The sequence below is a fragment of the Magnolia sinica genome, chromosome 3 (assembly GCF_029962835.1).
Source record: "Magnolia sinica isolate HGM2019 chromosome 3, MsV1, whole genome shotgun sequence".
Taxonomy (NCBI): domain Eukaryota; kingdom Viridiplantae; phylum Streptophyta; class Magnoliopsida; order Magnoliales; family Magnoliaceae; genus Magnolia; species Magnolia sinica.
Genome location: NC_080575.1, coordinates 27346093 through 27467988, shown reverse-complemented (window position 1 = coordinate 27467988; position 121896 = coordinate 27346093). Strand labels below are relative to the sequence as shown.

The following is a 121896-nucleotide window of genomic DNA, read 5'->3' as shown; positions in this document are numbered from 1 at the left end:
GAGGAGCGACACATGCTGGTCTTCCTAACTCGCAACCCAGGCAAAAAGTGAACTCGAGAGTCGTCGCTTAACAATGAGTCCACATCAAATGGTCCGCGATTTCAACCGTCCATAATCTCGTTACTCCCACAGATAATCTATTATTCCAAAATCACGCTTCAGTAATAATCCTAACCTTTGATTTTCAGAATTTAATGTCAGCCATTCAAAAATTTTCTCTTCACTATTCTATATTAATCATCAAAATCATCCGTCAGAGTAAGTATAATGGATTTGATTTCATAGAATATGTATGATGGACGGTTCTGATCATTGAACCACCCAACATGTGGGCCCCAGTGGCCGCGACACACGGTGGATTCTAAGTCAAGACGGAGGCGAATAAAAAAGGCCAAAAAACCGAGCTTGAGACGAGAAGACTCGAAATTTCCTTACTTACTCTCTGGCCATTCCAACTTCCAAATGTGTAGAAGTCTAATTCAAACCTCCTACCAGTCGAGAATGTCCGCTATTTTCAACCCTTCGTTCTTTAAACCCCTCCATCATCCTCCTCCTACTCCTACTCTACCGCGTAGAACCACGCTCCATCCACCTCTTCTTCAGTTCGTATGACGTCAGCTCCTTCTTTCTTCTAATCTTCTTCCTCTTCGTCTTCTCGCATTTGGATGGTTGGGATGAGGCAGGAGATGGTCGAGGAGGTCCACGAGCCGATCGCTGCCCGGGCTGTGAAATCTTTGGGCCTAGGGTTCGATCTGACCTCCGATTTCAGGCTCAGATTCGCCAAGGGGTTTCCGGGCCGTGACAATCGGTTGGTGGATATCGATGAGGAGGATACCAGAGATGTGGTGATCCCTGGCGGTGAGACGATCTTCGGGGTCTCGAAAGATATCCGCTGCGATAAAGGGGATCGGATGCGGTTCAAGTCGGACGTGCTTGAATTCAATCAGGTCTTCTTCCTTTTTCTTTTTCTTTGAATTTTTGTGTTTGGCGGAATTCGATCCTTTGTATGATCGTCGGCCCGGGGAGGATATGCACTGTAGTCTTGTGTTTTTTGGTTTGTGTTGTGGGGTCCATGCAATTCCTTTGCTGCATTCCCTTGTCAACCATCTATTTGTTCGAATCAATTTAAAGTACGGGATTGTTCTGTCGAGAAAATTTCCCCGGCATGGTCCATCGGAGATGGTTCCAAATCGGCCAGCGATCTGAATCATTGAATCATGGGCCCCACTTGTCATAACTGGAAATCTGTGTATACTGTTGCATATCCTCAGCTGGAGGATCATGTAGTTCCTCTTCACCTGTTTGGCTGGTTTATCTCACTGGCGATGAATTTTTTTTATTTAATTGCGACTGTAATAAACTGTAGTTGATTATTCAAGAATGTTGACTGCCAGACAAGGATAATCATTGAGAGTCTATATTTTCAGATGTTAATTACATTTTAAGATATTCTGAATCGAATAGTAGATGATGTTTCGTTTGTGTTTGCGTTTGCTAGTGGATTGGGTTGTGAACATTCATGACAAATCTAGCACAGAAAAAGGCTAGACAAGAAATTCACACTTGAAATGCATCGTCATAATAAGAGTAGTGCAGCTTTTTTGTTCTTCAGACCCTCCACAGCTCTTTTTGAACATGGCAACAGACCCAATGGCCTCTGATCATATGACTCATATTGCATTACTGAGATAAGAGTATGCATGTCAGGTATGGGAAGGATTGAGTAAGACATCCTCCAAATTTCGGAATATGAGGACACATTTTTCACCAGGATCTCCACCCAACCATGTTTGCAATTGTCACCTTTTATTCCAAGCATTTCTCATCCCCCTTTGCCTTAATTTGATCCTATCCTGGACCCTTATGAGCAGCCTACGATATCTTTTATGGTTCATTCCGATGAAATGATAGTATAATTGATGGGATTTTATACACACACACACACACACACACACCTTGGTACTTTTATGTGCTTAGTGTATCTGTGTGATAATTTCAGTTTTGGGGTTTACACGTAATTGTTTGTGTAATTGAAATTGAAAAGGATTGATTATTGAAAAGAGAAGATTCAATATTGATTAGTTGTGTATCAATTTGATTTTTATTCCCTTAAGGAAACAAAATTGGAGATCCAAATCCAAGAGCCATTCATGAATTCACAATCTCCAATATTAAATGTTTAATTGCCTTGTTTAGTAAATCTAAGAGTCAAGAGGATGGGTCAAATATATCAAGTAAACAAATACAAGAACCAAATATGAATCTACATCCATGTCCATATCATTGCTTGTACTTGGACCTATAGTTGGGTGTCTATGGGATTTGTGATGTACCTCTGTATTACTTTATGAAAGATCTATTGAAGGTTCTATGCATTGTTATCTTTACATGTATCACACCCTTGTGCTATGGAAACATGTGTCAATATCGTTGATGATATCATAGATACCAAGAAATGTGTCATTGCCCGAGGGAAACATTAGGAAATTGGTGGAATTTTTTAGCAAAACTTTAGAAGATGTTAAAAGACACATGATTACACACTTAATGACTCAAAATATTACAAAAAACAATTATACATAACAGTTTTCCATTGTATAGGAGCCAAACCATGCACTGTTAGAAAGAGCAGCGCAATTATATCCAAAATGGAGCTTTCCTATGCCAACATGTGTAAAACTCAGCTAATGCACACGCCACCACATATGCTAGTATGGCGGATAAGTGAAATTTCCAAGCCATCCATCAGGTGGACCTCATTGTGTCAATGTTACTACCCAAGGATAAAGCTGGTCCACTTAGTTGGTGTGCCATGCTGTACATTTGTTCAGCCACTTGTAGCCTCACCTGACTAATAGACCAACCTGATTCTTGGGATAGAAAATCTACATGGTTTTACCCTTCTAATGGATGGTTTGGATATGCACCTGTCTGCCATATTGGCTCATCTGGTGGCATGTGCATTAGCTGGGTTTTACACTTGTGGGCTTAGCAAAGCTCTCAAAGACAAGTTCATATCATTTAGATATTATACCATGCAATTAGTAAACGACAAAACTACATCCATAAACTAAAGAAAAAAGAAGAAGAAACCTTTGCCTCATTCCTACATGGAATTACTACAAAATTTCACATCTTTTTCTCACCTTTGAGTTTTGAGCCAATTTAGCTCTCGAGTTGCGGTTTCTCCCCCAAATTCATGTATTGAATGTCAAACAACTCAATTGGAGGTTTTCCTCTCATTTTATTTTTCCAAAAAATTGAAGTTTTTGGTTTTTTCCAGTGTTTTCTAGATTTTTATTTTTATTTTTGGAGGAATATCACTGATTCACTAGTGTTGGGAAGTTAAGGAACAACATGTTCTTAGGATGAGTATGGCTAAAATGAGGATGTTTGAGATGGATGAGTGGAAAGACGAGGAAGGATAGACTTAGAAATGAATGCATTCGAGGGAACTTAGAAGTAGCACCAATGGGTAATAAGATGAGGGAAAGTAGACGTAGTTTGGTCATGTGCAATGAAGACCAAGAACTATGCCGGCTAGGAGTGAGTTGGTACAAGTCGACGGCTCTAAAAGGGCGAGAGGACAGCCCAGTGGATGTGGGTGGAGGTGGTAAGAAAAGACTTGATCACTTATGGTTTAACCAAGGTATTCAATAACGGTAAAAGCTATCTAGTTCTGATTCATATCTCATTGAACCTCAAGTAGGCATAGGTGAGTAGTTGATTTTAGCCCAATCATCGGAGTCGTCAGAATGGGAGCAAATGTAGCTGAGTCCAATTACTCCTCTCTCTGTGTGTATATATAGCGAGACGTAACAGCCGGTTGTTCAACCGTTATATCATGGGCTGCTTAATGATTTTATTAACTTGAGAGGCTTACGCTGACTTTAAAATTCCTAGATTTAATTTTCTAAATATCTAATATTAATGATTCAATATAAATAAGATTATATGAGCATGAATCTAATGATGAGACAATTATATATTTACATTTACATAACAATTTCACCGTCGACAACCATAGTATAGCTGATTTAGAATCATATCAATGCCCCTAAACTAGCCTAAAATTCATGCAATCTGTGGAACTCATCCTACTGATGTATATTCTTAACCATTTGGCATCTTTTTCCTCAAGAAATTTTGGGGAAATTTTAAAAATTAAATTCGGATGAATAGTGTCAGGCTGATTTAGGACCACTCGAATGCCCCTAAAATGGCTTGAAATTCATGTAATTTTTGGAACTCATTCTACTAATGCATATCTGTGACCATTTGATACCATTTCCCTAAAGAGATTTATGGAAAAAGTTAAAATTAAATTTGGATGAATTGTGTTGGGCTGATTTGGGATCACTCCCCCTAAAATGTTTGAAAATTGATGCAATCCATAAGTATTTGACATCATCCCCCTTGAGAAATTTGAGGAAAAATTAAAAAAATAAATTCGATACTTAATTCAAAAAATGACTAGAAATAACCAAAAATATCAAAAAATAAAAAAGAGAAAAAACACCGATTTATTGCATGCGTGCTTAGATCTAAACTCCATAGATGTATTTGAACAATCTACGCTCTAAGTAATTTATAGATTTTTTTTTTTTGAAAATAGCTGGAAATTATATAAAAACCAGCAAAAATACAATAAAAAGAAGAAGAAAATTATACAAACATGGACAAAGCAAACACAAATCTAGCAAAGATTTAGTCAAATAGTAATATAATGTTTAATTGATAAATTTACAAGAAAAAAAATATTTTTTACCTATATATAATTTTTTTCTCCAAATTTGGCCCTGGATCTTTGATTCTTCAAAAATGGCTTAAATATTGTGTTTTAACATACAAGGATTGCATAAATCTAGTAAAAAATGGGTTAAAAATATTCATAAGAATCAAAGATATAAAAAAGTGGGGAGACATTGCAAAAATTTGCAAATCAGCCCCCCCAAAAGGGGGCTTCTTATATATGTGTAACAGCCTAGGGTCATTATGTTCTGATTTTTTTGGAGTGTAATGACCCAAACAATTACCATTATGTAACCATTTTTAAATAGCTTTTGTCTAATGGAGGTTATGTCCCTTGATAGAGTGGTGGAACAAGATTTATGTAGCTGAACCCAATTAATTGGTATAGGGCTTTGATGATGATGATGAGGAAAATCGCTGGCATCGTCGATATTGCATGTAGCGATGTATTTATAACAAGGGAGTCCAATTGATATCTCCTGATATTTTGAACATTTGGAAATATCAAACAAAAATATCAATACACAGTGCAATATATTTTAGTATATGTTATTACCCCCATATTTCATATCACTGAGGTGCATGCTGATAATATTGGTTGATATTATTGATTGTATCGCCGATGCATAGAACACTGGAACTATCCTGTTAGGGCCTATTTGGATTTACGTATAGTATTGTTCTGCATTGTATTTTTATACGGAAAAGGTATACGGCATAGGAGAATACGTATTCTTCCATTTTCCAGAAGAAAAGCAGATTGTTTGGATTAGAGTAGATTTGGATGAGTATACAAAGGCGATGGATTAGTCGATGTTTGGATAAAACGTATAATAGCGCGATGCATAAAGTCCAAAACGATTTCATAATATTTTTCACGTGTACATAACTGCCACTAGTGCCCCAGTTGAACCAGTCCGTGAAGATGAGAAGGAAATGGTAATGAAGGTGTAAATCTGGATATGAACCACCGAACTATTCGGAACTGAAAGTATATTTTCCAGTGCAGTGCGATGAAGGCGTTGCACTGCTCGATGGATTGCTCCTTGACATTACTGACGTCTCTAATAAGTACACTGGCTCGGCGATGTATTCAAAGGCGGCGTAGACGCCGGATTTGAATTCGGAATCAAATGCTTTGAAAGTATTATTTTATTCATTAATACAATGCAAAACGATTACCTCGTTCCAATAGAAAGAAATTACTAGTCGTTTAACCTACCAAATAATTGATTAATAAAACATCGAAACTTCTGTATAATCACCTCAATAAATAGCTTTTCTTTTATGAACATCACTTGCTCTATTAAGATATTAGAACCCAAACAAAAGAACAAAAGGAATAAGAATGCTTGTACTTATTTTTGTTATATGGGTCATGGTACCTATAATGGAAAAATGAACTTGAATTTAGAGAAAGAGAGGAAGTCCTCACTGGTAGTTTCTTCAAGAACAAGAGAATGAAGGCAAGCTCAAGGGTTAAGATTGAGAGTTCTTCGGCTTGGCAAAAGAAATTTACATAACCAAAAAAAAAAAGAAAAAGATATAGGAAGTTGCAACAAAATCTTTGTGCAGAAAAAAAAAAGTTTGGACACCTCACTTATGTCCAACACGTGGCACTTTTCAGTGACATCACTAGGACACTTTGTTTGTACAAAATTTGAAGTGTTGTGTCGTGTCCTGGAGTGTCCTCAAGTGTCGGCACAACAAAATCTTAGAAAGTAGATGTGTCCAGGTGACACTAATTCTAAGTCTGGTGTGACTTCATTATTTGCCTGAGCCTTATTCTGATAAGTCACAAAATTGTGTGAGAGAGCTGGGATTTGTCACCATGTAAGATTTATCATGGATTTGGAAGGGTCAACCTTGGACCATGGTTCTGCAGGAGCTGACAGAAGAACATTCTGTCATTGCAGGTAGCTTCAGCTACAAATGACTGACCCTGTGGCTGTCTGTTCTGTCACTCTGTTTTCTGCTATGAAGTGACATCTAGAGTTCCTGTATTAGTGTGTTGCAAAGATGTGGGAGTTCATGCTGCCTGTGGAAAAATATTACGGCTTATGTTTAATGAATGACAGGTTACTACGCTATATTCATGAGTTCATCTGAACTTCCTCGAGGTGACTATGACTGATAATTTCTATGAAGAATGTGAATGGATTCCTGAATGTTGGATATGATTGTTATTTCCGAGTTATAATAGTTCCTTCATCTTGTTTAGATACATATGTAAATAGCCTTTTCTTTTCCTCCTGATTTACGCTCGATTTTGTAACATATTTGATATCGTGCTGTTCTTCCATCAACAGATGTCAGAATTACTTAATCAGAAGTCTTCTATACAAGGAAAAGTTCCTTCAGGTTACTTCAATGCTATATTTGATTTAACTGGGTCCTGGTACGAAGATGCCATAGAAACTAAATATCTCGCCTTTGACGGATACTTCATCTCCCTGTACAATTTGCACCTGACGGCATCTCCACTAGTTCTTCGAGAGAAAGTAAAAAAGGCTGTTCCATCTAATTGGGAACCTGCATTGCTGTCTAGGTAATTATGCACCTTTTTGGCACCTCACATGAATGTAGTGAAGGTTTTTTGTCTGCTGTGCATGTAATTATAGACGTACATCGCTGAAATTCAATATTTAATGCATATGAATTTTGAATTTTATCGAACGAAGTTGAAGCTGAGACTTTAAGTGTAAATGAAGATTATGAGAATCAAGGTTCTAACTATCTGCGTTGGTGCATGCATCTGCCTGTCAAATAGCCTATACATATTAGTTTGTATCGGCCATAACAGTGCTGCATTGGCTGTATAGGTGTATTTTTTTTCTGAGTCAATAAAATCTGAAGGAATATCAGTTAAGTCAGGAAAGTGGAATTTATTTTCATATTTTTTGAGTTTTTGGTATACTTTTATGTATGCGTCTCACCGCATCGTAGTATGATTCCTTTATCTTACATTCTTACTATTAAATGTTGAATCCTGAGTTTGGCTTTTTCACTGGTCCTATTGAATTTAAGTTTAGCGTGTTGAGTTTATTTAGTAGTTTATGAGTCAAGAGATGTAAAGTCATTGTGTATTTACATGTGCGGTGGGACACAACATACATGCTATAAGTTTTCAATTATACTACCATATAAAAGCAAACACAAATTATTTTTCCAGGACTTCTAAATACCCAAAATGTCCATAGTATTTAAATCAGATTTCTCTATGAGCCCTTGTAGAATAAGGTTATTGTATGGCATCCTACTTGTCTAACAGGGTTGGCTGCCGATCTAACCATCATGTGGACTAGCATGTGCATGTGGAGGTTGTTGGATGGTTGTCTGTTGTTTTCTATCGTTAGGCCACCATGCTGTTTATATGCCATCCAATAAATGCATTATGTGTCACTCACCATGGTCATGGGGTGCCCCAAGGATCAGGCCTATTGAAAACAATGGACAATCATCACAAAACATCCAAATTCAAGTGGTGGCCCACATGATGGTTGGATTTGCCTGATTTTTGGGGCATCCAACTTTCAGGGTGGGGCAACCATGATGGACGAGTTTGATGATATAAACACACCTATGCGGGCCCTACATGCAATGCATGTAGAATTAACTTATTTTGCTAGACTTGTAGGGGAACTGGCCTCGGTACAAAAAGAGCCGCGGTGGGGTAACTCATGCTAGGTACTTAATGGGGTTAATTTTGCAAAACTAGAGCCACATGGTGTTATTTTCATGAGATCCAGCCCGCCAATCAGACACCTTGCCTCTTTTTAACCATTGAACCCAAAAATCATGATCATCCAAAATTCAGGTAGGCACACAGGAAACATCGTAGGACTCACCGTGGTGTTTGAATGCCATCCAATTCATTCATCTGGTCTGCCTCATCGGTGAAAGAATTGCACAAAAGTCACAGCATTCTAAAACTTAGGTGGGCCATAACACGTGAATTTAGAGGTTTTATGTTACATTTTTTTTAGGGCCTGTTTGAATTTTCAATTCAGTTGTAAATATCCAGTAAATGGGTAATAATTATTTCATCTCGTGTTTACAACACTATTCCCGGTGCTTGATTTGATCGGTTGCTCTTTAGACACAAAAACCGAGAAGGCCACAAAATATTTGTGGGTCCCACCGTGATGCATGTTGATTATCCACACCGTTCATCCATTATGCCAGCTGAATTTATGGCATAAGCCAAAAAACAAGGCATATCCAAAACTTAAGTGGACCACGTCATGGGAAAAAAGAAATCGAACACTTACTGTTAAAAACCTCTTGGGGCCACTATTTCTTTTTTTGTGGGCCACTTGAGTGTTGGATTTGCCTCATTTTTCGGATCATGCCTCAAAATATTTTGGTAAAACGGATGGACGGAATGGATATATAATACACATCACATTAGGGTCCACAAATTTAAATTAACTCTTTTGAACCGGTTTCCGAGTTAGAAATTTGTTTGAAAATCAAACGGGTGAAATGGTAATAATTACCCATTTACAGGGGTAATTACACAAGCTCTCAAAAATCAAACAGGCCCTTAGGGTGGCTACCTGAGTGTTGAAGCTACATGATTTTTAGGATCAAGGCCCAAAAAGGACTGGTGTATGTGATGGACGGTGTGGATTTCATGCATGTCAGGTTGTTTCTCCCATGTTTATATATTTCTAAAAGCACACGCGCGTGCACACACCCATATCTCCCACGTCTAACGCATTTGCATTTTACTATTAACAAAGAAAAGAGGGGAAAATGTCTCGCAAGTACTGACCATTGTGGATTAGCCATTTCAATTGAGTCGTTATGAAGTTTGGGTATGATCGATATCATTTCAGTATGAATACCACCTGATTGTATCAGTCGATACACTACATATCATCTGACATTTTGGATCATGAAGGTAATTAGAGGTTTGCTATTTCCACCTGCACCTCTACATGTGGCCAAACCCGCTGACCTGGCATTTATGGTGGAGTTCTGTGCTGTTCATCAGGTGATAGGTGGTCACATCACGAAGATGACCTGGGTAAGAAATTAGGCCACTGGAGTCTTTAGATGCGTCATATGCGTACATTGATTGTAGACTGCTGGCAAGTTATTTCAAATTGTTCATTGTTTCTGAGAATGTGGTTGACCTGACTTTCTTAGCCAGATCATCTACATGGCAGGGCCCATCTCATGCACTGCAGTGTCCCAAACACATGCCAGGTCAGCACATGTGGCCTCATCACGTAGATTAACACTAGCAATAAACTGATTACAGAGGATTATATCTGGACCAGGGGAGTGCTACTCATATTTTTCCTATTCTCTTTCTTTATCTGTGTATCACTTGTGGCTCTGATTGGATATCAGCTTGAACTGAATGTTTTTCATGGTTCTGACATCTATGTACATTTTGGTGATTCATTTGATAATTATGTTTGTGTTACTGTCCAAGCCATGTTGGCTAGATTTAGAAAGGTTTGTCAATGCTGGACTACTTGTCTCTTAGTTTAAAAACCACAAACCTTGGTTTGTGACTTCAAAGTTTGGCGACTTAGTTTGACTCAAGGATGTGGTTGAGTCTTGAATATCAATGCCATAATAAACTAATGTTCTGAGATATATAATAGTAAAATAGCAGAAGAGTGTGGAAGGTAGGAAATCATTTCTTTTAGAAAACATTGGCTTATTTTTCTACAAGGAACCTTTTTCTTGATGTGCGTGTGCACACACAAGTATAAAATATATTTTTCATAAAAAAAAGAAAGGCAAGAGTCAGTCAAGTCGTGGCTACTCGACTGAGTCAAGCTCCAGTAAAGTTTTTTGGCCACTTGAGTATTTGTTAGTGACAAGTCTTGTTGAGTTTTTGAACAAGTTTATTTGGACCCTTGGAAGCATAGTTGATCTTTAATTAATTTAGTACATACTCTGACTAGATTCATTTAACAGGTTTATCCAGACCTATGGTACACATATAATTGTTGGCATGGCAGTTGGAGGTCAGGATTTAGTTTGCGTTAGACAGGCACCTTCTTCATCCATTCCTCATGCTGAACTCAAAGGACATTTGGAGGATCTTGGAGATTATTTGTTTTTAGATGGGAGGAGCCTTTCCCCCCCTCTACATCAGAAAACTAGAGAAGGCAAACACAAGGTACTTGGCTGTCACTTAGAATGTTGTCTGCTTCTTTTGCATGTTTTGAAGCTGTTTCTAGTGGTTCTCTGATATAGGTTCCAGAAGTCTTCCGGAAGATCTTGAATTCAAACAACATGCAATTACCAAGCTTTTCGGAAACATCAAACAAAGATGTAAGTCAAGATGTACCGGTCTTTATGCTCTGATTGATGTTTTTGAGGTCAACTTCAAATGGGAGCTCATCTGATTTGTTTACGCACAGGGACTTACTATCATTTGCTCCAAAAGGGGAGGGGACGCATCTTTGTCCAGTCACAACAGATGGCTTTCGACAGTACCTGCAAACCCAGATGCTATCCTCTTTAAGTTTGTCCCCATTACTTCTCTTCTTACTGGGATCCCAGGCAGCGGCTATCTTAGCCATGCCATCAACCTATATCTTCGCTGTAAGTGCGTCAGTGCTCAAGAGTTCCATTATGTTGCTTTTACTTCTAATTTTAACTTTTTGTTGAGCCAACTTGGGTGGATTGTAGACGTTACTCATGTTTGTCAACTTTAGTGAAATGCTCACCTGTGCACCAGTTCTCACGAGAACTCGTGAGAACTTTTTGAGAACTCATCTCACGTGATGTGAGCCCAAAATTTGAATGGTTCATGTGATGCAGCGCCCCATGAAACCCATAGGGCCCAACTTTCACCCTGATCCAAAACTCTAGTGGGCCATGGCAATCAGAAACAAGTTCCTCCCTTGATTTGCCTCTCTTTTTGTTATGGCCCACCAGTGTTTTGGAGCTGGGTGAAAGTTGGGCCCCAGGGGTTTCATGAGGCGCTGCATCACATGGACCATTCATATTTTAGGCTCACATCACGTGTGATGAGCTCTCAAAAGGTTCTCACGAGTTCTTGTGAGAATTGGTGTGCATGTGAGCATGATTCTCTCTCTCTCTCTCTCTCTCTCTCTCTCTCTCTCTCTCTCTATATATATATATATATATATATATATATATTGGTTCTTCCTCAATATTTCATGCCTCCATCACATTCTTTATTTTCACAGTTCCTCAACATTAATCAACGCCTTCTTCCTGATTATTATTTCTTGAGTCATATGTTTTACATGAGCAGTAACAGATAACATCAGTATGGATAAAGTTCATCACTCACCAGTCACATTAGATGTTTTCTAATAAACCATTTTCTCATCAGACAAACCTGCTCCAGAGGAATTACAATACTTCTTGGAATTCCAAGTCCCTCGGCAATGGGCGCCTGTGTTTAATGAGCTGCCCCTCGGCCCACAAAGAAGAAGTATCTCCAGCCCTGCATTGCAGTTCAGTTTCCTCGGTACCAAGCTTCATGTCAGCAGTAATCAGGTAGATTCATTCTCTTGTTATGTACGTATGTCCTTGTGCGTTTACAATATGATAAACATACTCCCTTTTGGTTTCTATGAAAGTTTCTTTTTGCCTTGTGGGCGCGAACCAGAAGTTGAAATGCTATCCATTTCACATATCTTGTGACAAGATCCCATGTCTGATTTATCACTTAACCAGTCAGAATCCTTTGACACCTATCCAAGGTTGTATCAGAGAAGGAAAAAGTAGGTTAAACAACTCATAACAGAGATGAAAATTTGACAAACGTCTTCAAAAGGCAGCACCAACACATAGCAAAAATTTTGAGAAAAGAAAGCAAAGAAAGAAAATCATTCTAAGCAAGGTCATAAAGAGTCTTTAATAACACCCAAGCAAAACCCTAGAATCCTACTAAATGTTGGCACTTCGTATAGTCTAATCTCAGCTATTTATTACCATATATAACAACTCTAATTATATCCTAAATAAAAAGTATTGTCGAGGGTAATTGAGTGCCTTGGTGTAGCATGTCTTCATTGTTTTTGTGAAAATAGATAGTGGGATCTGAGGCATCCAGGCCATTTGATCAGCTAAACAGGGTTACCAATGGAACCCATTGCCAGTTGATTGGTGATAGGCCATTCAAGGGTTTATATTGAAGATAGACCAAATTAGAGGTCCCAATGATCTAGACCAGATCAAGTGTCCTGATGGAAGGTCTTCACCAACTAAATGGTCCGATTGGGTTTTGAGGCCCATAGATCCAATCACATGGCTCAGATTATCAATGGGTTGAATTTGGGGCCAGCAAGTCCAGCCATACATGCATTCCTGGAAGGGTTGTTCTGTAGTTTGTGGGGAAGTAGTGGGTTTTATCCTTGATGCTATAAAATGCAAAACCTTCAATGTTGGCTGTGTTATGTGATTGATACTTCTCACCACATACTTTTATTTGGTTGGTTTGCCGGATGGACCATAGATCAAAAGCTGCATTCCTTCATTAAAAGAAACCTTCCGAGAAGCATAAAGGCAAGAAATGTTTGGGATGGTCAGCTATTTTACTGTTGCGCCCCAAAAAGCGATACCATAATTTGTGTTTCTTTCGATACACATGTCAGACACTTGAAATTTTGAAAACATGGCAGCCAATATGCTAATTTATCTGTAATCCTGCACAACGATCCATTATGACTATAAATTGAGTGCATGTATTCTAATTTAATAGATGACACTGCATACCTGAAAAGCTGGGACAGGGCTATGATCCTTATTATTATTACTATGATGTGATGATGATGATGATGATGTTTGTTTTGGTGGTGAATGTTTTCTAATCCTTAGCACGGATGTAAGTTTGCTAATCCTTAGCATGAATGTAAGTTTGCTAATCCTAGCACATGGTCGTGAATTTCAGGCTTCTCATTAGAATGAGTCCTAATTTGGATATGACCTGGACCAATCATCAGATCAATCAGATGATCCTAACTGCTGCATTTGAGCATCAAATGTGTACTATTGGTGGAGCTTTTAAACCAATCATCCTTTCTTCAAATCCAAAAATCAAGATGTCTAATGGCCCAATGTATTTGTCCTGGTTGCATCCACATTGGCGCCCACCTGATGATTGTCTTGGAACTCATGCATGTGTGCTAGTCATGCATGCCCTGGCACATAGGTTGGCATCAGTGTTTCAAATAGCACTCGTCACAGTTTACTAAATAGGGTAAATCACCTGTAGCGTAAGCTACAGCTATGTAGTGTACGCTTCTTTTATTATTTATTATTATTATTATTTTACATTTTCTTTGTATCTAATGTTGAGGAATGCGACACTTGTATTTTACTTGATACTTTTAACTTGTGGGATTTTTATTTATTTTATTTTATTTTTAAATTTCTTTTCATACTTATGGTTTCAATTAGACATTATTAATTATAGTGGTTTGCTTATAAAGTTGTTTATGTGATAATTATTTGATTTGGTTTATATATGTGGATTGGCTCTTGATAAATGATAATTAATAACTTGTTTGAACATGCTTATACTTGAAAAAAATGAATAATCTTTTAAGCATTTTTATATCCCCCCCCCATTTATCATATATATATATATATATATTCTATTTATCATATATATACTTGAAAAAAAAATAGAAGTATCGTGTAGCTTACACTGCATGCTACGCTATTTACACTGCACGCTACAAAGGGCTGAGCGCTTTGCAACACGCTACCACTATTTAAAACACTGGTTGGCATCTAGGATTAAAAGTATGAGTCTATGACATAATGAAATGTAATATTCTCTGTTAGGCACATTTTCGACGTTTATTTTACATGTCCAACTACGTAAGAACGACACTCCACTTCAGAACTTTGCTGTGTTTGACCTGGCTGTAGGTAAAACCAGTAAGTCATGTTTTCTTTTCACTGCATTGTAATTATTATGTCATTTATACATATTATGGTTATGCTTCAATACCTTTTGTGCTTTCATGAACTAAAACTTGTACGAGAAATATGTTTTTATCACAAACATCGGGTTTCCTTGCACCCTTGTGATTCACACAGTCTGTCTGGCTCGACATGTGTTCATCATTATCTTAAACGGATATCAAATTGTTTATATCGTCAAAGGTTCAGAATTTTCTAAATACATTTATGATATAGTGTTTTCCCTCCAATTTTAAACTTAAGAGGTTTGCTAAGCCTGTGCACGAATACAAGCCTTCCTATCTATATGCTGTTACGTATGCCAGTGGGATATGGTAGTAAGATACAGTCTGTTCATCAAAAATATCTGATCATGTAGATGATGTCTCAAAAATGTGGATAGTGCAATGTTCAGGTGGGCCAAAATTTTAGAAGTTGGTAGACACCTTAGAAAAAATTTGCCAAGTTTTTCCTAGCCATCCATTTGCTTCTTAAAATGTTGCATCATAGCAAGTGAACTCGTCTGATGTTTGGGCCAAGGCATCTTCATAGTGGATCACCTCATGCAAGATATTCAATTACGGTAACAGTGGCTGTAATGGCCAGCCTTATGGCCATTACGATATGGGCTGTAATGGTAACAAAATTTTAATTGTAAGATTTTTTTATTTTTATTTATTTATTTATTTTTTAAAATTTGAAACAACATAAATAAATCAGAAAAATTTAGAAACTCACCAATCATCCTTTTGCCATCAATATGCACCAAGTAATACCATGTCGTGATAGCGTTAAACAATTCTTATCTTTACTTGTTATCTTGGTTATATACAATGTTGTCAAAATTGTTATTGTATCGCAAACCGTAATAGGGGCTGAATCGTATTGAATCGCAAATTGTATTTCAAATAGTAAGAATTAAAAAAAAAAAAAAAAAAAAAAAAAAAAAACTAATTTTCTTAAAATTTTGAAAAAATATAAATTAATCAGGAAAAAAAATTAGAAACTCATCAATCATCCTTTTGCCATCAATATGCACCAAGTAATACCATGTCATGGTAGTGTTAAACAATTCTTATCTTTCCTTTATTTTTTGTCTTTTAAGAAATTTTCCTTAAAAAGCATACAAGGACCCTTTAATAATTTATGTTCGTATTTGATTCTGTAGACTGACGAAAAATGATATTTTGATTTCTAACCATCACTCCACAATACATATAAATCAACATGATCATAACCATCTATAAAAACATTTTAGATAAGTCATACATCGATTTGGTGTTTTGACCAGTTAAAAAGTAAGAAATCATTAAAAAATCATTAAAAAATTCCATTATTTAACGTTGAACAGAATATATATCATTTAATCTCTTACAAAGAACAAAATAAAATAATTTATCTTTTCTAAATTATTCTTAAAGCCCCCATCAATTTAAAAACATAAAATGAAAGCCAGATGAAGTAGAAAATAAAAAAGAACAAGTATAATTTGAATTGTTAAATTAGGATTTGAATTGTAAATCATAGGATTCAAATCATAGAATCATAGGATTCTTATAAAAAGGGATTTAAGGTGGGATTCAAATTGTTTTTATTTAAGATTCAACTCAAATCGTAAATCGTGAATCGTAGGATTTTGACTATTGTTTCTTCTTCTTCTTCTTTTATTATTATTATTATTATTATTTATTTATTTATAAATTTAAATGTGGAAGGAAGCTGCTGGGTTATTCTAAGAAAATATGGAGCAGATAAGGGAAGGGGGGGCTGGTAGACAGGACTCGTCTTTATATAAAGCTACGGGTTTGTGGAAAGATATTGCTAAAATGTGGAAGGAAATTTAAAGAAGCTGCTGGGTTTGCTCTAGCAGATGGGGGGAATATCATATTTTGGAAGAATGTATGGTTGGGGGAGCGAAGGCTTCATGACGCAGGACAATTAACCACTTGCTTGAAATGCTCGAACTGATAGAGCATGGCGAGTCAATCCCTTTATCTCATAGCCCAGGCCCCACATCCATGGGTTAGGTCCTTGGTCGAACCGTCCTCGTGGGCCCCAAATCCATGGGTTTTGCCTCCTCGTGGGCCCCAAATCACATGGGTTCTGCCTTACATGAGTCACCCGCCTCACCCACCCTAAGTGTGCCCCCGCATCTCACAGGCCACCCTACTTGAGCCCGGTGTGAAAATGCCCCTGCATTACTTCGTGATGACTTTTTGTACCTAGCAAGTATTGCAACGGACAATGAAATCACAGTTGATCTCTGTTGCTCTGTTTTGGGTAGCGAGATAGTGCCATAGGGACCTATTGGAGGAAGATGAGCTCATATCTCTGCTAAAGCATCTTGCAGGGACAAACCTTTCTCCTTTGGTGAAGGATTTGAAGAGTTGGCTCTTGGATGAGATTGGACTCTTCTCCAGTCTGTTACTTTTATAGGTTTCTTGTGGGGGATACCTCTAAGAATGATCTAGCGCATACCTTTCTTCTTTGGTATTGTGGAGCCCCTCCCAAGGTTGCAGCTTTGGCTTGGTTGGTGGGTTGGAAACAAGGTGCCCACCTCGATAACTTGCAGAGAAGAGGAATGCCTATTACCAGCATCTGTTCCTTTTGCATGCGGAATGAGTAGTTAGTTGATCATCTATTCATTTATTGCCCCTTTGCGAGGAAGTTGTGGGAAGACTTCTTCAGATGCTTTGGGGGCCATGTGGGTGATCCACGATTCTATTTTCTTCTTGTGATGTGGAGGTGTGGGGAAGAAGGGTAGAAGATGCTGGAGAATGGTTTTACTGGCTGGTTTTTGTGCGTTATGAGGGGAATGAAATAATCGTTGCTTCTGTAACATTAGTGGGGGAGTCGTGAAGGTAATTAGGATGTCTAAGCTGGATGTTAAGGAATAGGTGTCAACCTCGAGCGGAGTTGTCAATAGGGGTCTTCCATTTTGTTAATTGCTGTTTAGCTGTATTCTTTGGGCTTTTTATCCCTTCTCAAGAAAATTGTTACCATTCACCACCCCCCCCAAAAAAAAAAAAGAGTAAAAAAAGAAAAGAAAAGAGAGAAAGAAAGAAGAATAATTGTTTCTGCAAAAATACTTGCTATTATAGAAGGAAAGAAAAAGGTACAAATGTGTTTCACGCATCTACTTAGAATTTCTGAATTGTGTCCCATTTCAGGTTTCAAGTGGTAAGAAGCCAGTGATTGGCCTGCGGCTGTATTTAGAAGGCCAGAAGTGTAATCGGTTGGCCATACATGTGCAGCATCTCTCAAGCCTCCCAAGCATGGTAGAATCCTCATGGACAAACTCTTCCACATCATGGCCATGTCAATGGCGTGGATCTGACGAATCAGACAGCCGATACTTGGAGCCAGTTCGATGGAAGCGATACTCACGAGCGTGCACGTTGCCCATCAAGTATAACCCTGAGTGGCTACAAGGAGGATCAGATGGCGTGTTTGTGGTGACAGGCGCACAGCTCCTCACCAAAGGAAGATGGACAAAGACAACACTTCATCTCCGTCTACTCTTCACATACCTTCCCAATTGCAGCATCCAGAAGACAGAGTGGGCGCAGGCACCAATTGCTTCTCACAAATCAAGCTTCCTCTCCAATCTGAGCACAACGTTCACGCAACGTGAGGCATTGGCGCATACGAAGAACTTGCCTCCTGTGCTGAACTCGGGTGTGTACCCCGATGGGCCGCCTGTACCAGTTCACTCCCAAAAGCTCCTCAGATATGTGGAGACAGCAGAGGTGGCACATGGCCCGCACAATGCGCCGGGGCATTGGCTGGTCATAGGTGCTAGGCTGGTAACTGAAGGAGGCAAGATTGGTTTGCATGTGAAATTTGCTCTGCTAAACTATTCCAGAGGAGGTGATAGGATTAGTTAGTGTGCATAGACTAGTTGCATCTCTTGATTTTTTGTTCTTTTAGTTGTTGTTGCGTTTTTTTCCCCCTCAGTCTATTGTCGATTTTAGTTAGCTGATGAGTTGTATAGATAAGAAAAATGGTACCATTTGTGCCTTCAAAGGACAGGACATCAAATCAGAGTACAGCTTCCAACAGCTGATGCTAGCAGAGTATACACCCTCTCGATCTGGGTTTTTTTTTAATGGTTTTTTTGGATGGCCTTGAAATTATTTGGGTGCACAATTCATCTGCAATTACAAAAAGATATTGATCATCACAATATTCATCATCATCATCATAGCCTTACCATAGCCATACCCCAGCTCGCTGGTGTTGACTTTATGAATCTTATTTGGCTGGAGATTACGAAGGCCCTGTTCTCAACAAGTGAACAAGTCTTAATGTCCATTCATGTATTTTTTTTGGCCTTCCTCTTGTCCTCATTGTAGGCCATTAAACTCTATCAAGGGATCCCCTATTTTGTGGAACCATCTTCTGTTATTGTTTAGTTTGATCTATGGACAACATCATTATGGTAAAGGTCGTGATGCCAGAGGAATCATTACTGCAGGGCATAGGGGGGAGGTCATAAGTGTCTATACTGTAAAATTGATTTTCGACGGAATGAAAAAGACATGGTAGAATATTTTTAACGGAATGAAAAAGACACATGGTAAAATTGTAACCATAGAATATGACCCTAATCGAAATGCATACATTTGTCTCATTCACTATGGGGATGGTGAGAACAGAGATATTTTACACCCCAGAGGGGCTATAATTGGAGATGCCATTGTTTCTCGTATAAAAGTTCCTATATCAATGGGTGCCCATGACAGAATCATTTCTCTGCATCCAATTCTCCCCCATTGGGATTTAAGCTGCTTTAAATGATCTTAATTCCATCGTCAGTATTCTCATGTATAATCTCTAAGCACTCGCTTCAACTCTTGTTGCTTTCCGAATGCTTTATACTGATGTAAATCATAGCCGGTCAGATAGCTGTCTTAAATTTTTTTTTTTTTTTTTCTGAAGCTTAACGAGGATGGCAATTGCATATCATCCTGCCCAGTTCTAATTCCATATGAAACATCCTCATCAATCTCCTCCAACCGAACCAAAACAATTCAGAAAATTAGTGTTGCACTGGTGTTGTGCCTGTAAATTGGGAGGCACGGATTGAACTGCTTTGGGAAAAGCCATTTGTGGGGGCCATAAGCATTATCGAGACCATTTATCTTTTTGGTGGGCCTCACAACGGATAGACAACGACTTTTCCCTGTTACTCTTCTGGTTTTGTTGAAAGTCGTAGGTTTTCTTTTTCTTTTTGTTTGTTCCATCTCTGTTTATATTATGGGTTTTCCCTGACTTGCAATAGTGGTGATTTTCTATAGAAATTTGGTTTTTTCATGCTCTCTCTTTGGGTTTTTCAGTTCTAGGATTCTCATGTAAAAATCCCTTTGAAAATAAGAACCTGATCTTGCAATCCCAATTTTTCTTTATGGACCTAGCTTGTACAGGTGGAACTGATGATTTGGTGATCTAGACAGTTGATTGGATGGGCCCCAAGTTGGATGCGGTGCTTCAATAGATCCCCCAGATTCATACATTCTAATCCCTTTGATCATTGGCTTATAGATGGCAAGGTATAAAACAATGGATCTCAGAGAAGGCTAAGTATTGGATGGATAAATCTCCAATCTAGAAGATCTTTGGCTGATGTCCAATCCATATTAAGCTCCATCATATCATATAAACGATATGGGTCTCAAAATCATGGGTCCCACGTGGTGGCTTATGATCATTTGGAACAATGCACATGAAATTTTTAGGCCATTGATCAGATAGTCGATAGGATCCGTTTGACCTGTGTTTGGGCAATATCCTGTCTAAGATTTTCCAAGGGAATGGATGATTTAGATCACCAAACCGATGTGCTCGCATGTTTGTTTGAACTTTGAATCAGGACCATGTGCGTAACTTTAAAGAATATGTTGACCAGATGATCCTAACCATTCAATCAACAGCTTGAAAAATGGATGGCCTATATTGCTTAGAATGATGGTCCAATCATGGATATGAATCTTCCGACACGTGGATCCTACCTTTGATTTCTAATCCCTCTCAAAAGTCATTTTGATTTATGGTCGTAATCATCTGATCAATGCCTTGAAAATTAGATGGGCTATCTTTATTATATTGGAGAGGTCCAATTAATGATCCAGGCCGTCCATTGTATGAGGCTAACCTTTGATTAACACCCTTCTTATCCGATCAATGGCTATAAAAATAAATGGTACACATTGATAATAATATTGTTTGGATTCATATTCGAAGTTTTGACACAACCACACAACTACTTTAGCTGCCAACCCAATGCAGGCCTTCTTTATCCAAACTGATGAGTTTTCCATACAATTCAAGGTGGGAGGAAGAAATGGAAATGTGATCACACGTATTTCACTTAACTGAAAGGAAAATTTTATAGGATGGCTATAAGATTAAGTCATGCTTAATGGAACAAAATGTTATGTAGTAATGTGTCCATAATATGAATGAAGTGGAACTGAGAATGTTAAGCTAGATGAGCAATAAGAGATGGATAAATTTAAAATGAATCCATTGGAGGGAATTTGTGAATTTAGGAGTAGAAACAATGGGTAAGAAGACGAGGGAAAGTATACTTAGATGCTTCATTCATGTATAACGAGGTCCCTTCTCATGGCTCAGTGGTAGACTCAGAAGAGTTTCAACACTAAGGCCATGGGTTTGAGTACCCATTGTTGTGTGTGTGGGTGTGAGGGTGTGTGTGTAAAAAAAAGTGCAATGGAGACCATAAACTATGTTGGTTAGGAGTAACTTGGCACAAGTTGAAAGCGAATTAGATGGAAAATTAGGATTGGGGTTTTTCCTTTCTCCATTCTCTATTTAAATTAATAAGATAATCCAGTATGATAGTATGTCGGACTATACAAAAATACTATTCCTTCTCTCTAAAACTGTCCTTCAAGCTAGAGTATAGACATCATTCATGCCTAACTTGGAACCACAAAAAGAAAATTGAGTATATGATAAAGCCTTAGTAAAGATGTCTGCAATATATAACTTGGACTGAATATAGCCTATCTTTGGAAGCAATTTTCTCTTGTATGAAATGACAATCAGTCTTTATATGCTTTGTTCTTCCATGGAAGACCGTAAGGGGGCGTTTGGGGCATGGGTTTAAGTGGGATTTGGTGGAAGTGGGTTTCAAGATCCCACGGATCATTGCAAGGTGTGTTTGTGGATCACACAAGGTATGGGCTGTGAAACCCTTCTTGGAATCAACGCTGGAGCAAGAGTTTCAACCACCATACTTTGGATTTCATGTAGCTAGTGGTTGGTGCTATGTGGACCCCACCATGATATATGTGTTTTATCCATGCCGTCCATCTATTTTGAAATATAATTTTTGGGCTTCATCCCAAAAATGAGGTAGATATAAATCTAAGGTAGACCACACCATGGGAAAACAATAGTAATTGAATTACACCATTAAAAACCTCATAGGGCTAACTGTGCGGTCCACTTGAGATTTGGATCAAACTTATTTTTGGGCTCATACTATAAAATGACATGGAAGAATGGGTGGACGGCACGGATGAAACACATACATCATGGTGGGGCCCACAAAGCACCGACCGGTATTAGCAAGATGAGATGCCAATCCGTTTCCCAAACATGGAGTGGGATGGCCTCAATCCATGGGATTAGGAGACAATCCCTTACACAATGTAATCATTACATTTTGGTAATTCCATCCCACTTAAACCCATCTAATCCCGTGCTCCAAACACCCCCTAACAGTTTTAATGTGAGCCACTACTTTTTTTTTTCTTCTTCTTTGGGTTAGCTTGTTAGTACACCCCACTATTAGTCCACACTCCACTGTTAGCCACCCCCATTGGGGAATTGATACCATGACCTCATGTGTTGAAACGAGGTATCTTCTCTCAGTCTACCACTTGAGATATGCATGTGAGCCGCTGCTTGATTATTGCAATAAAGCATCATAACACCACCTGCAAATAACTAAAGCTAAAGCTATTGTAATAAGGACTCAACCCAAAAAAACTCACAAACAACATGACTTGTGGTTCTGTACTCAGCCTCTATGTTGAAACGTCGGATTACATTCTACTTCTTACTCTTCCAAGTGACGAAAATTCCTTCAACAAAAGTGCAATACGCTGAAGTAGACCGCCTGTCTATAATGAACTTGCCCAATCAACATTAGCAAACACCTCTATCTAAAGATGACCATTAACCCGATAATGGGCGCTAAAACACGTGCTCGGCAAACCTCCCTTTCATCTTCCACGCCACATAATGGGCACTAAAACACGGGCTCGACAAACACGCGTGGATTCCAATGAAAAAGTAGGCTTATAACACCCTTTGAAAACACCCAGATCCATAGCTCAACTGACAGACTGAGTGGAGATACCATGTTTCAACACTTGAGGTCTTGGCATCGATCCCTAGCGGGGGTGGCTAACATGGAGTGTGTGTACTGACATGGGTGTGTACTAACAAGCTAACCCCAAAAAAAAAAAAAAAAAACCCCTTTGAAAACTCCACTCTCAGGAATAGCTTCCGAAGGGCACTTAGGTGCACTATTGCACACACATATCTGGTCCCACTCATTACAATGGGAACTAAAGAGCCCACTTGTAAAAATAAATATGCACTGAGAAGAGGAACTAGGACTCCGTATGATAAAATGAAAAGTAAGCTCTAAAAATTAATTAAGAGTTTGATTGACATTTCTACTAATAAGATTTTATTTGCTTATTCTAAAAAAATAAACTCTTTATTTTAGAAATAGTGTTTGGTAAAGCTTTAATAGAGCTTAATCTTTTAGAAAGTAGCTAAAAATCTCTAAAAAATAAGTGATGGGGAAGTCAATTAGGGCTCGTTTGACATATCTACTCTAATTCAATAAGGGCTACTCCAATAAGATCTTTTTATTCTGGCTCTTGTTTTAAATAAGCTCGTTTGGTGAATCACTTTTTTGAGTTAAAAAAAAAAAAGCTCTTATTTGAAATCAGTATGTTGGGTAAAGCTTTTAAATCAGAACTTTTTTAAAAGGATAATTCACGCCATTTTTAAAGATTACAATAACTCTATTATAAGAGCAATCCAAGTGCTTGTTTGTTTTGGTGGATCTCATCATAGATAACCCACACCCCAAATGACAACTCTATTAAAAGAGTAATCCAAATGGTTATTTTGGTGGATGTCATCATATGGAGCCCATCTTTGATGTGGACCGTCCATTGTATGAGCCAAACCTTCAAAGTGGGTCGTCCATCATACAAGGCCTGTCTTTGATGTGGACCATTCATCATTAGGGGCCCACCTTGATGTAGGTCATCCATCATGTAGGGCACACCATCAATGCTAATTGTCCTTTATGTGGGGCCTCTCAATGTCCACCACCCATTACCCATCATATGGAGTCCACATTTGATGTGTCCATAGTGTGGGCCCTACCTTCAAAGTGGATTGTCCATCATGTGGGGCCCACTTTTGAAATCCACCATTTATCGTGTGGGGCACACCTTCTTTGTAGATCATCCATCACGTGGTTCACATTGGATATGGTTCATCAATCATGCGATACCATGGATGTGGACTGTCCATTAGGTGGGCCCACTTGATGTGGATCGTTTATTATGAGGGGTCACACTTTGATGTGGGCCATCCATCATGTGAAGCCTATTTTGTCCATTATGTGGGCCCACCTTGATATGGACAATTCATTATGTAGGGCTCCACCTTCAATATGGGTTGTTATCATATGGGCCCACCTTTGATGTCAACCGACCATCATGTGGGCCCACCTTCAATGATCATTATACATCATGTGGGTCCCACCTTTGATGTGGATTGCCCATCAAATAGGACCCACTTGATGTGCATGTTACGTCATGCTGGGCCACACTTTGATGCGGGCCATCTATCATGTGGGGCCTACCTTTGATGTGAACTGTTCATTATGTGGTCCCACCTTGATGTGGGGCCCCATGTTCAATATGAGAGTTCATCATGAGGGGCTAACCTTTGATGTCCACCATCCATCATGTCGGTCCCACCTTTGTTGTGGACCCTCTATCATGTGGGGCCCACTTGATGTGGATAGTCCATCATGTGGGACCCACCTTTGATGTCCACCATTCATCATGTAAGTACCACCTTTTTATGGATCGTCCATCATGTGGGGCCCAACCTTTAATATGGGTTATTTATTATATGGGCCCACCTTTAATGTCAACCTTCCATCATGTAGTCCCACATTCAATGTCCACCATCCATCACGTGAGACCGACCTTTCATGTGGACCATCCATCATATAGGGCCTGCTTGATGTGGATCGTCCATCATGTGGGGCTCACCTTTGATGTGATTGTGTATTATATGGGCCCACCTTTAATAATGACCATTCATCATGCGGGCTTACCTCGAAGTAATTAATGTAAAGAGAAGAGAATAGGGTAAGATGATATACTTGAAAAGTTTAAGGACAAACTTGTCTAAAATGTCTATCTGCATAAGCCAAATAAGCTCCATTTCAAAAAGTAGCTCATCCCCTACTTATAAAATGGGAGTGGGAGCTTATTTATTACTTTCTAAATAAATAAGTAAATAAATAAGCACTCAGATAAGACTTTTAGCAAACAACATAATTTTTTTTATAATTTTTTTAGAAATAAGCCAATACACTCTTATACATAGAGATGCTAAATGCCCCCTTATCCTTAAAGAGCTTATTTAGTTTAAGTTGGACGACAATTTTAATTAATTTTTGGATGATTTTGCCCATAATATTTTTAAGTAATTCCCACATTGCCCTCCTCTTCTCTTTACAATCTCTTGAATGCGGGCCCACATGATGCACAACCCATATTAAAGGTGGGGCTTCACATGATGAATGGTCTACATCAAGGTGGGCCCACATAATATATGGTCACATCAAAGGTGGGCCCCACATGATGGATGCCCCACATCAAAGTGTGGCCCCACATGATGGATGACCCACGTCAAAGGTTGGACCCACATGATAGATGGTAGACATTGAAGGAGGGACCACATTAAGGAAGGTTAACATTAAAGGTGGGCCCACATGATGAACGACCCATATTAAAGGTTGAGCCCCACATGATGGACGGTCCACAACAAAGGTAGACCCACATGATGGATGGTGAACATCAACAGTGGGTCCTCCCACATAATGGATGGTGAACATCAAAGGTGGGTCCCACATGATGGATGGCCTACATCAAGTGGGCCCCACATGATGGATGATCCATAACAAAGGTGGGACCCACATGATGAATGATGGACATCAAAGGTGGGCTCGCATGATGAACGGCCCCTATTGAAGGTGCCCCCACATAATGAATGGTCCTCATTAAGGTGGGCCCAAATAATGTACACTTCACATCAAAGGTGGACCCCACATGATGGATGGCCCATATCAAAGTATGGCCCAACATGATAGACCATCCACGTTAAGTGAGCCCCACTTGATGGATGGTCCACATCAAAGGTGAGACCCACATGATGGATGATGGGCATAAAAATAGTTCCACATGATGCACAATTGACATCAAAGGTGGGTCCACATGATGAACGACCTGTAATATTGAAGGTGGGGCCCCACATAATGAATGGTCCACATCAAAGTGGCCTACATAACGGATGGAGTGGGCCTCACATGATGAATGTCCCACATTAAAGTGTACCCCTCGTGATGGACAATCCATATCAAGTGCGCCTCATCTAATGACGATCTACATCCAAAGTCTCTCATGATGGACAACCCATATCCAAATTGGCCCGACATGATGGATGATCCACATACAAGGTGTGCCCCACATGACAGATGGTGGACATCAAAAGTGGGCCCCACATGATGGACAACCACTTCGAAGGTGTGGCCCATATGATGAATGTATCAAATGTGGATTCCACGTCATGAGTAGTGGACATTAAGGGGCCCCACATAAAGGACATTAGCATTAATGGTGGGGCCCACATGATAGATGACCTACATCAAAGTGGGCCCCACATTATGAATGTTCCACATCCAAGGTCAACCCCTAATGATGAATGGTCCACATCCAAGACAAGTCTTGCATGATGGATGACCCACTTTGAAGGTTTGGCTCACACAACGATCCACATTAAAGGTGGGCTCCATATGATGGAGGATTCACATCCAATGTTCGACATAATGGATAGCCCAAATGTCTTAAAACTCGACGGTTGTAGCTATCCATTCTCTTATAATTTAGGGCATAATCAATTCACGATGTGATCCACCAAAACAATCATCTGGATTGCTCTTATAATGAAGTTGCTATAATATTTAAAAATGACATCAAATACTCCTTAAAAAAACTCTTATTTTGACGTTTTACCAAATGTGCTTATTTCAAATATGAGGGTTTTTTTTTTTGTTTTTTTTTTTTTTTTTTTGTTTTTTAAATGTGATTTACCAAACTAGCTTATTTAAAATAAGAATTAGAACAAAAAAAAAACTTATTAAAGTAGCTCTTATTAAATTTTAGAGTAGAGATGCCAAATGATCCTGTAGTGCGAAAATCTTCAAAATATTGAATTGTAATTTTAAAATGATATTCGGTGTAATTTAGTTAAAAGTGAAAAGAAAATTTAATGCACTACTTCATCTAGCATTCAACCTTTAACATTAAGTGAATGGAGCAAAGGTGAGAAGAAAGGCCTAAAAGTTAATTTGAGAACTTAATAAGATAGATTTGCTAATTGATTTGAATCAGTGAAAATCATTAAATATATTAAATTTCAATGATAAGTACTGAAACTGAGTTTTACAAGACAACTGGGGCATCTAACAAATGTCATTAGATGTACTTCATCCAATACAAATGAAAAAGTGTCATTTGCACGTGAATAAGCATGGGACACTGTAAAGAGTAGAACTGTCATTTTATACAAGTAGCTTTAATTTACTTTTTTCACTAGGGTAGAATTTGTGCGTGTATAGGCATGGGACCTATACTAATGGGGCTTTTTTATTAGCATGGCAATGGATGCAGCCAGTGTTGTAAAAAGGATTAATTGCTGATTTTATTATTAATAATAATAATAATATTATTATTATTATTATAAATTTTTTTTTTTTTTTTTCCAAAAATCCATATTGAGAGTTGCATTCAAATGCACTCTTTTTCTGAGATGGCGGTATGTATTTATGTTGGTGGAGGATAACTTTGATACTCTGCGGAAATGCAATAGATAAGACAGTTACTTGAAGGGTTTTCAGAAATTTAACATACAAGTAATGTATATCATGCTCTACAGTTATAGGTCTCGGTTTACATGGTCATAATTCATGAAAGCTTGTTTGATTATCTGACTATAGGACTGGTGGACATTCATTGGGCGGGTTAGAAATGAATAATTTCCAATGAAAAAGCAACTGTCAACGAATCATAGGTTAGGGTTGCTCCAACGACCCCATTTTCGGAACCTAGCTGAGCGATATGAGTCTCATAATTCAGTTACTTTATTATGTCATATGTGTAATTTAAGAGCGCCCATGTATCAGGCATCATACTCTGCCATACTATCAAATAACTGGATGCGGGTTGAATTTCGCTGTGGTCAAAAGCTAGGTGGGCTCACCGTGATGTTTTAAGAAATTTTCTCCATTGAGACATTTGCTGAAAACTGAGGCAGATCTAAAACTTAAGTGGGTTACGTGACAGGAAACAAGTGAGAAATTTAACACACAAGTAATGTATATCATGCTCTACAGTTATAGGTCTCGGTTTACATGGTCATAATTCATGAAAGCTTGTTTGATTATCTGACTATAGGACTGGTGGACATTCATTGGGCGGGTTAGAAATGAATAATTTCCAATGAAAAAGCAACTGTCAACGAATCATAGGTTAGGGTTGCTCCAATGACCCCATTTTCGGATCCTAGCTGAGCGATATGAGTCTCATAATTCAGTTACTTTATTATGTCATATGTGTAATTTAAGAGCGCCCATGTATCAGGCATCATACTCTGCCATACTATCAAATAACTGGATGCGGGTTGAATTTCGCTGTGGTCGAAAGCTAGGTGGGCTCACCGTGATGTTTTAAGAAATTTTCTCCATTGAGACATTTGCTGAAAACTGAGGCAGATCTAAAACTTAAGTGGGTTACGTGACAGGAAACAAGTGAGAAGGAAATGCCTGACTGTATGTCCCGACCGTGAAAAAAAAAAGACTTCATTTATTTTTTAATTTTTTTAATATATGCATTCACATTCCACATACAGCCACATGCTCACAATACACAGCGAAATTTCAGTACAACAGGTACTCGAACTCATGACCACATGTTGAAACTCCTGTAAGTACCACCAAGACATGAAAAAAATGCCCTTTGTTGAAGCCCTTTGAGCTACATTGTGATGTTTATATTTCATCTAAACTGTTCATAATGGCATTTTTTCTATTGGAATGAATTGAAAAAATAAATACATCACGCTAATCTAAAATTTTCGTGGCCACACAAATGTTTCAACCCTGTGCATCGCTCCCTATTGTTTTCTGTTGTATCCTACTTGAATTTTAGATATGTCTTATTTTTAGGGTCATGTCCTAATACAAGGAGGTGAGATGAACTTCTCACAAACATCGTGGTTACACTCACCTAGCTTTTGGCATTCCTGCTGTTGGAAGGTAGGCTATATCTTTTTACGTTTTAGTTCAATTCAGTGAAAATGATCTTATAAAAGTTTGAACGACATATGTTAATATAATATTTTTTAATTTAGAGCTGGTAATTGTTGTTAGATCTATATTGTAGAATTGACGATTTCATTGTAGCTGATGGGAATTTTGATCTTCTGCATCTTATACTTTTAGGAGAACCTTTCAATGAGATTAATATTTTTTCTCTTATAAAGGGAACCAAGACATGTATTTATAAGAAAGAGAGTTAAAAGCTTATCTATCACACTTCTTTCCTTTAAGGTCTCTATACGGTTGTTTTCCATATCCATGTATAGGGATCATGGTTCAAGCGTCTCACCTTAAACTTACTTACAATAATCACAATTGTAGTAGGGCTCATTGGATCACTCAATCTAAAAATTCAATCAGCAGATCTAAACCGATGATCACGTGTGGCCCACCTGACGAGTCTTCAGGTTGTGTGATATGTTATAAAAGCGGAAGGACTTGTGTTCGAATGCGGTGACTCCTCGCTCACTGGAGTCAGTTGATAGAGCAGGGCACGCCTGCACATCCTCACACCTAAACCTTGGTAACGTGACAGGTGTATATGGAAAGAGACAGGCACATGCCACGTTAAGCTAGTGGAAGTGCTACGTGTGGGAAATGCACAGAAAGGAAGATAGTCGTTTTAAACGAGGAAGAGAGCATTCATCCATCACTTCGTGTTTGGTGTAAAGAGGGAGAGATGGCGAGTCACGTAGATGTACCAGGTGAGCCGACTCACACCGGAACGGCTCTGCTCGAGGCTGCTACTGGTGCAATCCAAGGCTTTGCTTCCATCAACAAAATTCACCAGCATCTTTGCGCGTATGTATACTTTTTCTCAGGTTCATTTACTTGAATTGGTTGGAGTTTTCCAGATTATTTGAATCCAAACCGTTGATAGTGTTGGTCCTTCTGTACTGGGATATAGGACGAAATTCAGATTTGATTAGATGGTCGTAATCTCTGATTATGGACCTGAAGCGTGTACAACATCTGTAACACCACTGTGGGTCCCCTCGTGTTTTATATAGAAATCCACTCCGTCAATCGGCTGAGATCCATTATTTTAATTGTGAAAAAAAATATCATCCTGAAAAAAATCTCTGGTGGGCCACACTAATGGCATCAATGTAAAATTTTCCTAAAACCTCTACTAAGTTCACTTCGTGTGGCCCGCATGATACTTGGGTCAGGCTGATTTTTGTATTTCTACTTCATACTGGTGAGTTACACTTGATTAACGGATTTGATGAAAGATACACAGAACAGTGGTCCCACGCACAAACCTACGGTTGTCATCCCATCCCATTGTTCCGTGGTGTGGCCCACCGGAATTGTGGATCTCAATGATTCTTATTACCCAGTTCCTAGAATGGAGGAGAGAACCTGATGGATGGAATGGACTTTACATATACAACATGGTGGGCCCCACAAGCTTTGGGTAATTTACACGCTGCGTAGAACAGGTGCTGCGGACGATTCCGGTCCTCTGTTGATCGGCTTGTTGAATTCAGAACATTGACTGTTTTTCTTTTTAACCGTCTGTTTGTGGTCAACAAATGGACGGTGGAGGTGATCCCATTAGTTTCACAAGGCAAGTAAGATCCCATGTTGAGTGTCTTTTGTGCCGTCCCATCTAAAGTGGGCCCAAGATGGACGGTTTAATTTGAGGTCCATGCATGCTAGAGTACAATGGCTGCGTGAGGTGTACGGATTTTTAGATTCCTCCATGTCTTCCACTGATAATAGAGTTCGTTTTGCCTCTGTCCCGATTCAGATCCAGCGTGTCCCACCCATGTGACGGACATGCTGGGATGGTTAGATGATCTGAACCGTTCATATTCTAGTTACTACCATAAAGAAACTATTAACAGATAATAACATTTATATGATGATCCTCGCCTTTGATTTTTAGAGCTGAATAGCCATTGAAAGTTATCATTTTATTGTACTAAATTCATCAACAGATATTGATGGTTATTATCATCGGTTATGTGTAATGGTCTGCAAACCATATAATTCACAACATGGGCAGTTCCGATCATCAACACCACACTGGAATTTCACAGCATGGACGGCTTGGATCATCAACACCACTCCCCAATGGGGGCCAACACATGCTTGACAGAGGCAAAAAAGAACTGTGGACACTATTCAAGTTTCACATGAACTCTGATACTTAGGATGCAAGGGGTCAGAGAACATGCCATTGACTCGTTACTTCTAGCTATGCCAAGATCTTCAACAAGCCACAACCAGGATGCCACAACCAGGATCTCCTATTTTGGAGATCATGGTTAGCAAAATGTCATACCTAAGGAAAAATGTTCATGTTTAAATTAGGGTCAGCCTGGATACCATTAAATAAGTTACTTTTTAACATAGGTTAAGTTATTAAGTTATTTTTTCACTTAAGTTAGTTTGGTAAGCATTATTGTAAAAGTAACTTATGTATTAAAATCTACTTATCTTAATATTATTAGTTTTTTTTTAGCCTTTTAACTTATGTGCTTTTTTGCTTCTCTCTCTTATGGTCCATATCAAAGCAGGTGAGGCCGCACATGATAGACTGTCTCCATTGAAGTTGGGGCCCACACGATTGGTGGTTCACAACAAAGGAAGGCCCCACATGATGGATGACCCCATATTTGATGGGATTTCCTCCTAGGCTTGACCGGTCGTGAGCCTTACTCGACCGTCGAGGGTGGTGCTCGACCAGTCGAGCCCTGACTCGATTCAAAGTCCAGCGACTTTGGGTTATTTTTTCCCGTGGTGCTCGACCAACTGAGGGAGGTGCTCGACCGATCGAGTGGGCCGCTCGACCGGTTAAGGACACTGCTTGACCAGTCGAGGTGTCACACCTCAAACTCGGAAACCGGGCTCACAAAATTTTCGATCGCCGAATCCGGTGTCGACAGCCTCCGTAGTACCCCATTCTCAGATCCTAGCGCGCATGCGCCGAATTCCGATCCTGGGATCCTACAAGGAGGATTTTCTAATGTACATTTGTTTCATAAGAAGTATAACCACAAGTATACCAAAATCACAAGAACAACATCCTCATCACATATCCACTAATATAAATATTTGCATACAATGTGAAAGGGAAATACATATGTCAAAAATCAAAGCTCCAGAAATTCACTGCACGCTCCAAGCTCAACGCTGCTGCAACCTAACGCCACCTGCACGCATCTATCGTGCATAAGCTGATAGAAAGCTTAGTGGGTGGTGAAAGTGTATGCACAAAACAAGTGCCCAGTATGCAATACAATGCCATAAATCAGACAATGGAATAAATAGAAATATTGACAAGATACGATATCAGAGTAATGCGAAGACCTACTGATAGGCCCATAAATACCATCAGCCTTATCCAGGATATACGATGCAGAAATATAATAAAAACAATGTCATATACTGATGAAGCAATGCAGATCAGCTATGCAATGCGGAGACAGCAAGCCAAATATCAGATGCCGATGATGCAAATGCAATATGTAAATCCTGATGAGTCCACGAATACCTCCAGTAGTATCTAGGCTGTATAAATGCATAAACATAGTAACCCCAAATACCATATGTTGTGAATGTAATGCGATATGCGGTGCGAATGGAATGACCATGCTGGATTGTGAAGTCGGGATGATAGTACGTAGTGTCGTAGACTACGGGGTCCACCACAAGGGACTTCTATCCAAACCAGTCCCATACCTAAATTTAGATAGTCAGACTCAATGTGGTAAACTCCTAATCTCAGGTTAGTCGCGCGTCCAACCGAAATTCTGGCCATGCGAAGGTACACATAACAAATAATTACGCACCACCAGCCTGAGTGGATAGTGAAGGAATGAATGAATGAATATGCAATTCCTGCTCAATAAGTCCACATATCAGTATGGTTACTCTCTGAAAAATCACTGGGGTCTATTACACTCCAAACCAAATTGCCGCCCCATCGGGCGTAACAAGGCGAGTGGAAGAGACCTCACTATTCGCCTGCCAATATCGGGCCCAGCTCGTCGATAGCGGACCCATTCCTCGAGCTGGTCAAACTCAGCCTAGCTTTGCCCCCTCCTCTCGGGCAGGTAAGGCCACACCCCCTTCCAACCGACCACGACACAGTGGGAGACGCGGCCTAACGATATACGACCCTCATGCGCTCATGCATTCACTCGGTTTAGACGTTGGAGCAACCTATGGAACCAAGAGGGTTTAGAGACTTTCACCCGGGGATATCTATAGCACCCCATGTAAAACAGATTTTCGGTGTCCCATCTGGCCATTCACAAAATACCCGTGGAGGCTACGACCCTGATGTCGCTAGGGCGTACAGTAATCACAACGCATAATGCAAGATATATGAGTCATACAATCCAGTCATGCATCAATCCTGCGCATACCGTGTACTCATGTGAGACAAATCTCCGCCTATCAGGGAGTCTCATAACAACATACCCAATGTCATATGCAATTGTCAACCACATTTTATAACAAACATGCAGATGATGCGTATGGCATGTATTGTGATGCTATGCTGTCACACACTCATAATCGGTATCAATAACTGGCACCGACAATCGGCATTGAAAATCAGCCTCGACAATATGGACATTTAACTAACATTATCCCTAAGGAGTGACCTACATAGAGCCTAACATATAGTGGACCCATGACCTCACAAAGGGCCTGATATACAACACCGTGGGCCTCACTAAAGAGCTTAATATACATCACGATGGGCCTTTCACATGGGCCTAACATACATCACAATGGGCTCCATCACCTGACCCTCAAATCTATCACAATAGGCCTTATCACATAGGCCTCGACAATCGGCCTTGGTGATCAAAATCGGCCTCGACACTCGGTCTCGACAATCAGAATCGGCCTATACAACCGGCCTCGACAAATCAGAATTGATCGATAATCAAAATCGGCAAATCGGTCACGTCGATCGGAATCGACAATCGGTCACGACAATCAGAATCAATCGATGATCAGAATCGGCAAATCAGTCACGTCGATCGGAATCGGCAATCGGTCATGACAATCGGAATCAATCGATGATCAGAATCGGCAAATCGGTCAAGTCAATCGAAATCGGCAATCAGTCATGACAATCGGAATCGATCGATAATCAGAATCGACAAATCGGTCACGTCGATCGAAATCGACAATCGGTCATGACAATCGGAATCAATTGATGATCAGAATCGACAAATCGATCAAGTCAATCGAAATCGACAATTGGTCATGACAATCGGAATTAATCGATGATCAGAATCGGCAAATCGGTCAAGTCAATCGAAATCGGCCATCAGTCATGACAATCGGAATCGATCGATAATCAGAATCGGCAAATCGGTCACGTCGATCGGAATCGGCAATCAGTTATGACAATCGGAATTAATCGATGATCAGAATCGGCAAATCAGTCAAGCCAATCGAAATCGGCAATTAGTCATGACAATCGGAATCGATCGATAATCAGAATCGATAAATCGGTCACGTCAATCGAAATCGGCAATCGGTCATGACAATCGGAATCAATAGATAATCAGAATCGGCAAGTCGGTCACAACAATCTGAATCGATCGATAGTCAGAATCGGTAAATCGGTCACGTCAATCGGAATCGACAATCAGCCACGATGATCGGCCACGACAATCGGGATCAATCGATAATCAGAATCGACAAATCGGTCAAGACAATCGAATCGATCGATAATAAGAATCGGCAAATCGGTCACGTCAATCGGAATCGGCTTATACACTTGGACGATCAAGGCCTAAGGGAAGGTTACAATGTGGACATTAAACCATCATTGTCCATCAATGTGGCCATTCAACCAACATTACTCCCAAGGAGTGGCTTACATAGAGTCAAACGCATAGTGGGCCCATGGCCTCACACAAAGGCCTAATATACATCGCAAAGGGCCTCACTCAAGGGCCACGTATACACCACAACGGGCCTCGCCAATCGGGCCACAAATACATTACAACGGGCCACATACCGGGGCCTATATACATCACAATGGGCCGTATCTTATGGGCCGAGAATACATCACAATGGGCCTTATCGCACGGGCTTTAAATACATAATAGGTGGGCCCTGCATATGGGCCATTAATACCTCTCAATGGACCATGACCTATGGGCCTCAGATATATCACAATGGGCCTTACTTATGTACTTCAAATACAAAATAGGTGAGCCCTACACATGGGCCTTGTACACATCAAGTGGGCTACATCAATGGGCCACACTAATGGGCTTCACACTCATCAAGTGGGCCGCAATTGCATCAAGGTGGGCCTTAACGGATAAGCCACCGATACATCAAGGTGGGCCACATATACGGATCGCAGCAATGAGCCGCACCAACTACAAGTGGGCCGTATCAATGGGCCACAACTACATCCGGGTGAGCCCCATGGATGGGCCATAATTACATCAAGGTAGGACCCACCATATTCTCCATCCAATCTGTTCCCAAGGTCATAAAGACCTCGACAGGGGGAAGGAACAAATATAATATTAATTCAAAACTTTTGTAACCCAAAATGGGATTTCAATTGTGGACGGTCACTCAACATTGTTTTCTGCAGTGTGGTCCTTCTGACCATCAGATCTGCTTCAATTATTATTATTATTATTTTTATTAAATCTCAGCCCTTAAGATGATTTCGCTGAATGGATGGACGGTTTGGATCTAACATATATCACGTGTGGGATCCACAGAACTGCTGAGTACAGCAGCTATATTGCTGGTGAGAGGTACACCAGCCAATCTGCACACGCGTGAGGCATACTAGCCAATCCACACACACGTGTGAGGCATTCAAGCCAATCTACACACATGTGAAGTATACCAGCCATTCCACATATACGAGGCATACAAATTAGATTACATGCATTGGTGGTTCCACCGTCCAATCCCCTACACGGACGGTCTGGATTTCATTGCATACAAGGTGGCCCCACGTGGCACCTAACCAAAAAAGGCTTAGCACCATCCAGCGCTGTCTTGGACGATGTGGATTGAATACATATATCAAGCTGGCCCACCGTCCAGGTGTTGGACGCGTGGACACAACACATATCTTATCAGGGCCCCATGTGCATTAGCACGGACGGTGGTGCTTCAAAAGGGGGACCTACGAATCTGTTGGCGTCAACCACAGCAAGCAAGTTGCTGACCGTCCGTTACATGGATGGTCCAGATATTGCACACGCCACAAGATCAGACCCACCATCCAGATGATGGACGGTGCGGATCTGAAGCATACCCGTCATGGTGGGCTTCCACCATCAGATGAACGATGTGGGTGTAACCCACAGAACTTGCTGACGTCAATTACACCAGCCTTATGGATGGTGTATGTTAGACCAGCCAATCAGCGTCAAAGATAGGTGGGTCCCACATAGGGCCCACCATATGACATTATTTTTTTATAATATATATATTTTATATTACAAAAAATACAGCGTCCAGGCCACCCGGACGGCCTGGATTGCAAATACATATAATTATGGTGGTGTCCCACTGCACCTAGCCTGATGGGCGGCTGCTCAAAGCTCCAGCTCGTCACAGCTGAGTGAATGGACGGTGCAGATAAAACCATACAGTATAGTGGTGGTCCTTGTCCAGACCCACTGGACGGTGTGGATGAACAACATGCACATTGTATGGGGTCCAGTCCACTGCCAGGGACTGGACGACCCTGGATAAAACACATCCATCATGATGAGTCCACGTGGTGGCCTACCGCCATTTAAATTAAGCTGACATTTGTATTTTTCCTATTTTCCCTTCATCCAGCAAGGTGGGTACCACCGTCCAATACATCTGGACGGTGCAGATTAAATAGATAAATCCAAGTGGGTACCACAGCTGTATGGGTGGATCAAACATACATCATGGTGTATCCTAGTAGCTGCTGGACAACAGTCCAAGTAGCGTCCGCTGATGGACGGTCTGGATGCATCCAGTGGGTCCCACCAAGGTGGATGGCATAGATAAAATATGTACTCATGGTGGGCCACACACACACACCATCAATCATAAGAGAGAGAGAGAAAGAGAAACAGTGAGATGGAGGGACCCCGCCACTATGGGCCCCTCCCTTATACAATACATACATCAAGTGGGTCCCACAACAAGTGGGCCCTCAAATCATCAAAATCATACAAAAAAATCACTCACAAACAATGAAGATTCACCTACCTTTCCTTCTTCCTCCTCCCTAGCGCTCCAAGGCTCCTAAGAAGCTCCTTCAATGCTGGAGATGGTGATCTAAGGGTTTGATTGGGTGGTAGGAAGGTGGGCCACACCTATCTCTTTCTCATGGAGAGCTTGGACGTTGGATCTTTCCTTGAGTTGCTTGGAATGAGAGAGAAATGAGAGAGAGGGAGGGTTTGATTGGGTGGTAGGAAGGTGGGCCACACCTATCTCTTTCTCATGGAGAGCTTGGATGTTGGATCTTTCCTTGAGTTTCTTGAAATGAGAGAGAAATGAGAGAAAGAGGGATGATGTAATGAGAGAGGGATGGGTGTGTAAGAAGAAGGATGGGCTTGGTTGAATTTTGGGTGAGAGAGGGATGGGTGGAGAGAGAGAGAGTTGACTTTGGGTAAGGTTGTGTAAGAGTGGTATGGGTTGAGTTGCTTTGTACTTAATTGATTTGATTGATGGATTGATGTGATGTGTCATAGAGATTCTCTCGGAATTCGCAACGTGTGGAGTTTTCCTCGAACTGAACGCGGGCCCACATCTCTTGGCCTGGGTATCGGATCGGCGCGAGAGTCGCGGCGTTGGAACCGCGACGACGGTGCGGTCGCTAGGGTACAAGTATCGGGTTGAGCCGACTCTGGAATACGGGATACAACTCGGGGTCAGCGCAGCTGCCGATAAAAGTTCGCGGGTCTCCGAAATTCAACCGGGAGGACCGCGGAAGCTTACGGAATGGTATGGGCTAGGATATGGGTCTTACACGAGGTTACGCAGTTTTGAGTCTGATTTTGTGCGGGATGTGGATTTCTGAGGCCTTTCGCAACAGGGTGTAGAAGGGAGTTTCCTAAACTATAAATAAGGGTGCTTAGGGCTTTTCTAGGTAAGGCAAGAGAGTTTCTTAAAGCTTTGCAAGGGTTTGCTAAAGGGTTTAAGGCTATTAAATGTATGAGAGAGTGAGAAAAAGAGAAAGAAGAAGCTTGTGGAAGGGAGGTTATGCTCGTAGAGATGATCTACTATATCTCACCGCTTCCACGTCCTCGTAATCGGTGAGATCTTTATGTTTTTCTTTTATTCTCTTATTGTTTATCCACTCCTGCGTGAGTGAAGAAGGTTGTAACATTCTACTTCACAGTGGATTGTTGATTTGGACGAAGTCTCGTGGTTTTTACCTCTTTAAAAGTTTTCCACGTAAAAAGCTCTTGTGTGGTGTGGTTTATGCTTTGATTTATTTCATTGCTTTATTATCCCATAATTTTGGTTTGTTTTGAGAGGCTAGATCTTAGGGTTTTGTGCAAGGCCCCCAACAAAGTGGTATTAAAGCCAAGTTCATTGAACGGGTATGATCGGTTTTGAATTATGGAAGGTGGCTCATCAAGGATGATCAGCATCAATGGTTCTAGCTGGAGCATATGGAAGGCTAAGATGGAGGACTTGCTTTATTGCAAGGACTTATATTATCCAATTTTAGGCATATCAGCATAATCCAAGGATATGTCTGATGATGATTGGAAGAAGATGGACCGAAAGGTGGTGGGGTTTATTAGACAATGGTTGGATGATTCTGTATTCCACCATGTATCTGCAGAGACCTCAGCCGCTAGCCTATGGCTGAAATTACATGGGTTGTATGAGAGGAAGAGATCCGATAATAAGATTTTTCTGATAAAGCGACTTGTGAATCTTAAATTCAAAGATAGTGGTTTTGTGCCCGAACACATAAATGAGGTTAGAAATATAGTGAACCAGTTCTTCGCTATGAAGATGGTCCCGGATGATGAATTGCAGATTTTACTATTGCTTAGTTCGTTGCCTGACAGTTGGGAGACATTGGTGGTGTCTCTAAATAACTCTGCATTAGACGGAAAGATATCCATGGAACAGGTAACCAGTTGTCTCTTTAATGAGGAGACAGGGAGAAAGTCTCAGGGGTCTACTCAGCAAGAGACCCTTGTGACACAGGAACGGGAGAGAGGAAAGAACAGGAAGGGCGGGAAGGCCCGATATAAATCAAGAGGTAAGTCGAGTACCAGGAAGGATGTTGAATGCTGAAATTATGGTAAGAAGGGCCACTATAAGCATGAATGTCGTAAGAATAAGAACGACAAGAAATGAATAGGAAAGGAGAAGAAAGATGAATCAGATTCCACTGCGGTCGCTTCAGATGGTGATATTGTAGTTATTCTTTCAGCAGATCACGATATATGTCTCACGGCTATGAGTCAAGACACCGACTGGGTGATTGACTCGGGAGCTTCTTTTCATACGACTCCACGTAGGGACTTCTTCACAAGCTATAAGTCTAGTGACTATGGGACCGTGAAGATGGAAAATTCTAGTGTAGTGAAGATCATAGGGGTCGGTGATATTTGTGTGAAGACTGATGTGGGCTACACATTGGTTCTCAGGGATGTGAGGCATATCCCAGACCTTCGCCTTAACTTGATGTCGACGGAAAGGTTGGATGATAATGGCTATGAAAGCCAGTTTGCTGGTGGGCGCTGGAAGCTCATTAAGGGTTCGTTGATCATTGCCAGATGAAAGAAGTGTTGCACCCTTTACAAGGCAAGTGTCAGTGTGTGCAAGGGTAGGTTGAACACAACGGGAGATTCAGCTATTGGCATATGGCATAGGCGTATAGGCCACATGAGTGAGAAAGGGCTTTAGATACTAGCGAGGAAGCGGCTCCTTCCGGACGTGACATGTATACATTTCAAAACCTGCTTGATTGTTTATCTGGAAAACATCATAGAGTTTCATTTATTAAATTTGCTTCTTATGTTAATAAAGTGCATGCATTAGATTGGATTTGTTCTGATGTTTGTGGTCCTATGAGGACAAAAACCTTAGATGGGGCATTGTATTTTGTCACTTTTATAGATGATGCATGTAGGAGGGTTTGGGTTTATGCTTTGAAATCCAAGGACGAGGTCTTTGGTGTGTTTAAATTGTTTCATGCTATGGTTGAGAGAGAGACAGGTAGATCATTGAAGTGCATCCGCACTGACAATGGTGGTGAATACATTGGTGACTTCCACGAGTATTGTAAGTCCCTGGGTATACGACATGAACAGACAGTTCCCAAGACCCCTCCAGCATAATGGTGTAGTTGAGCGAATGAATCGCACCATTGTTGAAAGAATCAGATACATGTTGTCCCATGTGAAATTGCCCAAGACGTTCTGGGGAGAAGCAATGCACACGGCAGTGTATCTGATAAACAGGTCTCCATCAGCCCCGTTGAATGGAGAAGTACTTGAGAAGGTGTGGACTGGATAGGATCCATCGTACAGTCATCTTAAGGTGTTTGGATGTAGGGAATCCATTCACGTACTAAAGGACGAGAGGTCCAAGCTCGATATGAAGATCAAACAGTGTGTGTTCTTGGGCTACGGTGATGAAAGGTTCGGTTACAGGTTGTGGGATTTGATTGAGAAGAAGCTCGTCAGGAGCAGAGATGTGGTTTTCTTTGAAGATCAGTGTATAGAAGACATTGGTAAGCCAGAGAAGAACTGGCCTAGTTTAGGTGAGCTAGAGGACATGGATCTAATTATTCCTCCCGCGGTGCCTGATGACAGGGGAGTACAGTAAGGTTTAGAGGATGAGGGAGTTTCTTTAGAAGATGGACCAGGGGAGCAGCCTCCACTTGATCCACCTATTGAGCCATAGGTGAGGAGGTCATCTAGGGACAGACAACCATCCAAGAGGTACTCGCCGCATGAGTACATTATGCTGACTGATGGGGGAGAGCCAGAAGAGTATTCTGAGGCCCTAGCCGATGAGCATAAGGGGGAATGGTTAAAAGTTATGCAAGAAGAGATGAAATCCTGGCATAAGAACCACACTTATGATATGGTGAAATTGCTTATGGGCAAGAAAGCTTTGAGCAACAAGTGGGTGTTCAGAAAGAAGGTTGAGCAGAAGAATTCATAGACGAGGTTCAAGGCCAGAGTTTTGGTAAAAGGGTTTGGTTAGAGGAAAGGCATAGACTTCGAGGAGATATTCTCACCAGTGGTGAAGATGATATCCATACGGGTATTGCTTAGGTTGGCGGCTACCATGGATTTGGAGATAGAGCAGTTAGATGTGAAAACTGCTTTTCTCATGGTGACCTGGAAGAAGAGATCTACATGCACCAACTAGAGGGGTTCGAAGTCAAGGGTAAAGAGCATATAGTCTGTAAGCTAAGGAAGAGCTTGTATGAGCTAAAACAAGCTCCACGGTAATGGTACAAGAAGTTCGACTTGTTTATATTGAAGCATGGGTATGACAGAACGGAGTCGGACCACTGTGTGTTCACGCGCAAGTTCTTAGATTTCTTAGTTTTGCTATTATACGTTGATGACATGCTCATCATGGGAAAAGACATCAAGAAGATAGAAAGGCTGAAACAGGAGTTGGGCAAGTCGTTTGCGATGAAAGACTTGGGCCCGAGTAAACAGATCGTAGGAATGGAGATAACCCGTGATAGAAGCAGTAGGAAGCTTTGGCTGTCACAAGAGCAGTATATTGAGAAAGTCCTACAGCGGTTCAATATGAATGTAGCGAAGCCGGTTAGTACTCCACTGGATGGTTACTTCAGATTGAGCGACAGGCAGTGTCCCAAGATGAAGGCAGAGGTGGAAGAGATGCAGAAGATACCCTATGCGTCATCTGTAGGAAGTTTGATGTATGCTATGGTGTGTACATGCCCAGATGTAGCATATGCGGTTGGTATTGTCAGTCGATATCTTGCCAACCCTGGCAAAGAGCATTAGGCAGCAGTGAAATGGATACTGCGGTCTCTAAGAGGCTCATCTAGGTTGAGCCTATGTTATGGTAACGGAAAATCTGTGTTAGAGCAGCACACAGATGCAAATATGGCAGGTGATATAGACTCCAGGAAGTTTACATTGGGATTCACGTTCACGTTTGCAGGGGGAGCGGTTTCTTGGCAGAGCAAGCTACAGAAGGTCGTAGCATTGTCGACGACAGTGGCCGAGTACATTGTAGTCACAGAAGCATGTAAAGAGATGCTTTGGATGAAAAGGTTCCTACAGGAACTTAGCCTGAAGTAGGAGGAGCACGTGGTCTATTGCGATGGTTAAAGTGCTATACACTTGAGTAAGAATCCAAGTCAGCATTCCAAGTCGAAGCACATAGAGATTCGGTATTACTGGATCAGGGATACTTTGGAACAGAAGGTGTTATAGCTTGAGAAAGTCCACACGGACGATAATGGGTCAGACATGATGACCAAGGTTTTGCTCAAGGGCAAGTTTGAGGTTCGTAGAAACCTGACTGGGTTGAAGAAGGTGAATCCCTCCTGGGTTGGAAAGGGGGAGTTTTGATGGAATTTCCTCCCAGGCTCGACCGGTCATGAGCCTTACTAGACCGGTCGAGGGTGGTGCTCAACCAGTTGAGCCCTGACTCGACTCAAAGTCCAACGACTTTAGGTTATTTTTTCCCGTGGTGCTCGACTAGTTGAGGGAAGTGCTCGACTGGTTGAGTGGGCCGCTCGACTAGTCGAGGACACTACTCGACCAGTCGAGGATACGCAGTTTTGAGTCCGATTTTGTGCGGGATGCGGATTTCTGAGGCCTTTCGCAATAAGGTGCGGAAGGGAGTTTCCTAAACTATAAATAGGGGTGCCTAGGGCTTTTCTAGGTAAGGCAAGAGGGTTTCCTAAAGCTTTGCAAGGGTTTGCTAAAAGTTTAGGGCTATTAAAGGTGTGAGAGAGTGAGAGAAGGAGAGAGAGGAAGCTTGTGGAAAGGAAGTTATGCTTGTAGAGGTGATTTATTATTTCTCAGCGCTTTCACGTCCTCGTAATCGGTGAGATCTCTCTGTTTTTCTTTTATTCTCTTATTGTTTATCCACTCCTGCGTGAGTGAAGAAGGTTGTAACGTTCTACTTCATAGTGAATTGTTGATCTGGACGAGGTCCCGTGGTTTTTACCTCTTTGAGGGTTTTCCACATAAAAATCTCTTGTGTGGTGTAGTTTATGCTTTGATTTATTTCATCGCTTTATTATCCCATAATTCTGGTTTGTTTTGGGAGGTTAGATCCTAAGGTTTAATGCAAGGCCCCAACAATATTAATGTGGGCCCATGCAATGGATGGTCCACATCAAAGGTCAGCCTATAATGATAAATAGCCCACATGTAGAGCGGGCTGGTATGATGGACAACAACCCACTTTAAAGGTGGGACCTACGTTATGAACATCCACATCAAAGGTGGGCTCCACATGCTGGCAGTGGACAATGAAGCGGGCCCCCACATGTTCGATGGTCCACATTGAGGTGACCCTCCATGATGGACGGTCAACATCAAAGGCTGACCCCTAATGATGAATGGCCAACCTACAAGGCGAACCCGCATGATGGGCAACCGACATTGAAGGTGGGGCCCACATGATGGACAGTCCACATCAAAGGTGGGCTTCACATGATGGGCGATTAATAACGGTGGCCCCCACATGATGGATGATTCACATCAAGGTGGGCACCACATGATGGACAATCCACATTAAGGGTTGGCCCTAATGATGAGTGATCCATATCCAAGGTGTGCCCCACATGATGGATGACCCACATCAGAGGTGAGATCCACATGATGGATGTCCACATCAAAGGTGGGCTCCCCATGATGGGTAGTGGATAGTGAAAGTGGGCTCACATGATGGACAATAACATTGATGGTGGGACCCACATAATAGATGACCAACATCAAAGGTGGGCTCCCCATGATGGGTAGTGGATAGTGAAGGTGGGTTCACATGATGGACAATAACATTGATGGTGGGCCCCACATGATAAATGACCAACATCAAAGGTGGGCCCTATATAGTGGACAACGCACATTAAATATCAGCGCCTAATGATGAATGACCCACATCCAAGGTGGGCCCTACATGTTGGACGACCCACATCAAAGGTCCCCCCCCATGATGTATGATATATGTGAGGGGGACCAAACAGGCTTCGATAAGAATAGACTGTTAAGAAAGCACCGGACAAATCGGATTGTCCAATTGAAAGTTATCGTAACTGGTCTGATCGAAGTTGTACAAGACACCCAAATTGTACTTGGCCACGGGCTCCAAAAGTTCGGTTACCCTTGGCAAGAATTGGCCCTTGACTTGGACTCGATTAATGGTGCAGATCAGAAGATCTAGGATCAGAGTGACCAACGATCCAAAGCGGTCAATAATAAAAAGGCCTAATTGGGACGCATTTCTCCGACTCCAATGATAGTCAAGCACACCTAAGTTTGGACTAGTCAAACCCCCGACACCATCTAAACACAACAAACGGGTCGATCATCCCAAGATTGAATCAAACATGTTAGATCACATGCCACATGACACGAAAACCCCAGTTCCAGGGTTATCCGCATGACAGTAAGGGCTCAAGCATGACAAAAAATGATTGGCATTTATTTCACGACTGTCGATTGTCTAAGACTAGACCCCTCCCAACCACCTCTCACTGGCAACCTACAAGCTATAAGCTATAAGAAACTAGTGGTCCAAACAAGTAAGAACAACAACCACAACCATAACCACAACAACTGCCACCTAGGTGGAATCCATGATACTCAAACCAAAATAGACAAACAGGCATGACAAAGGCACCTAGGCATTTAACTCCTCTAGCCTAGTCATACATCGAAATTTTGACTATGCTGATCAGAGGCAACTTCTGACACCTCTCCAGCTAAGGCCTCCACGAAACCCTCTACCTTTGAACCACAAAGAAAGTGAGTATTGCGTATTCCACCAAGGACGAGGTCACACCACAAAACGTTCTTTTTTTTTTTTTTTTTTGAAACACGGGGTCCAAAATCTAATAGATCAGAAGAAAATAACTATTTCTAGCCTTGAAGCAGCTATTGCTAACCCCAACAACATAATCCAAAATCTTTGACCACAACATCAAGTAGGCCCCAATGAATCAGGTGGCCCGTCGACATCATTGAAGGAGACTACCTTTCCCATGTCTTTCATGCAAGCTTAACCATAAGCTATGATCGAGAATTTCCCCCACTCATCCTGTAAGGGGCACCTCCCCTCCATTAATCCTCCAAGGGAAGGCTCTGAAACCACACCACAACCTGTGAGGTGGGTAGATTGTAATAACCTGAAATTACGTAGGCAGTTTCACACACTTGTACACACATAAACTAACGACATGGGGAACATATTATAAAATTAAGCACATTATTGACCCAAATGGGGAATATCCTCACCCGTCCTCGTGGTGGGTGTGTTTGAATTTCGAGGACAAAATTCTTGTAAGGGTAGTAGAATGTAATGACCCAAGATTTTGGTGCATAAGTGTACATGTGCATATTTGTATACCTGCATTCATCAAAAGCATACATGCATAGGTCCATGCATACATCCATGCATCCATGCATATATACATCCATCATTCTATGAAACTCGTGACCATGGATATGTATAATCTATCGAATTAGGGTGAACATTGACTTATATGATTATTAATTGTGTGATTTTATGTGTATGTGTGTATATATACGTACATATATACTTGCACTCTCATCACTAATGCATACAAAACCAACTGTTCAGTCATATATTTGCCCAATCTTAACCATTAGTCACGCATTAAGCTCACTGGATCATTGACTGTTTATGTGATTACGGTATATGAATGCCCACGATTGTCCATTCAAATTAGCGTAGACACATTTATCTAATCATCAATCTAAGTCATTTATTCAACAGAGCATTAGACTGATCCATCTCAACTCACTTTGTATTGATTCATTCCTAAAAATGATTGTTCTGATTAGGTTCTAATTGTCTGATTATTTTACTTACATCCAATCATCTAAAAATACATAACACTTATATTATCCAACTAGATCACCTAATTACCAAAGTAAACCATCAATTCCATAGCTCTCAGGGTGAAATTTTAATCCAACGGTTGGTTTTCATATGAGATACATGTACACGTCACAGGTGATTGTAGAAGAGAGGAAACCATTAAAATTATTTCTGACCACCGTCAAGGATCATAGATCAAAATTGTGCTCATTGGATAGAGCACGACAAGCTGAGGTGGGGCGTCAAGTTTTACCTCAATTGGATGGTCCAGTCTTGAACTACACATGATTTTATATTAAAAAATTATAAAAATAAAGATATGAGTCCCAGAGCCTGACGCCTCTCTCAACTGTACACCTTACTAGTATATTACGTGAATGCATACATCCCTCTAACCAAGACACACGTGGGACCCACACGTATATAGACAGACTAGAATTTGTGATATATCCAAACTATAGGTCTAAACACTTATTTCCATCCATCCTAACCATTAGTACTAACTGTTTATCCATAGAAAATACTTAACTTTCAATCACAACCACTCATTGAAACATTAGTCAAAGATATGTTTTCAGGAGATCCAGACCATTCATTAATAAGACCATGAGGAATGTAATGAGATGTATGGTGCACATCAACTACTTTATGATATTACACATGTACACGACAACATTGATTAAAATAATAAAAAAAACTAGATGTTGTGTTTGATGTAGCATATTGTGAATTTTCTCCTAAGTATCCTCTAACTAGAAGATGTGCTCAGCAATGAATTAGTCAAACCCAATTATGGTAGGGGATCCGATCACATAATCCACCAGATCAAACCACACCATGAATCTTGACTATTTTTCTTGGGCCATCCATCCCACCTTCACCAATGAGAACCATCTATCAAAAACTTATGTATAAATTCCACAAGTACAGTTATCCATCTGCCCATTCCATTAATCCAATCCATCCATCAGGATAGTCCAACCTTCAAGTATGTGTGGGCCACCTAGTGCACGTGTGAGAGAGATGGACAGTGAACTAATAAAGAAGAAGAAGAAGAATTTCACTAATGCACGTTACTGAAGGTGGCAACTTACGTGGCTGGAAACGGAAACCATATCTCCTCTTTCTTCTCCTTTCCTCCAACACGTTGAAGGGTTGCATGGATATCGGAACCCACCACCAACCAGCTCATTAGGACTACCTTTAATCTAAACCATCTGTCACGGTGGACTCCACATAGTTCCATGATCCTAGGCTTTTATTATCACGCCCCAAACTCGAAAACCGGGCTCACAGAATTTCTGACCGCTGAATCCGGTGCCGACAGCCTCCGTAGTACCCAATTCTTGGCTCTCAGTGTCCATACGCCAGATTCCGATCCTGGGATCCTACAAGGAGGATTTTTCAGTGTACATTTATCTCGTAAGAAGCATAACTACAAGTATACCCAAATCACAAAGGCAATATCACCATCACATATCCACTAAAATAATCATTTGAGTACAATACTGAAAGAGAAATACATATATCAAATTCAAAGCTATAGAAGATCGCTTCACGCTCCAAATAAAACATTGCTACTGCGACCGAATGCTACCTGCATGCATTTATTGTGCATAAGCTTATAGAAAGCTTAGAGGGTGGTGAAAGTGTGTGCACAAGGTAAGTGCCAAGTATGCAATATAGTGGCATAAATTATACAATATCGGAATAAGCAGAAATATTAACAAGGTTGTGAGTCATATGATATCAGAGTAAGCGGAAATACTGATAAGTCCATAAATTATCATCAATCTCATCCAAGATATATGATGAAAAGACATAGCAAGCCAATGTCATATACTGAGAAAGTAATGTAAATCGGCTATATATGTAATGCGGAAACATAATGAACCACATATCAGATATCGAGGATGCAATATAATGTGCAATTTGTAAGAGCTATGAATACCATCGGCCTCATTTAGGTTATATAAATGCAGAAACATGGCATCCCAAAATGCTATATGCCGAGAATGTAATGCAATATGCAATATGTGATGCGAATGGAATGACCAAGCTGCAGTGTGAAGTCGGGATGGTAGTACGTAGTATCGCAGGCTACGGGATCCACCACAAGGGACTTCTATCCAAATCAGTCCCATACCTAAATTTGGATAGTCAGACTCAATGTGGTAAACTCCTGAGCTCAGGTTAGTCGCGCGCCCAAACTGAAATTCTGACCATTACGAAGGTATACATAGCAATTTAGTTGCGCACCATCAGCCCGAGTGGATAGTGAATGAATAAATGAAGGAATGCATACGCAACCCCTGCTCAATAAGTCCACGTATCAGTACTGTACATCTCTAGGATCATTACCGGGGTCTAGTACACTCCAAGCTGGCTACCGCCTCTGCAGGCCGCACAACCCAGCGAGTGGAAAAGACCTCACTACTCGCCTGCCAGTAGTATACTAATGCCTACTCGGCTCGTCGATAGCGGACCCATTTAGGAGCTGGTCAGACTCAGCCTAGCAATTCCTACTCCCTCAGGCGGGTAAGGCCACACCCCCTCCCAACTGTTCACGACACAATGGGAGACGCGGATTCCTGGTATTTGGCACTCGGGCGCTCATGTATCCACTCAGTCTCGACGTTGGGGCGTCCTTTGGTATCAAGAGGGTTTAGGAATTTTCACCCAGGGCCATCTATGGTAGCCCCATGCTAGTAACAGATTTTTGGTGTCCCATCTAGCCATCTACGATATGCCTGTGGAGGCTACTACCCTGATGTCGCTAGGGCGTACAGTAATCACAGCACACAATGTAAGATGCATGAGTCATACAATCCAGTCATGCATCAATCCCGTGCATATCGTGCTCTCATGTAGGGCAACTCCGCCTATCAGGGAGTCCCATAAACAGCCTGCCCAATGATATATGCAATGGTCAATTATATCTCATAACAAACATGCAGATGATGCATATGGGCATGTATCATGATGCTATGTTGCCACATACTCATAGTCGGTATCAATAATTGGCACTGATAATCATCATCGACAATCGATCTTGATAATCGGCGTCAACAATCGACCTCAACAATGTGGACGTTTAACCAATATTTGCCCCAAGGAGTGGCCCACGTAGAGCCTAACATATAGTGGACCCATGGCCTCACACAAGGGCCTAATATACAACACCATAGGCCTCACTCAGGAACTTAATACACATCACGATGGGCCCCTCACATGGGCCTAATATATATCACAATGGGCCTTGTCCATAGGCCACAAATACATCACAATGGGCCATGAATACATCACAATGGGCCCCATCACATAAATCTCATATTCATCATATTAGGCCTTAAACACAGGCTGCATATACATCACACAGGCCGAATACACATCACAATGGGCCTCAACTACGGGTCGTATATATATCATATAGGTCTCAACAATCGGAATCGGCAATCGGTCATGATGATCGGCCTCGATCGTTAATCGACAATCGGCTACGGTAAATCAGAATCGGCAATTGGCCACGGCAAATCAGAATCAATCAATAATTGGCCTCGATAATTGAAATCGGTAAATCGGCCACGTCAATAGGAATCGATAATCGGCCTAACCAAAGGCCTAAGGGAAGGTCACGTGAGGACTTTTAACCATCATTGCCCATCAATGTAGACATTTAACCAACATTGCTCCCAAGGAGTGGTTCATACAAAAGATTCATACACAACATAATGGGCCATACATACATTGCATTAGGCCTTAACCATGGGCCTCGAATACATCACAATGGAATTTGCCCATAGGCCACGAATACATCACAATGGGCCTCGCCCATGGGCCTCAAATACACCATAGGTGAGCCCTACGCATGGGCCTTATATACATCAAGTGGGCTACATCAATGGGCTGCACTAATGGGCCTCAATACATCGCAAGTGGGCCTCAAATACACATCACGGGCGGGATTTCCATGTGAACGATATGGAAATAGATACATCTCAAGGTGGGCCCCACCTGTTCGGCATATGGACGGAATGAATATAGAATAGATACATCAAGGTAGGCCCTTCATATGAGCCCTCAAATTCACCACATGGGCCTCTCATATACATCACAGTTGGCCCACGCAAAGGCCTCACGTACGTCTCATTGGGCCTCATATACATCGAATGGGCCGCATCACGTGGGCTCAAAATGCATCATATCGGGCCTTATCAAGTGGGCCCCAAATATATCAAATTGGCCTCATCAAGTGGGCCCCTAATACATTAAATGGGCCATACCAATGGGTGGGACCGACTACACCCTTCAACTGTTATTAGACGTTATTTTAGAGTATTATTTTAAAAGAAAACATATCCAAAGATCATCTGGACCATACCACAAATGGCAGTGGTGATAATAATTTCCATAGTGGAATTTCCAGTGGGCCCACCATAGTGTTTATTTTGTTTTTCATTCAGTTCCCAAGGTCACAAAGACCTGGACAGGGGGGAAGAAACAAATATCATATTAATTCAAAACTTTTGTGTTGCCCAAAAAATGGGATTTCAATGGTAGATGTTCAACACCATTGTTTCAATGGTCCACATGATAATTGGATCTATCTCTTCTCCAGTCTCAAACCTGAGAAAGCTAGCAAATGGGTGGATGGCTGGATGCAGCACACCCATCATGTGGTGGGTCCCACAGAACCTGTTGACGTGATGCAGCAGTGGGACTCACGGAGCTTGCTGACTTGCTGCAACGACAGCTGCAGCTGCTGGTCCCGACAAATGAACGGCTCGTATATTAAGGCATCCATGTCCCAACTGGATCAACAGATGGACGGTGTGGATGGGGTCCACACAGCAGCTGGGCCCCACATGCTGCTGACGTCAAACACAGGGGCTTGAAGGCTGGATGCGTGCCAACCAAAGACCCTCAAATCGGTGGGTCCCACCCGTCAGCACGTTGGACGGTGTGGATGTGAGACCCTACATCACATGTGGTGGGCCCCACATAATCTGCTGACGTCAGGTGTCAGCCTCATCCAAACCGTTCATCAGGTGGGTCCCACATACGTGGCCCACCTGCAGTATGTATGCCATCCAAACCGTTCGTCAGATGGGCCCACGTAGGAGTGGCCCATCATAATCATGTACGTATTATATTAATATGATATTAAGGTATTATATATATAATATGTCGTATTATATTAATATAATATTAAGGTATTATATATATCATCCAGCCAGCATCCAGTAATAGGGATGCTGGATGGTCTGGATGTAACGAGGTGGGTCCATGTAGTGTGGGCCACCACCATATATATATATATTTTATATTATATAATATTGTATATGTACGTGTGTGTGGGTGAAGGACATCAACGTCCATACCCTCTTCTTCTTCTCTCTCTCTCTCTCTCTTTTGATTGGATTAGCTTGTTAGCATACACACGTCAGTACACACACTTCATATAAGCCACCCCCACTAAGATCTCATGTGTTGAACGAGGTATCTCCACTCGATCTGCCAGTTAAGCTATGGATCTAGGTGAGCACTTCACGGTGGAGTCCCACCATCCATGATGGACGGTGCGGATAGAACATAAACTAGTGGGGCCCACTTCATTAAAACGGAGAGAGAGAGAGAGAGAGAGAGAGAGAGAGAGAGAGAGAGAGAGAGAGAGAGAGAGAGAGAGAGAGAGAGAGAGAGAGAGAGACCCTGCCACTATGGGCCCCTCTCTACATTGCATACATCGATGTGGGTCCCACAATAAGTGGGCCCTAAAATTGAAATCAACGGTGGATCACCCACCTATTGCACTCCTCCTGGTCCCTTGGACTCTTATGCTCCTTGCCTTCACTTTTGATGGAGGTTGATGGGTATTGGAAGGTTGGGATTGGAGATGAGAAGGTGGGCCACACTTACTATTTGGGAGAGAGCTTGGGAAGGCTTGAACGTTGGAACTTGTTTGTTGGTTGGGAGTGAGTTTATGAGAAACGAGAGGAAGAGAGAAATAATATATTAAAGGGATGAGTGTTGTAAGGAAGGGGATGGGGAGGTATGGTTGTGTTTGAAATTTTGTAAAGAGGGATGGTTAGGGGAGAGTGTTGACTTGTGGAAAAAGAGGGAGTGGTCATTTGTACTTGTTGTAGGGTGAGGTGGCATTGAGGTAAGGTGGTGTACTTGACTTGATTGATTGATTGATTGATGGGACACGTTGTAGAGATTCCCTTGAAATTCACAATGCACGGCGTTTTCTTCTAGATGAACGCGGGCCCACATCTCCTAGCCCGGGTATCGATTTGGTGCATGAATTACGGCATTGAAACTGCGGCGACGATGCTATCACTAAGGTACAGGTTTCGGTTCGAGCCAGCTTCGGTATGCAGAACTCAGCTTAGGATCGCGTGCAAACGTCGAATACGGGTCGAGGGTTGTTGAAATTCAACCAGAAGGACCGTGAAAGTTTACGGAATGGTACGGACTAGGATACGGGTCTTACATCTATAGGTAATCCCCAGACTCCACATAGTTTCATGATCCTAGGCTTCTGTAGGTAATCCACGCCCACACGTTGTCTCACCTCTCCATTCTCATCTCTTTCTTTTTCTCTCCCTCCTAAATCTGTAATATGTCTAGGACCAATCTTAACCATCCGATTTCCATCCTTTGAAAGTGTTCTATCCAACACAAAATACTTAGCTGCCAAACTGAATCCATGGAGCACTCACGACCCGTCATCTTCGGATAGTGGAAGATCAACAACAAAACCACCATCCGGAAACACTTCTTGAAAATCTAGAAACCCTGACCATTAATCCTAAAAACTTCACTGATCTCTTATAACGACAAAAAAAACCCCCGCATCTCATGAATATTATTGGGGTACCCAATCATTCACTCATTGTTCACACCCCAAGTGCAGGGTTGTGATGTAGTAATAAACTCGGTAAGACCGAGGTCGAATCCACAGGGATTGATACCTGTACGTTATCTGAAACCAAGTAGAACTAGAACTAGTCTAGGATGCGATCTAAAACAAATAGAATTTAGGAATTGTGGAATGAATTATCTAAAACTTTAAGGAATTCAGAGGAAAGGAACTAGGGATTCAGAGGATCCACTTGTAGAGATCAGGGAGATCTTTTGCCTGCATCAGGAATCATGGAAATCAAACTGAACTTACTTGATCTGGTTTTCAAGAGATGAAAGGTGTATGAATTAGAATGGATTCCATCACCAAACCATGCCCAGGAGACAAAGCAAACAACAGAATTAATCTAATTACCAATCAATCAACATGCCATGAAAGTTAGGAAGAGTACCGTCATCCGACCATGCCCATGAGACGATGGTGAACAATAGGGCTTCCTGACTTCATAAACATGAAAAGGAGAAAAGGAACATGCTCAAAGCTATCACAGACCCATTGTAATTTCAGTCACAATAGACCATTAAAAACTACAAACATTCCCTTAATAATTAAACCATAATCAAGTTCAATTCATGATCAAATAGTTAAATCAGCAATTAGAGTCTCCCTTCTGACTATAAGCTTCACCTCTTAGCCCTAGCTAAGAGGTTTAGCCGACCATGATTAGCCTAAATCCAAAACAAATAGAAAGAAAAAGAAAACGAAAAGGAGAAGAAGAGAAGAAGAAAGAGCTTATTGTTCTTTCAGCCTCCACATTCCATCTTCTCTTCCTGACGTGCAGCCGCAGCCCATAACCGAACTTCAGCTCTCCCTGACGTGCAGCCCTTCCTTTCCACCAAAGACCAAGCACCGTGCACTCCACGATCAGCAGCCGATTGGAAACCAAGCTTCAAGCACACCTCGTCCCTGCCCCTCACGACAAAACCAAGACCAAGCACCCTCCTTCACATTTCTCTTTCTTCCTGCTGTCCTCTCAGCCTTCCCAGCTCCACGTTCGGCAGCCACCTTCTTCCAGCAGCCTTAGCAAAAACAGCCGCTGCTCTCTTTCCAACCCACGTTCCCAACAGCCCCCCACTCACTTTTTTTCTTCCCGTCCTCTCGTTTTTTTTCCTCCATTCTTTTCTTCCTTTAATAGCAGCAAGGCCGGTGGAAGGGAGTCCCGGCTGGAGTCGGTGCGTGAGGAGACTCCTTTCACAGCAAGGAATCGGCAAAAGAAGCGCGGGTCAGCTTACGCAGCCAGTAATCAGAGACTTTGTGCGGCCCGCTGTTCACTTTTTGATCAATTCTGCCAGCGTGGAAGTGGATGCATCTTCCCTCTCTATCATTTAGACGGTTCAGATCATCGAGAAGATTGATGATCGTGGCCCACAACTCCCCCGAATCTCCGAATTTCCCGGACGCGCGTAAGGCGTACGCAGAGACGCTGACGTGTTCGGTGGGCCCCACAGAGGTGTTTTTGAAGAAATCCACCCCGTCCATTGGATTCAGGATGAAATTTCGGTCAAGAATGGGTAGTTTTGAACGTCCATTGACGCGGAATCAGAGAAGAAATCTTCCAAACATCAATTTGAACGTTGCAGGGCAGTCCACTTATGGCCTCTGTATCGTGCACGTGTGCTTGCATGGGTCCAAAATTTTAGCATGGGTTTGAAGAAATCATGGCCCTCTACAAGATGGCTGGCTTGGATCATTCACGCTGTGGGGCCCACTACCATCCGCAAAACGGTCCGTCCGTCTTGCCGCGTGAAACGGCCACCGCCGTATTTGAAGAGGAGATGCGGGTCAGCGCTGCTGACCCGCGTAGCGTGGTTCGGTGCACGGCCAGTGCCGTGTACATGGTGTACACGCACTGGCCCTGTGGGGTCCATCGTGATGTATATGTAACATCCAATCCGTCCATCATCTTTAGTACTTCCATTAAAGGGGTGAGACCAAAAGTGAAGCATATCAAGATGTCAGGTGGGCCCCATATCATTATTTTGGTAGCTGATCTGTCCGTTGGGCTGCTCCCGCGATGATCCGACGGATGAATTTCGACATGTACGGTTCATTTAGAGTCCTTAGGCCCTGTATAGAGTTTTGACCTGAACGGATAGTGGGAACCCTATGATCTTTCATTATGAACCAATTTTGGGCCACTTGAACTTCAGTTACTTGATTTTCACGGATCTCCGGTGTGTAAATTCGATGATCTTGGTCCCCTGGGGTCCGTCCCATGCTTTAGTGTCATCAGATCGGTAAATCCATGCTTTTTAGTGTCCTTTCCCAGTCCAAGCTCATGAAGACGCCCTGCATCACAAATACAATTAAATTAGGCTATTAAACGGTGTCATGCTTGTAAATCCATACAATAAATGGGTCTGATATGCAATATTTGACCCTCAACACAACCCCCAACCAGCATTTTGCTAGTCCCGAGCAAAGTATGCGAAAAATAAGTTGAGAATTACAGGAGAATTTCTATGAACTCGAGTGATTTTGGAAAACAATCTAGATATTCAGAATTCAACAATTCATGAATGTTGGGCCTTACTCTCTCCTAGACTCAAACACACGGTAAACTTCATTCAAAGTATTAGTCCCTTAATTAGAAATAATCCTAAACATTGAGTTCCACAGATGTAAAGTGTAATCCCAACTTTCAACATTAATATTCAATTCTTTATTTCAGGATATCGTTGGTAATCAACAAGAGAATTCATAATAACCAAAGCTTGCCTCAAAGATCATCTTTTCATTCCTTCTTTTTTTTTTTTTTTTTTTTTTTTTTTTTTTTTTTTTTTTAAACACTAAAAACAAAGAAGGGGAATGAAGTCCACACTTATAGGGAGCAAACCTATAGTGAAGATTCTTTGCCTAACCTTTCTCAACGGTATTTCTTCCTTTTAATTGATCTTGACGGGCAATTGTTCAAGTTGGTTCCTTCTATGCTTACTGATCACCAAATTAACCCTTCAGTTTCAAACTGAAATCTTAATGTGTAAGCGAGATGTGACATGTGAAATCATGACTCAATCAATGTTTACAACTTCTAATCATGGATTAAACTTAATTGTGAAATCTAACGAGCAACTGAATCCAAGAGCAGTAAATCACCAACATTCCATATCCTATAATTCTAAATCAAAGATGGTCGTCTAATCACTTTGAATTCACCAGAAAGTCCAGAGAAATTTTTTAAAAAATTTCACAATTTTTGCTCAAGAAAATACTGATTAGGTAACCTAATCTCCCACCCCCAACTTAAAAGCTACATTGTCCTCAATGTAAAGGATATGAGTATGGAATGCGCATAGGACAACAAAAGTAAAGAAAAAGTGAAGGGAAGATAGTACCTGGATGATGAATCATGAGAGACTTTCAAAGAGATCGCGGCATGGAATCCAGTCAGCACAAAAATAAAATTCTACCTATACCACTTTCGCAAGTGCTCTCGATTGCATTTAGCGCATGCAACAAGCCTTTAAACCCCTAGGTTACCCCTAGTGGACGAGTTGTAGTCTCGTGAGGGTTTGCAGGGATGTTACCCACAAACATTGAACTAGCTAGGACGATGAAATAAGTTGAAAAGCTGGGTTGCCTCCCAGGAGCGCTAAGTTTAACGTCTTCAGCCAGACCAAAACAACTACCATAATCCTATGAAAGCGATAAACCTACCTATACCTCCATCAGACTAGGAGATCAGTCCTGGTAAACAGGATCAGTCAGAGGCATGGACATGTCCTCTGAATCAAATTTCTCGACAAATGGTTTCAATCGATGGCCATTGACTTTAAATTCCTTGCCATTGTCGGGATCTCTTATCTCAACGGCCCCATGAGGAAAAACAGTAACAACAATGTAAGGGCCGGTCCAACGAGATCGAAGCTTACCCGGGAAGAGATGTAATCGAGAATTGTACAAAAGGACCTTCTGACCAGGCGTGAATGATTTTCGCAAAATGTGTTGGTCATGAAATGCTTTCATCTTGTCCTTGTAAATTCTCGAATTATCGTACGCATCATTCCGGATTTCTTCAAGTTCATTCAATTGAAGTTTGCGTAGCGAGCCAGCGTTGTCCAGATTGAAATTAAGATTTTTGATCGCCCAATACGCTTTATGTTCCAACTCCACAGGCAAGTGACAAGCTTTTTCATAGACAAGTCTAAAGGGAGACATTCCAATAGGGGTTTTAAAGGCAGTACGGTATGCTCATAAGGCATCGGTCAATCGGATTGACCAATCCTTACGATCTGGGTTAACCGTTTTCTCCAAAATGTGTTTAATCTCCCTATTGGAAATCTCAGCTTGTCCACTTGTCTGCGGATGGTATGGGGTGCTTACCTTATGAGAGATACCGTATTTCTTCATTAAGCTCTCGAATGGTCTATTACAAAAGTGTGAGCCCCCATCACTAATGATGGCTCGAGGCGTCAATCGAGAAAGGATGTTCTCTTTCAGGAATTTAATGACCGTGCGATGGTCATTCTTTCGACACGGAATCGCTTCAACCCATTTAGTGACATAATCCACGGCGAGCAAAATATACAGATTTCCAAATGATTGGGGGAATGGTCCCATGAAATCGATGCCCCAGCAATCAAATGCTTCAATGATAAGGATGGGATTCAAAGGCATCATATTTCGACGGGACAATGCTCCCAATTTCTGACAACGCTCACAAGCTTTGCAAAACTCATGAGTGTCCCTGAACATAGTGGGCCAAGAAAAGCCACACCGCAGTAATCTTGGTCCGTGGTCTTTTAGCGAAAAGTGACCACCACAGGCCTCTGAGTGACAGAAGGAGATGACGCTCTGATGCTCATCGTCTGGTACACATCTCCTTAGAATTTGGTCTGGGCAATATTTAAATAAGTAAGGATCATCCCAGAAAAAGTTGCGCACCTCGGTGAAGAATTTCTTCTTATCTTGCGCAGTCCACTGTGTCGGTATAGAACCTGTAGCAAGATAATTAGTAATATTAGACCAAGGTGAATGGGAGACTCGAAACAGTTGTCATCAGGGAACATGTCATTGATATGGGTCGCCTCAAGGGAATCAGAGGTATTAAGGCGAGAAAGGTGATCAGCCACTACGTTCTCTACTCCCTTTTTATCTTTAATTTCCAAATCAAATTCTTGGAGTAGAAGGATCCATCTTATCAAGCGGGGCTTAGAATCATTCTTAGAAAGAAGATACTTCAGTGCCGCATGATCTGTATATATAATGATCTTGGATCCAATCAGGTAGGACCTAAATTTATCCAAGGCGAACACTACGGCTAAGAGTTCCTTTTCCGTAGTCGAGTAGTTCACTTGGGCAGGATTTAGAGTCCTACTTGCGTAGTGAATGACGTAGGGCTTCTTGTCTTTTCTCTGGCCTAGGACCGCCCCAAGAGCATAATCAGAAGCGTCGCACATAAGCTCAAAAGGAAGGTTCCAGTCGGGTGGCTGCATGATAGGTGCAGTGGTTAATGTGCCTTTAAGCTTGGTGAAAGCTTCCTGGCATTGCTTAGTCCACTCGTACGGAACATCCTTTTGAAGAAGATTACATAAAGGACGAGAAAGAAGACTAAAGTCCTTTATGAATCGCCTGTAAAATCCTGCGTGTCCTAAGAAGGATCGCACGTCTCTGATGTTCTTGGGTGGAGGTAGGTTAGAGATAAGATCGATTTTTGCCTTATCTACCTCAATTCCCTTGGACGAGATGATATGCCCAAGGACAATTCCCTTCTGAACCATGAAATGGCACTTCTCCCAATTAAGTACCAAGTTCTTTTCTTCACATCTTTTCAGCACACATTTAAGACTTTCCAAACACTTGCTGAAAGATGGACCGTAAACAGAGAAATCGTCCATGAAGACCTCTAAATATTGCCCCACCATGTCAGAAAAAATACTAAGCATACATCGCTGAAAAGTGGCAGGGGCATTACATAGTCCGAATGGCATCCTTCGATAGGCAAAGGTGCCGTAGGGACATGTAAATGTGGTCTTTTCCTGGTCTTCAGGGGCTATCTCTATCTGGTTGTAGCAATACCCGTCAAGAAAACTATAATAGGAATGACCAGCTAACTTTCCAGGATCCGATCAATGAATGGTAAAGGAAAGTGGTCTTTCCTCGTGACGTATTCAACTTCCCGTAGTCAATGCACATTCTCCAACCAAGAGTGACTCTAGTTGGCACGAGTTCATTATTAGCATTGGCTACGATGGTGATTCCAGGACTTCTTAGGGACCACTTGAGTTGGACTCACCCATCGACTATCGGATATAGGGTATATAATACCCACGTCCAGTAGTCTAAGAACCTCGGCTTTAACCACTTCCTTCATGTTTGGATTTAGTCTACGTTGTGGTTGCCGAGCGGTTTTTGCATTATCCTCAAGATATATGTGGTGAGTACAAATCGAGGGATCGATTCCCTTGAGGTCCGCTATCGTCCATCCTAGGGCTCCTTTATGCTCAATGAGAGTAGATATAAGCATACTCTCTTGTTCTTTCTCCAGGTGGGTAGAGATCACCACCGGGTATGTCTCATCTTAACCTAAATAGGCATATTTCAAATCAGAGGGCAAAGGTTTTAGGTCAAGCTTTGGTGGCTTGAGGTTAGACGGTAGAGGCACTACATCGGTTTGTGGTAATTCTTCAAATTATGGCCTCCACCGGTTAACTTCAAGTACCGGTGCAGTATCAAGCAAGGCACACGTCTCCCTAATCATGTCATCATCAAAATCATGGGAGTGGACCAGGTACATCTCTAGATGGTCAGAGGATAAGGTCAGAGGTGTCGTATCTTCCACTAAAGAGTCAATCATGTTAATGCCGTGAAAATCGTCATCATCCTCTGCGAGTTGCCGCCGTTATTGAAAAAATGTTTGACTCCAATGTCAAATTTCTAAAAGACATAGTCATGACACCATTCCTGCAATTGATAATTGCATTTGACGTGGCAAGGAATGGGCGACCAAGAATGACAGGAATCTGAGTGCTCATGTTATTGATGGGTTCGGTGTCCAGGATGATAAATCTACAGGGTAGTAAAATCTATCAACTTAGACCAACACATTCTCAATTATCCCTCTCGGTACAAGAACTGAGTGATCAGCAAGTTGTAGTGTGGTTAGGGTGGGTTTTAATTCACCCAAACCTAATCATTTGTAGACCGAGTAGGGAATCAGATTGACGCTCTCTCCTAAGTCAAGAAGTGCGTGATCAATTCGATGGTTCCCGATTACACATGATATGGTTGGGCTTCCGGAATCCTTGAATTTCTGCGGCATGTCTTGCTTCAGGTTGGCTCTCACTTGCTCAGTCAAGATGATTTTCTTTTGAATAATTTTCCGTCGCTTGGTCGTGCATAAGTCTTTTAGGAATTTGGCATATGAAGGTATCTGTTTAACGACATCAAGTAGAGGAATGTTGACTTTCACTGTTTCAACACCTCTAGAATATCCCGAGAGTTAGAGAGAGGTTTTGGTGAAACCAACCGTTGGGGAATGGAGCAACCGGGCTTCTCTAGAAGTTCCGGTTCAACTTTTTGTGGCATCACTCGATCCATCATTGTTGTCCTCTTTGGTTCTCGAGGCTTTTCGGCCTAACCGGAAGAGTTTTATCAATGATCTTCCCACTCCTAAGAGTGGTGATGGATTTAGCATGTCCCATCTGATTTGAAGAGTTGGGATCATTATTCTCGTATTGCGGTTTAGGATTGGGGAGAGGGTGTGCAGGAAGCATCCCCTTTTCTATAACCGTAATACGAGAATCTATTTTTTGCATAAAATCGAAGAATACCCGCATTGCCAGACCCAGCACTAGTAAGGTATAAAGAACCGGTTCCTCTTGATGTTTCACTTGATTTGGATTATGATTGAAGAAACCTGAAGGAGTCGCCGTTTGTCCATTCCTCCAACTAAAGTTTGGATGATTTTTCCAGCCAGGATTGTATGTGTTGGAGTTGGGTCCAGGAAAAGGTCTTTGATAGTTATTTACGGCATTGGCATGTTCATTCAACACACAACTAAACGCAGTTATTGTAGGAAAGTTTTCATTTGTGTGAATGTTGCAATTACAGATGCCGCAAACAATTTCATTGACCTTATCCTTCTTTCCTTCCATGGCCTCAACTTTCCTTATGAGCGTAGTCACTTTACACTTGAGATCATCCTCTTCTTTCAAGAGATATAATCCACCTTTCTCCTTTAATTGAGTCGGCCTAGACGTGGTGTTCGACTTTGGGTAATAGTCCCAAGATTGTGTTTTTCAGCCAAACTGTCGAGGTAGTCCCATACCTCGTCGATATCTTTATTAATGAACTCTCCATTACACATTGTCTCGACCATTTGGCGAATGGAAGATGTCAGTCCATCATAGAAAAAATTTGTAATGCGCCACGTTTCAAATCCGTGTTGTGGGCATGAACTGACCAAATCTTTGAACCTTTCCCAACATTGAAAGAATGTTTCATCTTCCTTTTGGGCAAAGTTCATGATCGCTTTTCTGAGGGTAATCGTTTTATGATGTGGGAAGAATTTTTTTATGAATTCCCTCTGCATGTCGCTCCATGTGCCAATGGATCTAGGACGCAGTGAATGTAACCACGTCTTAGCTTTCTCTTTAAAGGAAAAAGGAAAGAGTTTACTTGTATCCTCAGATACATTAGGAAAACATAATGTAGCTATTATCTCATCGAACTCTTTCAATGTAAATATGGACTTTCAGATTCAAGTCCATGGAATTTGGGAAGGAGTTGAATAACTCCTGGCTTGATGTCCATTTGTCCGGTGTTTTCAGGAAAAATCATGCATGAGGGCGTACTCACTCCCGCCGGTTGTAGAAAATCTCGTAAAGTACGAGGCGGGGTGCCTGTTGCACCTCATTCTCATCTGGGTATCCTCCACCCTGGGTGGAAGTAGAGGAGGTTGGTCTTCAGCCATAACCTCAGTTAACTCAGGGGATTTTGAGCGGTGTCTAGTCCTGCGATGGATAGTCAACCCCTCAACCAATCCTCCTTCAGTCAAGAGACGTCGAGTGTTGTCACGGGCCCACTTGGGCATGAAACACTCACACCCTCAACTAATTCAAAGCCTAATCCTAAGAAAGGAAATGAAAATCTAAAAAGAAAGGGAGAGTTGGAAAGAAATTACCAAATTGGAGTCCTAAGTTAAAAACCTGCAAAATAACACAAAAATAAGTTAGATTCTAAAAAAAAAGAAAAATAGCAGTAAATTAATTTCTAAAAGAAGGAATTCTTAAAAGAAAGCGGAGATTTCTAAAATAAATTAGGAAAGGTCTAAACTAAAAAGTAGATTATTAAAAGAGAACTGAAAGATAGGAAGTAGGGAAAGAGCTTACCAAATTAGAAATTTTTATCTTAAAGGCTTACAAAATAAGAAGGTTAGTTCCTAAAAATATTCTAAAAATAAATTAGGAAAATAAATTAGATTCTAAAAGTGCTGGAATTAGAAAATTTTTAAAATTTAAACCCTAATTCTAAAAATATGAAAAAGTAGAGAGATTAGGAAGGAATTACCAATTGAGAAACTTATGTCCAGATCCTATAAAATAGGAAACAAGTTAGTTTTGAACTCAAATAGAAATAAATAAATAAATAAATAAAACTAAGGTTAGTAAAATCCTAATCTTAAACTAATCCTACAACCAATTAATTTCAGAAAATCGTAACCGTCAGTCCCCGGCAACGGCGCTAAAAACTTGTTCACACCCCAAGTGCAGGGTTGTGATGTAGTAATAAACTCGGTAAGACCGAGGTCGAATCCACAGGGACTGATACCTGTACGTTATCTGAAATCAAGCAGAACTAGAACTAGACTAAGATGCGATCTAAAACAAATAGAATTTAGGAATTGTGGAATGAATTATCTAAAACTTTAAGGAATTCAGAGGAAAGTAACTAGGGATTCAGAGGATCCACTTGTAGAGATCAGGGAGATCTTATGCCTGTTTCAAGAATTGAAATCAAACTGAACTTACTTGATCTGGTTTTCAAGAGATGAAAGGTGTATGAATTAGAATGGATTCCATCACCAAACCATGCCCAGGAGACAAAGCAAACAACAGAATTAATCTAATTACCAATCAATCAACATGCCATGAAAGTTAGGAAGAGTACCGTCATCCGACCATGCCCATGAGACGATGGTGAACAATAGGGCTTCCTGACTTCATAAACATGAAAAGGAGAAAAGGAACATGCTCAAAGCTATCACAGACCCATTGTAATTTCAGTCACAATAGACCATTAAAAACTACAAACATTCCCTTAATAATTAAACCATAATTAAGTTCAATTCATGATCAAATAGTTAAATCAGCAATTAGAGTCTCCCTTCTCACTATAAGCTTCACCTCTTAGCCCTAGCTAAGAGGTTTAACCGACCATGATTAGCCTAAATCCAAAACAAATAGAAAGAAAAAGAAAACGAAAAGGAGAAGAAGAGAAGAAGAAAGAGCTTATTGTTCTTTCAGCCTCCACATTCCATCTTCTCTTCCTGACGTGCAGCCGCAGCCCATAACCGAACTTCAGCTCTCCCTGACGTGCAGCCCTTCCTTTCCACCAAAGACCAAGCACCGTGCACTCCACGATCAGCAGCCGATTGGAAACCAAGCTTCAAGCACACCTCGTCCCTGCCCCTCACGATAAAACCAAGACCAAGCACCCTCCTTCACGTTTCTCTTTCTTCCTGCTGTCCTCTCAGCCTTCCCAGCTCCACGTTCGGCAGCCACCTTCTTCCAGCAGCCTTAGCAAAAACAGCCGCTGCTCTCTTTCCAACCCACGTTCCCAACAGCCCCCCACTCACTTTTTTTTCTTCCCGTCCTCTCGTTTTTTTTTTCTGCATTCTTTTCTTCCTTTTCTTCCTTTAATAGCAGCAAGGCCGGTGGAAGGGAGTCCCGGCTGGAGTCGGTGCGTGAGGAGACTCCTTTCACAGCAAGGAATCGGCAAAAGAAGCGCGGGTCAGCTTACGCAGCCAGGAATCAGAGACTTCGTGCGGCCCGCTGTTCACTTTCTGATCAATTCTGCCAGCGTGGAAGTGGATGCATCTTCCCTCTCTATCATTTAGACGGTTCAGATCATCGAGAAGATTGATGATCGTGGCCCACAACTCCCCCGAATCTCCGGATTTCCCGGACGCGCGTAAGGCGTACGCAGAGGAGCTGTTCGGTGGGCCCCACAAAGGTGTTTTTGAAGAAATCCACCCCGTCCATTGGATTCGGAACGAAATTTCAGCCAAGAATGGGTAGTTTTGAACGTCCATTGGCAATCAGAGAAGAAATCTTCCAAACATCAATTTGAACGTTGGGGCAGTCCACTTATGTCCTCTGTATCGTGCACGTGTGCTTGCATGGGTCCAAAATTTTAGCATGGGTTTGAAGAAATCATGGCCCTCTACAAGATGGCTGGCTTGGATCATCCGAAAATTTACGCTGTGGGGCCCACTACCATCCGCAAAACGGTCCGTCCGTCTTGCCGCGTGAAACGGCCACCGCCGTATTTGAAGAGGAGATGCGGGTCAGCGCTGCTGACCCGCGTAGCGTGGTTCGGTGCACGGCCAGTGCCGTGTACATGGTGTACACGCACTGGCCCTGTGGGGTCCATCGTGATGTATATGTAACATCCAATCCGTCCATCATCTTTAGTACTTCCATTAAAGGGGTGAGACCAAAAGTGAAGCATATCAAGATGTCAGGTGGGCCCCATATCATTGATCTGTCCGTTGGGCTGCTCCCGCGATGATCCGACGGATGAATTTCGACATGTACGGTTCATTTAGAGTCCTTAGGCCCTGTATAGAGTTTTGACCTGAACGGATAGTGGGAACCCTATGATCTTTCATTATGAACCAATTTTGGGCCACTTGAACTTCAGTTACTTGATTTTCACGGATCTCCGGTGTGTAAATTCGATGATCTTGGTCCCCTGGGGTCCGTCCCATGCTTTAGTGTCATCAGATCGGTAAATCCATGCTTTTTAGTGTCCTTTCCCAGTCCAAGCTCATGAAGACGCCCTGCATCACAAATACAATTAAATTAGGCTATTAAACGGTGTCATGCTTGTAAATCCATACAATAAATGGGTCTGATATGCAATATTTGACCCTCAACACTCATGTTAGGAAGGCTAAGAATCAACAAGGAAGAACGTCATCAATGTATATGCATTAAGAGTTCCTTCTCTGTCTAGGAATGTAGGCGTTGTACCTGTTTCACATGTATTGAGCATGCATAGAAGTGGTGATGGGATTCTCTATAAACTTTTAGGCATGAAAGGAAGGAAGTTGTGACATTGTAGAGACAGTCCAACGTGGAATGCTACGTGAGAGGCATGCATTTAGTCTAGAGATCAAGTGGGTGATTCTCCTCCACTTATGAACTTTCTAATTTTATATATTTTCTGAAATTTATTTATTTTTAGATAATGACTTTAATTAATATTTTCAAATTCATTTATACATGATATCTACTTTTTTGAATTTTAGTAATTACTGAATCTAGTTAACTTGTAGATTAGATCATAATATCTTTTATTTATGAAATCAAGTGTTAAGATTTAGACCATAAATATGAGTTAGAGTAATTAATCTAAATTAGTTGGTTTAGAATAAATACTAACTATATTTATTTCTAAATTTAAGTTAAAAAATAATAATTTTACTAAGTTTCTATTCTAATTTAGAAGTTTTAAAATCCCTCTTGTCAAGATTAAATTAAATCGTTATAAGTCTAAATTTTAAGTATTTAGGGATTAATATGATTTAATTTAGATGATTATTTAAATTATTTAAATCAAAATCTTAACCTGATGTTAAATTAAACTTTTAATTCGTACTAATTTAAACTCTGATTTAAAAAAAATCTAAATATAAGGTCCATATAATTATTTTTGTAAATTATGGAAATTAGAATTTAGAATGAAATAATTAGCTTATATTCGTACATAATTAGATAAATAAATAAATTTATGATTTTAGGATTATACGGTATTTCAACATTCTTCAGGGGTATCTATAAAAAATTTTCAGCACTATTACAGGAAATAGCTTGATGTTTCAGTAAATTTCAAGAATTTAATTTTAATGGCATCGGATTACTACACGTTTTGTATGGAGATTTGAACAATTAAATCGTTTTGCTACTGATTTTGGAATAATTCATGACATACATTCATCTCTTCTGATTATAGAATTGTGGAAAATGGAAAGGAAAGAAATGAATGATAGTGGTATCAACAAGTAGGGCAATTGTGTCCCTTGGGTGAAAGACCCCGAAGCCAGGAAGTAGGACAATCGTGTCTCTTGGGTGAGAGACCCTAAAGCTAGCAAGTAGGACAATCGTGTTCCTTAGGTGAAAGACTCTAGAACTCGTTGGATCCTTCGGAGTCTCCTTTCTGTACGGCATATGAGTACAATTATGTGTGCGAACATATATCAGAGGTATAACTGGAGCAGTAGTCTGACCAGCTAACGTATAAATGGGTCCCTTACCATGAGGTACCGGTGTGTGGGCGTTAATGCAATGTGGCCATACACCTAGGTATGGTGTTGTAAGATGTGATGATTATTTAATTTTATTATTGAATTCATGATAGTGTGGCATTCAGTACGTCTTTATGATTCCAACATTGCATTCATGTCATATGTAATATTTAATATTTTGATTCATGTTTTAAATTTTAAGAAAATACTTTTATTATTTATTCGTTTGATATAAATCTAGAAATTTCATATTTGGTTGGATAAGATCCCACGAGCTGTTATGCTCACACCCACAATAATAGTGTTTCATGGATTAAAGTTTAATCGGGGCGAAGCAGAACGAAGATCTAACCATCGGTTTAGTTGTAGTTATATCTCTATTTGTTTTGAAAAAAAATGTATAGAAAGAATTTAGAAGTGAGTTTAGATTGTAATAGTTAGAAATTGTAATGGATGAATGTTGTTTGTTGTAATGATTTTTATTTAAATATGGTTGTGAATGTTTAAATTTATTTCATGACCTGGAATTCGGAGTCGGGTCTAGCCAACTCAGGTACCGAATTTTGGAGCGTGATAGATACCCTTACATCAGTACCCACCAACAATCACCACCGTCATGGGCTCACCAGCCAGTGATCCTTATGAGGAAGGCCTTAGAACTTCCCTTAAATGTTAGTCAGATGCCATACCATCCACCAGCTTTCGTATAGGAAGGACACACCTCCCCATTTTGCATGCTGCATGAACTTGCTAGGTCCATCTAGACGGTCCTGGAAACCTCTCCTACACAACATTTGGTACTCTTAGGGCACCTTCAACACCCCCCCCCCCACCCCCAATCAAACCACATGGCTCTTATCACTTGCCCAACATCGCCTCTAGAATCCTCGCCTCCTCTGGTCCTTTAGGGAAAGGTGGTGGCCAGTCTCTGACAATAAGGTAGTCTCATGGCATTACCTAGAATGCTCTGAGGTTGGAAACATTCATCCCTACGGGAGGTGCTTCTGAAGGGAAGGACCTAGAGGAGATCAGAAGGGACCTTTGATCAGGACGATATCCAAAACTGACACTGCATATGATGTGGCGACCCAACTTAAGATCATCCTAGCCTAAATATCCATTTGAGAACTCCTCTATACATCATAGTCACACCGAGAGATTTTTTTATTATATATATATTAAAACTCGGAATGATGCACACATCTCTTGGGAAACACCACTCGAGAAGGTCGCACACATCATAGGCCAACCAATGGCACCCCAAGCCATCACTTTTTCAGATGACAAGCTATTGCCAGAAGGCTGTAACCTGAGAGATCACTAAAGATAACCATCTGTTGTAAGAGTTGTAATATCCCATTTGTACTAATTGACAATAGTTCAAGTCTAAATGTTTACCCACTTCGGATTGCCCTGTACCTAGGATTGGAACCATCAATATTCAAGCTAAGAAATATGAATGTGAGAGAATTTGATACCTCCCAAAGGCAAGCACATGGAGAAATTGACATTGAATTACAAATCGATCCAGACACATCCATTATCACTTTCTAGGTCTTGGACATTCCCTCCTCGTTCAATCTCCTCCTTGGACACCCTGGCTACAAAAAGTTTCGGCCATACCATAAACTCTCCACCAGAGAGTCAAGTATATCCTCGGGAACAAGGTGCTCTTCATCCTACCGGATCTTGAATAACTTTTTCCCATAGAAATAATCCACCCAAGGGAACCCAACATCTCAGTTATCAACGCATGGTAGCCAAAGAGGGACAACCCTAATCACAACTTGTCCTCTGAAATCTAACTATATTTTCACTCCAACAAAGCATCAGATCTTAAACTACTGGCTCGAGCATCAAGATACCTCTAAGGTAATCGAGGTTCAGGAAAGAGTAGAAAAGACAGATTCATCTTGATGAGTCTTGAACTTGATGTCTTCAACTTGGGGATCATTTAACTGACAGACTCAACACTCATGTATATTGATAAACAAGGGCACTTTCAAAAAATGCCCATCGATACAGAAGACAAAATCTTTGTAATTGTCCATTTGACCAATCTAAATATATCAGGGTCTCTAATTTCATACCCATACATCAATTTCAGCCACTTAATCCATGTACAGGAATAGGTGGAAGCCGTAATAAGAGCCAATATAATTGCGCTATGGCCCCACCAAGCTCGAAGAAAAGGTGGGATGGTACAAAGTTAAAAAGAGAGACATGACCACTCCTTACCCAATAGAAACCAACAATATTGTCACTTTAGTGTAAGGGGCGCCCAATGCTCCTTTACAAGAACAATAACAACCACAACTACAAGAGCCACCACCCAAGTGGAATCCACGATACTCAAACCAAAATAGACGGATGGGTGTGACACAAGCACCTAGGCATTTCACTCCTCTGGCCACAATCAAGATTGGCCTTTATTAAAAAATATTTTTATATGATTATTTATATATTTATATCTATTTTTTTTTGAAATCCTCATTTTATTTTAGGAAGGTATACTTATCGGGCCCGATTGGTGGGTTACTATGATGGTGTATTGGAGGGCCACATAGGCGTGTGGGGTCCATCGATGTTATTTGCAAGGAGCCAACGCTCAGTCCGGGAGTCGAGGGGCATCATAATGGGTATGCAACAGCCATGTAGCGCATTGAATCCACTTGTCAAACTGGCATTATCTTTTGACCACCGGTTTTCACGATTCATCTTCCCTAGCGTTGGCTGCTAGTCTTCATTTCCAATGGCTCTTCTTTCCCTTTTTATTTTCCTTCTGTTGTCCTCTTCTCTTGCTCATTACTTTACTCCTCCTAGCTCAGCTAGGGATTTGTTGCCTTGATTCATATGATTACTGCTGGGTTTTCTAAGCCATTAACATAAGGGCAGGAGACCTCCGGTCTCTTACCTTTTTTCTTTGCTTTTTTTTTTTTTAAATAAAAAAAATGGTATATGTCTTTGTTCATTTCAAAAAATCCCCACCTTTACATATGGGCACCCCTTTACATAAAATAGGGGTCCACCATGAAAAGCAATAAATAATTACAAAAAGTTTCCAAAAAGGGGATCAGACCATCTTAATTGATCCCAATCCAACCTTATCAAGGAAGACAAAGCATCTAACCAGATGAGGAAGCTCTGATTGACGATCAAACCAAGCACAAGATTAAGAAGCACTCCCTAACCGGGCCATAAAATCTGCAGGCGAGTTCCCTTCCCTCAAGACATGCACAAATCTGATTCGACCTCTTCCTTGCAACTGATGAATCCTATATAACCACGTCTTCCATTTTCAACCCGGCTTAGCCACTTCGTTGAGCAAATCTACAACTAATCTAGAATCCGATTCTAAAATGATTTGACTATAACCCCTTTGTATTCCGAGTGTGAGGCCGTCATGCACCACACACAATTCTGCAACGGTGTTAGAACTGACCCCATAACTTGCTAAAAATGCAAAAAGGAAATTGCCCTCCCCTTTGCAGATTCCACCCCCTCCCGATCTGCCTGGATTACCTTTGGCCGACCCATCTACATTAATTTTAACCCATCCAGGCAATGGCCTCCCATCTAATTAGTACCACTCGACCTCTAGTTCTAGCATCAATAGGCGAGACAACACCTACCCTTGTACTATCAGTCCACCCTAACCTAGGTGCGCATCCTTCGTTGCTAGAACTATTGAGAAGTGCATCCCACCACCTGATTTTGGCAAGAACTCGATCACATGATATAGACACAGTAAAAAACTGCAGCATTGTGTGCTTTCCATATCTCCCATATTACAATGCACGGAATAAGCATTTGGCTCACCGATTTGTCCTACTTGGAAGAGACAGCCGCCCACCACTGAAATAGCCGAGCTTCAATAACTATTGCTGCCAATACAGTAATTCCTAACCATCTGCCAACAGCCCGCCATACAGTCTGTGCTACGTTGCTGTTGACGAACAGATGAAGCAAAGTCTCAATGGTGTGGGATTGGGATCCATGAATGGCGCAGCAAACACATCTGAATGCAATGCGGACACCCTGGGATTGAACCGCTCTATCCACCGGGACCGTGTTTTGAAGCACCTTCCAGACAAGAAGCAAGATTTTGGGTGGCAGCTTAGCATTCCATACCCATGTTGACTAGCTCTGACCCGGACGTGGAACCCTGCTCAATGACCACACTGATTTAACTGAGAAATCCCCTGAATTCATGAGTAGCCAAATTGACAAGTCAGCGACCTTTGAGATGCAATACCCTGCCTGAAACACGTGATCTATAACTCTCTGTGGAAGGAGAAGGAATGCAGCTGAGGGAGGGAGAGGACCACTCAGACTGAGCACCTGACACACCTGTGCATCCAGCAAGTCATCAGGCACCTCTGCTTCAGCCAGGTACGTTAGAGGGCCCAGGCCGGTCCAATTCGTCTTTCAAAAATTGCAGTTGCCGGCACCTATTTGCCATTAAACTCAGGATTCCACCATAGGAATGAGCTCCCTGATTCTCTTCCACAGGGGAGAAGATAACCGCCTTGATCAGACCAAAGCACCTGGAGACAAGTTGTGGTGATACTTAGCCGTCATGAAAGATTTTTAAACATTGAACTCCTACCCAAATTTAATTGACCATGCCATTTTAAGTCGAAAAGCTTTCATAATATCCGCTAGTTTTTTAAAACCAATGCCCCCCCTCATCCTTTGGCGTAGCCAGCAAATTCCAATTCTTCCAATGACACTTCTGTTTCCCTTCAGACCAGCCCTATAAAAAATTCACCATGTGCCTCTCAATTGATTTCAGCACTTGAGAAGGAATATGGACAGCCGCCACAGAGTGAATCGGAATACCGGATAGGACGTTCTTCACCAGGACTACTCTCCCGGCCTGGGATAAAATTCGTGCCTTCCACCCATTAATGCGCCCCACTACTCTATCTACCAACGACTTAAACGCACTTGCTTTGAGCCTTCTGTCTGCCATTGAAACTCCCAGATAAGTGAAAGAAGATGACGATTTTCCAAACTCGAGAATAGCCTCAATTATTCTGATTCTAGCACTTGACAACTTCTTTGAACAATAAAAAGAACATTTCCTCAGATTTATGCTTTGGCCCGAGGACACTTGGAAGGAGTAGAGGAATTTCTTAATCACTAGTAGCGTGGATTTGATCCCATTTGTGAAAATTAAGGTATCATTAGCGTATAGTAGATGTTAGATCATTGGGCACCCTTTAATTAATGCAAATGGTCGGCTAACCTGACGGTTTAACAGGCTTTTGAGACTTCTACTAAGAACCTCAGCTGAAAGAATGAACAAGCTTGGAGAAATCGGATCTCCCTGCCTCAAACCCCTTGAAGATTAAAAAAAACCTGCCATCTCTCCATTTATAAGTACAGAAAACCAACTATTCGCCTAAAATTTTTCTACCATCTCAATCCAAGACCTGTTGAATCCAAACCGCTTCAAAACCTTCTTTAGAAAGTCCCAATTTACCTTGTCATATGCTTTATCCATGTCTAACTTTAAGACAATGTTTCCCCCACGAACCGGCCTATTTAATTCCCTGAATAGCTCTTGAGATAAGGCTATATTTTCTGCTATCGAACGGCCTTGAACAAATGCCCCCTGTTCTGGCGATATCTACAATGGAAGAATCTGACTAAGCTTGTAAGGTACAATCTTGGAGAAAATTTTATAAAGACAGTTGCACAAACTGATAGGATGATAATCGGAGAACCGCTTAGGAGAAGCTGATTTCAAGATTAAGAAAATAATAGAAGCCGATACTGACCTGGGGATATTTCCTCCTTGAAAGAGAAAGGAGATTGCCCTATGAATGTCGTGACCCACCACCTCCCAGCTAGACACAAAAAAACTGGCTGAGAAGCCATCAGGCCTGGCCACACTGTCTTTTGGGATGGAATGAACTGTTGAGCGGACCTCGAACAACGTAGGGATCTCCATCAACATATCATTGTGAGCATGCATGACAGATTGGGGAATACATTAAAGTAGGTCCTGATCTATTTGACAAGTATTTGCACTGAAAATCTGCTGGAAATGGGCCACCACTGCTGCCTTTAAATCTGCCTGGCCTTTCGCGATTTGTCCAAACTCCAGTTCCACCTGACTGATGATTGCTCTCCTTTGTCTTTGCATAACCTTGGCATGAAAAAACCTTGTATTTTGTCCCCCTCCGTCAGCCAGTCCACACTCGATTTCTGCTTCTAGAAGATTTCCTGCATAAGCTCCAAGGATGCTAACCTGGCTGAATTTGAATTGATTTGTTGCTGCAAGCTGACTGTCTGATCAATCGAACCAGATAAAGCTTGGATTTGATCCTCCAGCTCAACCACGAGACTCTCCGCTAGCTTTATCTACTAAAAAATATTCCCAAACACCTCTTTACTTGTTTCTTTAATTTGTTCTGATCAATCGAACCTGATAAACCTCATATTTTTCTTTGCTTGTTTCTTTGATTTGGTCTAAAAAATTGGCACTCCAATCTCTTCCTTGGTGAAGCAATGGCCCTCTACTTTGGCAACCAAATGCCAAAGCGAGTGGACACCCCACCTCTGGGCTAGACGTATGCATAGTCTACCTTACTTTGTTCAAAATTCCCTTGTTGGTAGTCTTACTTGAAAAAGAAACAACCCAAGTCTCTCGAGGGTTGGGGAAATTGTTACGATCCATCCCTTTAAGCTTTTGCTACTTTACGGGGCATCAAATTGCAAGTCTTTCATACTGTGACTAGGATGGGTGCATTGAGATTGTCTGTGAGTTTGAATTATAGATGGTTAGAGCCCCTGCGCCTTTGTGACCTTACGAGGATAGCGCATGTTGGATTTGGGAAGGTAATTCTCGATGCCTCATAGTCCTCTACAATTGCTTATCAGGTGAGGCACTAATAATGGTTAGAGCCCCTTGCGGCTTTATGGATCTCCCACATTATAAGACGCTTAGCTAAGAAGTATCCCTAGCTGGCGCCACCGAGATTATTCCTCTGTCATTAAAATTTTTTTTGATTCAGAAATTTTTAGTGCAATAAGCACTCCATAGTTTGAAGTTTTGTTGTGCTACCACAGAAATAATCATTTCTTATTCCGAAACGATCATATTGACATGGAAGTGCCGTTCCATGTTCCACTTATGATTTCAAAGAAAACCAAGTATTTAGAAGAAACTAAAATCAATTTTTGTTATTGTGTTAGAACCCACCGGGAAGTATGGAAGACTGCCCGATGTCTTGGATACCGTGTGCACTGGGGTTTGAAATATTTGAGTTTTTCCGTTTTTTGAAAAAAAGATTCCCACCTGCAAAACATTGTTCCATAGGGTTTTTATTGCAAAAATGTTTTTTGAAAGTTTTTTTTTGGGCCATTATTTTGAAGACGTCAACTTGATCTCATGGGGAGGCGTCATCAAATGGCTTTTTGTTCAACCCTTTTTTTTTTTTTATAGGAGGAGCATGAACCTACCGGGGATTGGTAAGGCAGTCAACGTTGAAGTCGGTTCTAAGATATGTGTCGGTTGAAAACAAACTAGCCATGTCAGTCCACATCAAAGGTGGGCTCCACATGATGGACAATTAATAATGGTGGGCCCTACATGATGGATGATTCACATCAAGGTGGGCACCACATTATGGACAACCACATTAAAGGTCGGTCTTAATGATGAGTGGCCCATATCCAAGGTGTGCCCCACAAGATGGATGGCCCACATAGGAGGTGGGACCCACATGATGGATGGTCCACATAAAAGGTGGGCTCCCCATGATGGGTGGTGGATATTGAAGGTGGGTTCACATGATGGATAATAACATAGATGGTGGCCCCCACATGATAGATGACCAACATCAAAGGTTGGCCCTACATAGTGGATGGTGCACATTAAAGGTCGGCCCCTAATGATGGATGGCCCTACATGATGGATAATAACATAGATGGTGGGCCCTACATGATAGATGACCAACATCAAAGGTGGGCCCTACATAGTGGATGATGCACATTAAAGGTCGACCCCTAATGATGAATGACCCACATCCAAGGCGGGCCTTACATGATGAATGGCCCACATCAAAGGCTGGCCCCACATGATGTAGAGTGAATATGAGGGGGACCAAACAGACTTGAGGGATAAATACTGATGTTGGAAACCAAACATACTTTTCTACTTTTTAGCTGATAATTAAGTATGTTGTTTACCAAACATACTTATATGTTAAGTAAGCAGAAACCAAGATAAGCTACTTGTGGCATAAGTAGCTTATTTAAATTAACTTCCCATCCAAATGCCCCCTTAGTCGCAAATGTTAAAATTATTGTAAAATAATTCCATAAAACATATAGAAATGCCAAAATTTCCAAAGATGACAAGTTCAAGTTTGGGTTTAATATGGTTTGGAATAAAAAAAAAAAAACAAAAAACAGTTGTGTGTGTGTGTGTGTGTGTGTGTGTGTGTGTGTGTGTGTGTGTGTGTGAGTACATATAATATATAACTAAGGTTAAAATAGATTTTTTGTAATAAAGTAATTGCAATCTCTATATGCATATGTGTGTGTGTAATATACAAATAAAATTTAAATAGAATTTTTTAAATAAAATAATTAGAATCTCTATATGCACGAACAATAATGTGTATAGACAGTCGAATGATGTTCTTTACGTTTCCCAAGGTCCAGATAAACCATTTTGGCCTTTCACTCCTTCGGGTAAGTTTTCGATTAAGTCGGCCTGAAACTTATGCAGATCTGGGCAGGTTCGCAAGAGTTGGGCCAGATGGGTTTGGCACTCCAACCTCCCTCCTAAAGTATCCGTCCTGGTTTGGAAAATCCTTGTGAAAGCCAATCCTATTGAGGCTCGAATTCAAGATAAGGGCATCCAGATGGTGTCAAAATGTGTTTGCTGTAAAGTTGACCCGACTACGGGTAGGGCGGGCCATGAGATCGAGTCAATTTAGCACCTTTTTCTTTCAGGTGGCTTGGCTAAAGCGGCATGGGATTTTGTGGGGAGAAAATTCAGCATCATCCTCCAAAACTCGGCATCAGTGGAGTAGAGATTAGCCCATTGGTGGGCTGGATTAGCTGTAAGTTTCCCTGTGTCTACAGCCTAGAATCTGGCCCCTTGTTTCCTCCTCTGGGAAATATGGTTGGTGAGGAATGCAGCAATTTTTAATGGACAGGAACCATTGGAGCTCAAGCTGACTGCGCCTGTAGAATGGTGGATCAACTACATCCAAAACATCAGATCTTCAGTCAAGCCTGGCTCCTCTCCTTCCATGGCTGCCCGTCCATCCAACAGGTTCCCCCGGCCTACTGGGAACCCTGTCTATCCCTCAGGTCCAGCGACTTCTGCCCCATCCTTTGCTTTGCCTACCCATTTGCCTTTTACGGTTGTGAAATGACAGTGGCCTTCGTGTGGATGGGCCAAAATCAATGTTGACGGGTCGGCTTTGGGAAATCCAGGTCTTTCAGGAGGTGAGGTATTTGCAAAAGTGATAAAGGTGATTTCCTTTTTTCTTTCGTTGAAGGATATGGTTTTGGATCCAATATTCATGTAGAGCTCAGGGCCATACATGATGGGATTCGATTGTGCCTCTCCAAGGGGCTGCAGAATATTATTATTGAATTGGACTCCCAACTAGTTATCAACCTCCTACTTAGCATAAACTCTCCAGGTTGGAAATGGAGATGCTGGTTATCCAAAATTCAGCTTATGGTGGAGTCAGGGCAGGTGATTTTCTCCCATGTTTTCAGGGAGGGGAACGCCCCAACAGATGCATTGGCTAGGCTGGGTAGTGGAAATCAAGCTCCACTTCTCTTTAACCATTTCGATTCTCTTCCATTGCTTGTTAGGGGTCTCAGTTTCCTCGACGAGGTGGGCTTAGGTGCTATTAGAACCTCCAGCGCAATGGGTAGGTAATCCCTCAATGGGGATGCTGAGCTCATTCTCGGTCCTTCCCCGGACCCTTCACTGTAGTTTTTTTGATCTCCTTTTCTGTTTACGATAGGTCTCTCTAGATTGTTTCATCTGAGGGACCCGAAATTGTAAATCGTTGATGATATATATGAATAGTAACCTTTTTGAAAAAAAATGTTCTTTACGTTTCCCCCCTTTTTAAGTAATCCTCCCATAAATCAATCCGTATCTACTAACTAAATTTTTTCACTTTTTACCAAACCGTATTAATGGGCGGTGACTACCAATCTCTATTTTTAAAAGTTGCCTCTAAAAGATTTTCAATAAAATGTGTTTTATTGAGAACTTTTTTAAAAAAAAATCAAAAAGTTTAAATCTGAATTCATGATGAGAAACTATACAGATGGGAACTCCCTTACATAAAACAGGAGCCCCACGCGAAAATGAAAAGATACTTACAAAAAGGCCCCACTTGCGATCACATCATTCTAATCGAGCCTAACCCAACTTTGTCTAGAAAAATCATACCTCGGACTTTCCGTGGAAGCTCAGACTGGTTCTCAAAATAAGCGTTAGATTCTGAGGCACTTCCTTCCCGAGCCAGAAAATCAGCTGGCGAGTTTCCCTCCCTTAGAATGTGCATAGCATTGGTGATGCCTCTTCTTCTAAGTAAGTTAATCCTCATAAGCCATGCCTTCCATTTCCAGCTTGGCTGAGCTACACCGTTGATGAGGTCAACAACCAGATGTGAGTCGGACTCGATAGTGATATGGCGGAAACCCCGTTGCAGACCGAGAGAAAGGCCATCATGCACAGTGCGAAGTTCTGCCACCGTGTTTGATCCAAAACCGTAACTAGCTGAGAAAGCAAAAATGAAATTGCCCCTATCCCCTCTACAAATTTCAACTCCCCCAGAACTTCCCGAATTTCCTCTGGCGGAACCATCAACATTAATTTTGACCCAACCGAGCAATGGCCTCTCCCACTTGATCACCTCTGGTTGACATTTACTACTCGGTGAGGCAAAATTTCTCCGACAAGTCCTATTCCCACGGCTTCCGCCGATTGAGACAATTAATAAGTCTGCCCACCATTTGATCTTAGCTATACCACACGATTAGAATTCGCGAACCTATTTTCAAAGTAAGCAGCATTCCGAGCTTTCCACAGCTCCCAAATAATAGTGCATGGGATCGGCATCACAGGAACCGATCGGCATTGCATAGACTCGACCGTCATCCACCATTGCAAAAGCCTGGCTTCAATCGAGGTTGCAGGCATGACACTAATCCCCAGCCAACTGCCAACCGCTGACCAAACTGACTGTGCCAGATTGCCGCTCACGAACAGGTGAATGGGAGTTTCCATAGCAAAATTCTGAGAGGCCTGACTGTTATAACAAACACACCTTGACGCGAGGTGAACACCTCGGGATTGCACAACACTATCCAACGGGACCGCACCTTGAATTGCTTTCCAGATGAACAGGGAAATTTTGGGAGGAAGCTTCGTATACCAAACCCATCAAGACCAGCTACGACTAGGGGAAGGGACTCTGGACAAAGACCAAGCTAATTTAACGGTAAAATTTTCAGACGGAGTTAACGGCCAAAATGGAGAATCCATTTCGACAGAAGTACACAAACCGGCCTAAAACACGTGATCAATGATACCCTATGGTAGGAAGAGGAGCGCAGTTGAGGGGGGCGCCCAAGAGGTGACAGACTTGGATGTCCTGCAGCCTGATCGACACTTTCGATTCAGCTAGGTCTAGGAGGGGACCTAGACCAGTCCAATTCACCCTCCAAAAGTTGCATTTACCTTCTCCGATCTGCATTGGGCATGAGATTCAACTGTGGAAATAAACTCCCTAATTCGCTTCCACATGGGAGAAGTCAGCCGACTTGACGTAACGGAGCCACCAGAAAGATCGTGGGGGTGATACTTCGCTGTCATAAAGGATTTCTAGACATTGTTATCCTTCCCAAATTTAATTGTCCAAGCCATTTTAAGACGAAAAGCCCTCATAATGTCATCAAGCTTTCTAATTCCAATTCCCCCCTCCTCTGTAAGCGTGGTCATCAACTTTCAAGATTTCCAGTGACACTTCTGATGCCCCTCTGACCATCCCCAAAAGAAATTTGCCATGTGCCTCTCAATAGACTTTAAAACTTGGGCATGAATATGGACCGCCGCCATAAACTTTATTGAGAACTCATTTTTAATATGGTTTGCCCAGAAAGAGAGTTCTTTTTGCCTATCTTCCAAAGAAAATGGGTTTTAAATGTTTGCTAAATGATATATAATTTTTTTCCCCTCCAAAATATGGAGTTTAAAATGTTTTTTTTGGCTTATTTTCCAAAATATATGGGTTTAAACGTTTGACAAATTATGAGTTTTTCTCTCTCTGAAATACGGAGTTTAAAACAGAGTTTTCTTAACACATGTGGATAATCCATCCCAATTAATTGTTGGTTTCTTATTACATAGGATGACCACAAAATTAATCCGGGTTGCCCACATTCAATGAAGTGCTTCATTTTTTTTTTTTTTTTTTTACCATAGATACAACAGAGATTCCATAAGGAACCTCTATAGCTGCACACAAATACTGATTAAAGTAAAAATATGTTCCATTCAGCTAATTGCTCATAGATGAACAAGATCCATCAACATACGTACCATTGGCTTTTAATGGCACATATTTAATATGATCCTTATGTTAGCTGGATAATTCTAGTACCCAACCAGAGTTAGATCCTCATGTTCATTAGATACTTCGACTTGCAAATAATTAGTTGGCATTGGGCTAGCCCAATGTGCATGACCAAACTTGGCCCAGCTGCATTACTGTAGCCCATCAAACTTGATCGGATAGATGATGGAAATTGGATAGGTATAGGTCTAAGCACATCTTAGAATATAGGTAAGGATGGTAGATGCATTGTTTCAAATAGTTTTGCCATGTAATGTGTAGCTTATGCTGACTTATGTAGCTCATGAAAATAGCTTTAGTCACATGTAACCTACACTATGTGCTAATTTTGTATACGCTAGACACTACATAGCTTATGGTACATGCTACATAGCTTACACTATAACTTATTTTCACTAAAACACTAAAATCAATTACTGCTTTCAATGATTTGTTACATGTTTTATTTTATTAATAAAAATTAGCTAATCTTTTCAATCACTTAGTAAGATAATAAAAGAAATAATATTGAATCAGTTAGGCTGCTCTTTCTTTACCTTTATCTTAATCTTTGCCTATTTTTTCTGTTATTTTAGGCTGTGTTTGGTTAAAGCAGTGTCTTTAAAATTTATTACTTAATTAGACTAATATGATGCTAAGTATCATAAATTTTTATGATATTTGGGGAAACCAAGCATAATCTTAATTTAAAATCTAAAAGGAGTCAAATCAGTTAGGCTTCTCTTTCTTTACCTTTATATTAATCTTTGGCCTATTTTTTCTATTATTTTAGGCCGTTTTTTGTTATAGCAATGTCTTTAAATTTTATTACCAATTAGACTAATATGATGCTACGTATCATAAAATTTTATGATACTTGGGGCAACCAAGCATAATCTTAATTTAAAATCTAAAAGCAGCCATGTAGCTTAAGCCACACGCTCTTGAGAGGCGAATGCAACGCTAAATGCTAATCACTAGCATTTTTCATTACAGTTTATATTTTAATTTGATATTCCAAATATAGGATGGTATATGGGTTTTGCCTAGGTATTCCAAATATGTTATATATGTTGGGGTAGACCCATCTATTCCTATTCATAAAGGCCCATGGACCTTAGTCTTCGTTTGTTGTGGCAAGGCGTGGGCAATAAATTCACTAAATGCTTGTGTTAAGAACTGACCTCATGCTATGCCACGTTAGGAGTGGCATGCTAACAACTCTTAAGCCCAACCAGGGAACCTCATTAGCAAGACTGGACAGGTAGGTTCTAAGGCCAAAACCTGGACATGAAAGGTTGGCCTGGCCTGTTTATGTATTGTTAATTCAACCCCCAGCATGCCAGATAGTTTGGCCTATTTGTATCACTGATCAGTCTTGCCCTTTGTTTAGTGAGCATTTGGATGTCAAAATTGAACACATTCTTCTTTCTATCCCTCACCTGTTCTCTTGCTAGTATCCATCCCACGTGATGGGGTGCCAGGTATTCAAAATATTTAGTAATTGTAATGGTGGCAGCAAAGGTCACTGCCATTACTGTTATGATACGGATTGTAATGGCCATCACAACCATTTTCTTAAAAAAAAAAAAAAAAAACTCTGCCATTTTTGTGGTAACAGCCGGTACAGTCATGTAACGCTGGTTACTGTACCTAACTATTTTTGAAAACCTTCACAATGATGGTGGAGAGTTTATGTTGATCCCATCTTTGCCTCAACATTGAGATTTTGTTATCTTAGTGTTCATTTCATGAAAATTGACATCTTTCCATTCTGACAGAAACTAGTCTCTAATTAGAAATCCTTCCATGAAATTGGTGTTTGGCATTAATTGAAAATATTGCACTTGTGTAGTGATTCCATGGATCTCTAAGCTTGTTTCACTTCATCTGCAGTGCAGATTGCATGCCCTTATGTGCCACCCTTCTACACACCTACTTTCCTACAAATTTCTGAATGCTAGGGGGATACTCGGCATTCAAGTCGACTCTCCGTCTATTGGATCTCCTTCTACCCCATCTTCTGAGAAAGACTTGACACCATTTGAAATCTCTTTAAATCCAAGATGCGTTTGACCCTTGAAGCAATATGAGAAACTTCCCATTGGATACATTAAATGGAGTATCCAAAAGGGAATCGAGAATGGATGGACAAGATTTCATGAGACACCCCCCTCTACTCTTCCACGTCTTTTGTTTTTGTTTTTCTTGTTTCTTTTTATCCATTTTTTTAGAACTAGCACCATTATGGTATGAGGTTTTCTCTCTCCTTTTCTCCTTTTCTTTTAGAACTAGCTAGTTATGGCATGGGCCGGGTTTGTCCAACCCTTGATATAGGGTGGGAATGGGATGCAAATAGGGACCGTCATGAGCTTTATCATAATAAAATCTGTTGTTTAGGGTTTAGGGTTACACTGAGGTCTTGGTATCGATCCCTAGTGGGGGTGGCTAACGGTGAAGTGTGAACTGACAGTGGGGTGTACTAACAAGCTAACAGAAGAAGAAAAAAAATAAAAAAATAAATAATAAAATCTGTTGTTGTTTTTTTTTTGTTTAAAAAAATAGTTGGATGTGAAATAAATGTATTGCATAATGGATCAATATGGACATCATGAGCTGTACCTTAATAAAACCAGTTGTGGTTTTGTATTTGGCTGTGAAAGTCATGTCTTGTTCAAATTGGACCGTTCTTGCTATTCCCTGTCTATATTTATTCCATAGCTGCCTGCCTCCATAACATACAAGCATATAGATACGTGTGCATCACATATAGTATACACTAGGCTAGGGAGAGATTTAACGTCCCATATAGTTGAAAAGCCCCCTACAGACCATGGTCTAGATGTTGAGAGTCACATCCTTGGCTGGGCTGGCAGATGTGGTCAACCGAATGAGCCATTGGATTTCATGGGTCTTTAGCCCAGTGGCATGTCAGGTGCATATATAACATACATGATACAAATGTTTAGATTGTAGGATTCAATCTATTTGGAGCATTAGTTTATAATCTTTTGATCAAATGTAGTTGTTGAGGGGACCATTGAGTATGATATGATTCGAATGCATATAAACTGTTTAATATTGGAGATTTTGGGAATAGTGGTCGTTGCCTATAGCTGCAGTGACCAAATGAGGATATTGAATGTTATTTCTCTTAATTCAATGTTGTCAAAGCTCGTTTCAGTTTTTAAGCTTAATCTCTTACTCTTGTAGGTTCCATTTCTATGGGGACGACATGACTCGACAAGTTGAAGCCCATCATTTCTGTTCTCACCAGAACGAAGAGATGTGGCAGTGCCTCATCTACGACAAATCTGAATCGGATGCTCGCCTCATTGGCATAGAGTACCTCATCACAGAGAACCTCTTCTTAACACTCCCAGACGGCGAAAAACCGTTGTGGCACTCTCATGAGTATGAGGTCAAGAGTGGGATCCTCTTCATGCCAGGTGTGCCCGGCCCCATCCAGCGACAGGACCTCGAGAAGGTTTCCAAGACTTATGGCAAGACCTTCCACTTCTGGCAGGTTGACAGAGGGGATACGCTCCCGCTTGGCTTGCCGCAGGTGATGATGGCCTTTACTAGAGATGGGCAGCTTTACGACCACATTGTTAAAGATGTCGAGAAGCGTTATGGAGTATCCATTGCTGCTGAGAGGGAGAAGAGGGCGTACATGAGTGGGCCAGATCATGGTATCCACCCACTAGCGAATGGAGCAGGAAAGGGCCTGAAGACGGAGCTGAGAGAGGTAGACTGCCTACCGGTGGAATCTGTGCCGAGGATCTTCGTCTGATGTCCTCTTCCAAAAAAAGAAAAAAAAGAAAAAAATAGAGAGTAAATAAGATGGTTAGAACACAACGAGGTATGTTAGTGGAAAATATAGTATGTTTTGGAACTTTCCTTTGTGTACAACTTCATAGGAACAATGTGACTATGTCCATAAGCTATTGTATATATTGGTTGTGGTTGCTAGTGTAATTTTCATTAGCTATCATGGTAGATAAAACTGGGGAAATTGACTGTACTCACCTCGAAGTTTGGGTCAATTACCTTGATCGCTACGACACTCCATATATTCCCTATAGGGCCTTTTGACAGCTTTTGGAGTTTGTTTCGGACGAAAATACCCCTGAACTTGGTTCAGTAGTTGCACGGTTTTTTAGAGACTAAGAAATTATGTAGTATTTAATGCCAGTAAAGTAATGTGAATGGAACCATTTTTGCGCGTGGGCAAGGACTAAACTCATGGGGCCCATATTGATGTATGTGTATAATCCATGCCGTCCATCCTTTTTACCGTGTCATTTTAGGGCTAGGGCCCAAATATCAGCCTGATCCAGAGCTTGTGTGGGTCACATAATAAAAAATAATCGTGATAATGGAACCCGTTGTTGAAACTTTCCAGGTTCACTGTGATGTTTGTTAGAAGTGGACATTGCCCAAGTCAAGACTTTTTGGGCCGACGCCGAGCTGACTGACAAGGTGGACGGAACGAATCTCCCCATTATTGGCCTCAGGCGACATGGTTTATTCATATACATCAATGTAAGCCCCACTAGATGGTCCTTGCCCAGGCCTATCAAAATGAAGATTCCAACCTGTATAAGAAGTGAACATGTTGCAAACTATGACCCATGCAACAAGACAATCACGACCCATATAATATGGCAACTATGACCCATGTAAATCACGACTTAAATGAGCCCACATTGATGTATGTGAATAATCCATGCCGCCCATCCTTTTTGTTGTGTCATTTTAGGGGCAGAGTTAAATATCAACCACGACCCTTTGTGGATGAAAACCACGATCTATTGTGCATGTGAACCACGACACTTCAAATGGATCGTAGTTGTCATGTAGCAAGGGTCGTGGTTGTCATATTATATGGGTCGTGGTTGTCATCCGGGTCGTGGTTGTCACGGGTCGTAGTTATCATGTTATATGGGTCGTGGTTGTCTTGTTATATAGGTCATGGTTGTCATGTTATATGGGTCGTAGTTATCATATTATAGGGGTCGTGGTTGTCATCCGGGTCGTGGTTGTCACGAGTCATAGTTATCATGTTATATGGGTCATGGTTGTAATATAGTAAGAGTCGTGGTTGTAATGTAGTAAGGGTCGTGGTTGTTATGTTATATGGGTTGTGGTTGTAATGTGGTAAGGGTCGTAGTTGTTATGGGTCGTGGTTGTCATGTTATATGAGTCGTGGTTGTCCTGGGTCGTATTTATTATGTTATATGGGTCATGGTTCTCATGTGATGCTTGTTAGAAGTGGATAATGCCTAAGTCAGGACTTTTTGGGTCCACAGCGAGTTAGCCGACAAGGTGGTTGGATCGGATCACCCCATTGTGGGCCTTAAGCTATGGTACCAATGGTTTGGTAGAAAAGGAAGTGAACACGTTGCAAAGCACGAACCATGCAACATGACAACCACGACCCATATAACATGACTACTACGATCCATGCAAACCACGACTTAAATGGGCCCACATTGATGTATGTGAATAATCCATGCCGTCCATCCTTTTTGTTGTGTCATTTTAGGGGTAAAGTCAAATATCAACCACAACCCTTTGTGGAAGAAAACCACAATCTATTGTGCGTGTGAATCACGACCCTTCAAATGGATCGTGGTTATCATATTATATGGGTCGTGGTTGTCATTTATATGGGTCGTGATTGTCATGGGTCGTAGTTGTCAAGTTATATGGGTCATGATTGTGGGTCATAGTTGTCATGTTATATGGGTCATGATTGTCATGTTTTATGGGTCGTGGTTATCATCCGGGTCGTGGTTATCATGGGTCGTAGTTATCATGTTATATGGGTCGTGGTTGTCATGTTATGTGGGTCGTGGTTGTCGTGCCCAAAAAGGATTTCAATAGTAGGTTTTCAATTTCATTGCTTTCTATGGTGTGGTCCACATGAGCCTTTGATATACTTCATTTTTTTGGCTCATTCCTTAAAATGATCTTTCAAAATGAATGAATGAATGGCATGGATAAAATATATACATCACAATGGGCCCAATAAGACCATTCATCTCTACATATATTGGGATGCGTAAGTTGAGTAACATGACTTACTAAAATAGTCTTCCCGAGGTCTTCGGAATCTGAACTCCTCGAAGACTCCTACAGCTACACGTAAGTCAAGTAACTTCTAATCCGCATCGGAAGCCGAAGTGGATTGGCTAGTGTGCCACCGTGTATGTACGAGGTCTATCCACGCCGTCCATCCGTTTTTCCATCTTATTTTAACAGTTAGATCCAAAATTTAATCATACCCAAAGATCAAGTGGACCTAGCCATAAGAAACAATTGGAATGATGATTTCCACCGTTGAAACCTTTTTATATGATCACAAGGACATGGATGAAAGGAAAAAAAATAAATATAACTTTGATCTAACACTTATATAGTGTGGTCCAGTTTATCTTTAGATCTGTCTTATTTTTCGGCTTAAACCTTACGACGAGCTCGCAAAATGGATGGACGGTTTGGATATAACAAATTCGTCATCGGACCCACAGAACTTGCTGCCGTCAATACACCAGTCAATCCGCTTCCCGGGCACGGATTAGGTACTAACCCCACCCATCTGAAGCTCAGGACGGGCGACGTGTAAATCGTTGAGTGGTGGTAAGTGGTTATGTCAGAAGGCACAAGGCCACGTCAGTAAATGGAGGCGTTAGCTCGCATTTATACTCGGTCCACTGAGAACCCCAACCATCTCCTATTTTTTTTTTCTACCTTTTTCCGTGCGTGGAGGTTGAGTAGCGAGACTCGCTGCTAAAGTAACACCACCAAGTTTTGTGGCCCCATAACGATGCATGTGTTGTATCCATACCGTCCATACATTTGGAGAAATCATTTTTAGTGCATGATACAAAGAATAAGTCAGATCTAATGCTAGAGTGGACCCCACCACAAAAAACAGTGGGGAGAGTGATGCCTACCTTTGAATCCTTCCGAAGGTCCACCATGATGTTTATTTGAGATCCAACTCGTTCATGTATTAACTCAGACAGAAAGAAAGGAAAACACAAATAATAGCTTGATCAAAAACTTTTGTTGCCCTTAGAACTTTTTAATGATGGGCGTCGCTCTCTCCACTATTTTGTATGGTGGGGTCTACTCGAGATTTGGATCTAACTTATTGTTTGGACCATGGCCAAATATGATCTTTCGAAATGAATGGACGGTGTGGATACAAAACATATATCATGGTGGGGCCTATAGAACTCGGTTACGTCACTTCATATATGGCTGCTCAATCAGCGCACCGAATAGATAACGTGCATTTCAAGAAACCCCAATACAATTACGAAACCCGATTGCGTACTGAGTATGCTCTTACTGTATTGAGTAAACTCTATTGTGCCCACTATGAATTCATGTGTTTTATCCACGCTGTCCATCTGATTTTTCAGATCATTTTAGGGGTTTAACCTAAATTTGAAGTATATCTAAAGCTTAAATAGACCATACTACAGGATACAGTGGAATTATTTATTTCCACCGTTGAAACCTTTCTAAAGCCCAGTAATGTTTATTTGTCATCCAAACAGTTCATAAGATCACAATGACATGGATGAAGGGAAAATACGAATATCAGCTTGTTCTAAAACTTATGTTGCCTCTTAAGAATTTTTCAACAGTAGACTTCAATTCACACTGGTTCCAGTGGTGTGGTCCACTTGAGATTTGGATATGCTTAATATTTGGGTTAAAGCCCTAAATTTACATGATAAAACGGATGGACGAAGTTTATACCATGCATGAACGACGGTGGGCCGTATAGAGTTTACTCAGTACGGTTAGTGTACGTTACTCAGTAGGCAATCCGCTTCCTGCAATTACCTGGATGGGATTCACGAATGTATGGACACGGATTTCCTGCAAAAGCCTTTCGCAGGAAGTTCCTGCACGATGCACGGTGGGGCCCACCGTGATGTTTGCTAGACATCTACCCCGTCTATCCGTTTTTCGAGATCATTTTAGGACACGCGACCAAAAATGAGTTGGATTCAAAACTCAAGTGGGTCACGTAAGAGGAAACAGTGGGGAAAGAAATTCCGACCGTTGAAACCTTCCTGGGCTCCACTTTCATGTTTATATGCCATCCAAACCGTCTATAAGGTCAATCCCACTGGGATGAAGTGAAAACATTAAAAAGAAATCCCGATACAAAACTTTTATGGCCATAAGATTATTTCAACAACGCTCACTAAATCTCCATTGTTTCCTCTTGTGTGACTCACTTGAGTTTGGATCCAACTCAATTTTGGTCATGTATGCTAAAATGAGGTCAAAAAATGGCTAGACGAGTCGATGTCTAACAAACATCATGGTGGGTCGCACCGTGCATCCTTGCGCAGGAACTTCCTGCTAAAGGCTTTCGCAGGAAATCCGCGTCCGTCCCTGTAGGTACGTGTCGTGCGAGGACTGCGAACGGTTCAAAGTAGATGAAAGTTACATGGCCCTGTAGGTCGTGCGAGGACTGCGAACGGTTCAAAGTAGATGAAAGTTACATGGCCCTGTAGGTACGTGTCGTCCGTCCCTGTAGGCACGTGTCATGCTAGGAAATCTGCTCCAGCTTAAAGTTCCACTAACGGTTCAAAGTAGATCAAAGTTACATGGCCCCACAGTGATGTATTTATTATATCTACACCGTTCATCTATTTTTAGAGATCATTTTAGACCATTATACAAAAAATGAATAATATCCAAAGATCATCTGGACCACACCACAAATAGCATCAGAGATAATGATTTTCACCGTTAAACAATTAGTAGGGCCCACCATAAAGTTTGTTTTCCACCAAATCTGTTCATAAGGTCACAAAAACCTGAATGAAGAGGAAAAACAAATTTCATATTCATCCAAAACTTCTGTGACCTCAAAAAGTGTTTGGATGGTAGACGTTCAATCTCCCACTGCTTTTTGCAGTTTGGTCCACTTGATAGTTATACCTGTCTTATTTTTCATATCAAGCCTTAAGACGAACTCGCTTAATGGATGGACAGTTTGGATATAACATATACCTTGTGATCAGACACACATAACTTGCTGACTTCAATCTAGCAGCTATATAGCTGGTGTGAGGTACACCAGCCAATCCGCTTCCTCTAATCCACGTCATATCCTAGACGAAAACGGATTGGCTACTTCCGCCGCTAACAGCCCCGTGGCTGGTGGTTGGTGCTCTGTGGGCCCACTATGATGTTATGTATGTGTTACATCCATTCCGTTCATCCATTTTTACAGATTATTTTAGAGTTTTATATAAAAAATGAGAGGGATATAAATCTCAAGTGGACCACACTACAGGAAAACAATGGTGATTGGATAACCACTACCCATGACAACCACGAACCATATAACCGAACAACTGCGACCCATATCACATGACAACTGTGATCCATACAACCGCGACCCATATAACAGGACAACTGCGACCCGAATAACAGGACAACTACGACCGCGACCCATATAACAAGATAACTGCGACCCATATACCATGATAACTGCGATCCATACAACTGCAACCCATATAACAGGACAACTGCGACCTAAATAACAGGACAACTGTGACCGCGACCTATATAATAGGAAAACTGTAACCCATATAACATGACAACTGTGATCCATATAACTGCGACCCATATAACAGGATAATTGCGACCCAAATAACAGGACAACTGCGACCGCGACTCATATAACAGGATAACTGTGACTGCGACTCATATAACAGGATAACTGCGACCCATATAACAGGACAACTGCGAACCATATAACAGGACAACTGCGACCCAAATAATAGGACAATTGCGACCGCGACCCATATAACAGGATAACTGCGACCCATATAACAGGACAACTGCAATCCATATAACTGCAAACCATATAACATGACAACTGCGACCCAAATAACAGGACAACTGCAGCCGCGACCCATATAACAGGATAATTGCGACTCATATAACAGGACAACTGCGATCCATACAACTGAGACCCATATAACAGGACAACTAAGACCCATATAACATGAAAAGTACGATTTATACAACTGCGGCCCATTTGGGTCGTGCTTTGCATGAGTCGTAGTTGCCATGTTATATGGGTTATAGTTGCCATGTTGTATGGATTGTGGTTTTCAACGTGTTTAATTTCTTTTCTATCAAACCATTGGTATCATAGCTTAAGGCCCACAATGGAGTGATCCAATCCATTCACCTTGTTGGCTAGCTCGGCGTGAGCCCAAAAAGTCCTAACTTGGGCAATGTCCACTTTTAACAAACATCATAGTGAGCCTAGAAACTTTCAACAGTCACCATTATTTTTTATTATGTGGGCCACACGAGCACTGGATTGAGCTGATATTTGGGCACTAGTCTTAAAATGACATGGCAAGAAGGATGGCGGCATGGATGAAACACATACATGGTGGTGGGTCATAGTTGTCATATTGTATGAGTCGTGGTTTTCATGTTATATGAGTCGTGATTGTCATATTATATGGGTCATGGTTGTCACGCCCCAGATTTGGGGACGGACAGCTTCCGTGATGCCCCGAATTCGGCACTCGACTTCCATACACCAAGTCCCGAGTTCGACGTACCACAAGGAAGATTTTTGACTGAATTTTTTTTATATACATAGTAATACCTGAGCATAAAGATCCATGATCAAATTACCAAGCAATACTCTCCAATAGAAATCCTGATTGTTACAAGTACAATGCTTTCCAAAGGTACATAACGTCAGCATTGCCAAATCGAAAATAGATGCAATGCATCGAGAAAGCAAAGTCTTCCAAGCTACTACAGCCCTGAAAAAAAATAGAAAATAGGAGGCTTAGGCAAAATGCCTAGTGAGTACACACGTGTGTGCAGTGTGTCTTACATGCAAGCAAGATAAATATGCTACAAGGAAATCATACCACAGCCATAACTATATTACATGCATCCGTAATCACATCATCATCATTATCATGCCATAATTATACAATATCGGAAGAACTGACAAGTCCATGAGTCATACAATATCAGAGTACGCAATATAAATCAGCTATACAAATGAAGAGTTATAAAGAGCCAAATATCAGATGTCGAGGATGCAATGCAATATACAGTTCCAGATGAATTCACAAATACCGTCAGCCGTATCTAAATACTGAAACACAGTAACTTAAAATGCTAAATGTTACTAATGTAATGCAATATGTGGTGCGAATGAAATGACTATGCTGCAGTGAAGTCGGGATGATAGTACGTAGTATCGCAGACTATGGGGTCTATCACAAAGGACTTCTATCCAAACTAGTCCCATACCTAATTTGGATAGTCAGACTCAATGTGATAAACTCTTGATCTCAGGTTGGTCACGCGCCCCAACCGAAATCCTGACCATTGCGAAGGTACACATAACAAATAGTTACGCACCACCAGCCCGAGTGGATTGTGAATGAATGAATGAATGAGTATGCAACTCCTGCACAATAAGTCTACATATCAGTATAGTTCATCTCTGGGATCATTATGGGGTTTAGTACACTCCGAATGACACTGCCGCTCTCCCAGCCGCACAGTGCAAGTGAGCGTAAGAAACCTCACTATCCAATTGGCCAATAGTCTTCCAATACCTATCTGGCATGTCGATAGTGTACCCATTCACGAGCTGGTCAAACTCAGCCTAGTATTGCCCCCTACCCTCGGGCGAGTAAGGCCACACCCCCTCCCAACCGACCACGACATAGTGGGAGACGCGGCCTCCTGGTATTCGGCACTCGGGTGCTCATGTATCCACTCGGTCTCGACGTTGGGGTGTCTCCTGGCCCGGAGATTTAGGGATTTTCACCCAAGGACATCTATGGCGCCTGTATGCTAGAACAAATTTTCGGTGTCCCGTCTGGCCATCCACGATATACCTGTGGAGGTTACGACCCTGATGTCACTAGGGCGTATAGTAATCATAATGCGAGATGCATGAGTCATACAATCCAGTCATGCATCAATCCTGTGCATATTGCGTGCTCAAGTGAGATAACCTCCGCCTATCGGGGAGTCTCATAACAATCTACCCAACGGCATATGTAATGGTCAACCACATCTCATAACAAACATGCAGATGATGCGTATGGGCATGTATAATGATGCTATGCTGTCACATACTCACAATCAGTATCAATAACCAGCCTCAACAATCGGCTTCGACAATGTGGACGTTTAACCAACATTGCCCCCAAGGAATGACCCACATAAACATTAATACATACATCATGGTAAAATCACACATCACATCGGTCCTCAGATATATCGCTTTGGGTCTCACACAAGGGCCGCACATTCATCGCATTGGGCCTCACTCATGGGCCGCATATACATCACATTGGGTTATATCATATGGGCCTTACACATCGCAATGGGCCTCGTCACATGAGCCATGAATACATCACATTAGGCTTCACGACCCATAGGCTTCAAATACACAATAGGTGAGCCCTACACATGGGCCTCAAATACATTACAATGAGCCACAACCCATGAGCCTAAAATACATCACATTGGGCCTCGCCCATGGGCCTCGAATGCATTGCAAGTGGCCTTAAATCTATTTCACAAGTAGGCCACATACCTGGGCCTAATTCACATCACTATGGGCCACATCACATTGGCAGGAAATACATTACAATGAGCCTCATCATATGCGCCAAAAATATATCTCAATGGGCCTATGATCAATCTGTCACAAGCCCTAAGTTCATGTACCTAGGAAATTACACCATCAGCATAGTCCATGAGTCTAAGTAATCACACAATTTCTCATATGCCCACATGGTTTTATGGCCGCTCCATTGTCAAAAGTCCGTATGGTTGAGTGGCCACACAAATGTCACTCTACTTGTCATAATAAGGGACTTAAGGTGAGATGATTACTTATTATTATTATACCATATTTCGTATAATGGGGCAACCGCTTTACTAAATTTTCACGTAGCAGGGCGGCCAGTACCACAATTTCACATAGTTTAGTAGTCACCAAAGCACTACTTGATCATATGGTTGGGCTACAAATTCCCCACATACCCGCATGATTTACAGCTATCCACATCACGCATGATCACAAGATTTATGAGCTACATATTTAGCACCATTTTGTCAAATTTAGTTATCACTCATCCCGTCAGTGATCATATGGTTAATGGCCACAATAATCATAAATCTACTTAAACAAGTAGTCACACGATTGCCCCAATTTTCATACAGTTAGGTGGGCTAAAAAAAATCAAGCACTCACATGTGGTGGTCCACACAACTTCTACCAATCCATACTACTAGTTAGGCCACCCAAGATCCCAAATTCCTATAATGTAGTGATCCACATGATTTCTACCAATTGGCGGACTAAATGAGGAATAACTATTACAATAGGCACCATGAAAACGACTTAGATTGCCGTAAATATATAGGCAGCCCCACACTCTAAAATGATCTAATCAAAATAGATGAATGGCTGGTAAAACATGTATATTAGGTGGTCCATGATCGATTAAAAGGAATAGATTGATAGATTTCTCACAAACATTACTGTAACTCTAGGAAATATTTAACGGTGGACAAGTGATCAATATTGCTCCCGTGGCATGAGATTTGGATTTGATTAGTCTATGGAACCATACCCTAAAATGATGAGGATAAATCGATGAAAGGCATAGATCTACATCATACTACAAAGTGGAGTCCATGGCCAAGGAAGCATCCCAACATATAAGGGCATACTAGAGCCTAAGAATTTCCAATGGTTATTACACTGTTTCTACTTGTGGCATGGCCTGACCCACCTAAAATTGAGTTCTACTTCATCTTGTGTCCACGTGCAAGAGGTGGGCTCACTTCCTAAGTGATTGGAAAATATATAGGCAGTGTGGGTATACAACACATGCACCTAGGTGGGCTTCACATGCATCACATTATGCCCAAGGAAGCTTTCATTGGTAAGCATGCAATTCCCTTTCCTTATTATTATCATTATTATGTTTGTATAATTGTGGGTCTCATTGACATGGTGGGGTTCACCCCATGAACAGTTCATATAACAAATAACATCATAGCTGATACCACCCACTAGATGAATGGCATGGATATAAGGTACATATGTCGAGTGGGACTTATGACACATGGATGGTCTAAATGATGGTCAACTGGGAAGTAAAATACATGTAACGAGTTGGCTCCATGATCTAATGGCTGACTCAACTTTGGTGGTAGTTACACATCACAGTAGAACTCAAATGATTTAATAGTAGGGATTTTTTATTCACACTATTTCTTATAATGTGGTCCACCTAAAGTGTGGATCTGCCTCATTCTTTTACTCATGACTTAAAATGGCCTGAAAGAGTGGATGAATGGCCCAAATATACTTTTCATCACCATGGTAGCCTCAAAAAAATCTAAGTATTTTTGAAGTACGATTTCCACTGTCCAAGTGGCATGACCTACCTGAACTTCTAATCAGCCTGATTTCTGGGACCATACAATAAATAGGGCTAGAAAGATGAATGAATGGTGTTGATCTAGCACATACATCATGGTGTGGCCATGATCGGCCCACAAAATTTTACCCAAAATGTGGGCGTCCGGGGATGACGCCACCGCCTTCACACCCATTATTTTATTTTAATATTAATATTACTATTATTAGTATTTGTATACTTCTAATAAAGGTGTGTCATTTGAGAGATCTAGTCCATTCATTGTGTGTGTCCCACTTGATGGAGGGGTCAGTCCAAGTTTCAGATTCATCCAAATTTCAGATGGGGCCCAACAAGTGCTTTTATATGTTTTAGCCATCTCTGCACATTATTTTAGACGGTGTGGGCCACCTAAGTTCTTTGTACGGTTGATTTTTGGCGTGACCCCTTTTTAAGAGGGGACCCATCGAATGCACGGTGCTGATGTTCGATATACATAAGGTAGGGCCTTTGGTGGGGCTCACTTCTTTCCAGCGTCAACTGAGACGCTGCTTGTTACAGCGTCAGACGCTGGTAACAACAGTGTCATTGCTGTTTGCAAATTTTTTTATTTTATTTTTATTTTTTATATTTGGGGCCCATAATAGGACAATCCAGTCCGTCTATTGCGTGTGTCCCACTAAGTTAAGGGGTCAATCCAAGTTTCAGATACATCAAAGTTTCAGGTGGGCCCCCCAGAAAGTACTTTTATTTGTTTTAGCATGTTTTCACATGATTTTTGATGGTGTGGCCTACCAGAGAAATGTATTGGCTTCATTTTTTGGCTCAACGCCTAAAATGATCTGAAAAATTGAATGGACGGCGTGGATTTAATACATACATCATGGGTGGGGCCTGCTGTGGACCCATAGCCCCAGCCCCTTTTTTACAATGCAGCTGGGACGCTGCTTGCTGTAGCGTCCAGCAGTAGCGTCTCACTCCGTCTATTTTTTTTAAAAAATTCATTTATTTATTTATTTTCTTTTATATATATATATTATTATTTTTTTTTTTTTTTTGTGCACATGTGTGCATGGGGGTGTGTGTGTGAGAGTGTGTGGCCAGCCTAATGGGCCACACTTGGATGATTTGAATGTTATACAAACATTTTTATGGGGCCCACATTTATGGGTCCCACATGAACTGTATAATAAATTTATTTTATTTTATTTTTATATGTTTTCTCCTATCCATCCACACCATCAATAACATCATCATCATTATTACAATTTTCTTTACCATCAATCATACTATTTTCATCATCCACACCATTAATCACATCATTATGATCAACATCATCTCCACCATATAAAAACACAACAAAAACAAAATAAGAATGAGTAGGGTGGGTGTACTCACCTTGATGAATTAGATGGATGGTTGAGATGGAATTGATGGTTGAGATGGATGGAAGGGATGAGATTGATGGAGTTGATGGCCCACCAAGATCACTCCTCTCTCTCTCTCATATGGAAAAAATGGTGAAATGCTAAGGGATGGAGGGGTGTTTATAAAGAAATGGATAAAATTTTGGTTAAGTTAAGCTAATGTGATTAATATTATCTTAGGCTAGGATTATGGTACTTAATTCATGCTTTGTAATTAATGGTGGATTAAAGGAGTGTGGGATGGCATGGTGTGGTGATGTCATGTATAGTGTATGGCATGGAGAAAGGTTGACTTTTCATGCACATGAGAGAGAAGAGGTATGGGTATGTGACATCACACACATGGGTAGAGATTCTCTCACCCATGTGTGGCATGTACATGTGTACATGACATGTGTTGTGCACATGTGTGGAATGAAATACATGGTGTCATGCGCATATGATACACTTATTATTCTTCACGGCGTATCTCACTAACGAAGTATCATATTGACGCAGGGGTGGTACCTCCACGATCATGGCGATAAGGCGGTCGATATGAGATAGGTTTCAAGGTCTTGAGGTCCTAGTCAGTTGGGTGTGTACTATGAACGACTAATCTAGGTCTAGCTAAGGGCGTAGATTATCATGTACATATATACATAGAAACTGGTACGGAATGGACTAGGTATTACAATGGTTGTCATGTTATATGGGTCATGGTTGTCATGAGGTATGAGTCGTGGTTGTCATGTTATATGGGTCATGGTCGTCATGAGGTATGGGTCATGGTTGTCATGCAATTTGAGAGCAGGAAATGAGAACCACGATCCATATCACACGAACCCATGACCCATATAACACGAGAACCACGACCCATATAACATGAGAGCCAGAGATATCCCGTGATACACGACCCAATCAATTCTGTAGCTCAATGACAGAAACGGTACACCCCTAGTCATCAATGGGAAATCCCATGTGTCATAGTTGTCATAGATCGTAGTTGTCATGTAATATGGGGTCGTGGTTCTCATGTGATATGGGTTGTGATTGTCATTATATATGGGTCGTGGTTGTCATGTTAAATAGGTCGTGGTTGTTATGAGAAAGGGTCGTGGTTGACACGACAAAAAGGATGGATGACATAGATTATTCACATACATCAATTTAAGTCCCATTAGTTGGTTCTTGCCAAGGCTTATAAAATGAAGACTACAACCCACATAGCATGACAACCAGACTCTTACCTCATGACAACCATGACCCTTTCCTTATGAAAACCACGACCCATACTTGGATCGTGGTTGTAATGTGGTAAGGGTCTTGATTGTAATGTAGTAAGGGTCGTAGTTATCATGTTATATGGGTCGTGGTTGTCATGGGTCGTAGTTGTCATGGGTCGCAGTTTTCCCAGGTCGCGGTTGTTACATGTTCACTTCCTTTGCTACCAAAGGAAAGGATGGCCATTGGTACAATATCTTGAGGCTAATAATGGGGATATCAGTTCCGTCCACCTTGTCGTTCAGCTTGGCGTGGGCCCAAAAAGTCCTAACTTGGGCAATGTCCACCTCTAACAAACATCACAGTGAGCCTGAAAAGTTTCAATAGTGGGTTCCATTGTCACCATTATTTTCTATTATGTGACCCACACGAGCTCTGGATCAGGTTGATATTTGGGCCCTAGCCCTAAAATGACATGGTAAAAAGGACGGATGGCATGGATTATACACATACATCAATATGGGCCCCACGAGTTTAGTCTTTGCCCACACGCAAAAAAAGGTTCCGTACACATCACTTTACTAGCATTAAATACTACGTTACTTCTTAGTCCCTAGAAAACCGTGCAACTACCGAACAGGTCAGGGGCATTTTCGTTAAAAACAAACTCTAAAAGCTGTTAGAATGCCCTTTAGGGAATATATGGAGTGTTGTAGCGTTCTAGGTAATTTGCCCAAACTTCAAGGCGAGTACGGTCAATTTCCCATAAAACTATTAGGTCCCATCTTGATGCACTTCCCCAAAATGGGGTTTTGATGCTTGCTTTTCTCTTCAACTCTTTGAAGACCAATTTGTTAAGTTGGCATTTTAGCGCCTATTTTCTGTGTGGGAGATGAGTGGGATTCGCAAAAGTGTTAATGCATAATCCAAACTGGGGTTTGGCTTAGAATGACCCTCAAAAGGGTGTGTCCAGGCATATGTTTGAGAGCTGAGCATGCCATTTAAATGGTTTAATGGGCTTTTTTTTTTCCTACAAGCCCAGTAGACAGGGAACTAGTCCCTTTGGTTCAGATCGTTCCAATGATTGGAAATCACCTTCTTATTCAAACGACCCGATTTTACAGAGGAAACACTTTGATGTTCCAGGATGGCATGTTCTGTTATGTCTTCCCCATGGTTTTGATATTGGCATATTTGACTAATTCATTGCAAACCATTAGTTGGGCTTGTGTAAAACTAATGGAGGAAATCAGTGACGCAGGGGAGGACGTGATGTGGTCTATCACCGTCCTTTTTTATTGATAAATAGCTTGAATCCACAAGAGGTGCTCTTCAATCCATGGGAGAGTGTCACGCCCTAAACTCGGAAATCGGATTCGTAGGAATCCCGATCACCGAATCTGGTGCCGACAGCCTCCGTAGTACCCCATTCTCGGCTCCTAGCGTCCATACGCTAGATTCTGATCCTGGGATCCTACAAGGAGGATTTTTTTTATACATTTAACTCATAATAAGCATAACCACAAGATTACCCAATTCACAAAGGCAACATCATCATCACATATCCACTAATATAATCATTTGAGTACAATGCTGAAAGGAAAATACATATATCGAAATCAAAGCTCTTGAAGACAACTGCACGCTCCAAGCTCAACGCTGCTGCAAACTAATAACACCTGCACGCATCTATCGTGCATAAGCTTATAGAAAGCTTAGAGGGTGGTGAAAGTATGTGCACAAGGTAAGTGCCAAGTATACAATACAATGTCATGAATCAGACAGTGGAATAAATAGAAATACTGACAATATACGATATTAGAGTAAGCAGAATTATACTGGTGTGCCCATGAGTCAATACGATATCAAAGTACGCAATTCAGACCAACCATATAAATGAGGAGTCAAAGAGAGCCAAAAATCAGATACCGAGGGTATAATGTAAGATGTAAATCCTGCTAAGTCTGTCTAGGCCATATAAATGCAGAAACATAGTAACCCAAAATGCTAAGTACTACGGATGCAATGTAATATACGGTGTGAATGTAATGACCATGCTGGAGTGTGAAGTCGGGATGATAGTACGTAGTATTGTAGACTACGGGGTCCACCATAAAGGACTTCTATCCAAACCAGTCCCATACCTAAATTTGGATAGTCAGACTCAATGTGGTAAACTCCTAATCTCAGGTTAGTTGCGCGCCAACCGAAATCCTGGTCATGCGAAGGTACACGTAACAAATAGTTACGCACCACCAACCCGAGTGGATAGTGAAGGAATGAATGAATGAATATGCAATTCCTACTCAATAAGTCCAAATATCAGTACGGTTACTCTCTGGGGAATCACTGGGGTCTATTACACTCCAGACCAGATTGCCGCCCCATCGCGCACAACAAGGTGAGTGAAAGAGACCTCACTATCCGCCTACCAATATCGGGCCCGGCTCGTCGATAGCGGACCCATTCCTCGAGTTGGTCAGACTCAGCCTAGCATTGTCCCCTCCTCTCGGGCAGGTAAGGCCATACCCCCTTCCAACCGACCACGACACAGTGGGAGACGCGGCCTAACGGTATACGGCCCTCATGCGCTCATGCATCCACTCGGTCTAGACATTGGAGCAATCTCTAGAACCAAGAGGGTTTAGGGACTTTCACCCAGGGATATCTATAGCACCCCATATAGAACAGATTTTCGGTGTCCCATTTGTCCATCCACGAAATACCTATGGAGGCTACGACCCTGATGTCGCTAGGGCGTACAGTAATCACAATACACAATGCAAAATGTATGAGTCATACAATCTAGTCATGCATCAATCCTGCGCATACCGTGCACTCATGTGAGACAATCTCCGCCTATCAGGGAGTCTCATAACAATATACCCAATGTCATATGCAATGGTCAACCACATCTCATAACAAACATGCAGATGATGCGTATGGGTATGTATCGTGATGCTATGCTGTCATAAACTCATAATCGGTATCTATAACTGGCGCTGACAATCGGCATCGATAATCAGCCTCGACAATGTAGACATTTAACCAACATTACCCCCAAGGAGTGACCCATATAAAGCCTAATATATAGTAGACTCATGGCCTCACACAAGGACCTAATATATAACACCATGGGCCTTACTCAAGGGCCACATATACACAACAGGTGGGCCCTGCTCATAGGCTTCAAATACATGAAATGTGAGCCCTACACATGGGTCATGAATACATCAAATGCATCATATGTCATGGGCCCAATACATATCACAATGGCCTTGCCCATAGGTCAAGAATACACTACAATGAGCCTTGCCCATGGGCCATGAATACATTATAGTAGGCCTCGACTACGGTTCATATATACATCATATAGGTCTCGACAATCGGAATTGACACTCGGAATCGGCCTCAACAATCAGAGTCGGCCTATACAATCGACCTTGACAATCAAAATAGGCTTCAATACTCGGCCTCGACAATCGGGATCGATCGATAATCAGAATCTGTAAATCGGTCACGACAATCGGGATCGATCGATACTCAGAGTCGGCAATTTGGTCACGACAATCGGGATTGATCGATAATCAGAGTCGGCAAATCGGTCACGACAATCGGGATCGATTGATACTTAGAGTCGGCAAATCGGTCACGACAATCGGGATCGATCGATACTCAGAGTCGGCAAATCGGTCACGACAATCGGGATCGATCCATAATCAGAGTCGATAAATCGGTCACGACAATCGGGATCGATCCATAATCAGAGTCGGCAAATCGGTCACGACAATCGGGATCGATCCATAATCAGAGTCGGCAAATCGGTCATGACAATCGGGATCGATCGATACTTAGAATCGGTAATCGACTCGTTGCAAGGCGAAGTCCATAGATGAACGGCCGATGATGGATCAAATAATATCAATGGAGCCGAAGTGTTTGGGTTAACCCACTAGAGAGCGATGAGAATGGGCCTATCTAGGCCTAAGAGAAGGTCACAATGTAGATATTTAACCATCATTGCCCATCAATGTGGACATTTAACCAATACTGCCCCCAAGCAGTGGTCCACATAGAGTCAAACATAAGGTGGGCCCAAATATCCAATAAGCGGCCTCAAATAGTCATCACAGGTGGGCCTCACACATGTAGCACGTGAGCTTACACATCACGATGAGTCGATACATTGGGCTGCACCATTAGCCTAATATACACATCACAGTCAGCCTCTAACACAAGCCACATATACATCACCATGGGCCACATATACATCATATTGGGCCACTCCCATGGGCCTCGAATACATCATAATGGGCCTCGCCCATGGACCTTGAATACATAACATCGGGCCTTGCCATTTGGGCCGGAAATACATCACAATGGGCCACAACTCATGGGCCTTAATGCACAATGGATGGGTCCTACACCTGGGCCTAATATGCATCACAGATGGGCCCTACACATGGGCCTCATACACAACAAGTTGGGCTTATCAATGGGCCCTAGGGAGAGTTGTAATGTGGATGTTTAACCAACATTTAAACGTGCAATGTGGACGTCAAACCAACATTGCTCCTAAGGCACGACTGTCATAAACATCATTACATAAATCACGTTGGGATCACACATTGCAATGGACCTTAGGTACATCCCATTGGGCCTTAAATACATTAAATGGGCCAAATCACATGGGCCTTATATTCATCAAGTGGGCCACATCAATGGGCCGCACCAATGAGCCTTATATACATTACAATGAGCCATAATCCCGTGGGCCTTAGAATGCATCAAATGGGCCTAATCTCATGGGTCTTATGTGTATCAAGGTGGGCCTTAACAACAGGCCACAAATACATCAAGGTGAACCTAATCACATGGGCCTCATATATATGCCAAGGTGGGTCTCAGTGGATGGGCCATAACTACATTAAGATGGGCCTCCTCAAATGGGCCTTATAAATATCAAGGTGGGCCTCAATGGATGGCCACAAGTGTGTGTGTATATATATATATAAATCATATCAAAAGATCAACCAATCTTCACTTCAAATAACAGTGGTGGGGATCCACTTGAACCATAGGTCTGACTCATTCTTTAGCCCCTGCCATAAAATGAGCTTTCAAATTGGTTGGACGATTTGGATGCAACCCATGCATCATGGTGGGTCCCATAGGTGGACGGTGAGGGTGAAATAGGTGGGGCCCACATAACTTGGTGACTTCACATACACCAGCTACTTAGCCGGTATGTTGCACGCCAACCAATTTGCTTCATAAGGTGGGTCCACATGTGTGGCCCACCATAACATTTATTTTCCATCCAACATTAATAAAGTCACACAAACCTGAGAAAAAGAAAAAAAAAATTACATAATGATCCAAACTTCAATGAAAACCCCAAATGGATTTCAATGGTTGACGTTTAATCCACTCTGCTTTTGCGGGGTGGCCCACCTGACTGATGGCTGGATGGCAAGGATAGAACACGTACATCACAGTGGGTCCCACCGTCCAGTGGTGTGGACGGTGGGGCAAGGACGCATACATCATCAGGTGGGTCCCACCGTCCAGTGCTGTGGACGGTGTGGACACAGCACATGCACCAGGGTAGCTTCCACCATCCACAGCTGTGGATGGTGTGAAGAGAACATGTTCATCAATGGTGGGTTCCACATGGGGCCCACTATAACATTTATTTGTAATCCAACCCCTTAATAAGGTCACACGGACTTAGATGAAATGGCAAAACAAATTTCATGGTGATCCAAAACTTCTGTGGTCCACAAAACGGTTTCAATGGCAGAAATTCAATTTACTGTTTCCTGCAGTGTGGTCCACTTGAGCTGTGGATGGAGCTGAAATTTAGAGGGGGCCCACTGCTGGGAGTGGCCCACCTCGTGAACGGGTTGGATGACAAATAAACATCAAGGTGGGGCCCACGGCTAGAGCCATGGGTTGCTGTCCGCCCGCCCGGTCGCTGGTGCGCAGGCAGCGCCTGCTGCCTTCTGACAGCAGTAGCGCAGCTACTGCATCTCCTCCTTTTTTTACGGTATACCACGTGTGGGGCCTGCATTAGGTGAATCCACCCCGTCCAATGGCCTCCCATGGCTTAAGACAAACAAAATAAGCCCAATATTAAGCATATTTCGGTGTATAGAAACATGGAGGGTGTTTCAACGATAAATGCATTATTTACTATGCTATGGCCCACCTGAAAGTCAGATTAGTCCCATTTTTCGGCTCAATGCCTAACACAATCTAAGGAATGGAATGGACGGCTTGGATGGGCTCAATGCATCAAGGTGGGGCCAGTATGGGCGGTCCACCTAAAAGCTAAAAAAACAAAGTACATGTATTTTTTTATACACTTACCGTCTGCTCACACTTCACAGACCACGTCTAGCGTCTCTGGACGCTGGACGGTTGAATATAATACATTATTTAAGGTGGGCCCCACGTACAAATGTGTTGCCTAGGTGGGCTACCACAAGGTTGGATAATGTGGATAAGACATACATCAATGTGGGGTCCATCCGAGTGGGCCACATGACCACACCATCACAAAGAAATAAGGAAACACCATCACAAAGAAATAAGGAGAGAGAGTGGGAGAAAGAAGCACCCACCTTCAAAACTACTACTCCTTCCGCACTAGGGCAATCTAGCTCCAAGGAGAAAGAATCAATGGTTGAGATTGGATTTTAGAGGTTGGATGATGGGGTATGAAGCTTCATGGTGGGTGGAAAAATGGAGGAAAGCTTGGACGTGAGTTGCTCTCATGGAGCTTGGGAGAAATGAGAGAGAAATGAGGAAGAGAGAGAGAGGTGATAGGTGAGAGATGTGAGTGATGGATAGGTGTACTTGATGGGTGGAGAGAGAGTGTGTTGACTTTAGAGGTTGCTTGGGGATGAGTGTTTGTACTTGACATGATGGGATAGAGTACTTGACACTTGATGCGATTGATGGGACATTCTCTTGGGATCGCAACGCGCGGGGTTTCTCTTGAAATGAACACGGGCCTACATCTCTTGGCTCGGGTATCGTCTCGGCGCGTGAGATGTGGCATCGAAACCGCGAAAACGGCGCGGTCGCAGGGGTATAAGTCTTGGGTCGAGTTGACTCGAGTTGATGGTAAGTGAATCAGGGTCGCGCGCAAATACCGGTTGAGGGTCGAAGGTTGCCGGAATTCGACCGGGAAGACCGCGGAAGTTTATGGAACGGTACGGTCTAGGATACGGGGCTTACAGAGAGAATATCGAATCGATCACTATCTTTTTTTTAATTGATAAATACCTTGAATCCATGGGAGGTGCTCTTGAATTCACGAGAGTGAATATCGAATCTACCAATCCACGGGTGGTGCTCTTGAATTCACGAGAGTGAATATCGAATCTACGAGAAGAAATAGAATTTTTAAAAACTTTTAATTGATAGTTTATCATAAAAAATGAACTTAATACTTTTAAATAATCATAAACAAATCCTAAAATTGTAGTCAATGAGTCCTAATTAGATAAGGAAATAATTTCAGAAAATACATAAATTTTTGCTGCCCGTCGACAATTGACAAGTCGAAACAACAAAAAATGTGTCTAAATTGGCAGAAATTTGCATAATTAAACCAGAAATTCTGTTATTTTTGACTCGTCGACCCAATCTGTTGAACTAGATTTTGACCTGTCGACTTATCTAAACTGCTAGAAATCAGCCAGCAAGCTATCTGGAATAGTATTTCGATCTGTCGAATAGTATTTCAACCTATCTGAACTGACATAAATAAGCTAGCAAGCAAAAATTTTTGGTGGAATTTTGACTTGTCGACCATAAAGGTCGATCTATTAAAACTATGCTGAAATTTGTCGATTTCTCTTTGGGCTTTTTCCGATCCATGTGTGTTAGGAATGTGCTTGATCCTTATCCTACATCATACCCCTCAACTTGAAAAAACTCTTCCTCAAGTTTGGTTCACGATACGTGTTTAACTTTGGGTGCCGAGATTTATTAGCATCTTCCTTGTACTTTACAGTAGGCTTTTCTGATCTCTCCTGGACATCAACATGAATAGTTACTACCCAAGCTGTCATATTCTTTCCCACAACACTCATTTCAGGTAGTTTAGGTAATGGAAACAAGTCAAGTGCATGTTTAGGAACTCGGGCATACCAAAACTCAAATTGGGCCTGGTTGGTAGATTGATTCTTCATGCTGTTGAAGACAAACTCAACCTGAGAAAGACCGATCTCTTGCATAAGGGATAATTCCCCTTGAACTCTTGCAACATCGATTTTGCATATTCTGGAATGTTCATGGACTCCTCATCTGCTTCCTTTTCTATTAATGCCACCATCACTGCCGTCTCCTCAGAGTGTTTGATGAAATTCAGTTTGTTTATGAGAGGCTGCTTGTCCACTTTAGAAGTATTGGATTGGTTCTCCACTTCCACATGGGTTACAAGTATGCCACTGATGAATCTAATGGCTCGTCGCGACTTCATCCCGAATAGGTCGCCTCTTGCCTTCAAACAATGGGAGCTCTCTGCATAATCCCTCACCGATTGGCTATCTTCACCTCTCACAAACAAACAATAAGACTTTTCTATATAACCCCTCACCGATCGACTATCCTGCCAACAATTTTGGTTTTGTTGGAATAATACCTAATTGTAATATTAGGGGAGGAATTGCATGCGCAACAATTGCTTTATTTGCGACAACGTGTGGATTGACGCCTTCATTTGTCTCTTCCACTCGAGCTGAAGTTGTTCCCACCAAACTAAAGCTCCACCTTCAACTTTTAAGCCACAAGTTTAACTTTCTTCTCTTCCGCAATGTCCATGAAGTTGAAGAAGTGTTCGACTTATAAGCAACTAATCGAGGAGCTCCTCGATGTCGAGTTCACCATTGAAATTATGAAGATTGTCTTTCGTTCTAAATTCTCAATTGGTTCGATTTATCAGACTAATGCCTCATCCGGGATGTTAGAGAATCATGTCACTGGATCCCACCTTCTCAGGTGAGATTCTGCGATTCACCACCGACATCGCCTTACGAATAGTGCAATTACGAATTTTAGAGCTTACTAGGGATGTATCATCGCCACAAATATGGAGCTGCCTTAGAACCTTCGTCATGCAATTGATGGCAGCCTACAGCCCTTGGATGACTTTCTAATTCTCTTGTTACACTGCTTCGAAAGTCGCCTCCATTAAAGGATAATTCCTTGGAGCACCATCCATAAGATTAGCCCAGCTCGTCATTAGGAGCCTCCAATTCGAGGAAAAGCTTTGCTCTAATACCAATTGATGTAGGGGAGGACATGATGAGGTTGATCACCGTCTATTCACCTCCCCAAGTATAGGGTTGCGATGTAGTAATAATTTCGGTAAGACCGAGGTTGAATCCATAAGGACTGAACTTTGTACGTAGTTTGAAAGTAACCAGAACTAGAACTAGACGAAGATGTAATCTAAATTAGGTAAATTAAGAGAATAATGGTGAACTAATTAACTAAATTTTGTAAAATTCAAAGGTGGAAAACTAGGGTTTCCAAGGATCCACTTGTAGAGATCAAGGAGATCTATGTTTGATTCATAAACGCAACTGGAATCGGAGTCCTAACTTCATCCAGTAGGAAGATAATTCATTAAAAATAACTATGAACTTCTTTTGATCTAGTTATCAATGGATCAATGGATAAGGGGTATGAGAATTAGAATTGATTCCATCACAAGGCCATGCCCATGAGACAAAGCAAACAACAAAATTTAACCAATCCACAACCAATCTGAGAGAGTTATAAATGTTAGGGAGGATTCCATCATCCAACCATGCCCATGAGACAATGGTAAACAACAGGGCTTCCTAACTTCATAATCAAATGAAAAGAACATGCTCAAAGTTATTGCAGATCCATTGTAATTTAAGTCACAACAAACCATTAAAAACTAAAGGCATTCCTTATAATCAAACTAGAATTAAAATCAGTTCAACTTAAACTTGAATCAAAAGGCATAAAGAAAAGTCTCCCATCACACTATAAGCTTCGCCTCTTTTCCCTAGCTAAGAGGTTTAGCCAATCATCACCATGATCACGCTAAAGACTCTTAAAAACATAAGAGAGGAAGAAAAGAAACCAAAAAAGAAGGATAGAAAAGGATGAAGAATGAAGAAGCCGGCCGCTATGATCTCTCTCTCCTTTGCTTGCACGTCCCAGGAATGCTCTCTCTCTCTCACTCTTCTCCTCTCCTTTATATAGGCACCAGGGGTGGTTTAAAGGGCTGGAAGTCAGTGGAAGTTGTGTTTACGTAGCAAGGACGGATTGCATAGCGAAAATGCACTCAACTTGTGTTTGGAATGAGTTTTCGGCTAGTGGACGCTTCACATGAAAGATTTGAGCTGTTCAGGCTTCTCGGCCCTAGTCAGCCCCACCTTGGTGATGTTTTGGATGGTTTAGATTGTCAAACCGATCATGATCTTGGCCACCGAACGACTGTGAAGATTTGATTTTCTCGGACGCGTGTAAACCTTACGCAGGTTGCGCTGGCATGTTCGATGGGCTCCACAGTGATGTTTTCGGATAAATCCACCCCATTAATTGGATTCCTGGCGAAAAACCAGTGGGGAAGGAGTAGTTTTGGTCGAGTTTGGTGCGAACTACTGTATCAAATCTCCACGTCGTTCATCCTGCATTTTCTGGTGATCCACGTGTGTACATGTGCATAGGACCATAAATATTCTATGTCTAGGGTCGTTCCCCCTTTCTGGATCGAATGGACGGTTCAGATTAAGCATATGGGTGATGGATGGGGCCCACTGAGCTTCGTCCGTCGGACAGCGTGCGTCCGCTGGCTCTTGCGGAGAAGGAGACGGGTCAACGTCTTGTTGACTGGACCGGCAGTCCAGTGCGGCGCGAGTGCGCATACCCCCTGTGCAAGTGCTCCCTAGGTGAGGTCCACTCCTGGTGTTCATGATGAATCCATTCCATCCATCTATTTTTCCACATATTTAAGAGTTCATACCAAAATTGAAGCATATCCATATATTAGGTGGGCCCCAAATCAAAGATTTATGGGCTGATCTATTCGTTGGGCCACTTCCACAAGGATTCAGTAGCTGAAATTCAACGTGTACGGTTAATTTATGGTCCTTAGGCCAGATATAAAGTTTCGAGCCAAACGAATGGTGTGACCCTGTGATCTTGCATTCTTGATGATTTCAGGCTTCTTTATCATTGATCACTTGATATTCTCGGATCTTTAGCGTGTAAATTCTTCGATCTCGGTCCCCTAGGGTCCATACCTTACCTTTGTGAATTCATAGCGTTAAATCTATGCTTTTAGTACCCTTTCTCAGTCTAGGCTCCTAAAGTCACCTTGCAACACAAACACGATTAAAATAATCCGTTAAATAGTATCATGTTCATAAAATCAGGTAATAACTAGGGTCTAATATGCAATATTTGACCCTTAACACCATCTTCATCGATCGATAAATACCTTGAATCCATAAGGTGCATGCTCTTGAATCAGTAAGAAAAAAATCTCGAATCCACCAGAAGAAATATAATTTCTAAGAAGTTTTAATTGATAGCTTACCATAAAAAATGAGTTTAACAACTTTAAATAACCCTAAAAAAAATCCTACAATCGTAAACAAGGAGTCCTAATCAAATAAGGAAATAATTTCAAAAAAATATGCAATTTTCCACCACCCATTGACCTGTCGACTTAACAAGTCGAAACAACCATAAAGTGTCCAGATATTTAAATAAGAAATTTTATAATTTTCTACTTGTCGACTCGATTTATCGGCATGTCAACCTAGATTTCGACCTGTCGATAAGATCTGTTAACCTGTCTAAACTAGTAGAAATAAGCAAGCAAGCAATATGGAATAGTATTTCGACCCATTGAACAATATTTTGACCAGCCAAACCATATTTCGATTTGTCGAATAGTATTTCGACCGATTTAAATTGAAAGAAATTAGCCAACAACCAATTTGGAATTTTTAGCAGAATTTCGACCTGTAGACTACAAAGGTTGACTTGTCGAAACAATGCTAAATTTTGTTGATTTCTCCTTAGCTTCTTTCGGTCCATGTGTGTTAGGAATGTGCTTGATTCTCCTCCTACATCAATGAGTTTGTTTATGGTCACTGGATTGATTGATCATTGGCTAAGATAGAGCCCATTACTCATATCCGCATTGGATATGTTGAATCACTTGATTGATTATAATCTCATAACATTACTTATTTTTCTTACCCATTTTTCTTACTCTGAGCATGACTTCTATTATTGTTGTTAGGCTAGTATGGTTGTAGGTAGAGGTGGGCATAGGATGACTCGATTTGGCTAACTTGACTTGTCTGACTTGTTCCGATCCGACTCGACCCGAACTGAATGGGTGAGTTGGTCCGAACCGAGTAAGCTTCTCCCAATCCAAACTCAAACCGAGTCGAGTTCAAGTTACCCAGTAACTTGACCCGACTCGACCTAAAACTCAATCCGATTAGAATTAACTCGATCCAAAACCCGATTCTCTAACCCTACCCCGACTCGATCCCAACATCTCTCTCTTCCTCCCTCATCCTCCTCTTCCAAGCCCGGCTGTAAGTGCTATAGTTGATAGCCCCTTTTTGTTATCAAATTTATGGTGCCAAAGACACTGTTATGAAGCTTGCATATGTGAAGACCAAAGCTCTAATCAAGATCGGCTTTGATTGACAAGCACTGTTCACAAGTCAAGATCTCAAGAAGCGTTCAAGTTCGAGCTGCATCAAGACTTCAAGCTTCACTACTTTCAAAGGTCACTCGTCTCCTATTTTCAATGTCCTTACTTCACTATTGAGGTATGACTGACCTTAGGTTGACCTTTAGAGTAGGCCATTCTAGATACATAATTCATATGTTTTATATAAGTGAGTTTAGGCTGTTCTAAGACTAGTCCTGGACCTTGTTCGACTAGTCTTAGCACTGCTTCGACCTGTCTAAGAATTTCCTAGATCAGTCGTAAGTTTGTTACAAAATTTGAAAATTTTCTTTTAGGCTTCGACTAGGCTTAGGGTCTATTCGACTAGTCATATGAATAGTGTCGACTGGTTCTTCGACCAGTCGTAGACCTACGACTCAAAGTACAATATTGAAATTCAGCCAGCTTCGACTAGTCGTGAGCAACCTACGACTAGTCGAAGACTACCTACGACCAGTCGTGAAACCGCCAGATCTTATCGCGCCTAAATTTTCAAATATCTGTTGGTTCTATGACCAGTCGTCGAGTTCTTTATACCAGTCGAAGACGTGATTTGCTCACCTATAAATAAAGCAAGAATCTCAGAATAATAGAGAAAATTGAAGCTACTTTAATTCGGCCTTCTGAGAGATAAGTCTATGCTCCATTTTAAGCTAAGTGTGCATATTTAATATTCTCTTTCTTTAGCTTTTCTTATTTGATTTTGTTCCTATATTCCAATCTTATTTGAAAAGAGGAATTGCTATATTCCGTCTTCTTGGAATCAAAATCAAATAGAGCTATGCCCCATTTGGTTTAATTTAAAATCTATTAGAACCTAGAACCATTATAAAGTGAGTATTGGACATTGAACTTTGACATTCAAATCTCTACTCCGACTTGGTTCTTCTGGGCTGCTACAACGAAGGAGAAAGTCAGGTATTTTACATTTATGTAATTTACTTTCATTTGGGATTTGCCAGAAAAATCTCATTGTATTGATTATCTGAGGAGAGCCAGGAAAACTCAGAAGATGAGTTTTTTTAATTATGTAAACCCACAGAGAAAGACACAATTGTGAAGGTTTTGGGTGAACCTGGAAAACCTATCTTTGATAGTGAACGCTGATATCCCCTGTGTGAGGATATTAGGAGTGGAGTAGCTGTGTGGCTGTTTATTAACAATTGGTGTACACACAGGCGAACCACTATAATCCCTTGTGTTTTGTGGTTGTGTGATTTATATTTCATATATTTAATTATTCATTTGTGGGATGTATATGTGAATGTGAATGATTGTAATCATTTTATTTCAAAGCTCAGTGGGGAATGTTGTAATAGTTTAGATTTATATTTTTGTAACTTATTCCTTGTTATCTCTTTATTAGTTTGAGCTTCAATTTCTCTAATTGTTCTAGTAAGGTTGCCCTGCCATTTTTATGGTGCATGGTTGTCCTTAGAACAATCAATATTTTGAGATTGCATTCAGTATCGTGTATTGATTTATTTGGCTATCTCACTTTCTTTATTTCCACTATATTTATTTTAAATTAGGCATAGTCCTATTCACCCCCCTCTAGGACATAAGCTTGGCCATTTCAAGTGGTATCAGAGCCTAATAGCTCTCTTTCTTATTTGGATTTAATTCCTATGCTAACGATCTAAGCTTTATATAAGATGTCAAATTTTGATAGCCTATCAGTCACTAGGCCTCCACCCTTTGATGGCTCCAACTATGCCTATTGGAAAGCCAGGATGAGGATCTTCCTCAAATCAATGGATGAAAGTGTGTGGTAAGCCACCGTGACTGAATGGAACCCACCTACCACTGAAGTGAATGGTATCGATGGTTCAAAATCAATAAGAGTAGCTCCTTATTTCTCTTGGACCACCCTCTAGAAAAATGAGAGTAGTACCAATGCAAAAGCACTAAATGCAATCACTTGCGCATTATCACCAGATGAGTTCAAAAGAATCATATCCTGTGATATTGCAAAGCAAGCCTGGGATATATTAGAAATGACACACGAGGGTACTACAATTGTAAAAAAATCTAAAGTCCAACTCCTCACAACCAAAATTGAAGAAATTCATATGGAGGAAAATGAAATGTTTATGGACTTTTACACTAGATTAAATGATATTGTAAACTCAATGTGGGGTCTTGGCGATAAAATTTCAAAAAGTAAAGTGTGAGCAAAGATACTACGCTCACTTCCTGAACAGTTCAACTCTAAGGTAACCGCAATCTAGGAACTTCGTGATACAGATAATATGAGGGTAGAAGAATTAGTTGGTTCTTTACAAACCTATGAGTTAAATTTTAAAGCTCCTAAAAGTAAATCTATCGTTCTTAAATCTTCTAAAGACAACTCTGATTCTGAAGATGTATGACTCTTTTAGCAAAAAAGTTTTACAAGATTTTTAAGAGTAAGAAGAGGGTTGATTTTCAAAAATCAAATGACAAGATTAGATTAAAACCTAAATCTAAAACTTGGAAGTCTTTAAAAGATAGTTAATATTACAACCGCCAAGAATATGGGCATTTAGCAAACAAGTGTCCTAAAAAGGACAAACCCAAAAAGAAGGGTATGTTAGCTACTTGGGATGAATCGTCTGATTCTGAAGCTTCTTCTGAATCAGAAGATTCTGAAACCGAGTCGGGCAGTGAAGTTAAAGCCCTTATGACTCTAGCCAAATTCACTTTTTCAAATCATGATGATTCAACTAGCGAAGAAAATTTGAATAGTGATTATGAAAATGAAGATGATCTTCAAGACGCTTACAATGCCCTATACAAGGAAAGTTGTAAAATTGCTTTCAAACTTAAACTTTAAAAAGAAAAGTTTTTTAAACTCAAAGAATGTTTTAAATCTCTTATTTTAGAAAAATTCCAAATTTCAGATTGTTTTGAAAAATCAAAATGCTATTTAGAATTAAAACCTCCCTGATTGAAAATCTAAAATCTGAAAATGAGAAACTTAAAAATGAAGTATCTTCTCTTTTGAGTTTAAAGGATACATGGAGGTATGCCCAAGGAGATCCAAAGTTAGAAAAACTTTTATCCGGATCTAAGAAATGTGGCATCAGATTTGGGTTGGGCTACGATAAAAATGTTCCTCCTAAACAAAAGTATACTCCTCCTAAGTTTGTGAAAGGAGAGTCCTCTAACTCAAAAGGGAAAAATATTAGTCAAGGTTTTCTTAAAAATATAAAAGCTTTTCAAAAACCAAAAAGCAGCTATGTCAACTTAAAAAATCAGAACAAAAACCCACTAGCTGAAAAGATAGTTGATTTACTCAAGGAGCTCTTAAAATCTAAGTCAGTAGGTCATTCTTATAATAGCAGATAAAAGAAGATCAACTATATTTCCAAACCCAAAACAGTTCTGAAATGGGTTCCTAAGGTTGCCTGCTTGGTTGCCCACATTGCTTTCAAAGCTACAAGCTATTCGAAGTGGTACTTAGATAGTGGATGCTCGAGGTATATGACAGGCGACAAGGCTTTATTCACCGATTTTAAAGATATAACTGATGGCTCAGTTACTTTTGGTGATGAAAGCAACTGCAAGATTATGGGCCAAGGTATGATTCAACTCTATAACCTTCCTTTGTTTAAAAATGTTTTGTATGTTGAAGGTCTGAAATATAATCTTCTAAGCATATCTCAAATTTGTGATAATAACCATAGTGTACGGTTTTCTAATCAAAGTTGTGAGATTCTAAACAATAAGGGTTCAGTAATACTAATTGGACGTAGAACGTCTAAAAATTGCTATATTATTAGTGAATCCAGCTCATCTAATCAATCATGTTACATGGTCCATACAGACGAGACTGATTTGTGGCACAAACGTATTGGACATGTACATTACCGAAATCTATGTAGATTGAGCAAACGAGAACTTATAAGAGGTCTACCCAAACTACAAAAATTAGATAAAATATATGGTGAATGCCAGATTGGCAAACAAACGAGGAACTCACACAAAAAGGTGAATGCCGATACCATATCAAGGCCACTCGAGCTTCTCCATATGGATCTTGTAGGACCTACCAGGATGGAAAGTCGAGGTGGCAAAAGATATATCTTGGTAATAGTAGATTACTTTACCAGATATACATGGGTTGTCTTCTTAAAGGACAGATCAGAAACCCTTGAAGAAGTGAAAAATGTTCTCAAAAGGATTTAAATTGAAAAAAGTTCTCAAGTCAGTAAGATTCGTAGTGATCATGGATCTGAATTTGAGAATAGCGGTTTTGAGAAGTTCTGTAGTGACCAGGGAAAATGACATGAATTCTCAGCACCTAAAACTCCACAACAAAATGGTATAGTTGAAAGGAAAAATAGAGTGCTTCAAGAAATGGCTAATGTCATGTTGAATAGTATAAAGCTCTCTAAGAATCTTTGGGCTGAAGCAGTCAATACAGCTTGCTATATCATTAACCAGGTTTACACTAGTAAAGGTAATAATAAAACGGCTTATGAAATGTGGTTCGACAAAAGGCCTACTGTCAAATACTTTTGAGTTTTTGGCAGCAAGTGCTATATTTTACAAGATCGTAAATATCTAGAAAAGTTTGATGCGAAGAGTGATGAAGGGATCTTTTTAGGATACTCTTTAAACAGTCGAGCTTATAGGGTTCTGAACAAAAGGACTGGTGTGATTCAAGAGTCTATCAATGTAGCCATTGATAATTACTTAAACACACCAGTCTCAAGTTCAGATAATGATGAAGTTCTAATAATTGATAAATCTAATACTTCATCTAATCAGACTGATTCTGAACTGAGGACTGTTAAAGATCATCCAACCACACAGATTCTTGAAAACCCTCTCACCGGTGTTCGTACCCGTAGACAACTTAAGGATATATGTAATTACGTATGTTTTACATCCCAGATAGAACCATCTAACGTAAAAGAAGCTCTTGCTAATGAAAAATAGATTGTTGCGATGCAAGAAGAACTTAACCAATTTGTGAGAAATGATGTTTGGTATCTCGTACCTAGACCTAAAGATAAACACATCATTGGAACCAAATGGATTTTTAAAAATAAGTCTAACGAGCTTGGCAATATAATTCGAAACAAGGCTAGGCTAGTGGTACAAGGTTACACTCAAATTGAAAGTATTAATTTTGATTAAACCTTCGCACCAGTAGCATGTCTTGAATCAATTAGACTCTTTATATCCATTGCGTGTTTTAGAAAGTTTAAGATTTACCAAATGGATGTGAAAAGTGCATTTTTAAATAGCGATCTGCATGAGGAATCTATGTTGAACAACCAATGGGTTTTGAAGATCCCAAAAATGCTGATAATGTGTATCACCTTAAAAAGCACTTTACGGTTTAAAACAAGCTCCTAGGGCATGGTACGAGAAACTAATAAAGTTTCTATTAAGCCATGATTTTCAAATGGGATGTGTTGATAAGACTCTGTTTATTAAAAAACATAATGATCACATTCTAATAGTACAGATTTATGTTGATGATATCATTTATGGATTTACCTGTACTGACATGACTATTAAGCTTGCAGATTTGATGAAATCTCAGTTTGAAATGAGCATGGTTGGGGAATTGAATTATTTCCTTGGGTTGCAAGTTAAGCAAAAACCTGATGGAATGTTCATTTCTCAATCTAAATATGTTTTGAATTTGATTAAGAGATTTGGATTTAAGAATGGTAAGAACTTTGATACTCCCATGAGTACAACTTTGAAACTCTCAAAAGATTCTAAAGGTAAAAATGTGGATCCGAAATTATATCAGAATATGATTGGTAGTTTACTGTATTTAACTGTTAGTAGACCCAATATCGCTCTAAGTGTTGGTATTTACGCTAGATATCAGTCTGACCGCACTTGACTGCTGTCAAGCGGATTATACGATATGTCGCAAGTACTGTTAATCTCGGTCTCTGGTATCCACATGAGACTAGTGTTCAATTAGCTGGGTACTCGGATGCTGACTGGGCTGGTAATTTTGATGATAGAAAATCAACCAGTGGTGGTTGCTTTTATATTGGAAACTGTTTAGTTTCTTGGTTTAGCAAGAAACAAAGTTCTATATGACTTTCAATAGCTGAAGCTGAATATATTGCAGCTGGTAATGTGTGTACACAACTTGTTTGGATGAAACGTATGCTAAGTGATTATGGAATTAAATAAGATTCTATGTTATTATATTGTGATAATTCCAGTGCCATAAATATTTTGAAAAATTCAATTCAGCATTCTCATACTAAGCACATTGACATTAGATTTTATTATATTCGAGAAGTATTAGAAGAAAAGGTTATATCTTTGGAATATATCCCTACCGAGAATCAACGTGCTGACATTTTCACTAAACCGCTTGACAAAAGCAGGTTTAATAAAATGAAATTTGATCTTGGCATGTGTATTTTTAAATGAGTATTTATGATTATTTGTATCATATTATATATAATTGCTTGATTAGATTTCAATTTTTGTATATAATGCTGGAAATCAGATTTTTTGGCCGGTACTCGACCAGTCGTGAGTATATACGACCAGTCGTGATACGACCGGTCGTGTACATCCACAACCAGTTGTGAATCGCGTGAATCACTTAAAATTGGGAGAAATGCTTCATCTTCTTTATTTCCTTTTCACTCTCTAACGGGCCGATGCATGACTAGTCGAACCCTTCCTTCAAAATCTTCAAGGTTAGTACTCCATTTGCATTTTTCTTATAGATTTAAGTCTAGATTTCTTCTATTTTTCTCTTGAAGTTATCTATTTTAAATTTCATTGAGATTTAGAGTTTTTCTTGGGTAAAATTTGATTCGAGAAAATCCATTTCTCAATCCTTTGCAACTCTCTATTTCCTTGGACTCCTTGTTACAAATGGCATCTAGAGGGAGAAAGACAACTTCCCGTGGTCCATCTTCTTCCTCTAGATTAGCCCCTATCACTAAGCGTCATCTTCGAGCTCCCGAGGACGATCCATCTTATGTTCAGGACATCAGATTGCGTAACGTTATTGTTGAACATCCCGTTGATACTAATCATGTTGTTCCTTTTGATATCCGTCCTATGCTCCAAGCTGTAGGTTGGGATAACTTATTACATTGGGGTGGGCCAGCATACCGGTCCATTGCTCAGTCCATGTTCGCATGCATATGTGATTTTTTATTAAAAAATTTATCTTTTAAGATAGCCACAAGAGAAGGACTATTTGACGTTGATCGTCATTTGATTTTAGCTCTTATGGAAATTCCTGTGAATGATGAGGGCATTCCTATCCATAACTTATCTGAAAAACTGTCAGTATCTGAAAAACGTATGTTCACTAAGATTTATGCAATTTGGATGTTTAATGGACACATAAAGGGAATGCGCTTCCTTCAAAGTTCTGTTAACCAGATACAAAGTTCTTCACAAAATCTTTGTGTCTATCTTGTATCCTCGATCGGGTAATAAATCTGAATTGATTCCTTCATGGTCCGTGTTCTTCATGCTATTGTTAGCGGTGCTCATGTTTGTCTACCATCCTTGATTTGTCACTCTATTATTTAGTTTTGACTCCATCCATGTCACAGTGACATTCCTTTTGGTTATTTGATGACTGTGTTGGCTACGCATATGTTAGTCGATATGCCGGTTGGAGAGGCACCTATCCATCATATGATATTTAACAATTCTAATATCAATAAGATGAAGCTTGATTTCCTTCCTAGTCAAGGTGCTGGTGTTGGTAATGCTGAAGCTGAACATGAAGAAGAAGCTAGTGATCATCCTTCTGATGATATTAACATGGATGATATTTTTGACAAACTTGAATCTGACTCTACAACTGATCCAGATTATGAGCCTTCTGAGTTTGATGCACGTCTGCGTGCATTGGAAGATAAGGTTGAGAATATGAATGTTAAGATGGAAAACATGTCTGTTGCCCATGATTTACAATTCAAGTATATGCGCAAATATCTTAGGTGCTTGAACAAGGGCATGCATCAACTTGATCCTTCCATCCCTGCTCCTTCATCTGGTTTAGATTAGTTCTTTTAAGTTTGCTAGTATGTTATAACTTTATTACTCTTGCACTAGCTTAACTGGTTTTGAGATTGTAACTATCTTTGACTTAGCTCAGTTTATGGATTATGTTATCTTGTTTCCACTCATATATCTCTTTACTTATTTCTCCTCAACCATCTTCCTTTGTCCTATTATGACAAAAAGGGGGAGAATGGATATGGATGTGATGTGTCTAATGATTATGTTATGAGGAGGGAGTAGCATTGTGTTTTGGATGTATGTTACTTAGGAAGAGTATGTGTAGAGAGGTAGATTGTATTGTATGTTGAATATTGATTTACAGGTTTGCAGGATTATGTTAGTATGCCGGTTGATAACAACTGGTGCATGATTCTTTAATAAGATATTCTGTGTTATGTAACATATCTTGGAAGTGTGTTTTGTCATTAATTTGACAAAGGGGGAGATTGTAAGTGCTATAGTTGATAGCCCCTTTTGTTGTCAAATTTGTGGTGCCAAAGACACTGTTATGAAGCTTGCATATGTGAAGACTAAAGCTCTACTCAAGATCAGCTTTGATTGACAAGCACTGTTCACAAGTCAAGATCTCAAGAAGCTTTCAAGTTCAGGCTGCATCAAGACTTCAAGCTTCACTACTTTCGAAGGTCACTCGTCTCTTATTTTCAATGTCCTTACTTCACTATTGAGGTATGACTAACCTTAGGTTGACCTTTAGAGTAGGCCATTCTAGATACATAATTCATATGTTTTATATAAGTGAGTTTAGGCTGTTCTAAGACTAGTCCTGGACCTTGTTCGACTAGTCCTAGCACTGCTTCGACTTGTCTAAGAATTTCCTAGATCAGTCGTAAGTTTGTTGTAAAATTCAAAAAATTTCTGTTAGGCTTCGACTAGTTTTAGGGTCTGTTCGACTAGTCGTATGAATAGTGTCGACTTACGACTAGTCGAAAAAGTACAGTATTAAAATTTGGCTAGCTTCGACTAGTCGTGAGAACCTACGACCAATCGAAGGAGACCTACGACCAGTTGTAGACTACCTACGACCAGTCGTGAAACCGCCAGATCTTATCGCGCCTGAATTTTCAAATAACTATTGGTTCTATGACCAGTCGTAGAGTTCTTTAGACCAGTCGAAGATGTGATTTGCTCACTTATAAATAGAGCACGAATCTCAGAATAGTAGAGAAAATTGAAGCTACTTTAATTCGGCCTTCTGAGAGATAAGTCTGTGCTCCATTTTACGCTAAGTGTGCATATTTAATATTCTCTTTCTTTAGCTTTTCTTATTTAATTTTGTTCCTATATTCCAATCTTATTTGAAAGGAGGAATTCCTGTATTTCATCTTCTTGGAATTAAAATCAAATAGAGCTACGCGCCATTTGGTTTAATTTAAAATCTATTAGAACCTAGAACCATTATAAAGTGAGTATTGAACATTGAACTTTGACATTCAAATCTCTACTCCGACTTGGTTCTTCTGGGCTGCTACAACGAAGGAGAAAGTCAGGTATTTTACGTTTATGTAATTTACTTTCATTTGGTTTTTTTTTTGGGATTTGTCAAAAAAATCTCATTGTATTGGTTATCTGAGGAGAGCCAGGAAAACTCAGAAGATAGGTTTTTTTTTTTAATTATGTAAGCTCATAGAGAAAGACACAATTGTGAAGGTTTTGGGTAAGCCTGGAAAACCTATCTTTGATAGTGAACGCTGATATCCCCTGTGTGAGGATATTAGGAGTGGAGTAGCTGTGTGGCTGTTTATTAACAATTGGTGTACACACAGGTGAACCACTATAATTCCTTATGTTTTGTGGTTGTGTGATTTATATTTCATATATTTAATTATTCATTTGTGGGATGTATATGTGAATGTGAATGATTGTAATCATTTTATTTCAAAGCTCAGTGGGGAATGTTGTAATAGTTTAGATTTATATTTCTGCAACTTATTCCTTGCTATCTCTTTATTAGTTTGAGCTTCAGTTTCTCTAATTGTTCTAGTAAGGTTGCCCTGCCATTTTTATGGTGCTTGGTTGTCCTTAGAACAATCAATATTTTGAGATTACATTCAGCATCGTGTATTGATTTATTTGGCTATCTCACTTTCTTTGTTTCTGCTGTATTTATTTTAAATTTGGCATAGTCCTATTCACCCCCCCTCTAGGACATATAAGCTTGGCCATTTCACCGGCAACCACCCACCACCATCACCCTCCTCCTCCTCCTCCTCTCTCTCCTCTCCTCTCCTCTCCTCTCCTCTCCACTCCCTCCCTCATTCTCCTCCTCTTCCTCTTCCAAGCCTAACAACCACACACCACCATCACCCTCCTCCTCTCTCTCGTCTCCACTCCCTCCCTCCCTCATCTCTCAATCCGACTTGGTGCCAACTCGATCCGAATTGATACTTCTGATTGGATCGGACTCGGTTTGAATTAGTCCAGGCCAGACTGAACTCGGATTGAGTCAGGCATGCTGGACTCGGTATCAAGTTGGAACGAGTTCAGGTCAAGCCTATTTCAAAACCGAATCGAGTTGAGTTAGCCCTAACTCGGTCCGACTTGACTCGATGCCCAACTCTAGTTGTAGGGCCTACTATTATCACCAGTGCATTATTATCCATGTAATGAAATGGTACGGAAACATATTGGCTTTGCTTATTTTGGTAATGGAGTCAACATGGGGTTTTCATTGTTGGTTCAATGGACAATGAGCACTATGAATGATTTTTCAGTTATTATTGCCCTTAACCCCACTAGTTGGGAGTTTTGTGCTTTCACTTCCAGTATTTGTCCCAAGCCTAGATACTAGAGGATTACATCAACTCCTGTCCACAAATCTTGATGATGTAGGACATGGCACTGATACATTCCTAGCATGGTTGGACCAAAAGAAGGTGAATTGTAAATTGGCCATAACTTTTGATTCGGGTATTGTTATGTGGCACATAACCTATCAATCTTTATTGCAATGGGCCATCCGAGGTGAACCGACCTAAAAAGTGGGTCGCATTTGTCTGTTTCTCCAGAAAACGTGTGCTTTCAGCTCAAAAATAAAAATTTAAGGAAAAAAATTATATTTTTAGTAATTCTAATTTTTGTAATATTTCTTATTTTTAGAGTTTTAGTTTTTCTTCTTTTTTAGAAATAACTCTTAAACATGTTAGGACTCTTCTAGAAAAAGTTTATTTAGAATTTTATTTTTAGAAATTAGGCTTTAAAAGAGTCGTACTAGAATTAGAATTTTTATTAGAATTAGAATTTTGCTATTTTTGGTAATTACAAATTTTAGTTTTAGTTTTTTTTTCTTTATTAATAGTGTAATGGGGATACATACGGAAGAGACAATTATTAATAAATTAATTTTCTAATTTCTTAGAATTTATTTTTATGTTCTTATTTTCCCTCGTGGATTCAAGGTACTCTATGAGGAGTCTAGAGAAGCTCCGTGGATTTGGAGTAATTATCCCTTGAGGAAGCCGGTGATCGACTTCATCACGTCCATCCCTGTGTCAATTGGTATTAAAGCGAGGACTCCCCTCGGGCTGATGGCAAATAATGACGGCATGAACCAAAATCCTGTGGACAGTGATCCAAGGATTCGTTATCTATTGGAAAGCATGACAACTTTCTACAGGGAGAGTCATTTAACTATGCAAGAGTTGCAAGTAACCCTCTACTATATTGCAGATGCACTAATTCTGCCCCGAGCCTGAAGTGATGCTCAACCAATCGTGGTCACTGTAAGATACAACCCTGATTTTTACAGAGCACCGCCTTATGATGGTGAATTAGGCCACCACTTTGATCGTGATTAAGCCATTGTATATGTCAAAGGTAGAGAGAGATTTACAGTGGCACAACATCTTTCGAATGAGATGCATTGTAAACTAAAAAGTCTGTAATGTGTTCATCGATGTCAGGAGCTGTGAGAATCATGTGTCGAAAACAATGGTGGAAAAGCTGCAACTGAAAATAGAAAGACAACCATCTTCGTACACGATTGAATGTATCAAGGAGGTCAACAAAATAGAGATAACCGAACAATGCATTGTCTCATTTTCAATTGGTAAAAATTATAAGGATTAAGTACTTTGTGACGTGGTCGACATGAAAGCTTGTCACATGTTACTTTGTCGACCATGGTAATATAATGCTAATGCGACGCATAGAGGCTGGGATAACATATTTATATTTATAAAATATGGTAGAAAGTTTATCCTTGTCCTTATGGGAACAGAGAATAAACCTAAGACTTTTAAAGTTGAGGAATGATTTCTTATTATAGAACATGATTTTATTAAACAATTTAAGGAGACGGGAAATGTAGATGCATTAGTTGAAAAGGAAAAATATATAGAGCCTATGAACATCTTAGAGGATTTGAAGCCAGTATTGCAGGAGTTCAAGGAAATTGTGCTCAATGAGCTCCTTAATGAATTGCCTTCCATACGAGATATACAAAACCACATTGATCTTGTCTTAGGGGCAAGTCTGCCTAATTCCCCACATTATCAGAAAGAATGCGAGATCTTGCAAGCATAAGTGAAGGAACTGATTTATACTAGTCAAGT

At 40.9% G+C, this 121896-nt stretch overlaps 2 protein-coding genes and 1 non-coding gene across 3 annotated transcripts; all 3 read left to right on the top strand.

The window, feature by feature from the left end:
- Window positions 1-439: 439 nt before the first annotated feature.
- Window positions 440-18746, top strand: LOC131239734 (MACPF domain-containing protein At1g14780-like). Its single transcript, XM_058237578.1, has 7 exons — window positions 440-947; window positions 7062-7300; window positions 10693-10897; window positions 10975-11052; window positions 11142-11325; window positions 12086-12252; window positions 17838-18746. Exons 1-7 carry the CDS (start codon window positions 666-668, stop codon window positions 18552-18554), a joined length of 1872 nt encoding a protein of 623 aa, XP_058093561.1. The 5' UTR covers window positions 440-665; the 3' UTR covers window positions 18555-18746.
- An 11298-nt stretch (window positions 18747-30044) lies between these two features.
- Window positions 30045-83271, top strand: LOC131239733 (oil body-associated protein 1A-like). The gene is made up of 2 exons (XM_058237577.1): window positions 30045-30202; window positions 82668-83271. The coding sequence occupies exons 1-2, from the start codon at window positions 30081-30083 to the stop codon at window positions 83245-83247; spliced, it is 702 nt and encodes a 233-aa protein (XP_058093560.1). The 5' UTR covers window positions 30045-30080; the 3' UTR covers window positions 83248-83271.
- Window positions 61751-61857, top strand: LOC131241844 (small nucleolar RNA R71). Its single transcript, XR_009169411.1, has one exon. It is a non-coding gene; the product is annotated as a small nucleolar RNA R71 (small nucleolar RNA).
- Window positions 83272-121896: the final 38625 nt, after the last annotated feature.

Excerpts from the sequence above, each read along its gene's own strand:
- LOC131239734 (XM_058237578.1), top strand. The coding sequence starts at position 666 with ATGGTTGGGATGAGGCAGGAGATGGTCGAGGAGGTCCACGAGCCGATC. Across the intron at positions 7,301-10,692 it reads GAACCTGCATTGCTGTCTAG|GTTTATCCAGACCTATGGTA; the intron begins GTAATTATGCAC and ends TTCATTTAACAG. Across the intron at positions 12,253-17,837 it reads TTCATGTCAGCAGTAATCAG|GTTTCAAGTGGTAAGAAGCC; the intron begins GTAGATTCATTC and ends GTCCCATTTCAG.
- LOC131239733 (XM_058237577.1), top strand. The coding sequence starts at position 30,081 with ATGGCGAGTCACGTAGATGTACCAGGTGAGCCGACTCACACCGGAACG. Across the intron at positions 30,203-82,667 it reads ATTCACCAGCATCTTTGCGC|GTTCCATTTCTATGGGGACG; the intron begins GTATGTATACTT and ends TTACTCTTGTAG.